Below are 144,179 nucleotides of genomic sequence, written 5' to 3' on the forward strand. Positions count from 1 at the left end.
ATTAAAAAATAATTAAAGCGAATAACTAAAACAATAACCAAAAAATAAAAAAAAAAATTAATTTACAAAAAAAAATAATAATAAATAAATTCTCTATGTATATATTAATAAATAATATGTAAGCACACAACTTTTTTGTTTGAAAATTAATATATTAAACGGCGACAATAAATCTGTGCAAGCCTAAATTTTTAATAAAAATCAATTAAATAATAACCTTACAAGCAACGACGACAATAATTTTGCGTTTGCATATAAGCAGAAAGTATTACAAAAAATATTTTCCAAATAAAAATAATTAATTAATTAAAATTAAAAAAAAAATTAAAAAAATGTTATTAATTTAAAAAAATATTTGTATGTGAAATAAAAAACATATATATATAATATAAATATATATTAAAAATATTATAAAAACTAAAAAATATTATAGCAATTAAAAAATATTATAAAAATTACAAAAAAAAAAATTCAAAAATATTCAAAAATATTAAATATTGACATAAATAACACTGTAAATTATTTTATGTGCAACAACTACTGAAATTTGAAATAAAAGTTCGAAAAAATTAGTGAAATTCTCGAAGCAAATTTCCTACACCAAAATTCACTTCAAGGATTATACAATTGCTGCATGCATATGCGCCATTTTGTAGAGTTGTGCGGGTCGAACAGCGCATAGCGTTGGCTGCATGACCATAACAATAACAAAAGCAACAACAATAGCAGGACCGTAACCAAAATTGCAAACAAAATATAAATGTTGGAATAAAATTCAACAGCGACTAAATAACTGCGCCGAAAAGTAAATATACATACATATATAATAAATACATAATATATACAAACTTATATACATAAGCCAACACATAGCGGTTACGGCCGAAAAGCCACCAGCATAAGCACCAAATATTGGTAACAACAATAAGTTTGCTGCCAAACGCAACAACAATTGCAATATATGCGCAACATTTGTTATTTACAACAACAACAACATAACTGGTATATAAATACAAAGCGCTGTGTATATGCGCGCAGCATAGTTGGAGGCGCGTTGAAGTAAAAGGACGCTAGGCGCACACACCAATACATACACACATCACACACAATCGAAAAGAAAAACAACAAAGTAGCAGCAGAACAAGCAGCACAAAATCCATGCTCGTCTACACTCGTTTACTGCTCGGTGTTGGTGAGTGTGCGCGTGTATTTGTGAGCTTGTAGGCGCGCGCCTACAATTGCTTTGTCTTTGCCTGGGTGTGTGTATGTGTGCGCGCGGTTGTGAAACTTTTCCGACTTGTATGTGCGCGTGCGAAGGCAAATAAACATTTACTATTACTACATTACAACAACAACAATACCAACAACAGCAACAGCAACAGCAAAGCACAAAAACAATAAAAACCGTTAGCGGCAACAAATCAATGAATACAAAGTTGCCATCGTCGTCGCCGCCATCATTATCATTAACGTCATTGCTAGTCGGCGAAAAGCAGAAGCAGCAACAACAACAACGCTGGCGCGTAACTAAATAGAAATCGCCTCAGAAGAAACGTTTGTACATGCCGAACGCATAAATGAAGCGTATTTTTCAAGGCGCCGCATTTCATAAGCAACGCACGGCTCACAAACTCGCCCGCTGACTCCAACTTCAAACGTCCGTTTTGCCTATTTTCACGCAGTTAATAACATTTCCGCTTGTGGTTCGTTGCATTATCACGCTCGCTTATTAGTTCGCCTTTTTCTTGCTAGCAAAAACTTCCGTCGCACCGCCGCGCGCTTTGCATTCGCCGCCGCGATTCGCCGCGCCTACTAAAACAAGCGAAAATGTCGCACGTATATATAGCGCGCGCTCGCGCGTACAAATCGCTTCGTCAGGGAATGTGCACAGTGGCAGCAGAAAGTATGAATATAAATACAACGACGACTGCGCCGAGTGAGAATCGCAGCCGAATCGCAGCGTCCACAGCTGTCTCCAGCTACAGGGTGCTGCAAAGGCCGTTGGCCTGCATATTCATCGGCTTCGTCGTCCTGCTCAGCTGTCTCGTACAAAATGGTAAGTCAAAATTAATTTCCGTAATAAGTGTTATGTAATTATTATATATGTAAGTGTGAGTGCAAGTTCTAATAGGGTGGCGCAAACAATACATGCGAAGTAGCTTAGAATAATACCTCGGTTTCTAAAGTAGTTGTTTCTTTCAGTGATGACCACTTTAAACTTCCGAAATCTTTTGAAATAAGGGTACTGTACAGAAAAAGTGATTAATTTTGTGACTTTTTTGATTCAACCTGCAATCCCGGCAACTGGCTTGGCTAGCTACAGTTTTTTCGCCAAAAGCTGTTGTTTTAGTTCCAAATAAGTATCAAATCCCTCTCGTTTTAACATATTTAATGTGAATGAAGAGACATATACTCCAAAAGGATCTGTCTACATAGGCTTGAGGCAGTAAGAGACCTCGGCATTCTTCGAACTATATTCATACGGAGAATCGTTTGCATTCTTATGCAACCAAGCATTGTTTTCGTTGACAAACCGATCGAGCCGTTAGGAATCTGGTTTGGTTTGATTTTCAGTCCTAGTCAGAAGAAGAAGACACAAATGCTCTGACCTATTTCGCCAGGTGGGGTTATGACGATTATATCTCATCATCAAACTCAATATGCTCTACTAAAATTAATATAATTTAAGTTCATTGCCCGTTGTAAAATGTTTAGGTCCAATGGAAGAGTGCAAACTCTCACGGAGGTATGAGTCACCTATTTTCTAGTTTCTAAGGTTGTTGTTTTTGTTGTAACGAATATTCAGACCCTGCTTGGGGAAAGTAATAGGTTAACTGTCAGCGAAATCACTTAACGGTTGGCACAAGAAACGTGCTGTTTCGACGGGTTCGGATCATTAGGAGAGGAGAGTTAAATGATTTGGTTCCATTAGGCATGCGAAGAAGTAATTGATGTCCTGCGAAGACTGATTGCATGCAGGGCATGGGTTTGTATGTTGGGGTATATTCTGGATAAGTAGGAGTTCGATCTGCTACAATAACCAGAATGAATTGGACTAGACTTACTCTTGTTTTACGCCGCAACTCGTGGTCCAATTCTGCAGTAAGGGTGTTTGGATACCAAGTACGCCATTCACTGGGAGGGAGTCAATGAAGGTGTACGCTTCATTTGAAGCTTGATCGGTATATTGTTACAGTTCGTCATTCTGAACAACATGAACATCTTAGCTCATCAATTCTCACAACACCTGCTACTACGATACCGGAATTGAGTTTTTCTTTCGGCGATCTAATCTTGTTTGGAGCAGTGAGTACGAACGCCTTAGTCGTATATGAACTGTTTGTTGACGATTGCTGACTGTCGCGTGTGCAAGATGTTTTAACAAAAAACGACGCCTAGTTTTATTAGACGGTTCCTACTGGCCACGAAAATATATACTTAAGTTTTTACATCGATTTAATGAAACAATTTACTGCTTGACCGAGCTTAGTAATCTATCTATATGCATTCTTTATCCATATGATCCATGATCCATTTCGGTGTGCCCTACTTTTTTAAAGAAAAACCACAAAAAACTTCAAATTGAATGGAGAATATTTACTATCATTCGAGAGAACATTCTTTGGCATTTATTGTTTGAAGATTATCTCTTTCAAATGCTGATCGCGACTACGTCTCAGATGATCCACTCGTTGAGTCATTGTTACGTACTCATTGAGCTAGAAATGGGCCTCATCGCTGAACAAAATTTGTCTCGAAAACCTCAAATCTTCTCGGAAATTTCCAAGAGCCCATAGAGCGAAGCGTTGTCGTTTGGGAAGATCAAGCGACTTCAGTTCTTGCAAAATCAGTATTTTGTACGCTTTCAATTCAAGATGTCGACGTAAAATGTGACAAGTCGTTAGATACGTCAGTCCGAGTGACTGTACACTGTAGTTTGTGTACACTCTCAGCTACGGCACAAAATGCTATTAAAAAAAATTTCCTTTACTGGCATCACCCGTTAGAAGTTTTTAATTAATCATGATATTCAAAAGCGCCGATCTAACCTGAGTGATCTTATAATGTTATAAAGAGGATGAAAGAGAATACAAAATTCATTACAAAGCTTATTAAATCATCTCAAACAGTCAACGATTCGATAATGTAGAGTTTTCCTGAACATATTTTCAGGCTAGGTTAAAAGCTTATTTCTGAAAATTGTAAATTAATAAAGGCACTATCTTTAGTACCTTTAAGAAGCTTCGAGTTCCCGAATATTTAAATATCGCAGAGTCAATTTTATAGATAACTTCCGAGCCAACACAGATCGCTACTGGATGGCTCAAGTGATCCAATCTATTCATTAGTTGTACTCAACAGATGAGCAATTCAAAAAATAATTTTAAAAATAGCGTTAATTGAACATAAAAATTATAAATTTAAATTCTTGCATAATAATTAAAAAATGTTTGTTTTACAAATTTGTATTACTACTTTTAGCAAAATCAATAGATTATTGTGAAAAAAGGCAGCAATAGCACACCTTTATTTGAGATTTCGTCATAAAAATACTTCAAGGGACTGTTAAATGCAAAAATCAACAACAAAGATTTGTACTTCACTCTTCCACTTATTCGACGTCTTCTTTGCGAAGCAATTAAATGAGTAATGCAGCACAGAAGACAGGACAGGAGGCAGTCGTCAGCTAAAGCGAGCCAATAAACATTGAAGATGCTGCATATTTATTTCGCCTATTAGCACTTACTATATACACTCACGATCGCTTAAATCAATTTTATTTTAAATATGTATGTACATGCATATTTACAGTTACAAACATCTCGTGTGCTAGTATTAAATTGAAAGTTGGTGCTTATTGGCGCGCGAACGACCCAACAACAGCATCCGGCTGTCAGTCGATACTTGCGCCGACTGTTTTAGTTAACCGCTAATTGCGAGGCTACTTACTAAGAAACAGCGTCATTGTCGTGGCAGGTGACAAAAAAAATACTTAATTAACACAATCGAAAAAATGAAACGGAAAATATTTGACATAGATTGCCATCTAGCGTGCTAACATTGTCTAAAGTTGAAAGTTGTTTTTCTTAGAAAAATGGTTGACATTGTCAACGTCTTTTATATTACTGCACACATTAGGGTGACACTTTAGAAACTCAGAATAACCGTAACAAAAAAATACCCTCAAATTGTAAATAAAATTCAGAATATTTAATTCTTCTTCTTAAATGGCGTAGACACCGCTTACGCGATTATAGCCGAGTTAACAACAGCGCGCCAGTCGTTTCTTCTTTTCGCTACATGACGCCAATTGGATATTCCAAGCGTAGCCAGGTCCTTCTCCATCTGGCCCTTTCAACGGAGTGGAGGTCTTCCTCTTCCTCTGCTTCCCCCGGCGGATACTGCGTCGAATACTTTCAGAGCTGGAGTGTTTTCGTCCATTCGGACAACATGACCTAGCCAGCGTAGCCGCTGTCTTTAAATTCGCTGAACTATGTCAATGTCGTCGTATATCTCGTACAGCTCATCGTTCCATCGAATGCGATATTCGCCGTGGCCAACGCGCAAAGGACCATAAATCTTTCGCAGAACTTTGCTCTCGAAAACTCGCAACGTCGACTCATCAGTTGTTGTCATCGTCCAGGCCTCTGCACCATATAGCAGGACGGGAATATTTAATTATTCATCAATATTTATTTGGTCGCCTTCAATGTAATCTCCACCAGATGTACAATAATACACTTATGCCAACGATACTTCCAGTCCTCAAAACACTTCTCAAAAGCACTTTCTATGATGATCTTCAGATCCTTCAGCGAGTTTTGTTTTATCTCTTCATTCGACTGAAAATGAACTCCACAAAGCCGCAATTTCAGCTGGAGAACAAGAAAAAATCACACGTAGCAAAGTCTGGTGAATACGGCGGTTGTTCGATGATATTCATTGCAGTTTTAGTTTTAAATTCGGTCACAATTGTGGCTCGATGCGATGGTGCTTCATCAGAGTCAGAGTGTAAAATCCATGAATTGTCTTCCACAATTCTGGCCATTTTCGATGGATGTTCTCAAGCAAAAGCTTCAATAGGGCCAAATAGAACTCTTTATTGATCATCTGTCCCTTCGGAACAAATTCATGATGCACCCAACCACAAATATCGAAATATCGGCTTGTTGGTCCCTCCGATGTTGGTTGCCTTGTTTGCATGTCAAACTCATAAACCCGTGTCTCATCGTTGGGAGCAGAATTCGCACGATCAAGCATACTTATCCAAAGAGACCTGTTTACTGTACTCTTTTTGAAAAAAAAAAAATAATAATCAGCTTTATCGCGAAGAGTCGAGCAAGAACGCGTTTCATACCTAAAATATCTACCAAAATCATTCGAACAGCCTCGCAAGAGATGTCGAGCTCTTTTGCCATCTCTCTAACACTTGTCTGATGAGGTTCGAGCACCATGAAGAGATCGAAGGTCGTCCAGACAGTGGTGTAGCTAGGGGAGGCGAAGGGGGCCGTCGCCCCGGGCGCAACTTCTTGGGGGCGGCAAAATGGTATTTAAAAACTCCAATTCGGGCAAAAATTCCTGCAAATTGTGTCAAAAGTGTACAAGATATAGGGCAAAAATGAGTTTTTTCTATGGCTTTTAATAAGATGTCTTGTAAATTTACTATCAATTTCCTCAAAAACCGTATTGTGAGAATTTTTGAACTTCGGAATTTGCATGGCGTTCCTAAATTTTACATACTTAATATCGGAGGTATTTTGTAAAAATTCACTTTTGTTCGAACCACCTCATGAAACTTGTAGGTAGGTTGATAAAGGGGGGCGGCAGAACATCCTTGAAGTTGTAGCTACGCCACTGCGTCCAGAATAAGCTAAGTATGTCTTCAATGATCTCGTCTTTGAAGGCTTTGTGCCGCTCGTAGGCTTGTGTTTTTGTTAAAACTGAATTACTGTCAGCCTTTTTCAACATTTGGAGCGTTTCCGCAAACGAAATTTGGTTAGAAACATAAAATTTGAGACAAATCCTTTGTTCGATATTTTTTTTTTTTCAAAATGATACGCACCTTAATGTAAATTCGCATATTTGCACACAAATAAAAAAAATCGATTTTTATTATACATATATAACAACCCTATAAAATAAAAAAATACATTTGCAGAACTTTCGGAATTTTCCAGAATTTTATTTTATCTCATTAGTAATCATTACAAAAAGTGATTAGTTGATTGCTTAAGTTACGAGTTACGTATACGAGCATCAACATTCACAAGTAAGAGGAATGTAAACGCCTAATCGTGGTCATTAATCAACGAAATAGCGAAAGCTCGTGCCAGGCTCGCTGTTTAGGGGTTTATTTATTGCTTGAAAGCTGTAACTAACTGCCTATGCTGATATTTTCATAACTCTTTCAGTTAATATTCTGATCCGGATTTCTAGTTCAATGCTCCCATATAGATTTTAATGGCAATCACCGATCCATGCGATTATCTGCTTCGTTCATACATACATATATACACAAGCACATATATGTACATACATACATATGTACGTTTGTATTTTGTATATTTGCTGAAATGCGTGTGCCGACAGAACCGGCAATTTTGTATAAATTATAAGCCTTTTAAAAGTTCGGTCAGCGACTTTTGCTGCCATAATGTTGCGTAACATCAAATTCTGTGATTGGTGATTGATTTTTTTTTTTGGTGAAGCAAATTTGTGGGTTGTTTAAGCGGAAAATTTGAAATATTATAATTTAAACATAGAAAAACATAAAAAAATTGCGGTTTGAGAATTACAAAACTTAATGCTATTAGATACCGTTTATTATTGAATACATACATATGTATGTATGTACAAACGATTATTTATACAATTATATAAAAATTATTAGAAGTCGACGAAGCGCTTATGTAGTCAATTAAAGTAATGTTTCATCAGTTTCTTGAAAAAATGGGAGAGGTTACATGATTGTTTCCACATAACCGCAAAATGATTATACATTACCGGTGGAAAGTAATCACTAATTAGAATTCATTACAATTTTCTGACTTCTTCTTACTCAATCTAGTACTATGGTATAGGTTGGGTTAGGTAGATCTGGTAGGCCAATAGGCCATGCATAGACCAGTTTTAGTCCTTTCCGATACCAGATAGAGTGTACTTACTAGATCCATAAGAAAGACGGCTTTATTATGCCTGTGCTTGACGCGAATTTTAAAAGAGTCTGTGACCTTATTACCGATACCTCCTCCAGTGTATCATACCGTGGGGACCCCAGATGTTTACAGCGCAGTCTTGCCAATGCGGAACAAGTGCAGAAGAGATGCGTCATTGTTTCCTTAGTGCCTTGTCTAGATATTTCGTGCAGTTTTCTCAAACTTTCAACCCCATTCTGCGGCCGTACGTGCCAGTTAGGATTCCGACCATGTTCCTACAGTCTCTTCTATCGAGTGCCAATAGGATTTTTGTGTACTTTTGCAGTTTTGCACCTAGGTAGCTCGTTCCGTCGAGTTTTGATTTTCTTTACCATGCTTCTGTCAAGATCGTCGTTTAGACAACGCATGGGCTTTCCAATGTTGATCACGTTTCTTGATGTTACACTATTATTGGCAATCTGGTCCACTATTTCATTGCCCTCAATGCCTTTTTGGTCTAGTACCCAGTAGAAGTGAAGTTGCTGGCTTCTGTCGACACTTTCCAATGCTGCCGATATGCGATACGTGGTTACTACCTTGATTGCTGCTTGGCTGTCTAAGTAGATGTTAACTCTGGAATTGCCTGGAGGTGCATTAGAGGCCAGCTCCGCGGCTTTCGCAATATATAAGAGCTCAGATTGAAATATACTGCAGTGTTCCGGCAACTTAAAAGGTTGCCTTATGCCTAACTCTGGAAAGTATATTCCCGCACCAACTCCATCGTCCATTTTCGAGCCATCCGTAATAAATGTATGCATAAATGTTTAGAGTTTTGCGCATAGCTAACATACCTTTAAGTCAACCATTTATGGGAAAGAAGTATCCCAATTGAAAAATGAGATCATGTAGTCGGTGCTTGCCAAACCGCCATTACCCACCGAGCTATGCGCGAAGGTTCTATATGCCAGTAGTCGTCCCGTTGATTTTGTTGCCCAGTTTTCAGCGCAGTAGTCTATAGGTGGCAGGTTTAGTACCAGTTCAAGAGCCGCCGTGGAGTTGTTCTTAAAGCTTCTGTTATGCACAACGCGGAGAGCCTTTTAACCCTTTCCATTGGCTTCCGGTAGGTGGATTTCCGTACGCCTGTCCAGCATACTACTGCACCGTAGAGCAGAATTTGTCTTAAAATATCTGTATAGCACCTGTGCATGAGAGAGAGGTGGCCGCCAAGAACATGCAATTTAAAGTCTCTGGAAGGTTAGTGGCCTTCACTGCTTCGCTAGACTAGTGCTACCTGGTTTCAGATAGGACAGGGACATTGAGTTTGTACGCAGTTTTCCGAATATTTGCCGTATTTCATTGCAACGATTTGTTTGGTTGAGTTTTATTATTATTTTTGTCGTTTCTAAAATCATGTATTTTTAATTGGATGACTGATTGGGCCATCGCAGCCGATCGTGGGGGTATCCAAGCCCTCATGAAAGACGTGTACTCGGACGACAGGGCTTCGTTAAGCGATAATAAGAAGCACAAAGCCTCTGTGTACAGTGCGCGCGGTAGTCATTCGGGAATAAGAGTTTATATTATATATACAACTTACTCACCCTGTAAGGGCACAATAGACCCTAGGTCGCGATGCATTAGCTCATAACACTATCTATCTACTCACCCTGTAGATCTCCAATTCATGTAATTTACATTTAAAATGGTTAATACTTTCAGTTTGTATGATTTTTTTTTATAATGTGTAAAATTAATAAAAAACAAGAAAAAACGTTAACTTCGGCTGCACCGAAGCTAATATACCCTTCACAGGTGCACTTATTTTAGTAACTTTGTATTCAGTTTATATGGAAGCTATATGCTATAGTAAACCGATCTGAACAATTTCTTTGGATATTACATTGTTGCCTTAGAAAATAACATATACCAAATTTCGTGAATATATCTTGTCAAATGTGAAAGTTTTCCATACAAGCATTTGATTCCGATCGTTCAGTTTGTATGGCAGCTATATGTTATAGTGGTCCGATATCGGCAGTTCCGACAAATGAGCAGCTTCTTGAAGAGAAAATGACGTTTGCAAAATTTCAAAACGATATCTTTAACACTGAGGGACTAGTTCGTATATGTACAGACAGACGAACGGACGGACAGACGGACGGACAGACGGACAGATGGACAGCCAGACAGACAGACGTTCATGACTAAATCGACTCAGCTCAACATACTGATCATTTATATATATACTTTATAGGGTCTCTGACGCTTCCTTCTGGGTGTTACAAAGCTCGTGACAAACTGATTATACCCTGTTCAGGGTATAATGACAATAACGCAGCAATAATATATAATAACATCAAGCATGATTTAAATTTAAAAAAACATTTCTACTACACTAAAGACTCTCTTTAAGCTTGTTCGCTGATAAGAGATGGAAGAACAAAATTATGGTGGCAACTAAAATCGAGGGAACCTTTAAGGTGAAAAGAATCTGGTTTCGAAAATTCTTAAATACTTCAAATAGTTCGTAGTAAAGATGTTGAGTACATTTTAATGAGAAATGTATTGTTCTCTCTGAAAGGTTTGTAACCTATGCTGTCAATAAAGAGGCTATACTTTTTGTCTTCCAACTGAGTGTCATAAGTGTCTCCATCCCATTTTGTTTCTAGATATATGCAATAATATTGAGAATGAAGATTTTGTATATTCTAATATATGCAAACAATAATATTTCCTCAACATGGTAATCCTAACTGAAACGTTACGCTGTTTGCAGGTCACTATTAAATAACCGCCCTTTGTTATGACCATAATATCTATGAATATTCATATTTATAAAAAAATGAAATAAAAGAAATCATGTATATTTAGAACCATAACAAGCTAATCTTTATATCCAACAAACCAGCAGTGTCTCTATTAAAACTATTCTTGCTGTCTAATTCTTTTCGAATTTGTACAAATTTAAGCCTTGGCAGCAAGCTATGCTCAGCCGGTAATCTAAAATTAGCCATCACCACATAAAATCGAACCATTGTTGTTGGTTTTGTGCTTTTGTTGACTGCTTTGTCTTTGCTCTTTTTTTCAACAATGTGAGGTTATTAGCCTAAAAAGTGTTTTCAGCTTATTTTGTACTGGCTTGACACGAATACAGTTCATGTAATCGACATCGCATGTGAATGTACGGACGTATGTACATATATACTATATATGTACATTAGTACGTTCTTTCAAATTAGTACTTTCTAAAATATCGTGCATAAATTATATACATACATACTATGTAATGGGTTATTTGTGTAAACAGGTTAAATGCAAAAATTGATTTTGAAATTAGGCGGTGAAATTCACACATTTCGTTTGAAACGTTTAATTACAGAAGTTTCGAGGCATTTTAATCGTTTTCATAAATTAATTAATTAGAGATTATGTTTTTGTAAAATAAACAGTAATTTTAATACTAATTAAGAAATTTTATTTCTCAAAATGAACTCTGTTTGTCGTGTAGGACCTCCATTTTGAGTATTTTTATTAGCGTCAACTGTTTCTTCAATATGATGAATGAAATGGCAGTAATTCGGAGTTGTTCCGTAAGGTAAATGAAATTGAGATTTGGCTTCAAAATGTTGGTGGTATTCATGATAATAACTTAGTATTCTAGATGACCTCAAATTATGTGACTAAGTTTTGTGACACTTTAGACTTGTAAGCTCCAATAGATAAACTATTTATGTGAACAGAAAAATCCAAGAAGTTATCACCTGTGCCACCTAATAATAACAATCATATTGTATTAGCTATCAGATAGAGTAAAGCGAGTAAGTATAGTTATTCTGATACATACGAATTTATGGTACTTATAAGGATACCCTTAGTTGATAACTTAATTCATACCCTTAACCGAGTATAAGCCAAAAGAAAACGTCGGATACCCTATGAAATGTATGTATATATACAAGGTGCGTTCCAAAGTAAACAGGACTTAAAAAAAACAGAACAAATGGTTTTTTCGGCAAAATCAATTTATTTTATTCAAAATAGTCTCCTTCTGCTTCAATACAGCTTTCCGGTCCAAAAGCATGTCGAACGAGTGTTTAAGCTCGTTGGCCGATATGGCCGCCAGTATGCCGGTACAAGCCTTTTGAATGGCCTCTACGTCTGCATAACGCTTTCCTTTCATGGGAAAATGCATTTTTTCGAAAAGGAAGAAGTCGCACGGTGCCATATCAGGTGAATACGGGGAGTGGTTAATGGTTAAAATGTGATGTTTGGTCAAATAATCGATAACACAAGTCGATCGATGAGACGGATTCTGAGCAGTTTTTGGTCGTCAGTCAATTTGTGCGGAACAAACCGTGCACACACCTTTCGTAAGCCCAATTGTTCGGTCAAAATGCGATAAATCGATATTTTGGAGATGTTCAATTCCATTTCCATGAATTTCAATGATGATTTCGGCTGATTTTTGATGAATTCACGCACAGTTTCGATGGGTTTTCCGGTGATCACGGATTTTGATTGGCCCACATGTTGATCGTCATTTATGTCCTCACGATCACTTTGAAAACGTTGAAACCACTCGTGCACTCTGCTACGGGATAGGCAATCATCGCCATAAACTTGTTTCATCAATTGAAACGTTTCGGCAAAAGTTTTACCAATTTTAAAACAAAATTTAATGTTGACTCTTGCTCGAAGCTCATTTTCGCACCGATAACACAAACATACCGACACTTGAAACGCAATAACTTCACTTCCAATCAATGAAATTCTCACTGGACAATCCTTGAAAATAGCAGATTCTAACGCACCAGTCGACATATAGATGACGCCACCAGGGGGCGCTAGATTCAAAAAGTCCTGTTTACTTTGGAACGCACCTTGTAGTATAAACGATTTGGAGTTCAGTCGATTTAGCCATATCCGTCCGTCTATCTGCTCATAAGTCTGCAAACTAGTCTCTCAGTTTTTGAAATATCGGTCTGAAATTTTACCAACGTTCTTTTCTTCCCAAGAATCTGCTCATGTCTCAGAACCGTGGATACAGAACCACTACAGCATGTACGAGCTGCTATTTTCGGAGGTAATGCCCCAATATCCTAACAAATTATTCAGAGAAGACTAATACAGCATGTAGCTGTCAAAATCAAGATCTTTGTACTTTCTTTTCTGCTATACTGTAATGTAATGTAGATCCGGTTCAGTCAAATTTATTGTTTTTTATACTCTCGCAACAAAGTTGCTAAGGAGAGTATTATAGTTTTGTTCACATAACGGTTGTTTGTAAGTCCTAAAAATAAAAGAGTCAGATATGGGGTTATATATACCAAAGTGATCAGGGTGACGAGTAGAGTTGAAATCCGGATGTCTGTCTGTCCGTCCGTCCGTGCAAGCTGTAACTTGAGTAAAAATTGAGATGAAACTTGGTACACGTATTTCTTGACTCCATAAGAAGGTTAAGTTCGAAGATGGGCAAAATCGGCCCACTGCCACGCCCACAAAATGGTGAAAACCGAAAACCTATAAAGTGTCATAACTAAGCCATAAATAAAGATATTAAAGTGAAATTTGGCACAAAGGATCGCATTAGGGAGGGGCATATTTGGACGTAATTTTTTTGGAAAAGTGGGCGTGGCCTCGCCCCCTACTAAGTTGTTTGTACATATCTCGGAAACTACTATAGCTTTGTCAACCAAACTCTATAGAGTCGTTTTCTTCAGGCATTTCCATATACAGTTCAAAAATGGAAGAAATCGGATAATAACCACTCCCACCTCCCATACAAACTCCCATACAAAGGTTATGTTGAAAATCACTAAAAGTGCGTTAACGGACTAACAAAAAACGTCAGAAACACTAAATTTTACGGAAGAAATGGCAGAAGGAAGCTGCATCCAGGCTTTTTTTAAAAATTGAAAAAGAGCGTGGCGTCGCCCACTTATGGACCAAAAACTATATCTCAGGAACTACTATACCGATTTCAATGAAATTCCGTATATAATATTTTCTTAACACCCTAATGACATATACGAAATATGGGTGAAATCGGTTCACAACCACGCCTTCTTCCAATATAACGCTATTTTGAATTCCATCTGATGCCTTTTCTGTATAATACGAGTATATACATTAGGAACCAATGATGATAGCGGAATAAAACTTTACACAAATACGGTATTTGAAAAATATGTAAATGACGGATAATGGAATATCGATTATCACTTTATCATGCGAGAGTATAAAATGTTCGGTGACACCCGAACTTAGCCCTTCCTTACTTGTTTTTGTTTAGTGTTATAAAATAATTGTATTTTTTATTATCGATTTCAAAATATCGGATATTTAATATACATACTGATCTACTTACTTACTACTTAAGTAACGAAAGCTTTTTTAAAGATTTTTTTATGGCCTCAATATATTACTCTCGGTGGTCAAAATTAGATATTCAATCGGGTACTTTTTAAAAAATTTTATAATAGCTAGCTTGGATAAAAAAAACACTATTTATATAGTAAGCTGAATTTTTACTGTAATTAACAAAAACTGGAAAATTTTATAATAATTATTAGGAAATCGATAATAAATTAATTTATGTAACATTTTAATAAGCAAAAATAAAAAATCGATAACCATTATATATCGATTATCTGTAAAATATATCGATAATTATAAAACTATATATATGCAAATATAGTTTTAGTAATAATTAAAAAAATATCGATATTTATATCGATGAATTGTATTTATTTTAATCGATAACATGGGAATATAGTCAACTAGTACGAAAATTAACAAAAATTATTATTTTTGGTGTATACACTGTAATCGTTATAATTGGGCATATACATATGTGTAGGGGCGTAAATAAGTGAATATGTATGCAGGTATAAAGGCAAATATAGATTTATATGTGAATACACAAATGCGTTAATCCGTACTGTACACAATGGCGTTCGGTATCGGTAAATTCAGTTGTGAACATACTCAAAGCAAGTGTTGGCCAATTGCCAGTCGATTTTGCAATAATCAGCAGAGATTTTATTGTTTTGGCGGCGTGTGAATTTAGCCGAACTGGAAATTGTCTATGATTTCGACAGCACGCAACGCTATTGTGTGCCGCTGTACAAATAAATTTGCTCTACAAATGTAGTACGGATGTGTGGCAAGCGCTTATGCTGCAGGCACATACATACATACATATTTATGTGTATATTTCGGCTTTAAGTAGGGCTTACTGACAATACCCACCAGTGACTGAACACATACGCACACACACACACACACACTTGAGTGAACAATGGCCGAACTGTGCGAAGTCAACAAGCCAGTCTCATAACGAGCGCTAAAGCCGCAGATAAAACCGCAGCGGCCACAGCCACAGCACTATGCAGTTATTTATGCAGTCTTACATAACTATGTACATATATATATATACTTGTATACAGTGGCACATAGTTATACCATGTAGATTTGTCTACAGTGTGCCCAATGGAAAAGTTGATTAACTTGGCCCATAAATGCGAACACGTTCGTCGTGCCCAGCGCCACACCACGCATATAAACAGATACATGCATACATACATACACACATACATATGTATATACATACATACATACATACTCGTATGCTTTAAATATGTAAATAAGTACTGTTGCATGTTTGTCGGTTTTATTATATTGTAATGCTATGACTTTAGGTACCGTTTGCCGATTGCAGTTAGCTCGGCTGGGCAGCGGCACGTTTTCTGCGAAACCCGGAGAGATTCGCAATATGCGCAACACCAACCAAAAGCGCACGAAAAGTCATTCGCATTGGTATGCAACGTGAATGAAAGTGTCTGCGCATGCGCGCTGCAGCCGCCTAGTCGTTCGCACGGTCAGTCGGTTAGTCGTTTAGACGCCCGAAAGAGTGCAGTTGCACCAACTAGCCGGGGGACTAACTGAAGTGCTGAAGCGGTCGTTTCAGTTACTGTTTGGCTCTGTTTGGGACTGTTTGCTGGTGCTGGCGGCTGGCGACTGCGACTGCGCAATGACTAATTTAATGCGTAACGCGTCTCAAGGCATTACAAGGCTCGTACATGCTTACATCATATACTTAGATCTTGATATGTACATTAAGTATGTACCCTGTTTTTTTAATTGCTTGCGTTGTATTTTAATGGGATTAGAAAAGATTTCATAAGTCGTTAGGTAAATTTCTACGTATTTGGGTTGTTATAGCTTCTAGTTTGTTAAGACTCTTTCTTGCAAACAAAAAAATTTAATTAGATTTCATAGTATGATAGCTGTATCGTGTTTTCTTTTCACTTGGAGTGGTATCAATTCTTCTAAAGCGTGAGTTGTAATACACAGTTGAAGTACCATAACTCGAACTGCTGTAAATTGAAGTTGTCCAAAACTCGTGTATTGACAATAGAAGACAAATTTTATACAAATTTGCTTCCAAAACTCGAACTCTTCAGTTGGCAGTCGAAATAAAATTTCCTCCATAACTCGAACTCTTGAGTTGGCAGTCGAAGTCACATTTCCTTCCAAAACTCGAACTCTTTAGTTGGCAGTCGAAATAAAATTTCGTCCATAACTCGAACTCTTGAGTTGGCAGTCGAAGTCACATTTCCTTCCAAAACTCGAACTCTTCAGTTGGCAGTCGAAATAAAATTTCCTCCATAACTCGAACTCTTGAGTTGGCAGTCGAAGTCAAATTTTCTTCCATAACTCGAAGTCTCACTAACACGAAGTGGTTTTGTGAATTATGGTGTTTTGAGTCAGGGAAGTTCAACTGTAATGCAGGTAGATAGACAGAGAAAGTATTAAAAAATGTTGTTAAAGCAAGTAAGGAGGGACACAGTTCGGGTGCAACCGAACTTTTTATACTCTTGCAACTTGCAAGAATTAAAGCCAGGTAAATACTTAAAAGAGTAAAAGCAATCATTTAGAGTATAGTTAGCCAGATGTTCGAAAATCCTGATATTTGTTATACTTAACTTGGCCTAGCCCCTATAAGTTTACGCTCAAATTTATCTATTTTAGGCACAAACATACACTGCTATGAATAAAACACGCTCTCTTGTTTTCATTGGGATAACTCACATATTGGCCGATATATGCGTGGCAAAGTCACCCCGAAGTTCGAAAATTTGTATATAAGATATATGGGGACTAAGGGAAGTATTGGTCCGATTCAACCCAATTCTGATATGCAGACACACCATTATAAGAGCAGGTTTATCCCTTAAATCCAGTTATATATAACACACATTGACCGACATTTTCGATCAAAAGTCAACTACACGTACCGCGTCCAATTATTCGGTACCTAGCGGCTTGAACAGTTTTAATTGGATTTAAACAAATTTTGGTCATAAGATGGCATACTTTAAGATAATTACTACTGCAAAATTTTATTTCGTTATTTTAATTACATCTTGATTTTTGAAAGAATAACGTGGAATTTTAAATTGTGTTATATGGAAAGTAGGCGTGATTGCTTTCCGTTTTTTTACAATGTGACATTGGATTGTAAGAAGACAGCCACGTACTAAATTTTGTCGAAATCGCTTGGTCAGGTCTCGAGATATGGGATTTCACCAAAAAGTTGGCGGTGCAACACCCATCGTCCAATTTCCGCACCAGCACCCACAAAACTCTCTCATGCCAACTTGATGGTAAAATTTAATGTCTCTTATTGATTTATCGCGCTTTTAGTAGTTTTTAACAGTACCGTTATATGGGGAATGAGCCGGGTTATACATCCTTTTTCATGCTCTTTGACACTGTCGGTAAAAATTCTTATAAAATTTGTACTCAGTAAATTTGGTTGTTGTAGCTTAGGTATCTTAGGAAATATGTACATTAATCTTGTTAGAGCACGGGGCCACGCCCTGTTTTGAAAACTGTTTGCCCACAGATACACCTTGCCATTGTGATCCTCCGTACCAAATTACAGCTTTATACCCTAATTTAGTGCTCAGTTATGGCACTTTATATGTTTTCGGTTAATGGCGATTTGTGGGCGTGGCAGTGGTCCGATTACGCCCATCTTCGAACTAAACATTTTTTTGTAACAAGGAACCTATGTGCCAAGTTTCATCAAGATTTTTCAATTTTTACTCAAGTTACAGCTTACACGGACTGATAGACGGACAGACAGACTGTCAAACGGATTTCAAATTTTCTCGTCATCTTAATCATTTACAATATATATATATGTATATGTATATAACAGTGTATGTATATATGTATATATCAATCTAGCTTAGCTTTAGATGATACTTACAACCGTTAGGTGAACAAAACTATTATACTCTGTAGCAACATGCTGTGAGAGTACAAAAAATAAAAATATGTATGAAATTTTTAAAATTAAACTAAAAATCCTTTGGGGGATGCTCTTGCTCTGTATACTTGTCCGTAAGTTCGATTTAATATTTTTGTTTTTCGCTCACCCTAATGCATTTACCTACATACCATGCGTTGTTTTTGCTTTCACATACATATGTAACTGTTAAGTTAAAAACAAATTTTGAATGCACAAATTGCTGCAAAATTACAAATCTGAGTAAATCAATCGAACTAATATTAGCCACCATGCATATATGTATGTTAGGTGCACACTCTCCACGGCAAACGTGCAATTTTCTAAGCGACAGGTGTCAAATGAATGGCTATCATTATATAATACATATTACAGGTATTTCGATTTTGTGCGTTGCCTCAGAAAGAAACTAGTTTCTGTAATTGCCATTGGGGCACATTGATTTGAAATTCAGCAGCAGGCGAGCATTTATGGGCGTTATACAAGAGCGTACGCACATACATACTAAGTATGTATTATGTATACATATGTGTGTATGTATATATCTATTTAACTTTATTCACGTTCCTACTATGAAAAGTGACTTTAATTGCATTTCTTGCGAAAATTTCCAATAAAAATGTTGCCGAATAAAAGTGTGTATGTGTGTAAAGAAATATGTATATAAAAAATGCGTTTGTATATACATACATACATACAAGTGGTCAAATTATGTCAGCCGGTAAGTTTCCATTATGGGCGAGACTCCTACAACAGCAATTACGTCAATTGTGTGACCATTTTTGGAATAAGCCAAAATAAGTGAGCATTATGTCATAGGTATGCTCCAAAAAGATAAGCAAACGAAAAAATTATTTGTTTATATAAGTATATACATATTTGAGGCTATGTGCAGACACGTTAGCAGCATAATAAGCAACTAATTAAATAACGGCTTTCATGTGATGACTATTTTATAAATTTAAAAGACAAATAAAATAATATATACACATATGCTTACGTAATTCATAATACATATGTATATTGGTTAGTCGAAAAAGTCTTTTCGTATTTTTTATCAAACTTCAACTTATTTTTTTTTATTTATAATAATAAATAAATAAACAGATATGTACCATTTTGGTCGACCACTTTTTGCCTTTTTCCGCTAGAGACATTATGCCAACAGTGTAAAATACGAAAAGCCTTATTTGACTACCCAATATACATATACAAGTATATGTATAATAAGTTAATTTACACGCCACATAAATTATGTATACTTACATGAGCATACATATCACTGCACTCCTGCCAATCCAGTTATACCTGTATGCCTTCATTTCTCTGTTCTGATGCCTTTTCTCCTTTGCGCGTGTCCTTTTGACATGAATTCTCAACCACTTTGTGTGAGGATCTTCTTAAGAACTTTGATTTGAGCGTTGGAAAGCATACTTACCTGGCGTAGAGGTTAACTGTGATCATGAAGGCGGTTCCTCCGGAGCGAGACCTTGTCATTGCACTACGATGAGGTTGACCTCTGCGATTATTCCTAATGTGAATAGCTCGTGCGTGTAATTTTTGGTAGCCGGGAATGGCGTACGCGCCGTCCCGACATTATTAAATACATATAGATTAAAAGTAGAAATATATACATATAATTTTTTTTCTAGACGGTTACCTTGAAAAACCAATTTTGTACCTCAATGCAGGGGTCGATTTAATAATTCGTCCAAGGAAGACTATAGACAAGAATGATAGAAAAGAGATTACGCATTGCGCAGGTCCGTTATACTAAACATACAATTGCTTACGTCACATGGCGCAGTAAAAAATTTGGCAGCTATAAACTGTACTACTCTAACATTCTTGTTAACAAGCAATATTTACTTGCTACTCAAGCTATTTCACGAAATTTATTTATAAATGTTTTGTCTCTCATCTGCGCAATCTTGTACTCTATCATTCTTGGACTATAGATGCTCGATCATCTGATCTACAAGATTATTTTTTAACAATCGAACCAGATTAGCGAGGCGTCAAGGCGAATTGCCCAACTAACGAAATTACTTCCTTTAAGAAGGCAGGGCTCAGATCGCGTTGTTTGATTATAAACAAGCTTCAATTCGTATTTACGGTTATTTATTTATTGTACAGAAAAAAATATTTTTAAAGAAGATCCTTATCTTGATTTTGATTTTATAGATCAGTTTGTATGACAGCTGTATCCTATAGTGGCTTCATATTGGCGGTTTTGACAAATGAACAGCTCTTTGGGTTGAAAAGAAATTTCAAATCGATAACTCAAAAGCTAAAGGAAGAGTTTGGGTATTTTGTGGACATGACTAAGTCCACTCAGCTTGTCACGCTGAACATTTATACCATATATAATTTACGTTGGGTATCTAACGTTTCCCCCCTGCATGTTACAAATTTCGTGGCAAACTTTGATATTCCCTATATAGGGTACACCAAAGAAGTCATCGATTAGCTAGAATTACTCCGAGGTCCATAATTTTTTTCATTACTGATCCATTAAGGGAGTATTCTGGTCTAAAAGCATGAAATTCAGGTAATTTTTAAAGTGGCGTAAAGAAAGGCAATTAATATTTTTATTATCCATTGTTTGTATTAGTTATTTGTTAATTTTAGAAGAGTACAGAAAAAAATTAAAAACTAAAAAAAGGAAAAAAAAAATTTCAAAAATTATGAACTGACGAAGTGGGGGGTCTCTAAAAATTTTCACGGTACCATACCCATGATTTCAACCCTCCTAGTTATCTGAAACCAAAAAAAACTAAGATTATTAATCTAGAATAATGTCGCATTGGCCGGAACTACGGAAAAATGGGAAACAATTTTTTTCACAAAATGGCGACTGCCTGAAAAAAAGTTTTTTTGGATCACTTTTTCTGACTATTTGGAATTTTTTAAAAATAATAAAAATAAAAATTTGGGGATGGGGCTAGTTCCAACCATAGACAAGCTTATAAAGAAAACTCTATAAAAATTTCAAGTAAATCAGTCCAGTAGAACCTGAGAAATCGTGGGTATCGTTCCGAAAAAGTCAGTTTTGAGAAAACCGCGTTTAAAGTTTCGCGTAAAGTCTTTTGTTCGATTAGTTCCGGCCGAACCAGTTTGGATGCCGGGTCAGAAAAATGCCTATATATCCGAAAATAATTCGAATTTTGAAAAATCCTCTCGTACACATATTCTTGAATAGTTAAACTTTGAAAATATAAAAAAAAATCGATTTTTTTAAAATTCTAGACCAGAATACCTACCCCCTTAACAGAAATTAATGTTGACTTTATGACCTTTTTTAACAAAATTTCGTCCAATCGAGAAATATTATGGTATCGGACATAATCTTTCGTGATAACTAGTACTCGGAAAGAGTAAAACTTTACCCACAAAGACTGCGCAGATCGACTATGAGGATAGTTTCGAGTATTTTGAAGACATTAAGGAAAACGGGTTTTAAAGCATTTTGTTTTTAAAGAGGTATTTTATTAAGTAATTTAAAAAAAATGTACAATTCATTTTGAACAAATTTGAAAATGGGTGACTGGCGGGTGGGCAAGATTTTCCTGCTTAAAATTATTTTAAATCCACAAAGCAATACAATTTATCATTATTATAGATGTTCACGGGTAATGTCCGAAGGATTAGTCAAAATCGTGATGTTTGACAAAGTTATCAAAAAAGTAGTTTTTTCGGAGAAATTTTTCTCACCGCCTCTTAAACTTCGTTCCGAGAAAAATACTTATAAAATTTTGCACTGACTTAAAAAATTCTTACAAAAACGCACATATCGCGAAAACTGAAAATATAAAGTTATATAGTATATTTCGAGGCTCCTCACTTAAAAAAAAATACAGAAACCTTAAATTTAATGGGGAATGTTTATTACCATTCGAAAGAACATTCTTTGACATTTATTTTTTAAAAATTATCTTTTTCAAATGTTGGCCGCGGTTAAGTTTCGGATGGTTCATCCGCTTAGTCCAAGTTTCGATGACTCGTTCGAGCATTTCGACTGGTAACTGGCGAATAACTCGCGCGATGTTTTGCTCCAGGGCCTGAATCGAAGCGAGATTGTCCGCATAGACTTTAAACTTTACATATCTCCACTAGAAAAAGACTAACGGCATGAATCACACGATCTTGGTGGCCAATCGACCGGCTCAAATCGTGCAACTATTTACTCACCGCAGTGTTTTCTCAATAAATCCACTGATTGATGCGATGCGTGGAAAGCACCAATAAGTCGCTTATCATGGCACGATCGCCATTGACGGTTACATTCTCATCGGCATCATATTTGAAGAAATATGTAACGATGATTCCACCGGCCTAAAAGCCACAGTAAACCTTTTTTTTTTGGGAAGAAATGGCAGCTCTTGAATCGCTTCAAGTTGCCCTTCAGCCCAAATGCGACAATTTTGCTTGTTTACATACCCATTGAGACAGAAATGAGCCTAATCGCTGAACAAAATTTGTCTCGAACAAGTCGGATCTTCTTGGAAATGCTTGGAAAAGTCGTTCCATGCGTCTGTCCGAGCTGTGGCGAACAGCGCCAAATCGATTCTCCACGGTTTTCGTGTATACTCTCAGCTACTTCTGCTATATTTTCTTCACTGCGTGCTGGCGGTGATCTACTTGGTCGAATTTTATCCAATAATGAATGCTGGATCTCAAGATGGGTGAATAGTACGCTCAGTAGGCCGATTTTGTTGACCATAAGTTGAGCGAAGCGCGCGAAACACATTCTTTACAGAACGTAAGTGTCGAAAGGAAGTTGAACGATTTGTGAACGTTGTTCAGGTCTTAAGTGACTACTTAAATAAAACTTCAAAAGTCTCCTTCTTAAATTTTGTTATTGTTATTGATTTTTAACTTTTTCTAATTGTAGCATCGACTAATTATTATTACCGGCCTTCCATTGTTTCAAAATTATAGTTATGATAAAAATTTGTCAACGCTCAAGCGCTATTAATTTTGATTAGTGCAATATGATAAAACCTCCTACTGCCTCACATCCTCGTTTCAACCACATGCCTGCACCCACCCACGGTAACCGTAAATGATTATTATTACATGATTACAATAATAACATAAAGTTGCTTCCTAACGCATTTCGGTAACATAATCCAATTGCGCCGTTCCGGCGATAAAGTACAAAGTACTCGCAACTAATACTTATTCACACGAACACACACACACACACACACACACCAATACAGAAGCATGCATTCGAGCAGCTTATGAATATTTTCGACTTACGGAGAGCGGCATGGCGAGTATTACAAACTGTGGGCGTGTCATGTGATAGGAAAACAAGGCGCAACTGTCCGCCCCACAATTCCAGGCGCCCTGTGTTCCCAGCGCTGAGGCAGATTGCAGTTTGCAACAAATGTATCGCTTTTCGTGTTGGCGCCGCTAATCCAGCGCAGATTGCCGAACAATTTGCTGCGATTAAATTAGCCAAAACATGCACACCCACACACGCATACAACTAAACACTGACGCGGAGTTTGAGCGCTGAGTATGAGGGGGCAGCGGCAAAACTTCATATCTGCAAATAAACAAACAAAGCATATTTGTCGAATTCTCAATGACGTTGTCGTGCGTTGAATGACGTCTCCGTGTGCGCGCGTGCGTATGTGTTGGTGTGTGCGTGCTTGCAGCCCGTCAAATCGATGTGGGTTGTGCAAAATGCGCGCGGGTGTATTACAGCCTTCCATGCCGTGCCGGCGATTGCGGGTGTTGTCGTCGCACAGCTGGAGCCCTGCCGCTTCACATGCTTGCGGTTAGCGAAACTACCCCTGCGGTGCAAAGTCAAAAGTAATAAACATTAATAGAACACTCTGCACTGATGACGCGCGCGCGCGCTTCTGTGTGCATGTGTATGTGCGCGCTTAGTGGCCACCGACACGCCACTTGGCTCAATTTCCGTTTCATATTCACAGGTTGTTGCTATTCATCCCCAAAGCTTCGAATGCGTCTGGTGGCGTGCGGCGTTCGCGCTCGTATATTAAAGTGCGCTTCCGCAACCGCCCGCCGCCCCTCATCGTACGATATGTATGTGTATACTATCAGCGCCTTCGGAGTTTTGTTGTCGTGCGGCACTTACAACACATTCTTGTAGTGCGTGTGTGTGGGATTCTCTTAAATGCTGCCCCGCGGCTAATGCTTTGCTCGGCTAGTTTGGCTCGTGTTGGTTGCGCTGTTGCGTCAGCAAGTCCGTGAATCGAAATAAATATGACTTCTGTTGATTACCGCCCGTCCAAGATTTGCAGCTTTTCTTATTTGCACTTGCAATCTTTCGGTCTTCAGCGTGGCTTCGCTAAAAATATATATTGCGCTTTGTTGTAGTTGTAGCTTTAAGTGCTTAACTGCTTATTGGAAGGCCATATGAATGTCTGAAAGCAATGTGGACAGTTTTTAGGTTAGGTATTGTGACGATATGCATAGGTATTTGGCAGCCCTAGCGTGCAATCTGGCAAATCACAACTTTATCGTAAAGTTCGACATTTTTTATGGTATACATGCTCAAAATGTTTTGACATATGAGCGCTATTTGTGTTGTTTACAGTTACTTAAAATATTCTGCTCTGCCAAAAAATTGAAATAAATAGCAAATATTTTTGCGCGATTTGTTTTTACAACTTTCCAGGGGGTTAACTCAGCCAGTGAATATATGAACATAACTGAATTTTTGGGATTCTTGTTTCAAGGACCAGTGTTTATCGGTGTTATGGGGAATCAAATTGAGGTCGTTGATCGCTCCAAGACGAGACGACTGAAGTCCAAAATCAGTTGTTGTCCCGGAAACTATTGATGCTGGGCGCAAACCGATATTGTAACATCGTCATGTGACCTATCGTGAGTTTGAGATTTATAACTGAACATTTAACTGTAAAAAAATTTGTTCACGTTGGATTGCACTCAATATGTTAATCGCTTAAAAACAGGCTCTTGTCGATTGGTCCAGAGAAATGTTAAAAAAAAAAATACGATGACAGTGCTTCGAAACATGCCTATGACAATATGACAGTGGACTATTTGTTGATGTAAAAGTCTGAGCCCGAAAGTAAACAGCAGTCTCCACAGCAGTCTCTGCTATATGATGGATGTTTCCAGATGAGCCGAAGCCAACAAAAGTTGTTCATGTGCGAAGCACCTTCAAGCAAATGGTGGCCTGTTTTTTTTGGGAAAACTGTACATGTTGCAATCATACCACTAGAACAACACAGAACAGTAAATTCTGAGTGTTGCCAGATGTCTTTGAAGAAGTCAGGAAAACGAATCGCCGACGACGGATTACTCTTCACCACGGGTATGTGAGCTCTTACACATCGATTTGATTAGCCAAACACCGTATAGTGCTGACTTGACACCGAATGACTTCTTTTTTTTTGCCGTACGTAAAACATAAACTAAGAGGTTTACGTTTTTCGACACCTGAAGAGGCGGTTGATGATTTCAGAAGGCGTATTTTGGAGATATCTCAATCAGAGGAGGGAAAGTGCTTCGACTATTGGCTCTAAAGCATGCAAAAGTTTATAGATCTTTATAAAGAATATTTTGAAAAGTAAAGTAAAGTTTTTTTTAAATAATTGAATTTTGCTTTTGTTCTCTAATCCCCAAATTTAAAAGGCAACCCTCATAAGTAGAAGAACTCGGTCTATCGATGCCTATACTTTTGTGTTTATAATTAATAAGGAAGCTGCCATTCAATGGCTATATTTTACCCTGAACAGGGCATATTAAGTTTGTCACGAAGTTTGTAACACCCAGAAGGAATCGTCGGAGACCCTATAAAGTATATATATAAATGATCAGTATGTCGAGCTGAGTCGATTTAGCCATGTCCGTCTGTCCGTCTCTCTGTATATATACGAACTAGTCCCTCAGTTTTTAAGATATCGTTTTGAAATTTTGCAAACGTCATTTTCTCTTCAAGATGCTGCTCATTTGTCGGAACGGCCGATATCGGACCACTATAACATATAGCTGCCATACAAACTGAACGATCGGAATCAAGTTCTTGTGTGGAAAACGTTCGCATTTGACGTGGTATCTTCACAAAAGCTGGCACAGGTTATTTTCTATGTCAACAATGTAATCTCCGAAGAAATTGATCAGATCGGTTAACTATGGCATATATGTAGCTGTCATACAAACTGAACACATAGTTACTAACAGTAATGCACCTGTGAAGGGTATTTAGCTTCGGTGCAACCGGAATTAACGTTTTTTCTTGTTTTCGATTTTTTTTTCTATACTTCGTACTTCGCAGAAGCGAAGTGTAACTCAAGAACAGTTAAAATGATTATATGATCTTATGGTATTAGGGGATTCATAATTTAATTTAAAGCGTTTCGTTCGTTGTCAGTGTTTCAGATCCTGGAAGTACTACATGGTCTATAATCTAACTTTGGTCGCACAGTAATATACTTAATTATTAACTTATTAATTGTTTTATTTTGTTCGGAATATTTGATGAAAACAATTGCTTGCAAATCCCAAAAAAACACTGGCTAAAACCTTGCCGACTAGCCACTGTGAATTCGAATGCTTTGGAGGATTTTCTCCGGCAGCAGTCTTTCAGCGAACTCCGGGTTTGATTCAGGTGTATAATGACGTTTCCTCGTTTCCTCTTTTGTCACAATTTTGCTCTTACGATGCTTGATCAGTGCCAGATTGTTCTTTGAAAATCGAACACGATTGCCTTTTCAATTGATATGCAAAAAACGTGAACCCTGGCAGGTAAAAATTTGTGAGTGATATGATCTTCTAGTTCCTTTGAGATGCCAATATTGTTAACTAACAACTTCATTTAATTTTATGGTTAGGCAACAAAGTTTCAGATATCTCTATTATGTTTTCTGCCGTTACTGGCTCTTATGGTCTTTCTGGCCAGGGTACATCAGTTGTACTGGTGTCGATGCGATAGAATTCAGCAAACCAGTACTTGAAAATACTGGAGCAGATTTGTCGTAGCACTTATTAATCCACTGTCTTTTATCAAAGATATTGTATTTAAGCAGGAAACAATGTTTTATTGAAATTTATTTTTTTCGTTACAAACAAAAATGGCAGAAAATAGCAAACGACTCAAGAACTATTAACTGAAATGTGAAGAAATTTCGACAGTATTCCATTTAAAATTAGTACTACATGCTAATGATATATATTTTTAGTTTGCTGTGCGATCTCATCAACGGCTGAAGATTTTGCAGACCGAGGACTAAAAAACTTTATTAAAAAAGAAGTTTATTTTCATCTTCAGAATTTTTCTATTTATTTCATGCAAATAACTGAGGATCTGCAAGAAATAGCAACGACGTAAAGTGAAAATTAAATTATTTGCTCAACCTATATCTAAATAAAAGAAGAATACAAACAAAACATAGCATTGAAAACAGTTTCTTACAAAACCCTTCCCGCTAAATGACAAATATAGCATCAGCTTACAACAAAACTACAACAGAAATCTGTTCAAGCATTTAGGTAGGCACTTACTACCTGCTAACTACCTTCTTATGTTGTTGTTATCTTTTATCTTTCTCTTCTTTGCTTTATTTGTGTTAATATTAGCACATTTTGTGCAAGCAGAATTATTTTCAAGAATTCTCAACCACTTTGTGTGAGGATCTTCTTAAGAACTTTGATTTAAGCGATCGAAAGCATACTTACCTGGCGTAGAGGTTATCCGTGATCATGAAGGCGGTTCCTCCGGAGCGAGACCTAATCATTGCACTACGATGGGGTTGACCTCTGCGATTATTCCTAATGTGAATAACTCGTGCGTGTAATTTTTGGTAGCCGGGAATGGCGTACGCGCCGTCCCGACGTTTTTAAATACATTCATATACTACTGTGCCAAATATCACATCAAAGTGGTCATTTGTGCTTGGTATACGCTTTGTCTTTCTGAAGTACATGAAGTGATTCGGCAAATTTTACGATGAGTGAAATTATTCGACGAAAAAGTTCCTTTAAATTTTGTGTGCGGAATCAAATTTCTCGCTTTAACGTTTGTGAAACAATGCTTTTCGACTACCAGGATGTCATAAATTGTATTTACTATTGACGAGTCATAGACCTATGCTTACGTGCCGGAAACAGGCGATCAGTCAGCCGAATATCGTGGCAAAGGTGAGCCGAAGCCGAAAAAACCACGTCAAAGTAGATCAAAAATCAAAGTTATGTTGAAAGTTTTCAACTGAAGGTCGAGACTATCGTGAAAAAAGTATATCTACTAATTACCGTTTTGTTATTCACCAAATCGTAATAATTAAAATTTTCTTCGAGACACTAGGATCGAAATTTGGAAGTACAAGGAGTTGTCAACCAGAGAATTTTAGAAAAGCCGTGAATTTGTGTTTGAAATAATTTGGTATTGTCACTATCGTTCAACGGTTCTGGCTTTGGCCAAGATCTACAAGTATATAAGAATCCAAATTGCTCTTCCAATCAATCCTAATTTTCATTTCTTGCCGAAAGCCATTGGTGTCGCAGACATCTATATTATATACATATATCTATATTTTTAATTATATCATCGTATGACGAGTTGAGTCGATTTAGCCGTTCGTCTGTCTGTATACACGCGAACTCGAACTTATACTTGTTGATTCAAATCAAGTCCTTATATAGAAAACCATTATTTTTATTTGACAAGATATCTTCACGTAACTCAGCATGTATTGTTGTCGAAGGCAACGGTGCAATCTGCAAAGAAATTGTTTAGATCGGACCACTAGAGCATATAGACACCATACAATTGACCGCTTAAAATCAAGTTCTTTTATAAAATGTTTTGTATTGGTGATGTGTATTATCGAAGTTTACGATATTCTTGTTGTGGTTTTTTCGAGTTGAGGCAACTAAGTATTTCTGTCACTAACTGATAACAAATTCTTTTAAAGCACGAGGTATCTAATGGCTTTTTAGTGACCCAATTAGAAGACTTGTATTTCAAAGGGCTTTGGTTTCATGAGGACGGTTTTTCAAAAAAGAAAAGCACTGACACAATCGATCTTTAATATCGCAAAGTTCAGCAATCGTTATTTGTGTGAACTTTCGAAGTTAATTGAACATTTCCGAGCAGATAGTGCTTGAACTCTAAAGCTGAAAAAAGCCTCAGAAGTTATTAACAAGGCCTTAGAAAACTTGATTTTAAAGGTGAGCGCCTAAGGATACAACTTGAATGGAGTCGTGCTCCATAAGTAATCTCTACAACTACTTACCATCTTCGCAGGATCTCAACGCCGAAAAAGACAGACTTTGGTTTGCTAAAATTAGTATCATTACCGGTACCATAGAAGCGCCTGTCGTCGGGTGAAAACGGTACGCTTGGTATCTCCTCATACCTTTTTGCAAAGCCAATATTTTGGCCAACCAATTGAAAAAATTTTACTCCGCTATAAAATTGGATATGATTTTTAATATTCTTGCGTTTATTTCCACAAAATATAGTCTGTAATAATTTTAATTCCAACTAATACCTTGTTCAATGTAAGACAGCATTATCCTTAAAATACCAACACACACACACACATGCACTCGCCACACATTGAACTAAAATATGTGGAAATTTATCACCACAGCTGACTTAACGCCTTTTCCTTGTACGCATTGGCACGCTCGTCCATTCACGCAATCATTTATTACAAATGACTTTTGACAATCGGAAAGTTTACGATTGCGCTGCGAGCTGGCTTTAAGCTCGCAATTCCCATTTAACGCGCAGACAGTATAAAAAATGAGAGTTCAAGATTTGGCAACGGTAAAAAGCAAATCGAAACAGCAACACACTTTAAGCGGTAAATCATATGGAAGTGTGGAAGTATGTGTGTATGTGTGTGTCTTATGAATAATATTGCTTTCACTTGTCCAGCATCCTTTCGGTGGGGCACTGACACACACACACACACACACACAAACGCATATAAATACACATTTCCTCAGCGAAATCCGCCGACATATAACGAAAAATGCCGTTATTACATACATATGAACCACTATAACGGCGCTGTTGCGGATCCTTTCGCCGCAGCGGTTTGTCGCTTCGCCCTTTTCATGCAACGCTTCGGTTGCCACCTCATTTCCTTTCCACATCGTTACGCTCTTTACGTGCTTTGACACAATCGACAATCCTGCTTTCACTACCACATAGCTGTATATGTGTATGTGTGTGCGCGCGCTATTTTGGTTCGCTTCAGGTTAAAGTCATATCGTTAGCATTAACGCTTTTTGATTTTTATTGAGTCAGCTAAATTTTATTTGATTTACCCTCTACGGCATGCCTGTGCCACGGCGATATAAACGTACACCGTTATGTATATACATATGTATGTATATGTGAGTACACACACACACACGCACTCACATGACCTGCAAGAAAATTTCATCTGGGGGAGGAAGTGAGTTCGCCGACTTTATTAGATGAAAATGAAGTTGAGTTGAATTGAGTCGCAATTCAGTGCGCATCCTTGGAGTTCATAGCGCAGGCAAACAAACACATACACGTACACATATATGTATGTGTTTATTGTGCTCAGCTTTCAATGCCTACACTGTCTTATTGCTCTGCATTCAACCGGAAGCTATGAGTTTTTTACCGGCACTTTAGTTTTTCCTGACTGACACATTGACTTCATCGGCTTCCGTGTGTGCGTCCAACCGAGCAGCCGTCCAACCCAACGCCCGAGCGGCGTTCCAGATGTGAATGATAAAATAAATTACTACGAGATTAGCGCGAATGTAATTATCATGTCTATTTGGGTGATGCGCGATAAGCAAATGCAGGGTTGTGTGTGTGTGATCGAGGTAAGGCAGAGCTTAATATCAGCGTTGCTGAACTTTTTTAGCTCAAAATTAATGATGGCGCAACTTTGAAAATTATGAAAAAAGTTTGTTAAATTATTGGTATATAAATAAGTATGGAAATACTGTCAAATAAACAGTAATTATTGTTAAAAAAAAATTTCCTTTAATCTCCCGACATTTTTGGGGCTTATAAATATTTACCGAATGTTCGATTGCATTTATGACTTCATTAAGAACCACACTCGTCGACTCTATAAGATATGCTTTATCCGGCTTAGATTAATCGTTTATAAATGCTTTGTGTGGCAGCTAAAAGGGTAGTTTGAGTATTCGGTGGCTTTCTGGATTATTTTTTTAATATTTAGCGGCTTTTTCAAGATTACTTTTTGCTGTAATATCTTCTCTTCTAAAATGCATCCGTGTTTGTTTCAGCGATTATCCTCTCATTAACCGCAAATCATATAACTGTGCGACCTTTTTTTAGATTATCTGGAGAAAATGTTGCCTCTATCATAATTGATGCTCCAGCTCAATTAAGGTTTCTTATTGTTCGAAGTAATCTATAGGCCAAAAAACAAAGTCCATAGTCAATAATCAAACAGTCGTCGCGAGTTGGCTCCCACGTCACTGTTGACAACAACCGGAATGTTTTACGTAGGTACCTACTGACGTAAGCCTTACCCCACGGTACTCAAAAGTACAATGAATCAAATCAATGCGTTGATCAGCGCCCCGAAAATGCCAGGCATTTTCAGTACCAATTGGCAGTGTGAAATGGACACACTAACCACCTTGGTAGGGTTCGAGGCCCATCTAAAACCTCTGCCGTACTATGGGTCCGGCACCCGGTTGCACTGCAACTCCACATCGAACTGACATAAAGTCAATTCTACCCGCATTTGGGTACAAACCACAACCACCACGATACTACCCGAGAAGCCAGTCCGCATGAGCAGGTTGGAGTTACCTCCAAGGGCTCCTGCTTCCCGCGGTACCAGAATTAAGTCTCCGGTCAGACCTTGTAACCGACAGTCGTATCTTCGAAGTCGTAGATAATTTCGTCTATCTTGGAACCAGCATTAATATTTACAACAATGTCAGACTGGAAATCCATCGCAGAATAACTCTTGCCAATAGGTGCTACTTTGGACTGAGCAGGCAATTGAGAAGTAAAGTCCGCTCTCGACGAACAAAGACCAAACTCTACCAGTCACTCATCATCCCCGTCCTGCTATATGGAGCAGAGCTATGAAAGAGGACAGCATCTGATGAGTCGGCGTTATGAGTTAATAAGAGAAAGGCTCTGTGGAAGATTTATGGTCTTTTCGAATTGGCAACGGCGAATACCGCTGTTGAAGGAACGATGAGTAGGACGAAATATACGACGAGATTCACACAGTTTAGCAAATTAAGAAACAGCGGCTACGCTGGCTAGGTCATGTCGTCCGAATAAATGAAAACACTCCAGCTCCAAGCGTATTCCACACAGTACTCGCCAGTTGAAGCAGAAGAAAACCTCTACTCCGTTGGAAAGATCAGGTGGAGAAGGACCTGGCTACACTTGGAATCTCCAATTGACGCTAAACAGTGAAAAGTAAAACGACTGGCGCGCTGTTTTAAACTCGGCTATAACCGCGTAATCGCTGTCTACGCCATATAGAAAAAGAATTCATATGTTAGTCTGGTAGGTTCGTGAGCCACTCATATGGTTTTGCCTTTTAATTATAGAAGCAAAATGTAACGGTTCCTTTATAAGCCGATTCTTTGCTACAAAACTATAGATCTTAGTGACGACTACCGTCTCTATATCTTTATAATCAGAAAACTTCTCATAAAACTAGTACCTGTTCCGAGAAGCTCGAAAACTTGTGTTACCCTCTACATATTTGCTATACAATACAAAGCCACACACCGCAAATGGGAGGAAATATTTGGTCAAACCTCCAGCGAGGAGATTGTTTTGGGTGTCTACAAGCTTTATCTTTATTTGTTAAACTGTTTTCTGGCCTTGGCAAGAATAAAACTTGATGAAAATTACACAATTAAAAATTTCCATCAAAGTTCGTCAGGTTACATGTTTTTAAAATTGTTACCTATGCCTATTTTTGAAATAAAAGTGACTAACTAATGTACATTTGTAGACACAGAATTCCAAATAAAGAAATAGTACGATGACATTTCTTGCTTCACATGCAGTTCTATTTTCGTGAGATATTTTTCTTCGGTTGCTTTAATACCTTTTCTTTCTCCCATTCAGGTTGCCTCCTCCACCTCACTTATTTCCCAGCCGATTTATGTTTTTTTTTTGCATCAAGCAACAGCTTCTTTCATTCATTCAATTTTCGCTTCATTTAGATTAATATCATCATGGCCAAACCTAATCAACATGTGCGCCGTGCTCTCGCGAAGTGATGAGGGAGTCTTCGAACGCAAACAACATTTTTGGTATTGGCAAAACAATTGGTACTGAATCGAAGATGAAAGCACTAAATAAGATTAAGTGATTAGGAAGACAATGAGACAACGAGAAAGTGGGGATTTTTTTGAGAATTTCGGAAGGGGATTTGTCAACTCATTCGGGGGATGAATTCGTTCTTTATTGTTAACTTTATACTCACATTATATAATAAAATATAATAAATATTGCGGAATAGTTGCGAATGTTGGAAAAGGCTTACGGTGAATCAGTTTAATTAAAAAAAAAAATACAATCCTACGTGTGGTACAAAGTCTTCAAAGACGCTCGAGAGATCGTTGAAGACATCCTTCATTCTGGACGACCCACGACCTCTTCAACTGATGAAAATATTTAAAAAAGTGAAGGGTATGGTGCTTGAAAATCGTCAAACATGTGTTAGAAAGATGGCAAGAAAGCTCTACAGCTCTCGCAAATCCGTTCAAATGTTTTGGGTATGAAACGTGAGCAAAAGCTCGACTCGTCTCGATAAAGCTAAATTTTTTTTTTAAAGATCACCGAAAACAGGTCTCTTTGGTCCGAAAACGCAAAGAATATCAGATCAACTGCAGTATTCACCAGATTTGGCTCCGTGTGATTTTTTTCTTGTTCTCCAAACTGAAAATGCCGCCTAGTGGAGTTCGTTTTCAGTCGATCGAAGAGATAAAACAAAATTTTTCTGAAGAAGATGAAGGCCATCCCTAAAAGTGCTTTTGAAAAGTGTTTCGAGGACTTGAAGAATCGTTATCAGATGTATATTACATCTGGTGGGGACTACTTTGAAGGGGACAATATAAATATTTGTGAAAAATTTAATATTTTGCGTTCTTTTTACAATTTCCGGTAACCATTTTAAAAAGCATGACTTCATTAAGAGTTAGTGGAGCTTCCAGAGTCGGGACTTTGTCACTTAAGCATTCAAAAATTTAAGATTCCAATATATCTCTAGTGGTTCTCTTAATTACGAGACGTTATCATTGTTCCATAATAGAGAACATTAGTACAACTTAAGGCTTATTGAACCATTATTTCTACTCTGAACAAGATTATGACCAGTATATAATATAAAGTCTTCATCAAGACCCTTCACTTTAACTGGCAGGTTGAATTGAATATTATTCCATCCTACAAATATATAGATCTTCTAGCGTGATTCCTTTGTATTAAACTTTCACGAGTCAATAACGATTATATTGGGGCATAAATATATTTACTAGAATTAATATATACAAGGCTGATACTAAATCTTGTTCGTGGTCACTACAGTCTTTTGAATAATACACTAAAATTTATAAGAAGATGCATGACAGACAGTTCTGTATTTCATATATTAACCGTGTATACAGCACAATAAGAATAGATACTAACAAAACAAAAATTAAAAAATATTCTTACAACAACCACAATGTAGCATGCTAAGCGGCATAGGCAGATAGGCGATTTTTTATCTGCCTAGACTGCAGAGCTGGCTGCCTATGAGGGTATGATCAACTTTTTGGTTTCCTTTTCCTCCTTTTGTCCTTTTAATTAACTCTCATGGATTTTGTGTGAGCCAGCATTATTTTCTGAAATTCTCAACCACTTTTTGTGAGAATCTTCTTATGTCGTTCCCACGACAATCGGGTTAAGGACTATCAACCCGGCAGAATTTTGCCGTTATAACAACAACAACAACAACAACAACAACATGATCTGCTTAAGAACTTTGATTTAAGCGATATAAAGCATACTTACCGGGCGTAGAGGTTATCCGTGATCATGAAGGCGGTTCCTCCGGAGCGAGACCTTGTCATTGCACTACGATGGGGTTCACCCTGCTGTTATTCCTAATGTGAATAGTTCATACGTGTAATTTGTGGTAGCTGGGAATAACGTACGTGCCGTCCCGACGTTTTTAAATACATTCAGAGATTAATATACAAAGAATATGAGTCGTGGTCAACGCCACTGTAGAGACGGGCATATGAGCGTAGAACTGCTGATAAAAAAATTTACCGCCGTTTATACATTAGTCTGTGTAGAATGGAAAACGAATAAAAAAAACAAGAAAAAACGTTAACTTCGGTTGCACCGAAGCTAAATACCCTTCACAGGTGCATTTCTGTTAGTAACTATGTGTTCAGTTTGTATGGCAGCTATGTGCTATAGTTAACCGATCTGAACAATTTCTTCGGAGATTACATTACTGCTTCAGAAAATAATATAAACCAAATTTCGTGAAGATACATTGTCTAATGTGAAAGCCTTCCATACAATAACTTGATTCTGATCGTTCAGTTTGTATGGCAGCTATATGTTATAGTGGTCTGTTATCGGCAGTTCCGACAAATGAGCAGCTTCTTGAAGAGAAAATGACGTTTGCAAAATTTCAAAACGATATCTTAAAAACTGAGGGACTAGTTCGTATATATACAGACAGACGGACAGACGGACAGACAGACGGACATGGCTAAATCGACTCAGCTCGACATACTGATCATTTATATATATACTTTATAGGGTCTCCGACGATTCCTTCTGGGTGTTACAAACTTCGTGACAAACTTAATATACCCTGTTCAGGGTATAAATATCTATATGGAGACCTTGATCAGCGTGAAGAGCTGAGTTGAAGATTTAGCTTCCATAAAAACTGAATGCTCGGCGCTATTAAGTTTTGGTACGAAAAACTTTGTTATTTAAAGAGATAACTTCATAAAATTTCTCATGAGCTATTATTCAAAACAAAGGTATAATATCTGAGGAAATTATTCAGTTCGGCTTACTCTAGCATATAACTGACATACAAACTGACCAATCAAAAACAAGTTCTTATATGGAAAGTAGCCGAACTTAACTTTTTATTTTCTTTTGTTTGTTTTTTATTAAAAAAATATATTTTTGTTTTCGTTTTTAATAAAAAATTGTTTTTGTTTGTTTTTAATAATTTTTGTATTAAAAAATTAAAAAGTTTTATATGTGTAACTATTTAAGTATTTATATATATGTATATAGTAAATTTATTTTATTATATATATTTTTTTTAAATATATTATTAAATTCTTAATAAATCTGTATATATAGTATATTTATTTTATTTTTGTGTTTTGTTTTAAATTTTTTTGTTTGCTTTCTTTAATCCTTTTTTTTTTAATTTTATCATTATCCGTCCTGGATTCTTAATTTATTTTATTTTTTATATTTAACCTCAAACAAGCACTTCCTCTCACTCCTTTGTATCACTTTCTTTAATGCACTTCCAAAAGTCAGTTTGTTTGATATGAAAGAACTCAATTATTTTTCCATCCATCAAAGCCTACCACTTACACACAAACATACTTATGTACATACATACATACATATTTTATGCGAATCACTGTTAAATCAACAGAGTAGCATGAAAATACCGATTTAATGTCTACATTTGCTGGAGTATAATCAAATAGTAGCACAAGTGCAAATACACACACACACACACACACACACACATACTTACAGACGCACTTCCAGCCATACTTACATTGTATAAAAAGGGGAAGTTGAAGTTAAACAAACAACCAACCAAGTAGCAAAACGACAACGATTTGTGCTGAAGGCGCACCAAGCCAACAACAATAAGACAACAAAAACAAAAATCCGTACATAACCAATCCATAGAGTGATTGCAACGTTTTAGCAGATAACTTGTATCTCAATACTCATTTGTGCATTTACATACATACACATATACAAATAAACTTGTATACATATACATAGATATGTATATATGAATACTTAATAGAGCGTGTGTAAATATGTGAGGTAGTCGTGAAAGTCCAAAATCCACCCTCTTCCGCTGGCGCCAAAGCCTATTGAGCAGGAACGTCACACACACACACACACACACACACATATATGAAGGCTTATAAGCAACTATGAAGTTATAAAAAGTGAAAAGCTGGCAGCCATAGAAGGGTAAAAAGCTTCAATGCTGCGACGTGGCAGAGCGACGGCTACAACAATGAGGCTGTTGAAGGATAACGGCAAAACCATGGTTACCAGTAAATTATGTGAGCTTATATTGTCTCCACGGGGATTATTAGCGAATATCATAAGCTGATAATGCGATTAATTGAATGCGAGAGAAAAAGTGGAGTGCAATATCGTGGAAGGGGATAGAAGAAACCAGTACAAAGACTGCAGATTTTAAAGAGAATTTTCAAAATTTTATGCAGCAAGCGAAGTATAGAAGCGGTCTGATTGTTAGCACCGTGTTACGCCTAAAAGTTTGCTTTTGAGATATTTCTAACTTTTGAATAAATGCTGGTAAGTTAAAGCCGCAACCAAATTATTTCGTGAATGTAAACAAAAATCAATTGCGCTGTTATAGCGACTATGGATGGAAACGAAAGTTTGATGCATTTGATATTTAATACCGTTACACGGCTGCGCTGTGCGCTGGTGCAGTTTTAGGTAGATTCATTGTTTAGAAGCAAGTATATCGTTTTTTTGTCTGGCAGGGAGGTATTAGCAGGAAAAAAATAAAAACTAAAAAGCAAAGATAAAAAGTTTTTAAAATTAAAAAAAAAAAAAAATTATTGACTGAAATTATTTAATTCGATAAAAAATTCTTTATATGTATATGATTCATTTTTGTCCCGGACCCAATTCGTTGCTGCGAGAGATGGCAACTTGTTTGCTCTCTCAAGCCTCCACCATCCTCAATTCTCGCCACCTAACACCGTTGAGCCAGAACACCAAAGATGGCAAGGCGCTAACCCCAGCGTATCTACTAATAGGGTGCTCTCTGCGAGCATTACCGCCAGAGCAAGTGTCAGTGGACCCCATTCATTGCTGCGGCAACTTTCATACCTTCTATTGCCAAAATTGCAACCGAAAAATGTTTTAAAGAAATTAAATATTTTATACGATAATACTATATTTTCTTATTGTTATTTATTAAAAACACAAGTCTACGAGTGGTATGAAGTTTAAAGACGGCCGAGAGATCGCTGAAGACATGCTTCGTCATGGACGTACGAGACATCTTCAACTGATGAAAATATTAAAAAAGTGAAGGATAGAAGAGAGCTCGCCATCACTCTCAAGTAGTCGTGTGACTTTTTCTTTTTCCCTGAAACTGAAATTGTCGCTCTGTGGAACCCGTTACAGTCGATCGATGATATAAGACAAAATTCGCTGAAGGAGCTGAAGGCCATCCCAAAAAGTACTTAAGTAAAGTGTTTCGAGAACTGAAAAAATCATAGGGATAAATATATATAAAATAAATTTGTTAAATTTATTATTTATAAAAATTTATTAATTTATTTTATAAATTTATTAAAAAATATTTATAAACATATGTACACGCCACATAAATTATGTATAAATGAGTATGCTTACGGCAATTAGAAAACCTATGTATGTACATACATATATGTCACTACACTCCTGTCAATTCAGGTATACCTGCATGCCTTCATTTCTCTAATCTGAATGCCTTTTCTCCTTTGCGCGTATCCTTTTGCCATGAATTCTCAACCACTTTGTGTGATGATCGTCTTAAGAACTTTGATTTGAGCGATAGAAAGCATACTTACCTGGCGTAGAGGTTATCCGTGATCATGAAGGCAGTTCCTCCGAAGCGAGATCTGATCATTGCACTTCGATTGGGTTGACCTTTGCGATTATTCCTAATGTGAATAACTCGTGCGTGTAATTTTTGGTAGCCGGGAATGGCGTACGCGCCGTCCCGACGTAATTGAATACATACCGTAAATCTTTATTACTGAATGCAGCGAAAGTGACGATGTTAATAGCCTTGACAGACGGCAGCGTTAATCCGGATTATCTGCGCACTTAATCATATCCAAATTTGTAGGTGACAGACGGCAGTTATGCGAGTTTGAAACTCTCATAAACAGCTCATTGTCCTTTTTATAATATTTTCAATGAAAATTGATAGAAGATAAACATTACGGTTGTTAGCCGACCAATTTTTACCAAACCATTTTTTATTACAAAAACATATAACACATTATTTTTAAAACTGCATCATAACATAGAAGTTTTATTGATATTATATTGAGAATTTGATAAACAACTGTCAGGGTTGCTTGTATTTCATTCACAATAGATGAAAATTGGCCATTTTTAACAATGTTGCCAACGAAAATCTCACAAACTCCCTAAAATTTTGAGAGTTATTTTTGGATTCAGCAACGGAGTTAGCTGTGGTAACTCCTGAATTAGTCCCGAAAAATGCAATTAATCTGGTTTAACGCTGCCGTCTGTCAATGCTATAACTCTACTTAGAATGGGAATAGAAAGACCCTCATCCTTTTGTAGAACAATCTCAACCAATTTCTCTAAATAAAAGGGAACGAAATCCAAACTTCGACTATTTTACACCTGATTTAATATCAATTTTTTAACCGATTGATTATTCACTTCCAAGTAGACCTTAGCTTTTCCAATAGACATGGAAAAGTCCAGATATCCAGAAATAGCGGTGAAGGTATTAGAAGCAACAATATAATAGTTTCAGATTGCTATTATTAATATCTCGTTTTGGTTTTTCTTAATTCATGCAATCCACTTGGATAACTGTAGATTCCGTAGTTAAATAATGATGCAATACTTCCTCTAATGTTACATAAAATTTTGGGTTTATTCCGAATGAAATCTGAGCGTCTTCAAATACTATTCCAGGCTGCACTTCTTGAGTGAAAACAATTTTATACGGTTGCAAGCCCAAAACCTTTTTCAAAATCTGCCAGCTTGTGGTTTGAGACAGTCCCAATTCTTGAGAACGTATTGGAATCGACAAATTGCTGCCTTAAGCAACACTTGAAAGAAAATGTACGCACGAAATGTTTAACAATTCGACAAATAGCGAGCACAGGTGGACGATTAAGACTATAAAATGGCAAAAGCGCACGAAAAGTTGCAATTGGAGAAGGACTATTTTGATAATACAAGTTATTTTGATAATAATAAATTTGTAAACGTTACTCCTGCGAAACGAAGAACTCCTATGCTCGATCTTATAAATTAGCAAAACGCTTAGTGGCCAATACATATTTGCTCAGGCGTTTAATTTCCATTCCCGCCAGTTCTGTGTGATGTCTGAAGGTATGCGCTCCCAAGTGCTTAAACCTTGACCTCCCAAACAAGGGACATGTTTTCACCTCGTCTTCTGCCATATAGCTTGGCAGAATATATATGGAGTCTGGTAATATTCCTATCCTTATAGCATGGCCCTACTCGGAAAAGTCTAGCCTTAAAAAGACTCGATGCTATTAATAAAAAGGTTAAACACTTCTTCACCAACCCTGAACGCACTCTTAATGAGTTTTAGGCTAGTATCGCCGCAATGCTATCTAGTCACTTCTCTGAAGAAGGCTGCACACCGGAGCAGTAAAACTCGACTCGTCTTGGAAAACACTGTAATAGTCAGGAAGTCTGCGGCTGGTGTTTATAAAGAGCTCCTGACGGTTAACTCAATGCTCACTCACTCACTGGTAAGCTCACTGCTCCTCTCCTTCAACGGCTTCTTCTCACCCACAACTCTCTCGCCGGTATGTGGGTAGAGAAGACAATTGCCGCCAAGGTTCGGTTTGGCGACTCCATGACCCAAGTGATCCGGTATAAAGTCAAAGAGTGTGTGAGAATTTCCGAGTGTTCACAATGTGTTCATTTGGAACACAGATTCTCTGCGTCTGATAGATGACGATGTCTATGGTTCACCATGTTCAAAATGGCGTTAATTGTCATGGTTGGAGTGGGACCTTAGTGCGCCACACATGCTGATGAGCGCCACCGGTTAAACGCTCTCGAGTTTCTTAGCAAGTGTGGTTTTTCTAGAGCCCTCCACCACATAAAGACTCCATAGAACATACTGGGCTTGATTATGGTTTCGTAGAGCTAGAGGACCACTTTCGGTAAGAGACCTCACCTTTTGCCAATGACTCCTTTACAGCAGTATAAGACAATCGATGCATTTTTTTTTGCACTCTCTTCGATATGCGACTTCAATGAAAGCTTCCTATCCAGGACGAGTCCTACATATTTCACTGTATCCGCCGTTTGCAGACGGATGCATCCCATTTGCGGCAGCGGTGCTACCTTTTAAAAATGCGAAAATCTAGCACTTAGTTATTCTCATGTGCTGTACACAGTGTTTAAGATAGGATTCAAATTTAATGGAAGAGTTAAGAAATACCTCAGAGTAAGAAAGTTCCACTTAACCATTAAACGAAGCATTTACCTCTTATTTTATCGATTGAACAGCTCAAAAAAAAGTACAAACAAACTAAAATGCATGGTCTCTAATAGAATCCAGTGCTAACAGCAATGCATTCGGAGCACTAGCTCAACCCCCAAAAGGAAACCGAAATTGATCACCCGTCAAAGTTGGCGGTGTCTTTTCACATCATTGTTGTCATGTATTTATATGTATATACAAGTATTTTTTATGTACTTATGTACGTATGTTTGTATGTATGCGTGTATGTATGCAGTGTCTTTAAATCTTCAATGCTCGTTCTCATCATTGTCATCACTACGCTTGTTGTTATGGTTGTACGCTTTATTACTATTGCTTTTTATGCCCCCCCCACATTGCTTCACTGCTATTGCTGTTGTTATCATAGCTTTTGCTACTCTTAATATCGCACACACTTGTTTGTGCTCATGTTGCGCTGGATAAATATCCTCGAGCACGAACGGCACGTACAGACACGTGTGTTGCCATCATATGCGTGTCCGTCCGCACAAATCGAAACAGGCCTCGAAGTGGTTGAGCACGAGTATGGGCTTGGAGTAGGGGGAGCAGAGAGTGCGTTGCATGCAGTGAATGTGGTGAAGTGAAATGAAAGAAGGAAAGCGTCAACCGAACGACGAACCAAACTGAATCAACTCAATTGAGGCTGCGACACAGTGAGATTAATGTACGCATTAGTAGATTTAATGCATATTATAGCTATCGTCGTCCATGGAGGCAGTGCAAAATACACACACACACACACACACACATTAACATCTCTTTATACTTTATTATTATTTTTGTTTTTAATAGATGTGTGTGTGTGCGTGTGTTTTTTGCGAAATCGTAGGCTTGCTAGACACCGGTAAAAGCAACAGCGCACTCACCACAACAACCGTTATGTGAAAGCTTCTCGGCTTCACGGCGATTGAGACATTATTTGGGGAATACCTCAACGTCGGCATTGTGTGCAGCATCAGCACTTTGGCAGCGCCTGTTGGCGGTGTTGTGCCTCATGCCACTTCGGCCGGTATCGTCAAGTTTCGCTAACCGTATAACGGTATACCATCATTACCAATACCATTACCAGCGACAGTGGCGCACAACTACATATGTATGTATGTATACACGAAAGCAAATTCGCACGTATGCATGTGGCTATATACATATGTAATTGTGTGTGTGTGTGTATGTGTGTGGGTGGGCAATGCTTGAGTCGTATCGAATCGAAACATGCTCGTACAAATAATGCGAAACATTTGCAATTCTTAAAAGCTGCTCTTATTGTATTCATATTTTGTTACGGTTGTTATTTTACTTTACTTTAAAGTAGTTCTTGATGCCCATTTCAAATGCACGAACACACTCACGTGCATAAATGCGAACATAAACGAACATATACATATACATATATAAATATTTATTACACATATATATAAACCGTTGTTCGAAGCATTTACGTATAGAACTTCAGCCACATGTCGCTTAGCAGTCTTTTCAATGAATGCCTGCAGTTTTTAAATATTTTCTGTGCGTTGGGTTTTCAATGTTCTGACAGTCTTCCGAAAGCTTTAAGCTTCTCTACAAACATATTTTTCAGATATTTAAAGTGAGATTAGTCCCTTAAACTTTAACTCTAGCTATAATAAAATCTCGTTCTTAACACTGTAATAACTCTCCCTTGCTTCTCCACCTGTTTCATACCATCCAAGCAAATTTAACCCGTACTGACAAAAAAAATTAAATTTTTATGCATTTTATTACAAATCTATATTATGGTAAACAAACTAGACTCCTTTTAAGCTAAAACAAGCTGTCACAACGCTTAATCCAATTTTCTCAGCATTTGTCATAAGCCTCGGCTGGGATGGCCTTCAGATTTTTTATACTCTCGCAACAAAGTTGCTAAGGAGAGTATTACAGTTTTGTTCACATAACGGTTGTTTGTCAGTCCTAAAACTAAAAGAGTCAGATATAGGGTTATATATACCAAAGTGATCAGGGTGACAGGTAGAGTTGAAATCCGGATGTCTGTCTGTCCGTCCGTGCGTGCAAGCTGTAACTTGAGTAAAAATTAAGATATCATAATGAAACAGGGTACACGTATTCCTTGGCTCCATAAGAAAGTTAAGTTCGAAGATGGGCAAAATCGGCTTACTGCCACGCCCACAATATGGCGGAAACCGAAAACCTATAAAATGAAATTTGGCACAAAGGATCGCATTAGAGAGGGGCATATTTGGACGTAATTTTTTTGGAAAAGTGGGCGTGGCCCCGCCCCCTACTAAGTTTTTTGCACATATCTCGGAAACTACTATAGCTTTGTCAACCAAACTCTACAGAGTCGTTTTCTTCAGGCATTTCCATACACAGTTCAAAAATGGAAGAAATCGGATAATAACCACGCCCACCTCCCATACAAAGGTTATGTTGAAAATCACTAAAAGTGCGTTAACCGACTAACAAAAAACGTCAGAAACACTAAATTTTACGGAAGAAATGGGAGAAGGAAGCTGCACCCAGGCTTTTTTCAAAAATTGAAAATGGGCGAGGCGTCGACCACTTATGGACCAAAAACCATATCTCAGGAACTACTCTACCGATTTCAATGAAATTCGGTGTATAATATTTTCTTAACACCCTGATGACATGTACGAAATATGGGTGAAATCGGTTCACAACCACGCCTTTTACCAATATAACGCTATTTTGAATTCCATCTGATGCCTTCTCTGTATAATAAATACATTAGGAACCAATGATGATAGCGGAATAAAACTTTACAAAAATACGGTATTTGAAAAATATGTAAATGACGTATTATGAAATCTCGATTATCACTTTATCATGCGAGAGTATAAAATGTTCGGTGGCACCCGAACTTAGCCCTTCCTTACTTATTTTTGTTTTTTTGTGTTTCGGCTCTTGTGTTTTGGAGCGCCTTTCCCTAGATTGTTATACATTTCGACGTCATATTCATAAACTCATTTCGCTTTCCAAGTACTGATGCGTTTGAAGAATATAGGGTTCTCAACCAGCATCAAGTATGGCTTTTGCAAACTTAACTTATTTTTTCAAAATATTGCAGTCTTGCAGAGTTTGGCGTTGACACTCTTTAAACCCAAAATATTAACCGAAATATGTTGAGTCGATCACCAAAGCATGTTGAGATTCTCTGATCGTCATTAGGAAAGCTAGATGGACGACTCGAATGTGATAAGTTTGGAATAATTTCATGACCATCAATGAATGAACAGAGTAAACCCCCCAAAATAATCCTTCTCCACATGGGCTTTCCAACGGAGTGGAGGAAGACATGACCTAGCCACCGTGGCCGCTATTCTTAATTCGCTGAACTACATATGTCAATGTCGTCGTATAACTTGTACAGCGCATCGTTCCATTGACTGAGGTATTCGCCGTTGCCGATGTGCAAAGGATTAAGTCGCATACGCGACGACTGTTTGTTTGATGACAGGAGACATTTCGTCTTATCCTCGTTTACAACCAGATCCATTCTCTTCGCTTCCTTATCCAGTCTGGAGAACGCAAAACTAACAGCGCATATGTTGAGGCCAATGATATCAATGTCATCGCCATACACCAAGAGGTGTACACCCTTGTAGAAGATTTTAACTTTTCTGTTCAGCTCTGCAGCTCGAATTATTTTCTGCAGCAGTAGATTGAAGAAGTCACACGACAAGGAGACGCCTTGTCTGAAACCTCGTTTGGTATCGAAAGTATCGGAGGGGTCTTTCCTGATCCAGACGGAGCTTTTGTCATTGGCACCCGCAAGGAATATTGAAGGTATACAACTGAATTTCGGCTATAATCGCGTAAGCGGTGTCTACGCCAATTAAGAAGATACAACTGAATAAAGGCAGATTTCTGACAATCTCTTGAATTGTGTCAAAAATGTCATGTCAATCACCATCACGTCACTTTAACTTTCTCTTCGTGTCAAGGTTAACATTCAAATCTTTTGAAGTTTTGTTGAATTGAACTTAAAACTGGTGCCTTTCCGATTAGATGGCTATTTATGTATTTCCCGTTATATGGATGTGCGCTGCCTTTCTCACTTCAGGATAGAATTTTGTGGTACTTACATCCTAATCAGATTATCACATTGTGATGTAGTGAAAGTGCATGCTATTATACCCTGAACAGAGTAAATAAACGTTGCTACAAAGTTTTGTAGCTAAGCCTGTCAATCTGTATATATGGGAAGTAGTCCTTCAGTTTTCGAGATCTAGATCTGAAAATTTTCACACGTCTCTTTCTTACGAAGACGCTGGTCATTTGACGGAATCGCCGATATCGGACCACTATAGCATATAACTGCCATACAAACTGATCGGTCAGAATAAAGTTCTTAAATCGAAATTTTATTATTTCACCACGAGAGTAGGAATTTGATGTCCTTAGACAGTAACTGTTTACCCAGAAGCATAATATTATACCCAAACAACCGCGCTATTAGTCCGGTTTTCTCCAGATTGAATAAGGAAGCGAATCGTAAGGGTCTGGTTGTGAACGGGGACAAGGTGAAATATCTCCTGTCATCAAACAAACAGTCGTCGCACTCACGACTTCGCTCACACGTCACTATTGACAGTCATAACTTTAAAGTCGTAGATAATTTCGTCTATCTTGGAACCAGTATCAACACCATCACCAATATTAGCCTTAAAGTCCAACGCAGAATCACTCTTCCCAACAGGTGCTTACTTTGGACCGAGTAGGCAATTGAAAAGTTAAATTCTTTCCCGACGAACAAAGAACACACTCTACAAGTCCGTTATCATTCCCGTCCTGCTATATAGTGAGGACGCATGTACAAGGACATCATCAGATGAGTCAGCCTTAGGAGTTTTCGAGAGAAAGGTTTTGTGGAAGATTTATGGTTCTTTGCGCATTGGCAATGGCGAGTACCGCAGTCGATGAACCCATGAGCTGTACGAGATATACGGTCATGTTGTCCGGCTGGAAGAAAACACTCCAGCTTTGAAGGTTTTCGAACAGCCGATGGAAGCAGATGAAGAGGTAGACCTCCATTCCTTTAGAGAGATCATATGGAGAAGGACCTGGCTGCATTTGGTATTTCGCATTGATGCTAAATAGCGAGAAGAAGAAGCGACTGGCGCACTGTTATTAACTCGGCTATAATCGCGTAAGTGGTATCTCCGCCAGTAAAGAAGAAGTATCAAGAAATATTAACCACATTGATTTTCGAAACTTTTAAAATTCATTTACGGTTATTATGTTAGATAATGATTTGTTATTCTTATATACAAAGTCAAGTGTTATTATATTGGCTTCAAGTATCTTGCCATAATAGTCTCACCTTCTACTTTGAAAGCGGTACCTCAACCCGCTTTAAAGGCTTTAAATGTGAACTGGCCTTAATCAATATATGCCAAACTTTATTTGGTGCGTAATTGAAGTTTTTAGTCATCTTAAAATTATTATTTGATGGAATTTTTTAGGAGAATCATGTTGCCTGTCAAATAGTCGGCAATTGACGTTAATGATCACGCTTTTATTTGCGGCTTAGGTGCGAAGAGAAATAGAGAAGTAGAAATATGACATTCAAGATTGATTTGCCATAAATATTAACACACGAACATGAATTGTATTTGTTTTAATTTTGCAATTCACGTTGCTGCTAAGAAAGCATTAAAATTCAATTCGTTTTTTTCGAGTAAAAAATTTAAGTTTTGCCTCGCACTTTTGTCAGCGGGTCTAATGAGAAATTCTCAGAAAAATTATTTTGAATTATTTGCTAATAAACAAATTTTATAATATATGTGTGTATGTTTGGTTACGAAATAATTTGATGATTAAAATATACTTTTTTTTCTAATTTATAATTATTGAAGCACACAAATTTTATTTTTTTTGTCTCAACTTTAATTACTTGTTGAATCTTTTTTTTTAGCAATTTCACATGTGATTAAATGTGTGCACACTAGGGTGCTTCAATAAAAAATTTTGAATTTTTTTTCACCAACTAATTTTCGTTTCTCAAAAATAACCATCACATATTCAGAAAGTTCATTTTTGAAACTCTGGAAATTCCCGCGAAAAAATTATTATTCTCAGAAACTTTCTTTATTTTTATTGAAACCATTCCAAATTTCAAATCACTATGTTTAATCGCCTAATTGAGATAATCAAACTTTGTCGCAGAAATTTCCAAAATTTGAAAAGTGAACTTTCTGAATATGTGATAGTTATTTTTGAGAAACGAAAATTAGTTAGTGAAATTTTAGTTTGAATAATAAAACGAAAATTCCAATGTAAAATGTATGGGAACCTAAAAAAAAATAGCCACGCCTTAGAGTTAAGCTACAGTGCCTGGCTTGATGGAGGATTCGTTCGAGGAAACGTTTGTCAATCACTAACATTTGAGGGGGTAAAAGTTGAAAAAAAAAATTCAAAAAATTTTTTTATGCACCTTAGTGTACACAGTGCATTATTTTTTAATTTAGTAACTGAACATTGAATAATGTTGAGATTTATCAGCCCTCCAAATTTAGCTAGGTATGTTTTTTTACCACAATTCATAACAAAGGGAGATTCATTTCGAGATTCTCAACTTTTTTTAAAGGAAAAACACAGAAACTTTAAATTTAATGGGGAACGTTTGTTATCATTCGAAGGCACATTCTCTGGCTTTTATTTTTTGAAGATTATATTCCTCAAATGTTGGCCGCGGCTACGTCTCAAATGTTCCATCCGTTGAGGCGAATTTTCGACGACTTATTCGAGCATTTCTCCGAAACGGCTGAACCGATCGACTTTCACATCATCTCCTCGGAAATATTTATCATGTAATGATAGAAGAAATAAGATCTTGACAATAATTTCATTTTTTGAAATCACACTGTAATTTTTTTCACGAAAATCTACTAATTTTTGAGGAGCTTCGTCGTAAAAAATACGTTTTCTATTGCAAGTGGATATAATTCTTTAAGGGGTTAGGGATGTCAGAATTTTCAAAAAATTAACTTTTTTTTTCATTTTCGTTAAGTGCAATATCTTAAAAATATTCTTTGAAAATTTCACGTTGATCCGATAATTAGTTTTTGAGTTATTCGACGAATAACAAAGAGAGCTCGGGCACTTCAAAGCGCTAGTGTGAAACTTTAAACGCGTTTTTCTCAAAACTATGTTTTTTGAACTGGTGACAACTGTAACTCGAAAACCGCTCAGTAGATTTTAATGAAATTTATACAGCTTTTAGAAAACATAATAAACTCGGGTCTGATCGAAGGATTTTTTTTTTCAAAAATTTCGATTTTTAAGACCAATTAACTGTTGATTTTTTCCCAAAAATTTAGACAAAAATTTCCTGATGCCGCCATTTTGTTAATTTTTGAAAAAAAAAAAATTTTTCGATCAGGCCCAGGAGTATCTGTTTATAAAAGTAATTTTTTTTGTCCGATTGATTTTAGATGAATCTCCAAGGACTTATGGTTGTCACCGAAAGTACCTTTTTTGGAACTGGGTCAACACAAACAACTATAACTTTGGAAATTAATTTTTTTTTTTTTAATTTTCGTGACTTCAAGTCAACACATTCTATAATAATGAAATATTACTACTTTTGTAAAATAACACGATTTAATAGCAAAAAAAAATATTGAAAATTCTAATTTTTTCGTGCTTCTGACTACCCCTAACTCCTTAAGGTAAGCACTCGTGCCAGCTTATCGCCGGAGAAGCTCGAAAAAGTGACGGAAAAAAGTTCAATCTGGTGCCATTTTATTGCATTTTTACTCAGGAAAAGGGAAATAAAGAAAAGTAGCTAAAAAACAGTTCATTTTTATTATTTGGATATCAATATAAAACACGTCGCACCCTGTTTTATTTCAAATAATTTTTTTTCGAGTATTTTTTCTGCAAGTCGCCACTTATCTACATACGAAAACTTAACTGCTTATATACATATATGTGTATGTATATATGTATAATCATATTCATATAATTTGAAACTAATTATGCATTTAAGATAGATGCATAATAAATTATGGCATATTATAGCTTATATAAGTATGGTTTGCAATGTTATGTGAATTGCTCACGTTAATTCTCATGGAAACTGTTACAAACGAGCACGAGTGCTCACATGTTGTCAATTAACGAAATGTTTGCAATATATTCTGAGAAATAAAACTTTTACACACATTTTTTTCTAAGAAAATTTCACTTCATTAAAAGAGCGTTAAAATTGCAGTTGAAGGCAAACGGCGCAGCCAAACGCAAATGAATGGAATTATCACCAGCTATTGTGTTGGGATTTTGCATTTACCCATTGAAAATGTGCACATGCTCATATGTGGAGGTGCCTGCGTGTCTAACAGGTGCGTCAGTGTACAGTGTGGCAATTACTTTAAACAGTTTTTCATTAAATATGCTTTTATATGAAAGATTTCTGTGGCAGTGAATATGTGTATACAATATGAAGGAAATAACGGTAACATTGAGAAGATTTTGAAATTAAGGTGAAATCAAACAAGTAAAAACTTTAGCATCGGTTACCCCGAAGCTACAATATCCTTTACATATCCAAAAGATGCCAAACAAGCAATGATTCGAGTTTTCGAGATGAATACCGCTGCCTTGGACAATAGTCTTGTCAAATAACTTCATTTTGCCCGATCAGTTTGTATGGCAGCTATCTGCTATAGTGTTCTGATATTGCCAGTTACCACAATTGAAAAGCTTCTTGGTAAGAAACGGACGTGTGCAAGATTTCAGATCGATATCTTTAAAACTGGGTGACTAGTTGACGGATAGACGGAAGGTCTTGGGTACATAGACTCAGCTCGTAATGCCCGTAATATGTGCTCAGTTGCACATATATGTATGTATGAAAGGGGTAATCCATTTCGAGATTTTCTACCTTTTTAAAGAAAAAGACACAAAAACTTCAAATTAAATGGGGAATGTTTATTATCATTCAAAAGAACATTCTTAGGAATTTATTTTTGGAGATTATCTCTTTTAAAAGTTAGCCACGGCTACGTCTCAGACGGTCCATCCACTGAGTCCAATTTTCGAGACTCGTTCGAGCATTTCGACTAGTAACTGGCGTGACACAAGTGATTTTTTGCTCCAAGGCCTTAATCGAAGCGGAATTGTGCGCATAAGCTTTATACTTTACATATCTGTACTCGTACTATCGATCGGCTCAAAACATGAAATTATCAGCTCACCGAAGTGTTCTCTCAATACATCCATTGATTGCTGCGATATGTGGGAAATGGTGCCGTCTTGTTGAAACCATATGTCGCTGAGATCACGAGCTTCAATTTCTGGCATCAAATTGTCGCTTATCATGGCGCGATAATGCTCGCCATTGATGGTTAAGCTCTAACCGATGGATCGATGATTCCAACGAGCCGACTACTCTTGAATCTCTTCAGGTTGGTCGTCGTCCCAAACGCAGCAATTTTGCTTATTTGCATAGTCATTGAGCCAAAAATGGGCCTCAAAGCTGAATAAAATTTCGCTCGAAAATGTCAGACCTTTTCGAACTTTTCAAGAACTCATATATCGAAGCTGATCACTTGGGAAGGTCGAGTGATATCAATTTCTGCAAGAGCCGTATTTTGTGCGCTATCAATTTAAGATCTAGGCGTAAAATCACTTGGGAAGGTCGAGCCAATTTCTGCCAAAGCTGTATTTTGTTCGCTATCAATTTAAGATCTAGGCGTAAAATGCGCCTAGTCGTACCATACGTCATTCCGAGTTGCTGCGAACGGCGCCGGTCCGACTCTCCACAGCTATATATGGTCTTCACTGCGTGCTGAACATGGTCTATTCTGTCGAATATTATCCAATAATGAAATTGAGCGAAGCGCGAGAAACACATTCTTTATAGAACGTGAATTTTTGTAACAAAAGTAGTTTGAATTTTTAAAAGGAAGAATCTTTCTTGCGTAAATTTTTATTGATATTTAAAAATTTTGTGTTAAATTCTTAGGACGTTCCTTGCCTAATAATTTTTTTATCTCTCGAAACTCCACAAAATACCACACTGTGCATTTAATGAGCCTTCCATAGAATTCAAATGCAATGTTAGTTGATTTTGCTGAGACAAAAGGCGAATTTAATTCCCAAAGTATGTAAAACAAAGAAAATAGGAAAAGTTTATAGCGAAACTTTGTGAAATTAGTTTGTACGGTGGCTGCACAAGATTTAATTTTATTTTGTTTTAACTTCTTATTGTTGTTGTTCTGTTATTGCAAAGCTTTTTCAATACAGCTGATGTTTATTTATTATGTTTGTTGTTCTCACAACTTTCTTACTTACCTTCGTTTCACTTTTAATCACAAAATGCCTGCATTGTGCTCAAGCTGTCTTCCCAGTTACTTAGAAAATAAGACATTACCATATACGTACAAATTCACTCACCAAGTACATGCTAAGTATATTGCGCTGTGTGAATGGGAATTATGCGCTACTTAAAGAGATGGCGAAGAGTTAATGCTCTTCAAATCGTTCATTTTTTATTAAAACAAAACATTTCTTTCATTACAGCTTCAGGGCGCGCACCACCAGAGCCCTACTACGGTCGCTACATCGGAGAATTCACAAATTTTGCGCACGGCATAAAGGTGAGTTCGCACTTATATTTTATTATTTAGTTTAAATGGTGGGTAATTTATGGTAGATTTCTGATGATTACCGTTTCTTCAGTAAAGAATTGGAGCGCGATTGAGATAACTTAAATATATATTTATATAATCGTCTTCGAAATCACTCTTCAGCAGAGTTTTTAGGTTTCCGCAAAAATATTTTTAAATGTTGTATACTGGATCAATATTTCAATTTTAGTATTTATAAAACGATTTGTATTCTCCACAACAAAAACATTGACGTTTACATTTTGCATCTACCCCTATACGTAAGGGATGGTCCTACATGACATACATTTGTTTTCTGTATTCTACTTGCAATCGTACAAATATCCTTTTTCATTGAGCATTAAACTCATTTATATCCTTCTTACTTGAATTCTCAACCAGTTTCTACAGCATTCTAGTGAAATACTTTCGTTTGAGCGGAGAAAAGCATACTTACCTGGCGTAGAGGTTATCCGTGATCATGAAGGCGGTTCCTCCGAAGCGAGACCTGATCATTGCACTTCGATTGGGTTGACCTTTGCGATTATTCCTAATGTGAATAACTCGTGCGTGTAATTTTTGGTAGCCGGGAATGGCGTACGCGCCGTCCCGACATTTTTGAATACATTCAGAGAATATTATAAAGGTAGAGGCGAAGAATTGGTCTTGGTTGTGTAGAGCTAGATCAGCTGAGGACATTTTGCAGATCGTTCCGATTTAGCGCACTCTCAATGAGTACGTTGAAAATGGCATAGTTTGAGCAGTTCTGTCGAGATAACCATTTATTGTTGGTTATAAAGCTGGGACTTATCCGTTAAATGATTCAAACTATGCTATTAAGGCACTAAATAATTGTGCTTTTAATCTACGTTTAATAATTTTTGTGTTAATTGTAATTTTATATCTCATGGAAGATATTTTTGGTTATATCGTCCTTCTCTTCCGTCGGGGCGTGGGCACAAATCAGCGATATGTTGAAGAACTTCGCTTTGATGCGGATTATGGCCAGACGTTCACTAACAGGGGTGATGCTAGGACTTCGCAACGGAGTCTCTCTCCCACCACGAATCCCACACCGAATTTGCGCTCCTTTATATGGTCACTGTAGTAAATGCTACAAGGACCTACTCGTCTCAGTCCTTGTCCCATCCATTGCACTTCTTGAATGGCTGTAATGTCGGCCTTTACTCTTACGAGGACATCAACCAGCAGGGCAGGGACACCTTCCCAATTAAGGGAACGGACATTCCACGTGCATGCGCTTAAATCGTAATCCTTATTACGTTTGCAGTCGTCGTCATCAATAGGAGGGTCACTCATCTTGTTTTGTTCTTTTCATTGGGGTTGTTTTTTATGTGGCGGGTCCCAAAACCAGCTTTTAACCCTGAGGAGGGGATGTTTCGCTTTCTCACTTTAGCCCGCCTTCAAACGGATGTTGTTTGGCTACCCAGAGGAAACTTGGTCTCAGACCGGAAGTCGTGAGCTGTTTGAGTCATATGTAAAATGATCGTTTCTGGTCACTCCCAAGAGAATGGCGCTCAAAGAACTTTCCTCACTGCGTGAACTTCCACACAGGGCTAAATCTTCCAAACAGAATACGTTGAGGTAAAACAGTGTAGTTTGGTTAATAATTCGGGATGAGAAATGATTTCAGATTACTTTTCAATTAACAAAGTTTATTCAATAAACTTATCTGCATTAAAAATTGGTTAGGTTCTGCAAGTTTGTATATCAAAAATAATCTAGTATTTGTAAACATTAATTTTCTATATTTCACACCAAAACAAACATTAATTTTTTGTATAAAATAAATTTTCATTTCAACAAATCCTATCGAGAGTTGATTCTACATAGTATATTTTAACACATATCGACTTCCTCACAAATTTTTAAGCAAATAAACTCGACATCTATGTTAGTATGTATTTGCATATAAATATGTATACTTGTATATATAAATACAACTCTGTAATATCACTTTATTATCTCTCGCAGGGCTCCATTTATGCCGTCGACGAATCTACGCTGTTCATCAAATCATTTGCATATGATGGCACGGGACCGGATGCATTCTTCTGGGTTGGTAAAACTCCACGTCCAAGTCCCGAAGGATACATCATACCATATCCAGAAGAGTATGCTGGCATGTAAGTACACTACTGTGCAATATTTAGAATTACATACATAAGGGAAGTATATGCTTGCACATTTGAGCAGAAGCTTCTGTGTAGTTCATATATATGTATGTATACGTAGATAGCTGTTCTATATGCAAAGTTATATTTATATAGTGCGGTTAGATGTAAATTTATATATTTTGAGTTTATATACACTTATGTATTATATTTTTGTATCCATATTTATATGCTAACAGTGAAATATGCTGAAATTTAAGAATACTAAATCATTAGTTTGACTGTAATGTGCTGATGCTGCATGCTTGTTCTACAAATACATAATAATATATCTAGAAGTAAGCACGGATTAGTGTAGTTATGTACTAAATAGCACCCCGAGGAATTAGTTAAGAGTTTTGATTGTATTTCAAACCAAAAAAAAATATTAAAAATATTTTTTGTACAAGAATATAATAATATTTATAATATGCATATGAATTAGAGATTTTTTTTCGCTGAGTACTCTGAAAATTAGGTTCCTAGGCACCAATAAGAAAGTCTCTCCAGGTATGAACTCTTTAATTGTAGAAGGTCCTCCGCCTTAGGATACAGGGGTAGTTCCTCTGCTTCCTCGGCGGCTACTGCGTCGAATACTCTCAGAGTTGGAGTGTTTACATTCATTTTGACGACATGACCTAGTCAGCGTAGCCGTTGTTCCTTAATTCACTGAACTACGGCAATGTTGTTGTATATCTCGTACAGATCATTGTTCCATCCACTGCGATATTCGCCTCTGCCGATAATCAAAGGACCATAAATCTAAGGCAGAAACTTTCTCTCGAACCTGTAACGCTGACTCATCAGATGTTGTCATCGTCCATGCCTCTGCACCGTTTAGCAGGACGAGTATGATGAGTGACCTGCAGAATGTGGTCTTTGTTCGTCGGGAGAGGACTTAGTCCACAATTGCATACTAAGTCAGCGATAGCGCGCCAGTCGTTAGTGCTTTTCGCTGTAAAGCGGCAATTGGAGATTCCAAGTGTAGTCAGGTCCTTCTCCATTTGGTCTTTCCATGACTTTGCAGAACGAGGATGATGAGTGTCTTGCAAAATTTGGTTTTTGTCTGTCGGGAGAGGACTTTACTCCTCAATTACTACCTACTCAGACCGAAGTAGCACCTTGAATTTTGAGGCTGGCGTTGTTGTTAATGCAGGTTCCGAGATAGATAAAATTATCTACGATTTCAAAGTTATGACGGTCAACAGGGACGTGGGAGCTTAGTCGCGAGTGCCACAATTTTCTAATAGATGACAGGAGATATTTCGTTTTGCATTCGTTCACTACCTGACCCATTTGTTTCGCTGCAATATCCAGTCTGGAGAAAGTAGAACTAACGGCGCGGTTGTTTTGGCCAATGATATCGATGTCATCGATTTAGCTGTGTAACTCGAATTATTTTTTCCAGCAGCAGATTGAAGAAGTCACACGATAGCTAGTCATCGTTACTGAAACCTCGTTTGGTATCGAACAGCTAGGAGAGGTGATTTTCGATCCTAATGGAGCGTTTGGTATTGCTCATCGGCAAAACTAATACTACACAGCCGTAAAATCGAATAAAAAGGTAGTGTGTGCCGATTCTCTTTGCGCGGTATTTTTCTAAAAATGAGCGCAAAGTGAATATCTAGTCAGTTATTGAATTTCCTGGCCTGCAGCCATATTGGTAAGCTTCAGTCAGTTTGTTGACTGTGGGCTTTAATCTTTCACATTAGTTTAGCGCGTTAGTTTTGAACTATACAGATATATGTATGTATATATACTGGTAATCGAAAAAGTATATACGAAAATACTTTTTCGATTCATATCATATTTAAACTTATTATACTCTCGCAACAAAGTTGCTAAGGAGAGTATTATAGTTTTGTGCACATAACGGTTGTTTGTAAATCCTAAAACTAAAAGAGTCAGATATAGGGTTATATATACCAAAGTGATCAGGGTGACGAGTAGAGTTGAAATTCGGATGTCTGTCTGTCCGTCCGTCCGTCCCTCCGTGCAAGCTGTAATTTGAGATTATGTAATTATTATTAATTGAGATATCATGATGAAACTTAGTACACGTATTTCTTGGCTCCATAAGAAGGTTAATTTCGAAGATGGGCAAAATCGGCCTACTGCCACGCCCACAAAATGGCGGAAACCGAAAACCTATAAAGTGTCATAACTAAGCCATAAATAAAGATATTAAAAAGAAATTTGGCACAAAGGATCGCATTACGGAGGGGCATATTTGGACGTAATTTTTTTGGAAAAAAGAACGTGGCCCCGCCCCCTACTAAGTTTTTTGTACATATCTCGGAAACTATTATAGCTATGTCAACCAAACTCTACAGAGTCGTTTTCTTCAGGCATTTCCATATGCAGTTCAAAAATGGAAGAAATCGGATAATAACCACGCCCACCTCCCATACAAAGGTTATGTTGAAAATCACTAAAAATGCGTTAACCGACTAACAAAAAACGTCAGAAACACTAAATTTTACGGAAGAAATGGCAGAAGGAAGCTGCACCCAGACTTTTTTTAAAATTGAAAATGGGCATGGCGTCGCCCACTTATGGATCAAAAACCATATCTCAGGAACTACTAGACCGATTTCAATGAAATTTGGCATATAATATTTTCTTAACACCGTGTACGAAATATGGGTGAAATCGGTTCACAACCACGCCTTCTTCCAATATAACGCAATTTTGAATTCCATCTGGTGCCTTCTCTGTATAATAAATGCATTAGGAACCAATGATGATAGCGGAATAAAACTTTACACAAATACGGTATTTGAGAAATATGTAAATGACGTATAATGAAATCTCGATTATCACTTTATCATGCGAGAGTATAAAATGTTCGGTGACACCCGAACTTAGCCCTTCCTTACTCGTTATAAAAAAAATTCCAAAATATAGCGAGTTTCTTCACTATTTTCACTCATTTTTCAACTTTTTTTCAATTTCAATCAAGATACAGACCTTTTTATTCCCTTTTATACGAAAAAAACGCACCTGTGTAGGGTATTACAGCGGAAGTTAACTTTTATTTTGGTTTAAATTGATAAAATCAAAACAACTTCAGCTGAAAATAGTCGTAGCTGTTAATGCCAAAAAATAGGGTTTAGTTGTTTTGAAGTTGAGTTGTCAACTTCAGCAGAGTTGAGTTGTAAATTCATGTTTTTCGCATTTCTTTTTCCAAAGCATGGTATTTTCTTAGGAGCTGTTAAGTTTTGGTTTTAAAACCAGTTCTACTCTTAAAATGTCTGAAACTTGCGATTCAATTTCGTTTGTGTGTTAGTACAAATTTCTAAATTTTATGACCACCTCGCGTTTGATAAATTTTTACCTACACCCATGAATGTTACTAATTCATACACACACACATACACGCAAATGTGCGAGCGCGCTAATGTATGCGAAAAGTGGCATTAGCTTCGACAATGTAATGAATTACAAATGTCACTTGAAGGTTACTGCCAAAGGACTCTTTCATAGTTTTATTCTGTTGTATTCTTAACAACTAATGCTTAAGCGACCCTTTTCTTCTGCTATATGTTGTTGCTGTGAAAAATTAAGCTCTCCTTATCCGCGCTTATCTGCACTTGTCAGTTGTTGCGCTCTGAATGGCGCATCCTTGGCAGGCGAAGCGCGCATCGCTAACTACTCTGCCTCGCCTTAATTTGTCGACGCTTGTCAGCGCTGACATTTCGCTAAGAAAACGAAAATGAGCGAATTTAAATGCACGAATGCAATGCGAAAACCTTATGCTGCTCAATCATACACATTGACGCTTAGAAATGGAACAGCATAGGTAGGTCTCCTGCATGATTTTAGTTTGGGGTGAAGTACAATTGCAACGCTGCATCTGCGGCGATAGTTTGTGATTGCAAATACGAGGGTGCTTTGATATGTTTGAAAATTTAAAAAGATTTATTGGCGATTTTTATTATACGATTGGTTGGTTCCTCAAAAAATTTTATGAAATGCTAGTCAGTTGACAGTCTTTGTCCCATAAAATCCAGGTGGATTGTAGCTTAAGTATGAGTGTGCTGAAGTAGAACTACTTAAACCATCGACAGCCTCATGTCCCACAGCTCGTAATACCAGGATTTCCTTCATTTCGGGATTATAGAACAAACACAAATATTCTTCTTCTTTAATGGGATTTTTGTATTTAAGGGTTGAATTTTTGGGGATTTCTAGTTTCTTCCAAATTACAGCCCTACGTGTTCTGAAATCTTCTTTTTTTATAGCGTAGACACCGCATTAGCGGTTATATCCGAGTTTACAACATGCGCCAATTTTTCTTCCCTCCCGCTGTTTGGCGCCAATTGGAGATTCCAAGTGTAGCCAGGTCCTTCTCCACCTGGTCTTTCCAACGGAGTACAGGTCTTCCTTTCCTTTGCTTCCTCCGGTGGGTACTGTGTCAAATACTCTCAGAGCTGGAGTGTTTTCAAACATTCGGACGACATGACCTAGCCAGCGTAGCCGCTGTCTCTTAATTCGCTGAACGATATCAATGTAGTTATACATATATCTTGTACAACTCATCGCTCCATCAACTGTGGTATTCGCCGTTGCCGATACGCAAAGGACCATAATCAGATGTTGTCCTCGTCCAAGCCTCTGCACCATATAGCAGGTTGGGAATAATGAGTGACTTATACAGTTTGGTTTTTAGTCGTTGAGAGAGGACTTTACTTCTCAATGGCCTACTCAGTTCGAAGTAGCACTTGTTGGCAAGAGTTATTCTGCGTTGGATTTCGCGGCTGACATTGTTCTTGGTGTTGTGGTGGACATACATATGTTTGAAGATATTTTCAGGTAAGCAAACACTTGCCTTGATGGTTTCAGAATTTTTTTAATATTTCAAAGAAATTATTTTGATAAGCAGAAAGTTCTTCTCGAAGGCATTACAAACTTCTGAGATTTAAAACTGAAACTTGAGTATTTGACTGCAATAGTTTGAGGGTCTTAAAAAAACAAGTATAATAAAAAGCACTTGCTCAGATAAATACTCTGGATATAACAATTCCTACCTCAACAAGCTACCCACGTAAATTCATTTAAACGTATATATACCATATAATATACGTATCGTATGCCCTTATTTACTTGCACTATACACTAATTGCCGTTATAATATCTGAGTTTGCATGTTTGACTTTGCTCCTCTTACTGTCTTAAAGGATAAAGTTGGATGAGGTTGCCTCTTGTGGTGAAAGTGGTAGAGCACAAAGGGAAGACTTGACATTCTCGCTATTTTTGTAGTTAAACGTAATAAAATTTAAGTCTGAGAAGGTTATCAAATAATATATTTTTGTATGATTTTAATTACATAGAAATACAAGACATTTGCTTATGCATAAATATCTTCAATTGGTATTAACATGAGAATGCCATGACCATGCTAGTAAACATTCATGGATACATATTTTGTGGCTATAAGGCTGCGTGTGGCCGTCACGGCGTACGTAATGACGCAATGTCACGTTCTACATGGTCATTTCTGATAAACATTTTTATTATTGCACAAAAAAAGTACAACAAATCTTGCTGTGTTGCTCGAAAATAATTCCTTATAGTGGATCACATTCTGTATGATGCTGTATGAAATTTCGATCATTCAGTCGACAGATTTACTATACAGCACATTACCATTCCGGATATTCTGACATCTATTCTCCCTCCACAGTTTTTCTAATCCATTATTCGCAGTGTTGTTATTTGTACGTATTTGAATCCCAGATTTTAACCACCAATATGTAATTCAAAATCAATTAGAAGAACGTTATTTATAGAATTCCTGTCTCGCGATAGAACATAGTGACGACTAACAATTCGTAAAAGCGTTTCAAATAAATTATTTTGCTTTTCGTTCTCCAAATTTCAAAGGCAAAACAAAAATCAATAACTCTAGTGAAAGTATAGGATTTGCTTTCGAACAATCTGATTCGACCATGTTATTGGACCTATCTAAAGTATATCTTAAATGATCTTAGGAAACCAATCGATTTGGTATTATTTGACCTAATCCAAATCGAAATCCCTTCTGGCTATAATAACGAAACGAAAATAAACGATTAATAACAATGAAGCATTCGGCTTAACGGCTGAATTTTCTGACCATATTTTCTATGTCATAGTGGGATAATGATAGTAGAAAGGAGAATAGTATGGCATCTCTGTTCCACTGGAAACCGGAAAATCAGTTTGTATTACTTTTCCAGGACGCAGTAGACATAGCAAAGTTTGGAAGTGTTCTTCACTTATCATCTTTTAGCGAAACTATAGCTCTCTTATTTACCAAAGCTGGCACCTTCAGGGTTACTCCTTTCTTCAGACAGTCTAATTGTTGATAGCACAGGTTCCAAATTAAAGTTTGGCCTTAGAGGACTAGGTCATAAAATTTGATTCCTTGCCAATCCCACATAACTTGCGGCAAACCTTTGAACAGGCAATACTGGTTGGGCTATCGTTTGCGACGACCCATTTTGCTTGAGGTTGTCGTAAGCGAGCCAATTTTAATGATCAGTAACCATCTGCTTCCGAGGCTGTTCTTTCCTTTTCATTGGGGTGTTTTTTACGTGGCGGGTCCTAAAACCAGCACACAACCCTGACGGGGGATGGTTCGACTTCTTACTTGAGCTTTTTGGCAACGCTGGCTATGTTATATCGTCCGAATAGATAAAAACACCCCAGCTCTGAGAGTATTCGACGCAGTATCCGTCGAGAGTAGCAGACCTGGCTACACTTGAAATCTCCAATTGGCGCCACGAGCGTAAATGGCGCGCTGTCGTAAACTCGGCTATGACAGCGTAAGTGGTGTCTACGCCAATAAAGAAGAAGAAGAACCATCTGCTTCAGAAATGGATTGATTTTGCTTCAACTCGCCGATCTTTTCCTTTTGCTGGACCGCAAGCAATACTGCGTAAAGCCATCCCAAATTGTGTGAGATACTTTTTTAATAGGAAATCTTTTCTATATATGGAAATAACTCAAAGAGCGAAATATAACCCGATGGCCGACCACTAACGGAGCTTTCACTCAGTGTGAAACTAGCAAATATTTCTTTTCTCCGAAATAATCAATGTACATATAATAACTAAACTGCATTGCTGTGACAAACATATATGCACTATACATACTAAAGTACTTTTAACTACAATTGGTGGCACCGAAAAATATTCATACTATATGATATACAAGTACATGGTCTGTCGCAAAAAGAAACAGAACTTTACGTCAACATATTTTTCAACTGTTTCTGGTGGCGTCATTCCGCTAATTGGTGGGTATATAAAATTATACAAAAGTTTGATCTCTTATATTGACATTTCGTAAAAATTTTTATTTCGTACATGTCAATGGGATAACTACCAAATCGATGTTATCGATCAAGAGTTCGAGATACCGAGGTACATTCGTCCCACCTGGCCAAACGATTAATGCCTGTGTTTCCTACCTTGGTGTTATGTTTCTGCATCTTTTGTCACGCATTCCTCACTGCTCGACCACAATAACCATTGTGAGGGGAGGTGGGCAGGCCGATTTCCCATGTTGCACGATAATGCGCCTGTGAAATCGATCGACGCTTGTCACTGATTTTTTTCCAAAAAACTCCATATTAACTTAGTAATCACTCACCCTACATATGCGTCCTGATCTGGCCTCCCCTACGTGATTTTACCTATTTGGAAAACTTCATTTGCCCATGAAAGGACACTGGTTTTCAGGACATTTCAGCTATCCAAAAGGCGACGACCGATAACCTTCTCATGGAGCATTCCGTGTACCAAGTTTCATTAAACATCTCAATTTGAAATGCTAATTGACCGGACGGGCTAAGACGCTGTATCGAAGCACAATCCGGAAACTGCTTTGAATAAAAAAATGATAACTTTTATAAAATTATTGACCTTTTTAGTTGTTTTTTTAACAGTGCTGTTTCTTTTGCGACAGACCCTTAGCATATGTTATATCAAAATCCGATTGAGTTAGAATATTCGTTAACAACGTTTATATAAGCATTTTAGAACATCTAAGATAACGCCGACACCGACATATACATAAAAGCCCAAATATCAACGATGGTGACGATGGTGACGATGGCGACGCGTCGATAGCGTATCTATCTAAAAAATGTGAAAACAGCAACAAAAAGGCGGAAAATGAATGCAGGATGTATGCCACTAAGGAACTTCATATTGTAATCGACTTTAATGCGTTTCATTGTTGATGCCACGTGTCAGGCTTTATTAGTTGGTACGTTCAACGCCTGCTAGACAGGAAAACACCCACATCACGACATCACGTTACATCGCCACCGCCGCCGCGGCCGCCGCATTACTTTGGGATGATTGGTGGCGTGGCAACAAACGGAGGCAACAATTGCATGCTTTTACGCTTTCAGGTACATTACCCACTCCCACACCCACTCTCACTGCTACGGCCAGCGTCTCCCCGACACTGACATTCATTGTCAAAGCGATGACGAAAGCGTAGGGGTGTGAGGTGAGCCGTTAATGTTTCGAGGTGATTTCCTATTTTAGTCTGTGCTTTCTACGTTTTTTTTTTGTGATTTCGGTTTGGTTGTTGGGGTGGCATGCGTGGTTGTCTTGATTTGATGATTTCAGTATGAGTTTCTAATTTATTGAATTCTATAGCCACACAAATAGGAGCGGATATAAATAATATATTAATATGTAGTGTGATATATATTGGAAGATGTGCAAGAATTGATTATTTGCTGAAGTGGAGCGGGAGTGCGGGAGTGGCAGAGAAGGAAAGCATAATTTGAAATTGGCTATGACTTAGTTAGTCATTAGACGTGTTTAGAGGCGTTTACAGATTGGTAATTGAATTTCGAATGAAAGCTTAACTGCTGTTGATTAAAATATTGAATTTACTTTTTATACTAATGTCATATTGCTACAGAGCATACTTTTGTTATGTGTTTCGTTCACCTTACGGTTGTTCGTATCAGCCCAAACTAATCGAGATAGATGTAGATATAGAGTAATGTTAGGTCACTTAACTTAATAGGGTAATGTAGGTGTAACTTGAGTAAAAATTTAAATATCTTGATGAAATTTGGTGTGCGCATTCCTTAGTAAAAAATTACTAGGTCGTAGATGGACGTAATCGGTCCACTGACATGTCCACAAAACGCCATTAATCGAAAACGTATAAAGTGCCATAACTAAGCATCGGATTACGAGAAAAAACTGTAATTTGGCAGTGACGATCGCAGTAGAAACGAGCACCTATGGGAAGAAAATTTGAAAAAGTGGGTGTGGCTCTCTAATAAAGCTAAGCTACAACGACAAAATTTGCTTAGCACAAATACTATGAGTGTGACGGTGTGAAAATGAATGAATTCGGTTTATAACCCGGCTCGCTCCCAATATAACGGTACTTTTTGAATCTATTAAAAGCGCAATAAATCAATAACAAAATATGCCAGAGGCATTAAATTAATTATTTGCAAGAAAAAACTCCTTTACAAAAAAATCTGGATAAACTTTGGACAATGGGCAGTAAATTCTTCTACAAAAAAATCACATACTATCTTTTGGACGATTTCGACTAAATCTGCTTACGTGGCGTTCTTCTTCCTATGTCGATTAATATACCGGAATAAAACTTAGCACGTAATAAACACAGAGCATGTTCATTATGACCAAAACTGTCCTAATCCAAGTAAATTATAAGCCTTAAATATACCGAGTATGTATACGCCAGTATCAATAGTTGACATTTTGATCGAAACAATTTAAAATTCAGGGAGAGTTTTCCTGACAATGAAGTAATTCTGTGTGTATCAAAAATGGGTTGAATCGGGTCATTAGGATCGCCTGCATCTATATATGTACTTTTATTAAGATTTCCGAACTTCCAGTGACTTTATTAAAGCATATATCGTTAAAATATTTGAGTTATCTCAATGAAAATGAGAGAGCCAGCGCGTTTTACTTACACCTTTGAAGTATTTCCGGCTTTGATTCCTGCAAGTAGCAAAAGTATAAAATGTTCGATAAGGTTGCATCCGAATTGCCTTCCTTACGATACTTCGAGAGATTTTATTACTGAATATCTAAATAATATACTTAACTGCTTATTTGCAACAAAAACTCCGGGACGTTGGGGAATGGTGCAGATATGTGCTGCAGGGCGGCTGCGGATGCCGGTCTTGGTTAGGTAGCTGTTCACAAGAAAGGCGGTGTGATCGTGGGCGTTGTCGTGGTGCAACTTCCAATCGGCTACGATGTCTTGTCGGACCTGATTGACGCTTCGTTTGAGTCTCTTGATGACTTCCACGTAAAACTTGGTGTTGACGGTTTGTCCAGGAGCTACAAATTCATGGTGGACGATGCCTTTGATGTCAAAAAAGACGATAAGCAACGTTTTCACTTTGGATTTGCTCATTCATCAGCGACCTCTACCCGGCCCTCCAAAAAAACACGTTGCGCGAAAATGTTTGTCCTGACTGTCCAGGTGCTCGGAGAAAACAGATCAGCGCTTCGTTCGTTAACTAGGAATGTTCTCTACCGAAACCAGTCGGTGCGCGCACGCTCCGAAGCACAGTCGCGATGGAAGAAAATCAGACCTATTACTTTCTGGACAAACCCTGTATAACATTTTATTAGACACTCATTAAGTGTGACATCCTTAAATGGCCTTAGCTTCTCTCTTCTTCTCTTCCTTCCGTTTCTTCCTGCGCTTCATTCGCCACGAACATATGATTCTAGGATATTTGTGTACGTACATATATAGTAAATATATATGTGAGTATTCACGAACTGAGACGCACCCACTTATAGACAATTCTAGTACATGATCTAGTACATGATTTCTATTGACAATTTTAAGCCAATAGCGAAAGAAATGTACAAAAAACTCTACAGTTCAGTCGCAGGCTATCCTCTGGTAATTCGAAAGGCGGCAACACAGCGCAGGACATGCTAATGGCCGCCATGAAGTTTGCCTATAAATATCTGTGGTTTTTTACGCATCTAACGCAACTTTCGTGGAACTTCTTTTTTAGAATTTTTTCTCATTTTGAAAGCAATCATGTTTAATTATCTATGCTGACAATCAAAGCTTTTTTTTAAGTCGTTTTCGAAGTTGGCATTGCGCTTAGGACACAGCGTGAACTTGTTTTGTTTTTGTGTTGCGGTTGGCCTACGCTTCGAACGCTTTTCTTTTCACGCCACTTGGAGCACAATCGAAATGAGCAAAATGCAAAATTCACAAAAAGACAAACCACCACGTGACAATGCATGCACTGAGCAGAAGTAATTAAATTAGAATTTTGAAAAGTATAAAGGAAGCGTGATTAACATGAGCCACACGCCGCGGTGCAGTTGCTTAGTTGTTGTTCGACTCGCTGACAGCTCGAGGAACTGTTGCTCATCTGCATATATACCCACTTAGCTGAATGTGTATAAGTGTGTGTGTGTGTGTGGGTGGGTGCAAATTTACGAGATGTGGGATATCCATTTCGATGTTTAATGCTGATTTATGCAGATTTCATTTGGCTGACACGCAGTGCGACTTTAAATGCGAAATGAGTATTGCGTTTTGGATAGCGAGTGGGCGCACGCGGATCGTTGGCCTTCAGCCGGCGGTGAGTGTAGTCGGACTTATAACAAAATTTAAATTATATAATAAGGGGAAAAATGTATATGTAACATGTAAATAAAGGCCTAACATTTATATTCATCCTTTGAATAGTCTAAGGAATCATCATTTAATTTTTCGACAACAAGCGTCAAAGAAAAAACTTTTGGGTGGGCGTCTTTTGCAGGAAATGTACTCTTCTTTTATTGAACGATTTGAATAAGCGGAATCTCAAAAAAACCGACTGTATGAGTGCGATGACTTACCCCACGTCTTCTATGCCAATAAAGAAGAAGGAGGACATCTTCGAAGATGATTGGTGTCCAAGTTTGATTATTGTTTTTGGAAGCGAAAACACTCAGTGAAGTTCGCGTGGCTCCTCAATGGCGACTGTTAAAAATTGGTTTAAGATGTCCTCAATGGCGCCAAAAACTAATATCGCGGTTGATAAAGTTTTAATAGTCCACGATCTAAATCAGCAAACTGCAAATTGAAGATGCACCAAGGGAACTGAGATAAAATCCGCATTTATCATATCCTGCATGAAATACTAGGTTGCTAGAGAGGAATGATCGAAATGGGCACCCATTGGCAAGAGTTATTCTGCGTTGGATTTCGCGGCAGACATTGTTGTTTCTGTTAATGCTGGTTCCAAGACAGACGAAATTATCTACAACTGCGAAGTTATGACTGTCAACAGTGACATGGGAGCCAAGTCGCGTATGTGACTACTGTTTGTTTGATCACAGGAGATATTTCGTTTTGTCCTTATTTACCATCAGACCCATTTTTCTGACTTCTTTGTCCAACTTGGAAAAAGCAGAACTAACGGAGTGGTTATTTTAGCCAATGATATCAATGCCATCGGCGTACGCACTTGTAGAAGGTTTTTACTTTTCTACTCGTATTTAGCTCTGCAGCTCGAATTATATTCTCCAGCAGTAGATTGAAGAAGTCGCACGATAGGAGGTCACCTTGTCGGAAACCTCGTTTGGTATCGAATGCCTCGGAGAGGCCCTTTATGATCCTGACGGAGCTTTTGGTATTGCTCAACGTCAGTTTACACAGCCGTATTAGTTTTGCGGGGATACCAAATTCAGCATATCATTGCGGTATAAAGACAGCTCATTTTCGTGCTGTCAAAAGTATCTTTGAAATCGACGAAGAGGTAGTGTGAGTCGATCCTCTTACCGCGGGTCTTTTCCAAAATTTGGCGCATGGTGAATATCTGGTTGTTGTTAATTTTCCAGGTCTAAAGCCACACTGATAAGTTCCAATCAGTTTGTTGACGGTGGGTTGTAATTATTCACATAATACGCTCGATAGAACCTTATATGCGATGCTGAGGAGGCTTATCCCACGGTAGTTGGCGGAAATTGTGGGGTCTCCGTTTTTGTGGATTGGGCAGAGCATTATTAAATTACCAATTTTCGGCGCCGTTTTTAAATAGCTCGACCAGCAATTGTTGCTTGTTTATTGTTCTTTAAGGGGGTAATTGCCATTCAAACTTCTTCATGGTCGGGCAAAGGGATGTCTCCCTATATATAATACAACTAAGCCTAACACATATTAAGACTTTATTCTACATATGTACATATGCCCATCTATACTCCTTTTACCTCATGCAACCATTAAAGCGTTTGACTGGTAAACCAAGCAACTCAGCACTCATTAACGATTCATCAGTCATTATACTAATCACTAGAGACACGGTGCATTTGTCGTCTTAACACTTTCACACCCTTTTACTTTTATGCACCCTTCAATTCGCCGCACACACATACATTCACAGCTATGCTTGCGTATGCTGTCACATTCTCACTTCATAAAATCGCTGCACACCCCCCTTGACAACGAATGCGTTGATCTGCATTTGTCGTTGACAAAATTACTTAAAGATAATTAAATTTGAGTTCTTTTGTGTTCGGAGGGAGTTTGGAAAATGCAGCAAACGAAGACTATGCTGCTTTCAGTTTTCGGTTTGCTGCAGAATTTAACTTTGGATTTTGGGAAATTTGACTTAAAACTGTTTTCATCAATTTTTCAGTTTTCTTTAAAAAAATAATAAAATTGTATTTCAAGTTGTTTGGTATTGAGTTCTTTCAAGTAATTCGTTTTTAAGAAATTTTGTCGCTCATAAATTGTACGTAATTCCTTCATACTTCTATATCTTTTTTTCTGAACAAGTGTTCTCGCATCATCATTTACAACACAATCAGCGCCGATACGCCCATCAAGCTCAGCTTGTACATACTTTTGCAGTTGTGTAGCTGTGGGTGTGTGCATTTTTCACTCACGTTTCGCACTGCCGTCTGTCCATTGTCATTTAAATTTAATTGAGTAGTCATCATTTGGCGTTGTTCACCGTTTTTGTCAGCTGATTATTCATAAACACACACACACAATCACACAAATTCATACACATAAGTACTTGTCGTCGTTCATCATCAGGTACTTGTGCCATGGACCAGTCGCCGCTCCTCAATTACATGTTTATATCCGCATTTTTTTCGGGGTGATTTTTGTGCCTGAAATATTCACCAGTCGAAAATTAATTTGCTTATGCTCACATTTTTGTTGTTTGCACACAAATACGGGTGAATGCTTGTCGGAGTGTTTAATATTTGTTTTGTGTACACATCGATGTATATTTGTATGTAACTAGGCATGTATATACATAAGTACATATGTACTTAGTTGATTTGCATTTACGCATTTCATTGCTTTTATTAAACAATCTATCAGGTTTATTGACATGCAACAAGTCAGTTGGTAGATTGAAGTGCTGAGGGGGTGTGTAATAAAAATATTTTGAAACTTCATGAGTATATACATAAGTAAGTAAATATGATATAATTGCTGTGGCATGAATACTAAATAGTTGGTGAAGGGTTAAATGAATGTGATTTCCATTTTTAGTAGACAAAAAATAATAGTAAAGAAGACCTAAGTTCGACACGATATTTTGACATTGACTGCATAATTTAAATTTTAAATTATGAATCTTATGCTTAAGCTGCTACAGCCAACCCCATCAGACACCTCTAAGAAAGCCTATAAGTTTCATCATTCATAGTAATTTTTTTTCATTGAGTTATAAAATTCATAAGAAATAAAAAAATATCCCAAAAATAATCAAATTTTAACTGTTAATATCTTTTAAACGTGTGGGTTTACGAAGAAATCATAATATACCTTTTTTGTAGAGCATTCAATTTCCTACAAAATCTAAGGAACAAGATATTTTTTTAAGTAGTTGGAAGCGAGATATAAATTTTTCTATTTGATAATAAGAAAAAATAGAAAACTGTATGGAGGAGGACCTTCCCGTTACAATTAAAAACTCATGTTTGGAGAGGCTTTCTTAGAGGTGTCTAGGAACCTATTTTTCCGAGTATCAAACGAAAAAAAATTTTTTTTTTGAATCACTCTAATATACACGTATAGCCAGTTGGCATTGTTTGCCTAGTCGACGACACAGCTTAATTCCAACCTAGTCAAAAACTCCAGAAAGGCTTTCATCTCACACGCAGTTCAGTTCCACTTGTCCATAATTAAGGTTTTCGGCAACGCACAGGCCGATGAGTTGGCAAAGTTAAGAGCCTCTTAGATGAAACCGAGGCGGAGTCAATACCAAGTGTAAGATATCTTTCCGAAATTTGGCACGGTTTATTGCTCAAGGCAATGGTACAAATTGCGAGCAATATAGTAAAATTGTCTTTACAATTTTATTTAGATATCTTTAAAACTGAAAGTTAAGATAGTTTTTAAATGGATGGTCGTAAATAACTCAGGTTGATTTCTAAACCAATTTCAGATAGTACATATGTGATGACTTCTTTTATGAATGTCGGACTACATTCACTCATGGTTAAGAGTTACACAAAGAACTTCAATTCAGTTGAAAGAAAAATCTAACTTAGAAGCATTAATCCCAACTCAATTAATACCATCTCCCAAATAACCTTACTCATTGATATATGGATTAGTCCTTTGGAAAAAAAAATTGTATGCTCTGAAAGATTCTAAAAAATCTATAATAATGACAAATCAACTTGCAACATGTTACATAAACAACCCTAACACAAATTAGGTAGATAACCATTTTCTTCTTTACCTTTCACCTCTCTTTCGCTTATGTAATGAATATCCTTTTTCATTGAGCACTAAACTCACGCATATCCTTTTCACAATAATTCTCAACCACTTTCTATACCATTCTACTGAAATACTTTCGTTTGTGCGGAGAAAAGCATACTTACCTGGCGTAGAGGTTATCCGTGATCATGAAGGCGGTTCCTCCGAAGCGAGACCTGATCATTGCACTTCGATTGGGTTGACCTTTGCGATTATTCCTAATGTGAATAACTCGTGCGTGTAATTTTTGGTAGCCGGGAATGGCGTACGCGCCGTCCCGACGTTTTTGAATACATACATATAATTATATACGAGAGGCATGGTATTGTCTATAACATATTATATATGTACTTATAAAAATTCATTGATGCCAGTTTTGATATTTCAAAAATATTAATAAGTCAACAGTTCAGTGGAAGAATACTTCACAGTTCGTTTCCTTTAGGAATTTGCGTGTCCAAATTTTATGCGAATAAAGCTATCACTTTTACTATTAAGGGAATATACATATCTATCTACATACTTGCATGTCAGAAAAACACTGTTTAAGATAATATACTATACATTTATAATATGTTATTTATAATAATATACTCTTACAAATACTCTCAAGGCTCCGCAAGTATTTGCGGCATCAATTTAAAGTTTTAGAGGAATATTCTGAAATATGTGTACACGCACAAGTAAATTCGATAAAAATGCCAAAAAAAAAAGATTTTTGAAAATTCACATGTGAATATAACCCTTAAACCGTACGAGCGGGTTCGCTTCCTTAGACAACTAAGTCGATCTTTCGTATTTAGATTGCATTCGAGTAAAGCAAGAAGTTTCATAAATACAAGTAATGTGCTGAATACATAGAGAGCGACAGACCTCAAGTGACATCTGTCAAATATAAAAAGAACGTGTGTTTTTTAAAATATGGCAGATGTCGCTTGAAGTCCGTCGCTCTCTATGTATTCAGCACATAAAACGTAAAATATTGAGTAGGCGAAAAAGTCTATTCGTATTTTTTAAATTCGGGGAAGTTGAAAAAATGTTACAGTGGTTCAAAAATGAGTGAAAATAATGAAGAAATTCGATATATTCGGAAATTTTTGTATAAAAAAGAGAAGAATGCCACGCATGCCACCAATGAAATTTGTGAAGTTTACGGAGACGATGCTGTTCGTGTAGTACAACAATGGTTCGCTCGCTTCCGATTTGGAAATTTCGATGTGAAAATTGCACCTCGCTCTGGTCGACCTATCGTTGAAAAAGTCGATGAAATTATGGAATAGGTTGACCAGGACCGTCACATAAGCGGCTTAATGTTCATTATGAAACGGTTTTGAACCATTTAAAAAAGGCTGGCTACAAAAAGAAGCTCGATGTTTGCGTACCACATGAATTTTCTGTGAAAAATTGAATGGACCGAATTAACATCTGCGATTCTTTGCTGAAATGAAACGAAATCGAACCATCTCTGAAGCGAATGGTAACAGGAAACGAAAAGTGGATCAAATACGACAATAATGTGCGAAAACGATCATGGTTCAACCGTGATGAAGCTCAACATATTGGTCGCAATGCTAGGATTGAGGCCCCGAAAGGTTATGCTGAGTGTTTGGTGGGATTGGAAAGAAATCATCCACTATAAGCTGCTCCAGCCTGGTCGAACGATTGATTCTACATTTTACTGACAACAACTGATGACATTGAAACAAGCAATCGAAAAAAACGGCCAGAACTGATCAACAGAAAGTGCTTCGACTTCCATCAAGAACAACGCTAGACCACACACATCTTTGATGACTCGGCAAAAACTGAGTGAGCTTGGCTGGGAAATTTTGATGCATCCACCATATAGCCTTTACCTGCACCATCGGACTACCATTTGTGTCGATCAATGCGGAACTCCCTTAATGGAGTAAAGTTGGCTTCAAGAGAAGCCTGTGAAAATTACTTGTCCCAGTTTTACGCCGAGAAACCAGAAAAGTTTTACGCTGATGGAATAGTGTCTCTAACGGAAAAATGGCAAAAAGTGTTGGACCAAAATGGTATACATATATTTGAAGTTTGATAAGAAATATGAAAAAACTTTTTCGACTGCCCAATATATCCATAAAAAAGAGCTTATTTTCAAACAGTTGTATGTCAGTACATATGCTTGAATGATTCTTGAACCTTTCCAACACTATATGGTTTGACACAATCTGATTGGCAGCACTGGAGATACATACATGACTGCAAAGACATCTATTGACAAAATACGAAAAGACATTTTCGACTACCCAATATGTAGTACTCTATAAAAAATGCACATTTGAAAGGTATGTATGTATGGCGAAATATCAATAATGACAACATTATAAATGTCAACCGTAATGACATAGTGAACTTCAAATATTGGTTTTCTTATGTTGCTAATAAAAAGGAAAAGTGAAGAAGAAGAAAAACTCTAAAAGCTATTCATAGTTACATATGTATATGTATACACATACATGAAAATACATACATATGTATGTGTACGTGTGTATATGTACAGTAATAACAACAAGTGTTCGAGTGGATATCCTGCTGTCACAAAACCCAATAAAATATCCTAGCAAAACAAACATTGCAAAGCGAATAAAGAAAAGAAACAGACTTGAACTCGTTCCGCGCAAACCTTGCAAACACACTGACACACTTGCAATACTTACACATACATATATACTTATAATATATAGTAGTTAGACAAACATGCGTAAGTATGTAAGTTAGCAAAGGCCTTTCAAAATAATTGCAAGTAGGCAGGAAGATGGGTTGGGGGCACAAAAAAAGGAGGAAAACTCGAATGAAATCAAATAAAATAAATGCACTCTGGTGGCAAAATGAGAAAACACACTGACATATATAAAAAATACCACATTATAAATATATAAATTGTCTATGTGTAGGTGTGTAGGTGTATGTATGTGTCTTGTAGCCTGCAAGTCTCCTGATGATTGCAAAACTGTCGCGCAAAACCCAACCGCATTACCGAAAGCAGCGCGCAGTGAAAGCGAATTCTCATCATTACTAGCAACAAATATGAAATCAAATAAAGCCTTTCGACAAAGCGTCGATTGAAAAAGAATATTATTAGAAAAACACGCAGCGCAAAAGTACATATACATACTTACATATATTTAGCCTTAGTGTCACAAAGCTTAGCGCTGAAAGTCCCAAGGGTAACGCTAGAAAGCATTGTTTCGATTGAATGAAAGTTTTGCAAGGCACCCAGTAGGAAATTTTAGTTCGCTGTTAGTATCAATTATATTTCAAAAAAACTTCAGAAGCGCAGATTGACTAACAAACTGATTTTAAATGGATATCTGCAATATTGTTTGTGGAGGAGTAATAAATGAATTCTAATACTCGTAATAATTAATAGAAATGTTCCACATTAGTTTTGGCATAAATATTAAGAATATATCTAGATCCTATGGTCTAGTGTGAGTGTAATAAAATAAAAAAACACATTGGAAAGCTTCGAAATTATTTTGAGGCAAAAATCAGACGGCAGAGCAGCAATACTAGCTTTTAACTCGCTTGCTGAGCGCTCTAAATTTATTTAAGCAGTCATATATAGCATCAAGGTACTTTATTGTCAGACTCGTCTAAGGGTCATTTCAAATCACTGAGAACTGCAAAATGTATGAGTTCACAAGTGAGGGCACCATTGTCTCGATTACTTTGGATTGGTAATGTGGTGGGTATTCGATAGTCTCTGGATCCTGCTTTACTTCTGCAGGTGCAGATCAATCACTAACTCTGATAGATCCTTCCGACCACTTTCCGATCTTTGGGTAGCTTTTGTTATAGCTTAACGTCAGTTTTTACAGTTTTAGTTGACGGGGATACCAAATTCAGGCATCGCGGCATAAAGGCAGCTTTCGTTCGTTCATTCTGTCAAAAGCAGCTTCGAAATTGACCTCTTTTCACGCGTCTTTTCCAAGATTTGGCGGATGGTGCATATCTGGTCAGTTAATTTTCCAGGCCTCAAGCTAATAAGGTCCAAACAGTTTGTTGACGGTAGGCTTTAATCTTTCACATAATTCGCTCAATAGAGGTTTCCTTTTTGTGGATTGGGTAAAGCACACTTAAATCCCAATCGCAGGGCATGCTTTCGTTCGACCATATTCTACAAAGAAGCTGATGCATGCTCCTTATCAGTTCTTCGCCACCGTATTTGAATAGCTCGGCCTGCAATCCGCGCTTTGTTGATCTTCAGACGGGTAATTGCTATTCGAAATTTTTCATGGTCTGGCAATGGAACGTCTGCGGTCTCTTAACTTACTTAATTTACATAAATCAGCACAATAGATATTTCGTTTAAATTTGACTTCGTTTCTCACAAATTTTAGTATTAAATTGGAAATATTTGTATATCCTAAGTGGGAAAACTTTTCTAGGTAGCAACAACTAGAAAGAAACGTCGGAGACCTAATATATATATGTATATGTATATCTAATATAATCTAAATATATGTATCAGTCGATTTACATAACATTGTCCGTCTGTCTGTATATACGTGAAGTCGCTCAGTTTTTGAGACATCGATCGGAAATTTTACACACGTTCTTTTCTCTTCAAAAAATTCTCGTTTCTCTATTAAAGCTACTATTCAAACTGACCGATCAAACTCAGGTCTTCGTTTTGAAAACATTTTTATTTGAAGAGATATATTCTTGCCACAGATTATTGTCCCAAGCAACGACACAATCTCCGAACAAATTATTCAGATTAGACCACTATAACATATAGCTGTCTTTCAAACTGACTGATCAAAATGGTGGCAAAGCACTTTTCATACTCCTTTATACTATAAAAAATGAACGTGTGAAAGCCGAAATTTCTGTTAGACGCACCCTCGATATCATTCCTCGCCTTCTTTGAATCTGTCAGTCCTTTTTCGAGTTTCATATATTTAAAAATTATTGAGTTAGAACACTTAACTTCATATATACTCTGTATATATTTACTATTTAGAATTAAAACCATCTAAAAAATGTATCAAAACAAAATAGTTTTCACAAAAACAGTTTCCTACTGGGATCGCATTAGCTGTTTTGGCAACAACTTGCATTCGGTGTATTAACAAAATGCACCAGCAGCCAACAACAAGCTGATAAACTGCATAAGGGAATATCAAACCACAATTGCTGATCAATTTTGTGTCGTCTCATTAGGATTCTTCCTTTGAGTACAAATGAAGCAAGCAGCAGGTCATTGCCTAAACGAGGACATATGCACATACCCACGCACCTAACAACGCTCAGGCATTAATACATGTTTATATGTATGTATGTATGTATGTTGGTGTAGATTATAAATCCATATGTGTGTATGGCAGCTTCTGTGTGTGTTGCTTAAGTCACTAGGACAAGCAATCAACCCACTGAACGTGCAATCGAGCGGCCGATGCATCTCGCACACGGACACACACACACATACACGCACATATGTTGAACGATGGCACTCGGCGTGTTGTCAACCTCATTTCAAGGGTGAAATTAAGTACTCAACCGTGTCTAATGTGGATGGGCAATGATTTGCTAAGGATGCACACGTACATACACATACATATACATATATAAACATATGTGTATGCCATCTCGGTGTACATGGCATGCTCAGTTATTTCAAAATTCACTCTCTCACTTTCCCCCCGACAACTGCAGACGCGCGTCTCTGATTCCGTTGCAAAGCCAAAATGCCAGCTTTTGAAGTTTGAAGACTTAACTCCTTCGCATAACATAAATAATTTACCTTACACACGGTCACAATTTAAATCAGTTGCATCGCCAACTGTTCCATCGTTCACCTGACCTCGAGAGATTAAGCCAGTACTTATGTATTTAGTTTTCACAATATATATGTACAAATGTGTAGATACTTTGATATGCGTGCATGTGTGTGTTGCACGAAGTCCATTGATGAAATCGCTATTGAGTATTTGAATAGTTCTACTCGTCTATGATGGCTGTTTGGTTTTGTTGCTGCTTGTCAAGTTCGTCTGTTGGGAAATTAAAGCTCGCAGCTCGAAATTGGTTGGAGAGCAAATTCACGGAATTTTTGCTTGTCCTAGAGTTTTAACTTGTTATTCTTAGTTGTACTAGGTTGCAAGTGCTCTGTGTTTTGTGTTAAGAGCATAACTTGTAAATAACGGAAAAATCGGAGAGAATTTTTCTGACATACCCGTTATAAGCTAAGCTTAGTTTATTGTAAAAGGAATTAGCTGTTGAAGCTTAGGTTAGGTTATGCAATTTGATTCTTTGCGTTACCAAATTGAGTTCAGTTGCTAGATCCAAGTATATCATCCTTTAGGATGCCTGCGTGCCTTTTAACAGACTGCGGTATCTCTACCGATACCTCCTCCAGTGTATCATACAGTGGGGACTCCAAATGCTTGCAGCGTAGTTTTGCCAATGCCAGACAAGTGCACAAGAGATGCTCCATTGTTTTCCTGGTAACTAGACATTTCTTGCAGTCTTATCGTTCTGTCAGCCGCATCCTGCGGGCATGTGTCGCCACCAGACAGTGACCAGTTAGTATTCCCATCACGTTCCTGCAGTATCTTCTACCGAGTGCCAATAGGAATTTTTTTTACTGCCGTTCTACCGTTTTGCACCTGAACTTTACAGTTTTGCACCCAGGTAGCTCATTCCATTGGGTTTTGATTCTATTTACCATGCTTCTGTCGAGTTCGTATTATAGACAATGTTATAATTTAATGTTTTATAATTTTAAAATTATAAACAAAGTCTTACTATTTTGCTCATAGTAGTGTTGAGTGTTTCAATAATTTTAGTTTTTGGTAAACGAAATTCCAGGTAATTATTAAATATCTACATACATACACATTCTATTCCCATTTCTACACATTCTACATACATTTAAGCGCATATGGAACAATTTTCAACTTAGGCATACACAACATGTTACAGAAACAACCCTAACACAAATATAGTAGGTTGCCATTTTCTTCATTACCTTTCACTGATTCTTAGCTATTGTCCTTTTTCATTGAGCACTTAACTCTCACATATCATTTTCACAATAATTCTCAACCACTTTCTACATTATTTCACTGAAGTACTTTCGTTTGAGCGGAGAAAAGCATACTTACCTGGCGTAGAGGTTATCCGTGATCATGAAGGCGGTTCCTCCGAAGCGAGACCTGATCATTGCACTTCGATTGGGTTGACCTTTGCGATTATTCCTAATGTGAATAACTCGTGCGTGTAATTTTTGGTAGCCGGGAATGGCGTACGCGCCGTCCCGACGTTTTTGAATACATACATCTAATTATAAACGAAAGGCATGGTATTTTCTATAACATATACATATGTACATACTTATAAAAATTTATTGGTACACTTTTTGTTATGTGAAAAATATTGATAGCTGTCATGTTTTCGAGTAATGAAGTAGGAGGGTAAAAGGAAGGGTATTTAGCGTAAGACCAACAGTGCGGTGGAAGAATGTTTCACAGAAAAACATTTTTTAAGGTAATATATGTTTACAGATTTTTTCAGAAATATCCGTTATAATTATACCCTGAACAGGGTATATTAAGTTTGTCACGAAGTTTGTAACACCCAGAAGGAATCGTCAGAGACCCTATAAAGTATATACATATATAAATGATCAGTATGTTGAGCTGAGTCGATTTAGCCATGTCCGTCTGTCTGTCTGTACGTCTGTCCGTCCGTCTGTCTGTATATATACGAACTAGTCCTTCAGTTTTTAAGATATCGTTTTGAAATTTTGCAAACATCATTTTCTCCTCAAGGAGCTGCTCATTTGTCGGAACGGCCGATATCGGACCACTATAGCATATAGTTGCCATACAAACTGAACGATCGGAATCAAGTTCTTGTATGGAAAACTTTCACATTTGACAATGTATCGTCACCAAATTTGGTATAGATTATTTTCTAAGGCCACAATGTAATCTCCGAAAATATTGTTCAGATCGGATTACTATAGCATATAGCTGTCATACAAACTGAACACATAGTTACTAAAAGAAATGCACCTGTGAAGAGTATGTTAGCTTCGGTGCAGCCGAAGTTAACGTTTTTTCTTGTTTTAGGCTTATTTTCTTATAGCAAAAGTTAGTGTGATTTTAAGACTTTCAGGTACATAAGGCTTGTAAGTTATGCGTGGCCCAGGGCGAGTTTTCACTAGATTTTATTCATTCTAAGCACAAAAATGCACCGCATTAGTAAAACACGTTCTCTCATTTTTATTAAGATAACTCACATATTGACCGATATGTGCGGTATAAAGTCACCTGGATGTTCGAAAATCTTTAATTTAGGTATGTATATGGGAGCTAAGTAAATATTAACCCAATTTAACGAATTTGTAGCACACAGTCATACTACTATCAGGAAAAGATTCTCTCTGAATTTCAATTATATAAATATCTCACACATTGACCTATATTTTCGGCAAAAGTCAACTAAAGGCTCTCTGGTCCACATATTCGGAAACTAGGGGATTGAACAGTTTAGGTTTCAATAAAAAATTTTTGGTCAAAAGGCGGCACACTTTAAAAGCATTATTCGTGCAAGTTACATCCTGAAAGTGAAAGAATCAAGTCGAATTTTGAATTGTGATTTATGGTTGTAGTGCGATTTCACCCATTTTCAGACTGTGATATAGGAACGTCAGAAGAATGTCATATACTGAATTTAGTTGGATCTCGAGATATGTGTTTTCACCCAAAAGCGGGTGGTACCACGCACAACGTCTAAATTTGACCCCGGTTCTATTTGAGAGATATCTCAATTTTTACCCAAGTTACAGCTTGCCCGGACGGACGGGCAGACAGGTAGTCTCCCAGATTTCAATTCGTCTCCTCATCCTGACCATTTCTGTATAAAAGTATATATTATACAAGGTCTGTCGCAAAAGAAACAGGACTGTTAAAAAAAACAACAAAAGTTTCAAAAGTAATATTTTTTTATTCAAAGTAGTTTCCTTGTGCTTCGATACAGCGTTTAGCCCGGTCAATTCGCATTTCAAATGAGTGTTTAAGGTAATTTTTCGGAATGCTCTTGAGAATATCGCTCGTCGCCTTTTGGATAGCTGAAATGTCCTGAAACCAGTGTCCTTTCATGGGCAAATGAAGTTTTCCAAATAGGTAAAAATCACAAGGTGCCAGATCAGGTGAGTAGGGTGAGTGATTAATGGTTAATATGGAGTTTTTTGTCAAAAAATCAGTGACAAGCGTCGACCGATGACACGCCGCATTATCGTGCAACAGGCGCCAGGACCCTGCCTCACGGTATTGTGGTCGAGCACGACGAATGCGTGACAAAAGACGCTTCATAACACTAAGATAAAACACAGCATTATTCGTTTGGCCAGGTGGCACGAATTCTCGGTGTACAATACCCTCGGAATCGTAAAAACAAATCACCATTGTCTTTATTTTTGACTTCTGAAGACGACCGAATTCTGATCGTCACAGAGGTCCTCACGAACTTCTTGAAATCGCTTAAACACATTACTACGGAACACACATTACTACGGAATAAGCACTGATCACCATAAACTATTTTCAACATTTTAAATGTTTCAGTAAACGTTTTCCCAAGTTTAAAACAAAATTTAACATTTGCTCTTTGCATTTTACGACCGATGACCAAAAGCTGCTGTCACTTTTTGATCGATAATATCGATTGTAGTTGTCCAATTGTCTTAAATTTTTTACGAAATATCAGCAAGAGATCAAACTTTTTATTTAATATACTCACCAATAGGTGGCGCCACCAGAAACAGTTATATTTAAAAAGTTCTGTTTCTTTTGCGACAGACCTTGTATATCGAAATTTATTGTCGACTCTTTCATCCCGAATATAAATTAATTTCATATAAATTTTCAATGCACACATTTACAAAGGAAACTACCTGAATCGGGTAAACCTAAATAACTAAAAAACAATAAATTTGACTGAACCGAATCTACATTACATTACAGTATAGCAGAAAAGAGTGTACATAGATCTTGATTTTGATAGCTACATGTTGTAGTAGTCTTCTCTGAATAATTTGTTCGGATATTGTAGCATTACCTCTGAAAATAGCAGCTCGTACATGCTGTAGTGGTAGCTCTACCCACGGTTCTAAGACATGAGCAGACTCTTGGGAAGAAAAGAACGTTGGTAAAATTTCAGACCGATATTTCAAAAACTTGAGAGACTAGTTCGCATACAGACTTATGGGCAGATAGACGGACGGATATGGCTAAATCGACTGAGCTCCAGATCGTTTATACTACAAGGTGCGTTCCGAAGTGAACAGGAACATTTTTGAATCTAGCGCCCCTGGTGGCGCCATCTATATGTCGACTGGTGCGTTAGAATCTGCTATTTTCAAGGATTGTCCAGTGAGAATTTCATTGATTGGAAGTGAAGTTATTGCGTTTCAAGTGTGAGTATGTTTGTGTTATCCCTGCGAATATGAGCTTCGAACAAAGAGCCAACATTAAATTTTGTCTTAAAATTGGTAAAACTTTTACCGAAACGTTTCAATTGATGAAACAAGTTTATGGCGATGATTGCCTATCCCGTATCAGAGTGCACGAGTGGTTTCAACGTTTTCAAAGTGATCGTGAGGACATAAATGACGATCAACATGTGGGCCGATCAAAATCCGTGATCAACGGAAATTCCATCGAAACTGTGCGTGAGTTCATCAAAAATCAGCCGAAATCATCATTGAAATTCATGGAAATGGATTTGAACATCTCCAAAACATCGATTTATCGCATTTTGACCGAACAATTGGGCTTACGAAAGGTGTATGCACGGTTTGTTGCGCAAAAATTGACTGACGACCAAAAATTGATCTCATTGATCGACGAGAAATCTCTATTTTTGAACGGACGGACAAACAGACAGTCACCTGGATTTCAACTCGTCTCCTCATCCTGACCATTTCTGTATAAATGTATGTATATATTATATATATATAACCCTATATCTATCTCGCTTAGTTTTAGGTGATACTTACAACCGTTAAGTGAACAAAAACAACATGTTGCAAGAGTATAAAAGTGAAACAAACGTAGCTCTGTAAGCATGCTATTAGACATTGCTACAAATGGTCGTCAGACTGATCATTTATTTACTTATGTAGTCCTGCCTTAAGTTCTGTTATATATTGAGACCGTTATAAAAATGAAACTATAATTTATGTTTTTATAAAGTTCATTTTACCATATTTAATAATGCAAGAAGACCTAATCGATTCCGACATTGATCAATAGCAGCACGTACAGTCTTTATTGATCGATTCAAAAAAAGATTCGCAAACTTTCTGTGGGGTATTGGACAGGCTATTGTGCTGTAGTCCAATGGATTTAATATAAGACAACTATATTACTTGTATTATATTGAATTAGGGACTTGGATTAGTAAGGAAACCTTCAAAATATCTATGGGTATCTAATACAAGGTGCAACCACTATTTACTAATTAAAATACATACTAATTTATTTTAGCTATATAGATGTACACATATATGTAAAGTGTGTATTATAATAATCATACTCATTATTTCGTAAGCGAATAGTTGAGGTCAGTACTAATGAGCGAAACCTTGCTACATTAACGTAAAACATGTAGAAGATGAAAGGAATAAAATCAAAAACAACTATGGATTGACACTGCATATTCGAAATTGCTAGTACATACATACATACTGTATACTTATGTTATATATATGTATGTTATATATGCACATGTAAAGATGTAGTATTAAATAGAATAAATCAAAATATGTAAAGACACTAAATATGACGTAATTATGCGAGGAGACCACAAAAGTCATAAAAAACTAATGACACTGTCAGAATAATTGATTCGAAACGGAGTTAATGGCTATTATAATTATGTGGGTATGCACGATTGTTAACTAAATGTGTGGGTAAATAATGTTCTTAGTACCGAAATCATTTGTGCATTCGCGTCATGACCGTTCAATGTGCGATTTGTGGAATTTTTTTAGAAGATATCAGAAATTTATGCTATGAATTTAACTTTTTATAGCAGAAGCGAAGACATGCTACTGTGATCAAAATGTGAATTTTGTCCATTTCATCCCCTTCAAAGTAATCCCCTCCCGCTGCAATACATTTATGCCAACGAATTTTCCAGTCATCATAGCACTCCGTCGTGATGGCCATCAGAGCCTTCTGCGATTCAGCTTTTATATCCTCAAGTGAGTCAAAACGATGAACAGTACAGTGCTGCAAACTTACAGAAAAAAAAATTTATTGATATAAATTAAAAATTCACCTTTAAATTTGAACATTTATTTAAGAAAGCAACTAAAATAGTGTTAATCAAAGTTTTGTTAATTTTTTTTGGCAATTACTGGATTCCATCCCAAAAGAACTGTAACTTAGCGTACAGGAATGAATAAGCCAATTTTTGTAAACCTTTTCTGATATGAATAGTATTCTAGTGAGGGCGCTCTACATCAACCGCAACAAATGGTGGTCAGAAGGGACAATGTCTGCGCTGTAAACCGCTGTTTTCCAAATAATTTTGCAACATAAGGCCTGCGTTGTCATGATGGAAAATATTGCGGCAATCGCTCGCTTCAATTAATGAGTTGTGGTCAGTGGCGTTCCCCTTTAATGGTTTCATCCGGTTTGGAAGCTCATAATACAGCACGTCATCTTTAACACATGATTTTTTTGAATTTTCGCTGCTCGTAATAGATCCATTTTCCATTATGAGTTACAATCCGAGCGACTTCGTTTTTAGAGTTCAAGCTGAATTTGTCAAATGCCAAATCGTCTGTTGCTTTCAATTCATATGTCACACAACTTTCTTGATTTTGAAGTACCTCGGTTGCTTCTAATGTTTTAGAAAAGCTGCTTGAGTGACTCTCATATATTCTGCGAGCTCTTTTCTAGTTTCTCTTCTTCAAAATTTTTTGGCCGTCGAGGATGTTTTCGTCTACCAAGTCAAAGTCACTAGTTTTAAATGGTACAAAACCACTTTTGGCGCATTGGCTTAACTGGAGCATGTTCACCATAAACTTCCACCAAAACACGATGACTTTCGGATGAGGTTTTCTTCATATTAAAGAAATAGAAAGAAAGCCTACCCACGAAAACACTTTTTTAGGGACAAATTTCGACATATTCGAGTAAAAAAATTATTGTCGTTAAAGCTTCAATGACATATACTTAAAAAGATGCACTAGGAGAGTAGTTATGTTGATTTCGGAAAATTGGAGCATCGGGAAAATATTCAAGTTTTGTAAGCTGTTGGCAAACCGTATATAAATTGAATAGTCAAACTGATCTCGTTCCCGGGTTGATAAAGTGCTTATAAATATTAAAATATTTTTTTTTTTAATATTTTTTATATATTTTTTTATATATTTTTATATATTATTGGTAATAATATTAAATAAGTAAAACATTGCACCGTAGGCCCTGGTAGCTAGTGTGTATTTACTCAAGTTAGTTTAATATTTCATATTACTCTAATAAATAATAATAATAATAATAAGTGAAACATTAAATTCCGGGATCCCGAAAATATAAAATATACAATTTTGTATTTCGGGATCCCGAATTTAGATACATTTTGCTTTAATTGCTGCAACAAGTTAACTTAGAGCGATTGATTTATGGCAATGTCATTATATGCATGAATTTTTGAAAGTTGCAATGTAATCCTATAAGGTATTTACAGCAATAAAGTTTGAATTCATTTTGTTCAGAACAGACTCACACACGAAAAGAAAAATGCATAAAACTATGCTAATGTATGCGTTAGCAAATAGTTAGCGCTTTGAAATAACAAATCATTGACGTGTACGACAGCATGAGTAAATTGTTGCTTGACTACAGCAAAAGCACATTTATTTATAATGTAGTATATACCTACATACATATACTCACTATATAATTTATTCGAATTTTTAGTATTTTTAGTTCGTTTAAATTCATGAATACTATTTATTTATGTATATGGGTGACTATTTTATATATATATATACATATTTTGCAATAAATTTCTGCAGTCATATACATATGTATATAAAAAATAAAAATAAATAAGGTCAGCTTTATGAACATAAATGCAGCCTTCACACCACCCCACCACCGAAAAATTTTTACTCACAATATTTAGTCTGAATCTTATTTTGATTTTCTCTTCAACTTTGCTTTCCCTTTTCTCACCCGCAGCGATCCACCAATTTTGCAAGCGCACAACAACACCAACATCATACTGCGTCTGCCCATGGGCAAAAGGATTAAGGATATACGATGGCTGTCCGTGTGGTGCCGACGATTTACGGTAAGAAGATTTGCTTTGCGTTTCCTTATGTTGCGGTTACACACAGGCACATGATAGTACACACACACACATATATATACATAAATATCTACAAATTTATATAAGATATTTTCGCAATCGTGGTTGCTTTGACAATTATAAAAATGATTCCGACAAACTGCGGTCGCGTGGACGCACAAGTTTTGCTATAATTCATTTTTAATTAAGGAAAAAACCACATAACGGCATACCGTGGGAGCTGAGTGATTGTAATTATGGAAAAATTGGTGAAAGGTGCTTGGAAAGGGTCAAAAATGTAGGTTGAAAATAATCCTAGTTGATTTTGATTTTTTTCAAAAATTTCAAAGCTTGTTTTAGAAAAAAAGTATTTGTTGCAACTTCTTCGTTATTGGCGTAGACACCACTTACGCGTTTATAGCCTAGTTTACATTAGTGCACCAGTCGAGATATTCCAGTGTAGCCAGGTAGTCCACCTGGTCTTTCCAACGGAGTCAAATTCTTCCTCTACCTCTGCTTACCCTGGCGGGTATTGCGTCGAATATTCTAAGAGCTGGAGCGTTTTCATCCATACGGAATGTATGACCTATCCAGCGTAGCCCCTGTCTCTTAATTCACTGAACTATTTCAATGTCAACGTATATCTCGTACAGCTCATCGTTCCATCGACTGCGATATTCGCCGTTGCCAACGGACAAGGGACCATAAATCTTCCGCAGAACCTTTCTCTCGAAAACTCGTAACGCCGACTCATCACATGTTGTCATCATCCATGCCTCTGCACCATATAGTAGGACGGCTATGATCAGTGAATTGTAGAGTTTGGTCTTTGTTCGTCGACAGAGGACTTTACTTCTTAATTGAATACTCAGTCCGAAGTGATGACGGGAGATATTTCGTCTTGTCCCCGTTTACAACCAGATCCATACGCTTTCCTTCTTTATTTTTTTTAACTTACCACAATTTAGAATAATTTTGAATACATTGTTTTGTCAGTAATGCTGCGGAACCTTGTGGAGGCCTTTATTTTCGTGACAACCACCCGAAAGTTGGAAAATAGTATTATACGACAAAAACTAACAATATGTCTTGAAAGGGCAAGCCGTCTAAAATGAAAACAGAGATGGTTACCATATTGTATTACGACGTTTTTCTCAAGTAAAACGTCGAGGCAGAACTCATGAAAAATTATCAGTTTTACAGTCCATTAGACAACATCTTCATCAGCTAATCGTATTATCGATTTATTTTTTACAAATATGCTTTACAGATTCGTTTGAAAGATAATATCGGTATCTTTTGGAATATTACCACACTAAATATTAGTAAGAGAAGAGTTTATCTGTAAAGGTCCAATGAAATACCTGTTCTCAGCCATGTTACCCTTCCATCAGTTGCAAAAATTTTAACCAGATGTTGCCAATAGGCATCCATGCAATGAGCCTATAACTTTTGCCACATGTTAATTGTCGAAGCTGTCCGAAAGAAGGTGAATTAGAGCCAACCCGGCACCTTCTTCTGGACCGTCTGCTTTTCGCAAGACTACGGTCGAAAAATTTGATATATTTTAACTGCAGTCAAGTGAGTTAAATGGCCACTCAAACAAAATTAAAAAAAAAAAATTGTTAAAGTTTGATTAGAAATACGAAAGGACTTTTTCGACTACAAATATACAATAAATAATAAGGTAAATGTATATATTTAGTATATTTGTATGCGTTTTCGGTAATAAACTACAGTATATCCAAGATAAGTGTTTCACGTAATTCTCTTAAAATACCTTGCATATTTCGGCCAAGAACATAGCTTTGTTACTAAAATAAGGTTTTATTTGGTTTTATGTTTCAAATGTGATTTCGGGCAAGTCATCGCTGCGGTTGGTTCAAATGAATTCCAGCTAACAGGACAAATTTTCGACCAATTTGTGAAGCCTTTTGGACCGTGTGTCAGCAATAACGCGCCGAATATTATCTTATAAGGCGTCAATCGCCTCGAGCTTATCTGCGTAGACAAGTGACTTCACACAACCCTGTAAAAATATTGGAACTAGTGATATTTATCACAACTTCAATTTCAGTTCAAACTTCCTGACTAATACAATCCTTTTCAAGCCGAGCTTGCTGCCATTAAGGTAGCAATAGATTTACTGCTCCGGAGCGTAGCCTACTTCAGAGAAGTTACTATTCACTCTGACGGCAGGGTAGTGATACTAGCCTTGAAGTCACTAACCGTGCGTTAATAAATGCCTAACCTCGTTAGCAACAGCAACGAGTCACTCTGTAATAAGATTATCATGGGTGGCAGACCACAGCGGCATCGCAGTAAACTGTAAAACTGATAAAAGAAAGGGAACCCTAGCTCCGCTATAAATGGAACGGGAACGGATCGGTCTTCCACTCTTCTGGTGTATTCTACTGCTGAAGAGTTGGGTTTCGGTGGAGCTCGGTCAGCGCTGGGCTACCATCGGTTTATGCGCTATCGTAAGATCCTTATAGCACAATGATCGCTAGAGATCCAGTGAACTCTTTGTTCATAAATAAGGCTAGCCTCTCCCTTCTTATGAAAGTTCTAACAGCCCACGATCCTACCGGCTTCCATGCTGATTGTTCCGCGTTTTTGCGGAGAGTCTTAGAGGTGTATATCAAACATTTTTTAAGAGTACGAAACCAAAAAATTCTGTTAAAATTTTATTGATCCACCCTAATATACACAAAAATATAATGTCTTCATGTTAATGAAACAAAGTGTATGTAGACAGATGTCTGCCTTTCTAATATTCACTCCGAAACAAGTTCAAAGTCATTGTAGTACACGAATCGATTGTGTAAATATTTTGTCAGCAAATCACTTTCTAACCTACACAACAACAACAACGACTACAGCACGGAGGATAAACAACAAAAGCACTGAAAGGCGCCTGGCAAAGCAGCCATTGACGGCCGATTTATGACAGGTGTAAAGCAAGTTGAATTAAATAGCTGTACATGGGCATTCAAACAACTCAACTGACGCAACTTTAATACAATTCCACCTACATGCGTGTGTATGCGTGTGAATTTCGCGATTGCTCTCAGTCAGTTCGGCGGCGATGCGCGCCTTGAGGTCGGTAAAAACCATTAAAGCTAAATGCTTAAGTTCAAAGCCCACAAATCTGCACATGCACAGATACATTTACTTAAATATGTACATATATACATCTACATATATATGTATATGGTATATAAATATATATATATATACGTCTACATACATATCCACATACATATTTATATATGTACATCCTATCTACAAAGTTAAACAGCATCATCCATTATTCATAGACGCTACACACAGTTGGCTTTAGCGCCTGTATATATGCAACACTGTTGCCACTGTTGCAAAACCTAAAGCAACAACAATACCAACGCTGTATAGGGCTAAAACAAAACTAATTTTTTTCGGGGTTAATATTCGAACCGCGCCCATTTTTTGGTGTGAAAGTTGCGCACTCGAGTCGGCAAACACATACCTATGCACATATCGCTCACATACATGTACTTATGTGAGTTTGGGTGAAATTTCATAAATTACTTTTGTTTTATTTGGCTCACGTGCACGAAATAATATTACTTTTCATTTACCAGTGGGAGGCGGAAAGCGTAAAGCATGAAAGCAGGATGGCAGATAGAAAGCAAAACAGGAAACGGAAGGTCCTACTTTGTTGCGACTCACCCAGAACGTGTGTGTGTGTTTGTATGCGGTGGTGTGGGAGTAGCGGCCGCTGTCTTAGAATATAAAAGATGGCGTCGTGGTTAAATAAATTACAGCAGACATTTTTGATTAACTCAAGTGTGTACATAAGTAGGCGTGTGTGAACGCTGGTGCGGCAGTATACACACGCATACATAATTATGTATCCATGTGCTAGTATTCTCAGTGAAATATATGTATATGTATGCTGTATTACGCATATGTATTTACATAAATACCTATACATGCGCAGTCTGCAGCGCGCTCAAAAGTGGCTGCAATTTGTTGTGCACACATACATACGCAAGTTATGTTAAATTAAGTATGTGTACGTGAGACGAACTGTGGTGAATAACTATTCATAACAAGAAAAAAGCCATAACTTCGATGGCATCGACTCCATAATACCCTTAACAAATAAAAAGTGTTTGATTTTGTTCGGTCAGTTTGTAAGGCAGCTATAAGCTATAGTCATTCGATCTGAACAATTTATACGTAGATTCTACCGTTGGATTTGATGTTAATCTATGACAAATTTCGCAAAGATATTTCATTAAATAAGATAGTTTTCCATACAAGGACTTGATTTTGTTCAGCCAATTTGTATAGGAGCTTTGTACGAGTATGTATGAATGTGCTATAGTGGTCCGATCTAAACAATATGTTCAGAGATATTATAATTATATTGGATAATAATTCATGCCACATTGCGTAAGATTGCCTCGAAAAATAAATAAAAAAGTTTTCCATACAAGAACTTGATTCCGATCGTTCGGTTTGTATGGCAGCTATATGCTATAGTTAACCGATCTGAACAATTTCTTCGGAGATTACATTGTTGTCTTAGAAAATAATCAGTAGAAAATTTGGTGACGATACATTGTCAAATGTATGGTAGCTATATGCTATAGTTAACCGATCTGAACAATTTCTTCGGAGATTACATTGTTGCCTTAGAAAATAATCTGTACCAAATTTGGTGACGATACATTGTCAAATGTGAAAGTTGTCCATACAAGAACTTGATTCCGATCGTTCAGTTTGTATGGCAGCTATATGCTATAGTAAGCCGATCTGAACAATTTCTTCGGAGATTACATTGTTGCCTTAGGAAATAATCTGTACCAAATTGGGTGAAGATATATTGTCAAATGTGACAGTTTTCCATACAATAACTTGATTCCGATCGTTCAATTTGTATGGCAGCTATATGTTATAGTGGTCCAATATCGCCAGTTCCGACAAATGAGCAGCTTCTTGAAGAGAAAATGACGTTTGCAAAATGTCTAAACTATATCTTAAAAACTGAGGGACTAATTCGTATATATACAGACAGACCGACGGACGGACATGGCTAAATCGACTCAGCTCAACATACTGATCATTTATACATTATATACACTTTATAGGGACGATTCCTTCTAGGTGTTACAAACTTCAAAATCGGCCAACTGCCACGCCCACAAAATGGCGAAAACCGAAAACCTATAAAGTGTCATAACTAAGCCATAAATAAAGATATTAAAGTGAAATTTGGCACAAAGGATCGCATTAGGGTGGGGCATATTTGGACGCAATTTTTTTGGAAAAGTGGGCGTGGCCCCGCCCCCTACTAAGTTTTTTGTACATATCTCGGAAACTACTATAGCTATGGCAACCAAACTCTACAGAGTCGTTTTCTTCAAGCATTTCCATATACAGTTCGAAAATGGAAGAAATCGGATAATAACCACGCCCACCTACCATACAAAGGTTATGTTGAAAATCACTAAAAGTGCGTTAACCGACTAACAAAAAACGTCAGAAACACTAAATTTTACGGAAGAAATTGCAGAAGGAAGCTGCACCCAGGCCTTTTTTAAAAATTGAAAATGGGCGTGGCCTCGCCCACTTATGGACCAAAAACCATATCTCAGGAACTACTCTACCGATTTCAATGAAAATCGGTATATAGTATTTTCTTAACACCCTGATGACATGTACGAAATATGGGTGAAATCGGTTCACAACCACGCCTTCTTCCAATATAACGCTATTTTCAATTCCATCTGATGCCTTTTCTGTATAATACGTGTATATACATTAGGAACCAATGATGATAGCGGAATAAAACTTTACAAAAATACGGTATTTGAAAAATATGTAAATGACGTATAATGAAATCTCGATTATCACTTTATCATGCGAGAGTATAAAATGTTCGGTGACACCCGAACTTAGCCCTTCCTTACTTGTTAAAATTGATTATAATATCGAAGAAAGAACTTGTCTCCAATTTTGTATTTATAACCAAATTTCGTGTGCGGAATCGTAGCGAATGTTGGCAAACGCTTGTGATTCAGTTTCATTAAAAACCCAAGCCTGCGAGTGGTACAAATTCTTCAAAGACGGTGGAGATTTAGTTGAAAGACGTGACGTTCTGGACGACGTTCGACATCTTCAACTAATGCATATATTAAGAAAGCGAAAGATATATGTAGTACTTGAAAATCATCAAACATGTGTTAGAGAGATGTCAACAGAGCTCGTCATCTCTCGCGAGTCCGTTCGAATGAGTTTGGTGAATATTTGGATAGGAAACGCGTTCTGGCGCGACTAGTCCCGATAAAACTAATTTTTTTTCACAAAAAGTACCGTAAACAGTTCTTCATGGGATTAGTTTGGAAACTCGTGATTTTATCACTTTATCACTTTAGCATTCAAGTAATTAAGATCCCAATCTAACTCTAGTGATTCTTTTAATGAACAGACGTTCTCATTATTCCATAATAAAGTATATTAGTACAGCTTGAGGCTTATTGGACCATTATTTGCACTGTAAGCAAGATTATGACCAGTATATAATATAAAGTCTTTATCAAGACGCTTCACTTTAGCTGGCAGGTTGAATTGAATATTATTTCATCCTACAAATATATAAATCTTCTAGCGTGATTCCTTTGTATTAAACTTTCACGAGTCAATAACGATTATATTGGGGCATAAATATATTTACTAGAATTAATATATACAAGGCTGATACTAAATCTTGTTGGTGGTCATTACAGTCTTTTGAATAATACACTAAAATTTATAAGAAGATCCGTGACAGACAGTTTTGTATTTCATGTGTTAACCGTGTATATAGCACAATATGCATACTAACAAAAATAGAAATACAAAATATTCTTACAACAACCACAATGTAGTATGCTAAACGGCATAGGCAGTTTGATTTTTTACCTGTTTAGACTGCAGAGCTGCCTGCCGATGAGGGTATGAACAACTTTTTGGTTGCCTTTTCTCCTTATGTCCTTTTAATTAACTCTCATGGATTTTGTGTGAGCCAGCATTATATTCTGAAATTCTCAACCACTTTCTGTGATGATCTTCTTAAGAACTTTGATTTGAGCGTTGGAAAGCATACTTACCTGGCGTAGAGGTTAACCGTGATCATGAAGGCGGTTCCTCCGGAGTGAGACCTAATCATTGCACTACGATGGGGTTGACCTTTGCGATTATTCCTAATGTGAATAGCTCGTGCGTGTAATTTTTGGTAGCCGGGAATGGCGTACGCGCCGTCCCGACGTATTTAAATACATGCGAAGGTTAATTTATCAATTATAGAAGCAATGTGTGTACGAGGTCAATGCCACTGTACAGACTGGCATATGAACGTAGAACTGCTAATAAAAAAATGAGGGAGCTGTAAAGCTTAAGAAATATGCTTTGGGCGTCTAATCTAATCATAAGTGGAGCATTAAACAATGTCCCATTAACGCAATCGTTAGCATTTCGGAAGCAGCTAAGATATACCCTGCCATTATAGCATGGAAAAAAGCTCTACTGAGCAAGCTGCAGGAGGATTAACGCGGAAAGAAACAAAGCTAGATTGCCCAGATTAGTACCAACAGGAACTTTTCAAGAGGGTGTATTGTCACCAAGTCTTTGATCACTTGTAGCTAATGAGCTTCTAAAACAATTTGAAAGGAAAACACCAAAACTGATGCCTATGTCGATGGCATAGCTATATTAGTGACAACGAAATTCCTCGACACAATCTGTAACGGCATGGGCAACGCTCTAATGTGAGATTTCGATCAAGCTAGAGGTAAATGTCGATAATATGGATATGACACTCTTTACCAGGAGTTGGCGGCATGGAAGTGCCCGAAGTGCAACGGGGTTGAAATCATAATCAAGCAGCACACCAAGTACTTGGGGGTAATTTTGGATGCGAGATGGTGTGAGAGAAATACTGGAACACCACCTAAGCTTCTATCTAACCTTATCCAGAATTTCTTAGATAACAAGGAGCTTCGCAATTCATGAGACTAGATGTGGTATAAAAATGAGGCATTAAGTGTCTCTTCAAGTTCGCAAAAAAATTTGAGGTGTTGTGAAACTAATGCTTCAAATCAAATAAAATTCAACTTCCATCTGGCATTATTTAGGACCAGTAGGTCGCTTGCATAGTCTTCCGCAAATGAATTTGTTTCCTTTGAGCGTTTTTATATGTACATAGGAACAATCCTACAGCTATTCTTCTTCTTTATTGGCGTGGACACCGCTTACGCGGTTATAGCCGAGTTTACAAGGCGCGCCAATCGTTCTTACTTTTCGCTGTTTGGCACCAATTGGAGATTACAAGTGCAGCCAGGTGTTCTTCCACCTGGTATTTACAACGGAGTGGAGATCTTCCTCATCCTCTGCTTCCCCCGGCGGGTACTGCGTCGAATACTCTCAGGGCTGGAGTGTTTTTATCTATTCGGATGACATGAGCTATCCAGTTCTGAATTCGCTGAACTGTATCAACGGTTTTCTTCTTTTCATTGGGGATGTTTTTTACGTGTCGGCTTCCAAACCCAGCACACATCCCTGGGGAGGAATATTTCGCCTTTTTACTTTAGCTCTCCTTCAAATGGATATTTTTGGGCTACCCAGAGAATACTTCGTCTAAGATCGGTAGTCGAGCGCTGCTTGAGTCATATGTAAAAGAATCATTACTAGTCGTCTGCGTGAACTTCTACACATGGTTCCATCCTCCATCATCTAATAGACGTTACATATATGTAGGTGCTATGTGAACGAATCTATTTAAACCACATAATCTGATATTCGATAACATTGAAATATTAAAGTTAGAATGAAGGTAACTGCAACAAAAACCCATACATGAATTTCCATAAAAATTCCATTATTAAAAATAGATTTTCCAAGATGTCTAGACTCTACAGCCAATGCAAATATACAAATATACATTTATGTATAACTACCAGCATTGCGGTTGCCATAATATACAACAACTCGTACATGCGAATATGCATTTATATTCACCACGAATGGGGAAGTTGGAGAATCGAAGCTCCTTACACACCTACTCACATAAATATGTATATACAATGCGCGCGCACATTTCTCCTTTTTTGGCCCTTTGAGTTGGAGTGTGTTAATATGTATTTTACTTACATATACATATTCCTTTAGATGTTTATTCAGTATACATATTCATATGAATATACAAAACCAACAAAAAGTCATTTCATACATTACATACATATTTAAGCATATAATTAATCTTGTGTATGTAAATATATATGTACACTATTACTATGTATTTACACACTATGTATATATATGCACGAATATATGCTAAAAAGAGCAACCATATACTTTATATCTCACCAGTAAATGGGTGGGCGTGTGTGTGCGCGCATAAAACAAATGAGTATTTTCGGCAATAATTTCGCCTGTCTGTATGCAAATATGTAAATCGTGTAATTATTTTCGCAAAATATTTGCATTTTTATATCTTCGTTGACTTAAATAAATGCATCTTCATGCTATTTACTTATTCTTCTTCGGTCTTCGCTTTCGACAAGCTGGCGCTTTAGCAAACCTGAGTTTAAGGCAAAATCTGAAGGCCATCGATTCGCTGCCGCCTTTATAAATAGCGCAACAGCTTGCTCTTTCTTCTCAGTTGAAATCTTCCTTGTAGAAACTCGGTTGTAGAAAGTGGCTTGTCAATGGCTATTAAATAGTATTAACTGGATTATTATGAAATATTTCTCTTCTCATTTGAAAAACTTAAAATTTATTAATGTTCTTCCTTGTTTTTGTAAGACTTTGATTTGCGCAGAATAATAGAATATACCAAAGCATGCTAAAACTATGGAGGGAACACTTCTCCAGCCTGCTGAATGGCAGTGAAAGCATAACGCCCCCATCCATGATGATGCAGCAGACGTTCCATTGCCCGATCTTGAAGAAGTTCGAATAGCAATTACCCGCATGAAGAACAATAAAGCTGCGGGGGCCGATGCATTGCCGGCCGAGCTATTCAAGCACGTCGGCGAAGAACTGATAAGGAGCATACATCAGGTTCTTTGTAAAATATGGTCGGACGAACATATGTATGTCGACGAATGGAATTTAAGTGCGTTCTGCCCAATGCACAAAAAGGGTGACCCCACAATCTGCTTCAATTACCGTGGGATAAGTATCCTAAACAACGCATATAAGGCTCTATCGAGCGTATTGTGTGAAAAATTTAAGCCCACCGTCAACAAATTGGACCTTATCAGTTTAGCTTTAGACCTGGAAAATCAATAACGACCTGATATTCACCATGCGCCAAATTTTGAAAAAGACCCGTGAAAAGAAAATCTGCACACACCAACTATTCTTCGATTTTCAAAGGTGGAGAAGGACCTGGCTTCGCTTGAATTCTACAATTAGCGGCACCTTGCGAAAAGCGGAAACGACTGGTGCGCTATTGTTAACTCGGCTATAACCGCGTAAGTGGTGTCTACGCCAGTAAAGAAAAAGAAGAAGAATATAATATACGTAGGTGGCCTTTTCTATTTCGGGATTTGGCAACCTTAGTGTTGCCGTATGGCAACTCACAACTTCAAAGTAAAGTTTTCGCGCGATTATTTTTTACAACTTTCGACGTGGATTAACTCAGCAACAATTCATCGATAAACTAAGTTTATCACACATCAAGCAACAGGGTTTCTCAATTATATTGTCAATTCAATTGGGGCCGTAGCTCACTCAGGAAACTATTGTTGTTGTGCGCAAGATCTATTGCACGATCGACAGGTGACTGAAACAACTGCATTTTTAAGCACTCAAAACGTTGTCATTCACCATATAGTCTGGACTTGGGATCGAATGACTTCTTTTTATTTTCTATTTATTCGTAAAAGATAAACTGAGAGGTCAACGACCTCTGAAGAAGCGGTTGACACAGTGGTTGATGTGTTCAGTACGTATTATTGGAGATACCGCATTCTGAGTGGCAAAAGTTCTTCGACAATTGGTTTAAACGCATTCAAAATACATCAATGGAGAATATTACTAGTTATTGAGTAAAAATATTTGTCATGGACGACACGCCTTTATTTGTTGCTTTTCTAAGCCATTTCTTATATTTTTAGTATATATCTTGAAGTTATTCGGGGTTTAGAGGTACATAAAGGTCTTTTCTAAAAATTTAAAATACTCCATCAGATAGGTAAAGAAATTTTGCTCAAAATATTTGACATATTCACAGCTGCTATTAATATTATAGGAAATTCTGCATTGAGTCTAAATGTACGACCTTTAAGGTCCGCCACCAATTTTCTTACCCTCGACCTACCGTCAGTATGACCCGACAGAATTACACATAGTCATGTTGATCCAACTTTCACGCATTTGATGGGTTCTACATAGTGGGAAGCACTCCTTACAAGAGTCAACCGTCTCGGGATAATTAGATCATCCGTCTAACAGTGGAATCATTCCATTGCCGTTGTTGTTGTAACGACTAAACAACTCTCTAAACAGTTGTCCACAAGTGCCCAATTATAAGAGGAATGGTTCTGCCCAGCAGAAAATATTCATAGTGATCGTATCATTTGCCTCCGAGTGAAAATTCTTTGAGGTATCGTTTTAAAATTTTAATTTGTTATTATTGGAGGTATAACCTGTCCTAATATGAAATATTGGAATGTGAAATATCATCTATCACATCGTAACCAAGTGCTTCTTATCTGGGTGCGCAGTCACAAAAGTATAGCCGGGAATGAACTGGCTGATGAGCTCGCCCGCTCCGCAGTATCCACCAACATGGTAGGACAAGAACCTTTCATTGACACCATAAGGGAGCCGCTCCGCAAGGATGAAACATTGGGCAGGGAGGGGTATTGACAACAGCTTCTAACCAACTTGTAACCAAATAAATCTTTGTTTACGGCCCGAAATCTGTTTCAGTGTAAAACTCCAATTAAGTTAAACTGCGATATAGATCTCATAGATACAACAGAACATAGAAAACTCAATACATCCAGAAGATATATTGTAACAGTAATTATAACGAAAGCTATTCTTATTTCAAACTACCTTGACTGCCGCTTCAATTAAATAAACGGGCTGTTTAAGTAATAAGTCGTATCAATTACTAAGAAGTTTAAAGATCATGAACCTATTGCCATATTATGTGCGGAAACATGCCACAGTTATCGGAGAAATCGTTCCCCGCAATGTACGCCCTTCCCACCGTTAATGGTATAAGACTCAAAAATTTTGAACTCAGCACCTCAGCAAAGTGATTGCCATCGATCTTCAATATGCTATTTAAAAGCAAGACTCATTTCTTTGGAAAACCCTAAGCTGCTTCTAACAATGTCAGCTGATTTTTAACTAAATTGAACACTTTATTAATACATCGTATATTTTATTGAACCACTTTTCCTAATAATTTATTTAATATTTCTTTCTTACAGGTTGATTTCGGTGAAGTTTTTATCCCACCTAACCTAGATGTACCAAAACCACGCGTGCTACCGGAATTCAAACGTCTAGCACATGGGCTACGCTCGAGCAACATAAGTGTTTTGGATGCGAAAACTTTCTATATACCCAATCTACACTATGACGGCGCCGGTCCAGATGCCTATTTCTGGGTTGGCAATGGCTCCGAACCTAATATTATGGGCATTAAGGTAAGTTATAACGCTGTAATGATTATTGCACTCATTCTTGCATTTTGCTCAGGTACCCAATGAGGTTGGCTCACTAGAACCGCTGCGTGGTTATCAAGGTGAAGATATCGAGATACAGTTACCGGGCTCCCTGACAGTTTACGATATCGATTGGCTTTCGGTTTGGTGTGTGGAGTACAGGCATAATTTCGGGCATGTTTTCATACCGAAAGATTTGGATGTGCCGCCAGCGTTGGGTCAAACAAAAATAACGGTAAAATATGCACTTAATGTAAATATCACTTGGAAACATTATTTGTTGAGTTTTAGTTGACAGTCCCGCCTTATTTATAGTGTATATATTAATGTAGTTATATATGTATATTTAAACACGTCCTATGTATGTATATATTTATATATGTATATACACACATACATATTATCGTTTTGATCTTATCATTATGATCATTAATTCCCTCATTTATGAGTAACGCATTATCGCATTCTACGCTCACTTTGTAACCTAATGATCGCCATACAAGAAATATCTCATTAAACATTATATTCTTATATCTTTCGTATGCATTAGCCTCCATGGTGGTATACACCTGTAAGTATTAGTTTAGACTACCAACACTCATTGTGTAGTACATTCATACAACCTGTACGAAATTATATAAAGAATCGAGTTCTTACTTTGTCAAATCGAAGAATACTCAACTCATTCCAACCGCTTTCAGACCACCACCACACCACGTCCCGTCTACGCCAATTGTCGTGAGATTATACCCGACAAACTGCAAGTGAAATGGGAGTTACAAGGCGAATACATACAGATCGAGCTGTTTGGACGCATTGCCGAGGATCAGTATATGGCCTTTGGTCTATCTGGCGCCAATGGACGTGCGCAAATGTCACAATCGGATGTTGTTGTCGCATTCTACGATACCAATGCGCGCGTTTTCCGTGCCGAAGACTACTTCATCTCCGATTTGTCGCAGTGCGATGGCCAGCACGGCGCTTGTCCCGATAGTCGCATCGGCGGACGTAACGACGTTATTGTCTGTACGTAAATTAGTATCTCTAATCACATAAAATTCATATTAATATTTCGAAAATGTTTTCCAGTGAGCGGCGATCGCAAGAATAATGTGACTAGCATACGCTATAAGCGCCTCATACAAACCAACGAACCGATCTACGACTTTGCCATACCATTGGATCGCGAAGTGTCCGTGATCGCTGCGATCGGGCCGCTGAATAGTCTTATGGAGGCAAATGCGCATTCGCACACCGGCAACGATCACACCATCGACGATGTGCGCATTAATTTCTCTTCGCGTGTAAGTGAAATGTATTTTAGAAGCGATAATGCTTCCAACTAATAACTCTTCTATCGTTAGAATGATCATTCGTGCAAGAATTCGCTGTACAGTTTCAAAGATCAGAGCGGTCCAAAGCCCTGGCCAACACGTAAGATTACTAACGAGACCGTATTCACGGCACGTATTGGTCCCACAGGCGGTAAACGTGGTTACACGCCACTCACTGGTATACCTTCCTGGGGTATTGCTTGGTACTTGAATGATCTGCTAATACCAGAGATAACGGTGCAGCGTGGCAAAACTTATGAGTTCTATGTCGAGGGCGGTGATGATCCCGCACAACCTGCCAGGTAAGCTGGACCATCAAACTATTAAACAAAGCTAATATATTTTTCATACAGATACCATCCATTCTATATCACCGATTCACCGGAAGGCGGTATTGGACAAATGACTGGTCTTGAAGTAAGCAAACAAAAAGCTTATGCCGGCGTCGAATTCGATAAGGAGGGTAACCCAGTACCGACTGCATGTAAGTATTAACAATTTTTTGTAATAGGGCTAAGTTTTCATTGTCTTTATTTTATTGTTAGTTGGACGTTACTGCGAATGGACACATCGTACGGTTGATCTATCAGCCCAGATTGAAACCTTTGAGGAATATATGAAGACCTTGATGCTGGAATGTGTTGAGGGTGAACCGGGCTTCTTAAATTGGACAGTACCATTGGATGCACCAGATCTGCTGTATTATCAGGTAAATTTGAGATTTTAACTATTATAACATATGTGCATTATCATTTTAATCCTTCCGGCATTCAGTGCTGATATTACGAATGTTCTTAGTTGTATAGTGTCTCTCTTCCTTCACACGGCATGGTCCATTTTATAAAAAGTTGCAGTTTTGTGACCGAGTATTGTTGATACAATGAGCACGCAAAATATTCTTACCCAATTCTTAAGACTTTTCAAAAGGCTCTTCCAAAAAACAATATTTTAGAAGATTGTAAGCCATTCTACGTTTTACTCCGTAAAAAAATCAAGGAAAGGGATACTCATAGCTGCTTGCTGCAGACCTATTTTTAGACTAATAAAAAATTTTTAGTTATCATGTTCGTTATAATAATCATTATAATAATTTCTTACATTTTTCCAGTGCTTCACACATCGAAATCTCGGCTGGAAGATAAACGTGGTCGACGCCACGGACGCATCAGCAGCGCTGCAGTTAACCATCACCAATGCGATTGTGTATACAATTTCCGTGCTATTTAGCCTGCTTGTGACGCAAAACATTTTCAGTTTGTCAATAATTGCCTGATAGTGGTGCTGCTGTCACAGCAAGTTAGAACATTTTAAATTTTAAATGTCAAGTGAAAAACGTTTAAGAGGCTGAGGCAAATGCGCAAAACGCACACAGAACACACAGAAATATATTTTCAGATATATACACACACGTGCAATTTTAGTTATTTGGATAAAAATTATAATTTTTGAAACTGTGAAACATATCTGGAAAAGAGAGAAAGTATAAGGGCATATCTTTGTAGAGCGCATATCGGTACGATTTTTTAGTCCACGCACACTCATACATATGCATTTTGACTTTTATATAGTATTTATAAGCAGCATATCCGTTTACAAAACAACCAAAGCAAAGTTAATTAAAAAAGCAAGAGATATTAAAAAAACTAAGTAGTAAAAAATAAAATTTGGTGTTGATAATTTGGTTTCAAAAATAAAAAATATTTTCTTTTAATTTTATAAAAATATTTTTTTTGGAAAATAATTTATTTATTTCATTTTTAATTAAAAAAATTTTTTTATAATAATTAACTTTACAAAAATTTTAAAAATAAGAATCAATTTTTTTTTCATTTTATAAGAAATATTTTTTTTAATAAAATAAATTTGTTTTATTTCATAATAAAAAAGCATTTTAAATTAATTAATTTTAATTAAATTTAAAAAAATATATTCAGTCAAAAACATTTTTAAATTAATTAATTTTTTATAAAAAATATAAAAATTAAAAATAATTTTGTTTTTAATTTTATAAAAATATTTTCTTATTTAATTTTTAATAAAATTATAATTATTTTTTTAATTTTATAACAAATATTTTTTTTTTAAATAATTTTTTTATTTAATTTTTAATTAAAAAATAATTTAAATTGCTTAATTTTTAAAAAATATTTTATTAAAAGTTAAAATTAAATAAAATAAATAATTATGTTAATTTTTTAACCATTTTTTTAAATTAAAAAAATTTTTTATATAAAAAAAAAAAAAATTGATTTTTAATAAAAAAATGATTTGATAAAATTATTTAACGATTAAATTTAATAATAAACAAAATATTTTTAATAAAATATAATAATATAATATTTTTAATAAAATATTTTTTATAAAATTAAAAAGATTACAATTATAATTTTAATTAATAAAAAAATTTTAAATTAATTATTTTAATAAAAAAATGATTTTTCATTTAATGACTTTTAAAATTTTTAAGAAATCTTTTTTAATTAAAAATAATTTTTTTAATTTATTAACTTATAAAAATTTTAAAAATAAAAATATTTTTTTAAATTAAAAGTAATTTGTTTCATTTCATTATTAATTTTTAATAAAAAAAGTTATTTTATATTAATTAATTTTATAAAAATTAATAATATTTTAATAAAATAAAAAATTTACTTTCTTTATTATTACATTTTGTTTCATAAAATTCATTAATTTAAAATATTTTTTTATTAAAAATAATTTTGATTTAATTTTTAATAAAATGTATTCAATTAATTAATTTTATGCAATTTTCTATTTTCAAATTAATTATTTTTATGCAAAAATTTAAAGATATTTTCTTTTCTTTTATAAAAATATTGCTAAATTAAAAATTAATTTAAAAAAAAAATTTAATTGAAATGAAAAAAAAAGTTTTATTTTTCAAATTTATTAGTAAACCAAATATTAAAAAAAATACTTTTTGTAATAAAAAATAATCTACAAATATCTCCAAATTTTGCGCATTTCCTTGGCCTCCAAACATTTTCACTTCAAAAAGTTTCAACAAACTGAAAGTTTTGCTAACCAAAATACCAGGCTAATATCATCTAAAAACATATCTTGACAATAATTTTAAGGTTAAAGACAAACAAAAACAAAAATATGATAAATTTAAAATAACGGTTGAATTTGTGTGCATGATTGTTGGATGTGCTGAGAATGTGTGCGTTTGTCGTGATTACAAGTACATACATGCTTACATACATAGCATAGTACTTACATACATACAAACAAGAGAAAATTCATAAATAAATAGGGCGTATGTAGGCGTGTAACGGTCGCAGTTGCACAGAGTGACGGCAAACTTTTTTGTATTTTGTAAAGTTTAACAACAACAAAAAAAAATTAACAAAAACAAAAAAATATTATTCCTTAAATAATTACTTAAAAATTTAACTGTAATATATGTATGTATTGACTTTTTCAAACTTTTTCTAAAAATTTTTTTCTGAATTTTCGGTCTATTGGTTTTTATTACTTACGAATAATGCATTTTTTGTGTATGAATATGAAAATTAATATATAATGTTATACATACAACTACATATATATACATACATACATACACATGCGTAACGCTGTTTTTGAAATTTAATGATGTAAACTTTTTTATAAAAATATTTATGTATTGTACAATGTATTATTGAAAAGACAATATTTTGTTTTTAGCCTTTAAGCTGACAATAAAGTTGACACAGGACAATAATAACGGAGAATAGTTGCAATGCAAATAAAAAGCAAAAATCGCAAATTTATTGCTAAAGCCGAATTGTAAAGAGAAATTGTTCAATTAAAATATAGTTATATAAAGTAAATAATGTTAATGTGAGACAATAATAAGCAAACGCTATTTGTAAAGTGCAAATGTAATATTTGAAATTTACGCTAATCAATGTACTTCAAATTTATATATACATACATATGTAAGTACATATCTGAAACGTACAGACAAACATACATGAATTAAAGAAAGAATCTTCAAAAAAAACATACATATGTATGTGTGCGCGTACATAGGTTTCTAAAACTTATGCTGTGCTGCTTGCATGAATTCATGTCAATTTTTTTTTATTTTTTTGATCAAAAATGGCTCGTCGCACAACACACATATGTACATATGCCACGCATCAGATGCTGGTGGCAAGCTGAAATTTTTCAACGTTTACCCAGGTGCATAAAATAAAAAAAAACCTTCATACATACAAACATATCTATATCAATCCGTATGTATGTGCTGTTTAAAATTTACAATATATTAATATTAAAAATATTATTATTATAATATTTTAATAATATTTTCTGTTTGAAAAATGTATCTGTTAACAGTTTTTCAAAAACACTATATATATTAAACTAATTAGCATTATTTTTACTATAAATTTTGTGTTCTTAAAATTTTGAATAACGCTTTTTATTCTAATAAAATACTAAATCTTAAACCTTTTGAGTTATACTTTGTTTTATGCTTTATGTGAGTCAAAAAAAATCTCTAGTTTTTTTTTCGATTCAATAATTTGTTATTTTTATTTTTTAAAATCAATAACTTATTTTCTTTTTACGGTTTTAGTGTTATTTTTCTTTTTTTATTAATGGACCAGTGTAGATGGTTTTTGTAAGCAAAAAAATTATAGTAGGGTGAAATTAATTAACCCTTAAAATTTCATCCTCGTCCCTCCCCTTTCTCTTCCGCACGTTAGATCGCCCGTAAATTACTTTTATACCCCTGCAACATGTCAAAAAACCGCTATTGAAAAAAGTACCTATATTTGGTTCACCCGTTATACTTGTCTAGTTTTCCATAATCAGAGCACAAAACGGGCCTAAAGGACTAATATTTTGATTAAAGATTAATTTTTTTAAACACCGCCATTTTGTCAATTCTTGATATAATTTTCGTCAGTAAGTTTATATTTCCTGGCAGAAAATTTTTATACCTTGCAACATGTTGCTGCAGAGTATAATAGTTTTGTTCACTTAACCGTTGTAGTATGTATCGCCCAAAACTAAACGAGTTAGTTTAGTCATATATAAATCATCAGGATAGGATGACGAGACGAGTTGAAATCCGGCTCACTGTCTGTCTGTACATCTGTCCGTCCGTCCGTGCGAGATGTAAAGTTACAACAACTAAATTCGTCTAGCGCAAATGTTAAGTATAAGAACTCTTACCGACAATGTGAAAATTGATAAAATCGGATGGTCACCACCTCACCACCCATATAACGGTACTATTAAAAACTATTAAAAGTGCGATAAATCAGTAACTAAATACGCCAGAGACTTTAAACTTTACACACGAGTTGGTATGAGGAGGCTTTTAAGGATGTTAAGTGAAGTGACATATCTCGCTCAACCGATTTCAATAAAATTCGGTATGTGGCATTCCACCAATATTTTTAGGTTACAGTGCAATAATGGGCGGACTACGTTTACTTCCTTTATAATAGAGTATCAAATTCGTTATGGCTACGGGATCAAAACCCAAAATGTATCAAAATGACTTACGGATTATTAATGTAAATTCAATTCTGGAACTCATTACTTACTCATAACAACATATACGGATTAAAAAAAAATCACAAAAAACAGGTGATTTTTCTGACTTTCAACTGGTTATAACACCTTATAAAATTAAAATTGCTGCGTTGGAGGTATCGAGCGAGGGTTTATTACTTTTGATATTTTTTTAATATAAACAAATTTTTAATTGTTCTAAATTACAATTTCGTCTTTCATCTCAAAAAAATGTTATGAGTGAATTCACTTAGAATCCGCGACATTTAAGCAACGCTTCTCTTGAAATTACAGCAAATTTTACAATAATTCAGATCTCATTTCACTATCTTCGGGATGAACATATACAAAAACTGGCTTCGATTCGTCCAAACATAGTTCAATCGGACAAACGACTAGCATAAAACGATTTGCTATTACTTTAGCTGCATACACTTTTTTTCATAATACTATTGTGGGCATAAAATAGTAAGACTTTTTAATTTAAACTTCGCGCGAAAGCCCACTCGTCGTAATATTTCTTTTCTAGGTTGGCATGACTGTCAGTGATAGCTAAGCCAAATGTCACATCAAAATAATTATTAGTGTTTATTATGCGCTTGTCTTTCTGAAGTACATAAAGTGTATTCGCCAATTTTTAGGATGAGTGAAATTATTCAACAAAGAAGTTCCATTAAATTTTGTGTGCGGAATCAAATTTCTGATGCCGAAACGTTCGGAAGGTCGGAAAAGGTCTTCGGTGATAATTGTTTGTCGCGAGCAAGTCTTTTTGTTTGGTAGAAATTTTTGAAAGAAGGTTGAGAACGCGTTTACGACGAACCAACGAATCGAGGACGGGCATCAAGAGCAAATGATGATCAACATGTCAATAAAATAAACGAATTGATGCTTGAGAAACGAATCAGAGTACTTATTGGCATCGTTGTAATATCAGAAGGGTTAGTGAAACCCATTTTGAAAGACCATTTGGGCTTAAGAAAAGTGAAAGTACGATTGATTCCAAAATCAAAAAGTTTAACGTCTATGAAACAATGCTTTCCGACTACCAGAATGCCATGAAACATATTATTCCAGGTGATGAGCCTTGGATCTATGTTTAAGAACCGGAAACAGACAATCAATCGGCCGAATAACGCGGCAAAGGTGAGCAAAAGCCGAAAAAACCACATTAAAGCAGGTCAAAATTCAACGGTGTGGGTACAGTTTTCTTCGATAATCGAGGTGTGGTGCAATTCGAATTCCTTCGACCAAACCAAAGGCCAAACTGTCAACAAAGAATACAGTTACGCGTCTTTTGCGCGAAGCTCTTCGTAAAAAGAGGCTGGAGTTACGGGCCGACAACTCTTGGTTTTTGCATCATGATTATGCACCTTCGCATACTGCAGTGTGTCTTCGTGAGACTTTCGCCAAATTTTCAAGCAATACTGTGCCGCAACCACAGTATTCGACTGTTTTAGCTCCATGTGACTTTAGGTTATTCAGCAAACTCAAACAATCGCTACGGGGAAACCGTTTTGAGTCAACTGAAGACATTAACCGTGAATAGCTATAGTATGCGCATTGAAGGATATTCCAGAAATTTACCTTAACAACTTTTTCGAGGATTGAACCAAATTGAACCAAGATTGTATTGTGACCAAGGCCGATTACTTTGAGGGGTACGACATAGATTTTGAAGAATAAATTATGAATTCTAATATTATGAATAAAGTTTTACTACTCGTATTTGTTGCTCATAGTAGTATATGGTAAGAACTAAAAAAACTTGTTAATCTTTAACTTGTCTAGCCGTTCGTGGAGTGTCAAATATCTACCTATGTTTCCTCGTGTATATTAGAAGTTCGCTTCAGAGGCACACTCAGCTAAAATCTAGATCTGCTCTCTAGAAAACATACAAATATTTTTTCATATACCTGAAACTGTACCGCTTAATATACTTTTCCTTTATTTAATTAGAATAGTGAAATTGTAATTGTTAATATTTTCAGTGTTATTGTTGATTTTATTTATAATATTGTTTTTGTAATTGTTACTACTGTTATCATGACCCTTTTAACTATTATTATTACTGTTCATCAACATCATTAAACGAGTTTGTAGTGTTTTATTCAAACAAATTTTTAACACAATGCATCTAGATATTATAGTAGATTGATATCTACTACTCGTATATTTTCTTCTTCGCGAGAATTGAAACTCATACATATGTATGTACACTAGACAATAAAAATGAAGGCAACAAATTGTAATACATTTCTTTTTGACAATAAAACGTACTAATAGCTGTAATTGTAACATAACTAATTTAAATTAAGTAAAAGATATTTGAATTGCAAATAAATAAATTTAGCATAAGCAAATGGACTTAAATAAGTAGTAGAAATATAGGTTAGGTTAATAAATGCCCTAGCAGTACGAAGCACAACTATTTTAAAATAAGTGTTAGCCGTAAGTAATAGTAAATAATATGTGTAGGCATATGAGAGACAATACAAAAATTACTTACAAACATATGTAGGTATGTGGTCAACCATTTTTAATGAGATAAAGCAAGTTACATAAATACGGAAAATAAATTGAGCGCAGCAAATAGTTTGAAATAGTTTCAAATATACATTTAGTACATGTACATATTTGTTTTTGCAGCGCCATAACTGAAATAATTTATTTTTGTAATAAACTTATAAGCCGCTTATAAATAGTCCTAATAATTACACATTTTTAAAATGCTATTTAGGGTGCTTTTGAAGAAAAAAATGTTTACTGGAATGTATTTTTAAAATGTAGACTTCTTCCAGATTTTTTGAAGCAATACAAAATGATTACCTAAGTTTATTACATGCAACTATTGAACTATTATAAACAAACGATAAAAATGTTTTAGAACAAAATTGTAAAGATATGCTCATACAAAGTTTTTAGCACCTAAAAACCATAAACACCTAAATCTAACTATTTTAATTTTCTAATTATGTTTTGTTCATTGATATCCACGCTTTTTTCTGTGCAGCAGCTCAGCTATGTATGTAGTATATTCCTACTATCTTTATTATTTTTCTTTTCTTCTTACTTACCATGCTTGATGAGCATAAAGTGGCCGCAAAATGTCACCATTTATTAAAATTTTTCGATAACGTCATTTCGTTGTAAGTTTTCCTTATTCACTGAAGTTATTTTGCAAGCCTGCGTTCTCTGGTGTGCTTAGGCCTCACGCGTTCCTGCTGCCTTGTGGGTTCCACGCTAGTGTTTTTCTGAAGATCTCATGTGGCTGCATGCTCAATCTTATCTGATTTACGCTTGCATATATTCTTTTCATTTGCAAAGCTTGAAATTGTGATTTATTTATGCCTTATTTTGGTTTTATACTTCTTATGTTCTAACTAAAGCTTCGAAGCGTAATTTCACGGTAGATAGTTCTTAAAAGGTTCCCTACTTTTTCAAAAAAAAAAAACAAAAAAAAAACACAGAAACTTCAAATTTAATGTAAAAAGTTTATTATCAATCGAAAGAACACTCTTTGGCATTTATTGTTTGAAGATTACCGCTTTCAAATGTTGGCCGCGGCTACGTCTCAGATTGTCCATCTGTTGAGTCCAATTTTCGATGACTCGTTCGAGCATTTCGACTGGTAGCTGGCGAATGACACGCGTGATGTTTCGCTCCGAGCCCAGAATCGAAGAGAGGTTGTCCGCATAGACTTTAGACATTACCATATATGTATGTCCCCACAGGAAAAGCTTAACGCTGTGGCCAATCGATCGGCCCAAAAATGTAACTTCGTTGTGTATCAAAATATTTCATGGTCAATAGATATTTCTAACATTTAACGCTCAAGAATCAATGAGACTTAAAACTGAACTATATATATTTAAAGTTGCTGAAGCGATAATGCGTTCATCAGTAGGCTGGTTCAAGTTCTAAAAACCGGAAGAGAATGCTCATTGGAAATAAATGTTGCGACGGAAAAGAGCTAAGATAAAGCAAACAACCAAAATATATTTGTAGGACAAAACGTACAGCAAATATGGTACCGAAAAAGTCGGAGAGATCATTATGAACGGTATATCGCCCTCGACAGCAACTATTTGGATTAAATACCATTATTGTTTTTAAACGAATCCAACTTTTCCGACCACCTGATGTATGAATTTTGTGGAGTTCGTTAATTTTTGTATACTTTTCATATGAAGTTTTAATTTTAATTTTTTTATAGTTCTACATATTATGTTTACACCAAGTGTAAAGTAACTTTAGGGCTTATATCCGCTTAAGAAAATTAAAAAATCGACTTGTTTTTGTGTATGTATCGAATTCACATACATAGATACATACATACGTTGGTCCGTTTGTTATAATAGATGCGAGTATTTACAGTTGGCTTGAGTTTTTCAACACCATAACGACCCCAAGCACTGCTCACGAGTCGTTAAGTAGCCAAAATACATATTAAGATTCTGGATTGGCTAGCTCAAAGTCCGGACTTAAACTCCATAGAAAAATCTCTGGGTGTTTATAAAAAGAGCCGTAGCTGCACGAAAACCTCATAACAAATATTCTTTAAGGAAAATAGTACAGGCAGAGTGGAACAAAGTAAGTCCCACCTAATGTGCTGCTTTAGTCCAAACATTGCTGAAGCGTTGCACTGAAGTGCTACGCAATAAAAGATATCCAACTAAATATTAGTTTTTTATTAAGGGGTTATTCATATACCTTTTTTTTAATTACAAAAAATCGAAATTTTTTTATTGGTTTATCTTAAAGAACAACTTCGTAAAATTTTTTTTTAATGTTCGTAATGAATATTTTCTGTGATTTTTTTTTAATGTTCGTAATGAATATTTTCTGTGCTTGAACGATCGACTTTTTACGCACAAACTTTTTTTCGCCGAAATGAATTTTTTAGTGAAATTTCTGGTAACAAAAAAGTTCATTTTTTGCATAAAACGTTCCCGTGTGCACAAAAAAAAAAATCATAAAAATGATCGTTCAAGCACAAGGAATTACACTAAACTAATGAAATTTGTTTACTTTCATGGTTTCAGTTGACTTGTTCGACCTGGGAAATTGTCACCGCAAGGCTCTGCAAAAAAAGCCTTTTAGGGAAATAGCCACCCCTTAAAAACTATTTCATATTTTTGCACGAAATTTGGCACAAACATTGTTAATAAAGTGTTCTATTAAAAAATAAAAACATTCCTAAAAAAAATCCAAACTTTCCGTTTTTCTTCGACAAAGAAGGTATATAACCCCTTAAACAAGAATTTCAAAATATAAGTAAATTTTCCTTCAGATGCCTTGATTATATGACCACTGACTGTACTAAAATAGTTGCTTGAAAGAAACTTTCATACTATAACTGGCGTGACTTAATTATATGAGTACAAGTGTACAGGCATATGGTATTTGAAAATATGCTCCGAAAATTTGAAGTCGTTCCTGCAAGTGTTTTCGGAGATATGCGGAAAATTTCTCCGAAACAGCTGGATCAATTGGCTTAAAAATTTCACACGATCCGCTTAGATATACAGTTTGTTCAAAAATATATAATATGATAAAAAACAGTTTTTGGGAAACCGCCATTCCGTCAAAAATCATAATTTTGAGCAGTCCTTCGAACATTAGGTGCATTCTTCTTTTGTAATGATCATCTTTTTGGTTCAGGAACATTAGTTAATTTTAACTATAGAGAAATCTTGTTGTCGTTGCAACACCAGAAAACATTTCTGGAGTAATTTCGAGGCATGTGAGTTCCTTAATACAAAAAAAAAAACATACGAGTTGCAGGAATATAAAATGTTTTTTTTTTTGAACTTTCTTTTCTTACTTCTTTATATTTATTATTATTTTGGTTAAAATGGTTATACACTGCTGGTCATTAGGTTAGACGCACGTTTACTTGCATTACAATTGCTTAAATATTTATTATTTTAATGGTGAATGACAAAAAGTTGGTATGCAAAAACATGGGTACTTCATGACACTTTCAATGTAATATTCCAATGATTATTCAAACTTAACAAAATTGTGTGTTTCAAACATTTTCTTAAAGCTACTTAAAAAACGGTGCCTTTTTCTTGGTCATTAGAATAGACGCACTTAGGATATTAAATTTTTTATAAGAAAAGTTTTGTTTTTACTACTTAAATTTTTAGTTCGTGTTAATATTTGATTTATTAGAAATAAAAAAAAATAATTTCAGTAATAAGGAAGTACTTATTACTGAAATTATTTTTTTCTCTTTGTTAGTAATAACTTCAAATATCTGGTCCTTCATAGAATGATACAGGGAATATATGTATGTAGGTCCTTACCTTCGTATTGCTTTCCTTTTTCGTATACCTTCCGTGTTAGCCAGCCCCAAACATTTTCAATTACTTTAGGATCTGAAGAATTTGGTGGCCTGGTCATGACATTAACGTTTTGACTCGAAATAAACGACTTTACTACTCGAGCGTTATGAATAGGAGCTTGTCTTGTTGAAAAATCCAAGGAATTGGGCCAAAGAGATCGCTTAATTTTGGCAATACGGACTCCAACGATGTTTTGAAGCGATCGCCGTTCATCTTCTGATTGCTAAAAATCAAGTCAGTTGTTCCATAAAACGTGATGGCCCCACACCATGACTCCACCTGCTCGGCTGCGGTGAAATCTTAAATATATGTAGGTTATCTTTCCACAAATCGTGATAGTCGTATTGAAAGCCATCAGGGCCATCTAAATTAAAACGTTTTTCCTCAGTAAATACAACTGAACGCCAATAATTAAGTCGAGTGCCAGATTAAACAGTCCATGTCATGTACATATTCTTTCGCGAATCGAAAACGTATTTCTTTGCGTAGTTCATTTAGGGGGAGGTTTTTCTTGATTTTTAAACGCTTTAGGTCTTCGGCATTTCTGATTGTAGGCTGAACAGTTGAAAGGCTTGCTTTTACTTTGGCTATTTCCGTGTTTTTCATATGCCTCTGGAACCTTTAAATATCTATCAACAGTTCTGGAGGTACGTTTTATCTATTCGGCAATATTTCGATTGGATAGTCCTTAGAAGTAAAAAAAGTGTACTTTTTCACGTTCCAATAAGCTCAGGATACTAGCTTTTCCCATTTTTTCTTTAAATGTAGCTCGAAAACAATTTATTTGCTTATTTTTAGTACTTTCTCAATAGAAAAAACTGCAGGTGTTTACGCAAGACGATGAAATGTTATGTGCGTCTATTTCAATGACCAACCGAAAACGCACGTGAATGCCATAGACATTTCCGGAATCTTCGAATGTACAGTTGTTTTTCCGCAAATCAACCAACTATGAGCAAATATATTTCGGACAAGATTCGAACTTTGATAAGCAAAGCATTTTGGGCAATAAGAACAAGCATGATTATAAATATAACAATTTATTAAAAAAAAACGTTGATGCGTTTAACCTAAGACCAGCAGTGTGTATTGGTTGTATCGCACAGTGGAAGCTGAAAATTACATGCCACATACTACATACATATGTATATGTAATATGTTTTAATGAATCGTAAGCAACAAATAAACTCAATTTCTATTTTTTCGTGATACATTGTTTATCATTTCAGTTGACGATATACATACAAGTATCGGGTGATTTTTTAAGAGCTTGATAACTTTTTTAAAAAAAAAAACGCATAAAATTTGCAAAATCTCATCGGTTCTTTATTTGAAACGTTAGATTGGTTCATGACATTTACTTTTTGAAGATAATTTCATTTAAATGTTGAATCATGTGGTTTCAACAAGATGGCGCTACATGCCACACAGCTCGCGATTCTATGGCCATTTTGAGGGAAAACTTCGGAGAACAATTCATCTCAAGAAATGGACCCGTAAGTTGGCCACCAAGATCATGCGATTTAACGCCTTTAGACTATTTTTGTGGGGCTACGTCAAGTCTAAAGTCTACAGAAATAAGCCAGCAACTATTCCAGCTTTGGAAGACAACATTTCCGAAGAAATTCGGGCTATTCCGGCCGAAATGCTCGAAAAAGTTGCCCAAAATTGGACTTTCCGAATGGACCACCTAAGACGCAGCCGCGGTCAACATTTAAATGAAATTATCTTCAAAAAGTAAATGTCATGAACCAATCTAACGTTTCAAATAAAGAACCGATGAGATTTTGCAAATTTTATGCGTTTTTTTTAAAAAAAAGTTATCAAGCTCTTAAAAAATCACCCGATACATACTTTTTAAAGAATATTTAAAAAAAATTGATTTTCATAAAAACCATAGCTTATTTAGATACTACGCCTACAATAGAAACGCACAAATTTGTAATGACACGCCATTACAATGAGCAAGAAGCTACAAAAATAAAGTTTAAAACAAGAAAAGTTTAAAAAATTAGAAGAAAATAGTAAAATAAAGCATAAATAGTGGAAGAAGACGCACACAACGAGCAAATCTAACTGCAATTACAAACACATAGACATATGTACATATATTTAACACACATACAAATCCCTATACATACATGTGCATACATACATGTATATATATGCATACACCTACAAATATACATATGTATATACCTACATTTACACTTGTTGTTGAGAATATGCCAACGATCCGACACTTTCCGTTTTGTAAAATAGAAAAATTGCTCAATTGGGTAATCCAACACACACATACATACATATATGCATAGAAACACAGCAAATATACATACATATGTAAATATATATATGCATATGTTTGTGCTACTTAGCATTAAATTGTAGTTGTAAGTAAATGATGATGATATTTCCATATGTTTAGAAGGATTTTTAGATAGCTCTATTGTTCTCATTAAAACTCACACACTGTGAATATTTGCTAACTAATTAAATTCAATGAAAAAAATCGCTAAAATTATGCATACATACATACATACATAGGTACATACATTTATTAAGCACTAAAACACGAACTCCAATTACCTAAAATAGTTAAAGCAAGGCGATTATGAAACTATTGTAACTTCATTCTGAAAAAACAAAAATCGAATTAAAAAAAAAACAAAATAAAAATAAAAAAATCAAATTAAATAAATTTATGTAAATTGCATGAACTTTTTCACTCTTCTAATAAAATATTAACTACATACATATTTACATACTTACATACATACATACATATGTACATGCATACACACATACATGTGCACATGCATACAAAACTGAGTAATCATAAAGTAAAAACATAAAAATAAATTAACGACACAAACACATACACAACACATATTTTACGCAAAGAATTACAATACAAATTGCAGGCATTGCAATTAAAAAACAAAATACTAAAATTTCATAAAAAATTTAGGATTTGTAAAGACTAGCTTAGCGCAGCGCAGTAAAAAAAATTACTTTTAGCGAAATGAAAGTGCGAATTTTTGAAATTCAAACACTAAAGTGACAACTGTAATTAAAAAAAAAAATACAAAACTTAAAAAATAATAACAACAACAAAAATTCAAACACATTTGGCAATAGATTGGCAATGCGTGCAGTTAGCCGGCAGCATTTTGTGGCAAAAGAAATAAAATTGTTTAAAAATACACACACATATCTGCACACATATGTATTGTATACACACACATACAACGGTACTTTGAGTACAAAAAAAACTTTGTCATTTAAAGCATTTTAAAATTTATAGACAATAAAAGGTAAGCATACAAATTCATAGTACACACACATACACACACACAGACACACTCACATGTAGACACACACAAACTTGCATACAATAAAATTGCTGTCAAAAAAGTGACAATAAAAAAAAGTGACAATAAAAAAAAATGACAACAAAAAAAATTGACAATAAAAAATGTTGACAATAAAAAAAGTTGACAAAAATAAAAATTGACAATAAAAAATGTACGAAAATCTTTGGCACCCAAAATTTGCTGTTTAAGTGCGAGAATTCAAAAAGCAATTAATTGTATTCAAAATTTACTGGCGTAAACAGATTATACATTTCTAAAATAAGCAAAATGAAACACTAAAATTACTTTCGAACAATTGCAAGCGTATGCAAATAGTAAGGAAGTGAAGAAGTACATGTTGAGAAAAATTTAAATTTAACTACTAACAATAACAATAACAATAACAATAAAATGGTTATAAACACATTGCATCTGTCTTATATTGAATGTAATACGAAAATTATTGAACAATAATAAATGAATAATAAAATAAATTGTTTTCACCTTATGTCAATGAAAATAGTTATTGTTTGGCTTTTCAGCTGAAATAAAAGCAAAAGTGGGTAAAAGCGCAGGTGGATCTGGGCGAGTAGGGTTAATACGAGCAAAAACAAGCATGATTTTGTGAAATGTTCGCAAAATATGGTTAAAATCTAAATAAACGAGCAAAAATGTTAACTTCGGCTGCACCGAAGCAAAAGACTAACCCATTTCTGAGGTTCGTCGCAGAGTTCCCCCCAAAAATTAAAATTTTTATTTCCATCATAAGTGACACTCCGCGAAGAAAAGGACTTTGTGTTGCAAGCAAAAAATTATATAGTTCTCCCCCCAAAATCCTACTCTGGATCCGTCACTGTCTCAGTGTGAAATTTTCGGAAAATATTAGGTCTACAACTTTGCTTTCGCCGTTTTCCAATAGATGTCTCTAGGGTCAAGCAATGGTCGATTAAGTCGTTTTGTATCGATCTTGAACATTTGTGTCAACACTAACCCAACAAAATATTTGAAGAGATCTGTTTGCATCCAAAATTTATTCTCAACTGAAAATGTCACTTTTTGAATTCTCGACATTTGCGGGAAATTTTGCTCTTCTTTTTTAATTCCAAGAAAAGTGCGGCTGAGGCTTCTCGCATGCTTTCGGATACGTACGGCGAGGCTGTCCTAAGTGAAAGAACATGTCGCGAAATATTTTCAACGTTTTAAGAATGGTGATAATGAAGTCGAAGACCGGCATGGTGATGGAAGGGAGAAGATTTTCGAAGATGCTGAATTGGAAGCATTACTCGACCAAGATGCGTTTCAAACCCAGGAGGAATCGTTGCTAGTGACACAGCAAGCCGTATCAAAACGCCTCAAAGCCATGGGGATGATTAAGAAACAAGGAAACTGGGTACCTTACGACTTGAAACCGAGAGATGTCGAACTTTGCATGTGAACAGCTGCTTCAAAGGCACAACCGAAAGGGATTTTTACATCGCATTGTAAATGGGTTCACTACGATAAGCCTAAGCGAAGAAAATCATGGGGAAAGCCTGGACATGCCTCCACGTCGACGGCAAAACCGAGCATTCCCGGCGCCAAGGTCATGCTCTGCATTTGGTGGGATCAACCGGGGGTGATATATTATGAGCTGCTAAAGCCAAGTGAAACCATTACAGGAGATCGATACCGAACGCAGTTGATGCGTTTGAGTCAAGCACTAAAAGAAAAATGGCCACAGTACGAGGAAAGACACGATAAAGTCATTCTCCAGCATGGCAATGTTCGGTCTCACGTCGCAAAGGTGGTCAAAAAATATTTGGAGATGCTGAAATGGGAGATCTTACCCCACCCGCCGTAATCTCCAGACGTTGCTCCATCTGACTACCACTTGTTCCGATCGATGGCACACGGTCTAGCTAACGAGCACTTCAGTTCTTATGAAGAAGTCAAAAATTGGATTGATACTTGGATCGACTCGAAAGATGAGGAGTTCTTTCGTTACGGAATACGCATGCTGCCAGAAAGATGGTCAAAAGTAGTAGCTAGCGACGGCCAATATTTTGAATAACATTTTTGTAACCGTTTTTATACAATAAAGCCTTAAATTTCCAAAAAAAAAAAAAAACGGCGGAAGCAAAGTTGTAGACACATCTGTACATTTTTTTGTTGTTGCATTTTCGTATAGTATACGCTGTAATAAACATTCTCTCAAAAATCGAAATTCAAATTATTACGGTCGCTACAGCGATTCTTGTAGAAAGGGAACAGAGTAGCGAACGAAGCGAGAAAATCTTTAAACGCGTTTTTTTCAGAATGGTTTTTCAAAACGGTTTCCACTCTCAAAAGAAGAGAGAGATATTTTCAAATCTTGTTCCAATTTGGAGAGTACATTTTTAACGTCATTCTCTATGGCACTATGGACGCTTTTTTTTAATCTTCCTATTTTTTATACGAAAAACTGTTGAAAAAAGGCCCAAATTGGATACTTTTTCTTGAAACCGCCGCCATTTTGCCACATTTCAAAAATAAAAAAACAAAAAGCTTACATAGCGTAATAGCGATTTCTCTACAGATTAATAATCTTTTTGAAATTTTTGTTTTAGACCAAAATTGCGGCTGCAATCGTGGACATCGTACAGGCCTTTTTTACGTGTCATTTCAACAATTTATTTCACTATTATACACCCAATAAATAAACATAAAGAAAATCTTTTTATTTTTGTCATGAATGTATTTATTTCCAAAAAAAGGGACCGACTAGTTAATTTCAAGATTTAAAATAACATCGCAGAATTCAGTGATTTCTCAGAGGGTCAGACTGAGACGATCCCTTAACTTTGGTTGCACCGAAGCTAATGAGGAATCCATTTCGAGGTTCCTACTTTTTTAAAGTAAAAAACAGAGAAGCTTCAAATTTAATGGACAATGTGTATTATCATTCGAAGGAACATTCTTTGGCATTTATTTTTAAAATATTGTCTCTTTCAAATAACAGCGGCTTCATCTCAGATGGTCCATCCGTTAAGTTCAATTTTCGATGACTCGTTTGAGCATTTCGGCTGGTAATTGGTGAATGACACGTGTCATGTTTTGATCCAAGGCCTGAATCAAAGCGGGATTGTACACATAGACTTTAGGCTTTACATATCCGCATAGAAAAATATCTAACGGTGTGAAATCACACTATCTTGGTGGCCAGTCGACCGACCCAAAACGTGAAACTATCTGCTCACCGAAGTGTGCTCTCAATAAATCCATTGATTGATGTGATGTGATGTGTGGAAAGTGGCGACGTCTTGGTGAAACCAAATGTCGCTAATATCACGAGCTTCAATTAGTCGGTTATCATGGCGCGATAACAGTCGCCATTAAAGGTTACATTCTCACCAGCCACATTTTTCAAGAAATAGGGACCAATGATTCCACTGATCCACAAACCAAACCAAACTGTTGTTTTTTCTTAATGAAATGGCAGCTCTAGAATCTTCTCAGGTTGCTCTTCAACCCAAATGTGACAATTTTTTTTGCTGTGAACGGCGCCGAATCGACTCTCCACGGTTTCGTATACACTCTCAGCTACGGCTGTTATATTTTCTTCACTGCGTGCTGGACGTGGTCTATGCGGTCGAGTATTAACCAATAATGTATGCTGGGTCTCAAGATGGGTGATGGTGCTTCGAATAGTACGCTCAGTAAATCGATTCATAACAGAACGTTAATTATATTCGTAATAAAGTTGTACGATGTGTCTTTTAGGGTCCAAGACTTTTGCTTTTGAGTGTGACAAACTTGGCCGAAAACTTGAAATACCCTCTTCAGGGTGTAAAAATATGGCAATGGCAGCAATTATTCAAACGATTCTCGGAAAAGAGAGGTTTGCAGTGCCACTAATAACTTGGTATAGTACGAGGGCTGCTATATATATTCTCGCCAAGGCAACACTTTGTGTTGAAACTGACATTTCCATTGAAAAGTTTGACATTTTTTAGCATAACATCATTCAGAACGTTATGTTATTTAATCGTGAATTGTTTTATTTACAGGGAATTAAAAAATTCATCTCGGCCCAAAAATGGAATTAACTCGTGAACATTTTCGTGCGATCATTTTTCACAACTTTCGACGTGGATTATCACGACAAGAGTGCATCGATGAACTAACTACTTTGTATGGCTATGAAACACCATCCTATAGCACTGTGAAAAACTGGTACAACGAATTCAATCGTGGCCGACGCTCGCTCAAAGATGAATTCCGTGAAGGTCGTCCAAAAACAGCCGTTGTGCCAGAAAACATCGATGCCGTACATGAACTGATAATGCAAGACCGTCATGTAACATACCTTCAGATAGAAGCATGCATATGCATTTCTCCCACCAGCATACATTCGATATTGCATGAATACCTGGCCGTAAAAAAGGTTTGTTCTCGTTGGATCCCGTACAATTTGATAATCGCTCAAAAAAAGGCTCGTGTGGATTGGTGTAAGGAAATTCTGAAAAAATACGATCGCGGTGCTTCAAAAATCGCTTATAAGATCGTCACAGGTGACGAATCACGGATCTATGCGTATGAGCCCGAAACAAAACAGCAATCGACAAAAAAAACAAAAAAAAAGCATTTTCGTTGATAAATATGCCTATTTACATTATTAGGCCAGAAATATATATAGCAACCTACGTATCACCCTAAATCGCAAAATCAAGCTTACGCCCAGAGAGGAAGAAAATTTAAAATTTTCATTTTTGTTGGAACACTTTCAAAGAAAAAATGCAATTCTTGGCGAAATAATTGGCTAAGTTGTTATTGTAAAACAAAAATTATTAAGAAGTTTGAAAATTACTCTCGGACATTATCTCCTAAATTAGGTAAAGAAATAGTGTTCAAACTTTCAAAGGTCGCGGTGAAGAGCCTGTTCTTAAACGCGGAAAAATACACATAGAATAATTCAACTATACTGAAGATTTTTTTAAAACTATCTACGAGTAGCTAAGCCGCTTACTGAAGTAATCCTAAAGTCAATTATTTTATAAAACGAACTTTAGAGGAATATATATGTATATGTATCATAAGCAACCAAAAAGCGAATTCAGAAGACTGCATGAACTGACCGAACTCATCTTAATGTCTGCGGGATGTTCAGGAGAAGTTCGCGATGATGTATTTTCATGGTCGTATATTACCCTACCTGAACAGGGTATATTAAGTTTGTCACGAAGTTTGTAACACCCAGAAAGAAGTGTCGGAGACCCTATAAAGTATATATATAATTGATCAGTATGTTGAGCTGAGTCGATTTAACCATGTCCGTCTGTCTGTATATATACGAACTAGTCCCTGAGTTTTTGAGATATCGTTTTGAAATTATGCAAAGTCTTACTATTTTGCTCATAGTAGTGATTGAAACACTCAAAATATAATTTAGTTTTTGGGAAACAAAATTCTAGGTAATTATTAAATATCTACATACATACACATTCTATTCCCATTTCTACACATTCTACATTTAAGCGCATATGAAACAATTTTCAACCAAAGCATACACAACATGTTACAGAAACAACCCTAACACAAATATAGTAGGTTACCATTTTCTTCATTACCTTTCACTGTTTCTTAGCTACTGTCCTTTTTCATTGAGCACTTAACTCTCACATATCCTTTTCACAATAATTCTCAACCACTTTCTATACCATTCTACTGAAATACTTTCGTTTGAGTGGAGAAAAGCATACTTACCTGGCGTAGAGGTTATCCGTGATCATGAAGGCGGTTCCTCCGAAGCGAGACCTGATCATTGCACTTCGATTGGGTTGACCTTTGCGATTATTCCTAATGTGAATAACTCGTGCGTGTAATTTTTGGTAGCCGGGAATGGCGTACGCGCCGTCCCGACGTTTTTGAATACATACAAATATATACGAAAGGCATGGTATTATCTATAACATATACATATGTACTTATAAAGATTTATTGGTACCCTTTTTGATAAGTGAAAAATATTGATAGCTGTCATGTGTTCGAGTAATGAAGAAGGAGGGTGAAAGGAAAAGTATTTAGAGTAAGTCAAACAGTACGGTGGAAGAATGTTTCACAGAGAAACATTTTTTAAGGTAATATATGTTTACAGATTTTTTCAGAAATACCCGTTATAATTACACCCTGAACAGGGTATATTAAATTTGTCACGAAGTTTGTAACACCCAGAAGGAATCGTCAGAGACCCTATAAAGTATATACATATATAAATGATCAGTATGTCGAGCTGAGTCGATTTAGCCATGTCCGTCTGTCTGTCTGTCTGTATATATACGAACTAGTCCCTCAGTTTTTAAGATATGGTTTTGAAATTTTGTAAACGTCATTTTCTCTTCAAGAAGCTGCTCATTTGTCGGAACGGCCGATATCGGACCACTATAACATATAGCTGCCATATAAACTGAACGATCGGAATCAAATGCTTGTATGGAAAACTTTCACATTTGACAAGATATATTCACGAAATTTGGTATATATTATTTCCTAAAGCAACAATGTAATCTCCGAAGAAATTGATAAGATCGGTTGACTATGGCATATGTATATGTAGCTTCCACACAAACTGAACACATAGTTACTAACAGAAATGCACCTGTGAAGGGTATTTAGCTTCGGTGCAACCGAAGTTAACGTTTTTTCTTGTTTTTTGCTGTTTTTGACACTCACTAACACGCCAGCTAGCAAAAGGGTTCAAGGCGCAATGCGCTAGAATTCACCTTGCTATGTGCGGTTTATGTTCACTATGTGGAGCAACATCACACATCAACGCTCAGTGGGACATCTAGGTAGTTCAAGTGCTTTGGATGGTTAGAATATCTCATATAATTTTATTATCAAAAGCAATAGCCATCGTAAGTTCATGCATAGTTTTGCTCTCTTCGACGGTCACTAGCGACCGAAGTACGTCTACTAGGTGCCTCAAACCATTCCGGTGGCCTAGCGGATTCTATGTACTTCCTTACTCAGGAGTAATATTCATCCCAGGGACTCCAGGAACGTATTAAAATGGATCCTTCCAATTTATTATACCAAACAGCAACTCTCGATAAAAAAAAAAAAAAAATTAAATGAAAATATCGCCGTTTTTTTACATTTGTATTCAGTTCATTTGATCTTTATTAATCATAGAATTCAGTAAATTTAATTACACTTTTTTCATTTAAATTCTAAAGATATTCAATATAAGGATTTATTTTATTTTATGTGTACTCTTAATTTGTTTATTTTCAATTGTTAACATTACCATTATCATTATCATTAAATTAATGTCTAGAAATTAAAAAAAGAAATAAATAAAACTATTATAAAAAAAAACTGAAAAACATTATAAAAAAATAAAAAAACGTATAAAAAAATAATAAAAGCTTATAAAAACTAAAAACATTTAATAATAAAAATTAAATATAAAAATTAAAAGATATTTTTAAACTTCATGAAGTAATTACAAACGTAATTAGTTGCTTAACAAAAATTTACTTAATAATTAATGGTAATTAAAATATTTTTTAATTAAACACATTAAATAAACATGGCTTCTAAATTTAGGTTTGTTTGAAATGAGATAATTAAGTGGCTGAAACTGATGCACTCTACCGTTTTGATAAATGCCAACAATGGGAAAAAACTGATAACTTATTTTTATACAAAAAGTTTTGAAATTATTGTGTTAATAACTGTGGCACTCCAATGCATAATGAGTGCGCAAATATCGCGAAAAATGAAGGAAAATGTAAAATAAATGGCGTTCAAAGACATTTTTATTTTAACTGTTTTTTCCTGCAAAATGAGGTTTATGGAATTTTTTAAAAAAATATTTTATATTTTAAATTATTTCGAATTATGTAGTAGAAACATATTTTCTTTTTTCATATAATGCCGCCAGAACTCACTTAGATGCATGCTTTTGTGAAAATGGAAATTTTTTGAAGACATAATTTTATAAAATATTTTTGGGAAAATATAAATTTTATTTTTCTTTGCTTTGACATTTTTTGACATTTTTAATTAACAATTTGATTTATTTTAGTTTTCCGTTTTCAATTAAATTCATAAAACTGTAAAATAATAAAAAAAAATGTATGTTTACTATCATTTACTTTTCAAAATATTACACAATTTACAAATGAATGGAACTAGCATGATTTATGTACATAATTTTAAAAATTTAATCTTAAAGCAATTTTTGAAGCAAACAGTCGATTTTTGTTTAACAAAACCAAAAAAAGCACACAATTTACGGTTATAAAAACCATATTAATTTTCCTCAAATTTTATATGGTGACGCATATTCAAACTAATTTTTGTACAAAAACAAAATTTGAATAATAACATAAATTTGTATAATTTTAATTTTTTAATTTTTTTTTAGAAATTAAATTTTTTTGTTTAAATAAGCAATAATGAATGAACATATAGTACATACAAATGTTGAAAAATTAATGATTTTGGTTGCAAAGAAAATTAAAGTTAAAAAGTTTTTTTTTTTAATTTTAACAAAGCTTGTTTTCAAATATGCATACATACATACATATGTACTTATGTATATATTTATAATTTTGGAATTTTTTAATTAATAAAATAAATGTAACATTTTAAATACCATGCAATAATTTCAAATATTTAAATTTTAGCAACTTTTTTGAAAAAACCTAAATTTTAAAATTTTATTTGAAAACAAACTAAAAGTTTAAAAAGTTGTATTAAATTTTTCAAAATAAAAATCAGCTGTTGTTAAAAAAACATAATAATAGCAAATAATACTAACAAAAAAAATTGGAAATAAGATTTTTATAACTTTGAAATTTCTCTAAATTGTATGCTTCATTTGTGTATGTGTGAATTTTTAAATTTTATTTTAAAACAAAATAAAACCTAGAAGATTTTTCAATAAAAAGCTGTTTATTTAAAAAAATATGAATAACTGAAAAACAATTACATATTTATTAATTAAGAAAATATTTTTTTTAATTGTTTTACATCAAAGGCAGCTTTTTGAAAAAAGAGATTTAACATTTTAATTTTGAAAATAAATTTTACTATGCACATATTTTTGAGAAGTTTTATTTTCCTAAATTTTTTAAACAAAAATTGCTTTTTATATAAAGAAATATTAAAAATATTAGTTTTGATAAAATGTATACCTATAACTTTTTGATTTTTCCTTTATAAAAATTAATTGAAGTTCTTTTAAATTTCTAAAATATTTTTTTCTAATTTTTTTAAATCAAAGTTGGCTTTTATATGTAAAAAAAATTATTTAGCATTTTAATAAAAAAAAATATGCATACATACATATATAACTGTAAGAAGTTTTTTTCTCTACAGTTCTTTTAATAAAAATGTTTTTTATATAAAAAAATGATAATTTTGAAAAAATAATTTAATTTTTCTCTTTTACAAATTAATTAATGTTATTACAATAGCATGCCACAAATACATACGTATGATTTCAGTTTAGCGATGTTATAAGTTTTTAAATATTTTTTAACGAACATTTTTTTGAATTTTTTTAAATAAAACTCAGCTGCTTATAAAAATATAAATTAAAAAAATAATTAAAAAAATTTAAAATAATATTAAAAAATATTTAAAAAATATTAAAAAATATAAAAATATGGAGATATTTTGATTTTTATATTTTTATTTTTGACAAATTAATTTAATTTTTACATAAATTTTATAACTGATTTCCACGTGTGCTCTTAATTTATGCAATTTTCTGTAGGAAAATTTTAATTTTAAGATTTAGTTTTAAATAAAACAAAAGTTAGGAATTTTTTAAAGATTTTTTTTTTTCAATAAAAAACAGCTTTTTATATAAAAAAAAAGACATATACATACATATGTATATACATATGTCTTTTTTTATATAAAAAGCTATATATATACATATGTATATAAAAAGTATAATAGCCCAAAAATAATTTTGAAAAAAATGTATGTAAAATGTTGAGATTTTTATGTTGGCAAATTAATTTGATTTTCATACAAATTTTATAATAACTGATTTAAATTATTTTAAGCATTTTTTTGTAAGAAAATTATAAGTTTAAGACTGTAAACAACAGCTTGATACATTTTTTCAGAATTTTTTAAATAATTGTTGCTTTTTATATAAAAAGACATATGTATATGTATGTATGTATGTATATAAAAAGTATAACAACCCAAAAATAATTTTGAAAAAAAATATATGTTTGTAAAATTTTGAGATTTTTATTTTGGCAAATTAATTTGATTTTTATATAAATTTTGATACATTTTTTCAGAATTGTTTAAATAAAAAACAGCTTTTTATATCAAAAAAATTATATATAGAAAGTATTATAACAAAAAAATAAATTTTGAAAAAAGTGTGTTTGTATAATTTTGATATTTTCATTTCTGACAAATTAATCTAAAATTTTGTAAATATATGTATGTAAATTTGCTGTTAATAAAATATATTGCCTAAACGAAGCAACTAATTTTTTGTTGTTATTGTAACACGCTTTGAATGCAATCTTTGAATTTCTTGCAAGTTAGTTCATTTAAATTCTAAACACATGCAAATTGTGCACACAATTACATAATACATGTACATAAAATCTAAATTTCTCAATTCAGTTAATTATTAGTTATTTATTTAATTATTTATTTTTTAGTTTTACATTTACATTTGCGCATGAAGCCACATTTAGATTTCATTTTCAATTTCATTAAAGAATGTAAATTTTTGTTTTTGCTATTTTGGTTTGCTTTTGATTTCAATGAAATGCACATGCATAGGGAATACATATGGGTGTGTGTATATATAATTATTATACCGCCATTACATAAGTAAAAAGCTAAACGGTGAACGTGTTGAAATTGCACGCAGTGGCGTTTGCTCAGTCCATTTAAATTCAATTTCGAAAAAACAAAAAAATTGAAATTTTTTTTCTAAAACTCACAAATAAATCAAAAGCTGTACTTGTTATTTATTTGAATGCCAGCAGGTTGGTAGCGCTTGCCGCGAGAGTTTGCATAAAAAACGAATGTACCGTAAATGTAGCTATCACTGCAACGCCTATTTGTATTATTTACGCTGTTAAACTGTACATAACCACTTCGTCATCAGTCGGCACTAGTGTCCGTCCTTCAGATGCACTTTGTAGTTCTACTATTGGTTTCTTACACATTAAGCTCTAAATTGTTAAATTTATATATATATTGTGTATGTATGTGTGTGTGTATGCGTGTGTCTATGTGTTGCTTGCTGGTGGCAAAATGCTTCTCACATCATCTGTGTTAATTTGTTCGCCTTAAGTGCTAACATCTATCGTTAATCATTTACGGTTTTGTATTTTAGTTTTATTATAAATTTTACATAACTTAATTTCATGTTATTTCTTTACAATTCATTACAATCCAATACCACTACAGCTGGCTTTACGAACCCTAATAACGGTGCAGCAGTTGCACAACGCCAACACACAAACAAAAATTTATGCACTTTTATTTTCATTTTTCATTTTGCTCACTTTCTTTGTAGTACTTTCTCGCTTTTCACGCGTTTTTAAGTGCCATGTATATGTGTGTGTTTGTATGTATATGTATATGTGTTTATATATAAATTTCTTTCATTTTACATAATTGAAATAAAATTTTGTAATTGTTGTTGCCTGTGTGTGGCAAATAAACTAAATGTATGTATGTTAAAGCTTATCAGCCAATGCTTTCTTTGTGGGGGAGAAGTTTCTCAAATATAAATTAAAAAAGTAATTGTATAATCATTACAATAGTAGCATTACTCTACGCCACTAACTTCACTTTCGCACGACATTTGCCAAAAAGCTCCGCCTCAGCGTACAACTCTTGTAATTACAATTGTGTATACATATGTATATATACACTTATATAAATGTATACATATGTACTAATGCATATAAAAGGGCTGATAAACTGCAACATTGCTAGTTTGCATTCTTGCAAAATATATGCGCTTTGCTTACATTTAAACATAATAATAGTAATTATGTAATTTAATCTAAATTATCTTGGAAAATCAACTTAATGTAACCGGATGAACCGTCCAGTGGCGTCGCACAGAAGGGACAAACCGCCTGAAAGCCATTCGTGCCATGTGGTATGTCAACATTGGCCCAGTACCTAGACGTAGAGAGAAGAAAAAAAAATTATATAATTTTTTGTTCTATTAAAGTATAGGTTAGGGTTCATATTTTCAGGAAAAATGTCAAATCATTTTTATAATAAACCGTTAACTACGGCCACACCAAAAGTGCAAATTATTGCATTCATTATTTACAAAAACAGCCAAAAGATGGCATTGTTAGTAGAAAGAGGTTTTTTCTGAATTTCGTTAAGATTTCTTACATATTGACCGATCGGCATACAGTCTGCCGGAAGTTCGAAAATACTGTGTTATACCAGAAATAGTAAGACTTTGTTCCTAATTTAAAAAATTTTAATTTATTCTTCAAAATTTATGTCGTCCCCCTTAAAGTAATCTCCCGTGTCCAAAACACTTACTGCTCTGAACAAATTGAAAGGTGAATTTTGTATATTTCATGTACTTTAAAGTAATCCCCTCCCTGCAATACACTTATGCCAACGAATTTTCCAGTCATCATAGCACTTGGAAAAATCCTCCGTCGTAATGGCCATCAGAGCCTTCTTCGATACAGCTTTTTTATACTCAATTGAGTCAATACGGTCAAATACGGTATCCTCGGAGTTGCCATGTGAATTTGCTGAGTAGCCAGCAGTCACACGGAGCTAAATCAGGCGAATACGGTGGTTGTGCCACGATATTGGTGGAAAAACTCACGAAGAATCAAGGCAGTATTTGACGGTGCATTATCGTGGTGCAAAAACCAAGAGCCGGTTCATAATGCCGGTCTCATTTTACGACAAGTTTCGCGCAAACGACGCATAACACTCAAATAGTATGCCTTGTTGATAGTGTGGTTGGTCCGAAGGAATTCGGATTCACCTCGATAATCGAAGAAAACTGTCCACATAAACTTGATTTTTGCCCTGCTTTGAGGGGGTTTTTCTTCTTTGGCTCACCTTTGCCACGATGTTCAACCGAATGATCGTTTATTTCCGGCTCGTAAGCATAGACCCAAGATTCGTCGCCAATAATATTACTGTTCATGACATACTGGTAGTCGGAAGGTATTGTTTCACAGACGTTAACGCGACGCTGTTTTCTAAAAAAGTTTAGTGATTTTGGAATAAATCGTGCTTTCACATTTCTTAGGTCCAAATAATTTTTCAAAATGGTTTTACGGATTCTTCTGATATTTCAACGATGCGAGTAAGATTTCTGATTGTTAATCGTCGATTCTCAAGCACCAATTCCTTTATGTTATTGACAGCATCAATTGATGTTGATGGCCGCTCTGGATGTGTTTCGTCGTGAACGCGTTTTCGACCTTCTCTGAATAATTTGTACCAATCTAAAAAACTTGCTCGCGACAAAACAATTATCACCGAAGACCTTTTCCGACCTTCCGAACGTTTCGGCATCAGAAATTTGATGCCGCACACAAAATTTAATTGAACTTCTTTGTTGAATAATTTCACTCATCGTAAAAACCGTCGAATGCACATTATTTACTTCAGAAAGAGAAGCGTCTACTGAAAACTCATGATTATTTTGGTGTGACATTTGGCGCAGATGTCACTGACTGTCATACCAACCTAAAAAAAAACTTTACGACGAATGGGTTTCCCGTGAAATTGAAATTAAGAAGTCCTACTATTTTTTTGCCCATAATATTTATAGAGACTTTTTCTGACATAATCAATGTTCCTTCAGGCGTTCCTCAAGGTAGCCATCTTGGTCCAATTCTGTTCTTGTTATTTATTAACGACATATCATCTGTTGTTAAGTTTTCAAAAGTTTTATTATATGCTGACGATGTAAAACTTTTTAAAACATATACTTCAAATAGCGAAAGATGTCAGTTGCAAACAGACTTAAACAACCTAGTTTCTTGGTGTGATAGAAATGACATGCCATTGAATCTTAAAAAATGTAAAGCGATGTGCTTTTCACGTAGAGCTGTAGACCCTACTTCATACGCAATACAAAACTTTAGGTTGGAGCAAGTATGCAGTTTTGTTGATCTGGGAGTAACTATGGACCCCAAACTCAATTTTAATCTTAACGTTTCTTCCACGGTTTTTAAAGCTAAAGGCGCTCTTAGTTTTGTTAAACGTTGGTCTAAAGAATTTAGAGATCCGCTTACCACAAAAATTCTTTTACATCTCTGGTGAGGCCTATATTGGAGTATGCTTCTGTGGTTTGGAACCCTAGTTACCAAGTCCATTCGGATAAGTTAGAGTCCGTTCAAAAACATTTTTTACTTTTCGCCTTAAATCATTTGCATTGGGATTCCAGTTTAAATCTTCCCCCTTACATTAACCGTTTAAAACTTATAAATCTCCCGACACTCGCTAGTCGTAGGGAGATGCTTGGTATAATATTTCTTGTAAAACTCATGAATGGGTCAGTCTGTAGCCCATCTCTCTTATCTGCTATTAATTTTAACGTTCCCGCTCGCCCTACAAGGCAGTTTAGACCCTTACTTTTAAAATTTTCTAGAACAAATTTTGAGTTAAACGAACCATTCCGCCGTATATGTCATAATTTCAATTTTCATTCCAGCACATTTGATCTAACAGACTCACTCTTTACCATTAAAAAATTATTTTATCTACTACTCTTAACAAGTAACATTTAATAATTATAAACTTTAATCTAATTCTTAATTTCGGCTGTTGAAATTTTTGTTTCTGTAGCTGAGCAGCTTAAGATCGCAACGCTTAAAACTCTCTTGCCTTTTATGACTCGGCTAATTCCGCTCGTTCGCGGATTGCGCCCCTCGCGTCGGTTGGGCGGGAGGAGGGTAATCGTTGGGTATTATTATTATAATAAAAGTAAATTTTAACAAAACTCTGTGTCTGGGCACTTGAAAAAGTAAAAAATCACTTTATTCAGTGATTTATCGCATTTTCAGTAGTTTTCAACGTAACCATTTTATGGAGAGTGATTTTATACATTTTCACAGAGTATGAAGATATGCTCAAAATACCACCCTGTACCAAATTACGGTTTTGTATCTTGAGATAGTGCTTAGTTTTGCCACTTTATATTATTTTGTTTAACGGCACTTTGTGGGAATGGCAATGTACCGATTCCGCCCATCTGCAATATCCCCCCTTGGGCGTACGTCAACAAAATATATTGATTTTTACCCAAATTATCGCTTGCAAAGACGGACAAACGGACGAAGGTGCAGACAGACGTGCGGATTTCACCTCGTCTCATCATTCTAATCTTTTATATACGTATTATAGTATAAGCTAACTGTTTGAAGTATTGAAGGAATCGTTTTCCACGATAGCCGGTGTCACTTTACCGAAATTGAACCAGATTTTAAACGTGCAAAAACTTGTATTTCTACACAGTTATAGTTATATTAGATTGGAAAATATCTTCCTTCCGCCCTTTTGTCTTTTGAATTTCGCGGTTATGTATAACTGTAGTTCTGTAGCACTCGTATGTGGCAATACCATACATCTTTGAAAGGTCTTGACATAACCTACAAAACGACGCTATGCATGACTAGTTTGGATATTGCGTTCAACAGTTATAGACGTGTAAACATGGAGTTCACTCACTAATGCCGAAATTCGCGCTATTTTAAAGTTTTCTGTCGTTAAAGGCAAATCCGCTTGAGGGGGGTATTATGAAATTGCCGTCTAGATAGAAACAGATTATCGAACGAAACGGCGCAAATGAATAAAGAGCAAAAAAGCAAAGCAAAAGGAGATATTTGACAACCTAATGAATTGGTCATGCTATTCTGTGATATATATGTATGCTTACTTGACTGTCTTCTCAGTCGCCATGTGACCACATGGATTAAAAGCGAACGTAGGTGCACCGACATCAACATAAAAAGCCGGTTCTAGACCCATACAAAGCGTAACGACCGGACCAACTTCGAGGCACATGGGACAGCGACGGGCGCCAGTACTCTTATCCTGGCCCCAATCATGATGACCTGCAAAACAAAGTTCAATTAGTCAAAAATTCTAATATATAGCGTAAAAGAGAATTGCTACAGAGCGCCAGCGGTTACATACCCTGAACATGTCCACAGTTTAAGTACACATAAGGCTGATTCACTTGATCACCAATATTCACTTTTCTAGGTATAACTAAGGTATTCAAACCGACCGGACATTGCGGACGCCCAGCGTTGATTTCATCAATTAGCTTTTCTAAATCGCGCTTGGTCTGTAAGAATACAATGGAGATTAGTAAGGAAGAATTATATATATGTATATATCAATCGTATGTCATATGCGAACCGGTGAATGTTGTAGGCCTTCGGCTGAACGCCAAAGCAGCGTGGCACCGCACAGATCGATAAGTGTGCCATCTTGCAGCACATTGGATTCATCGTAAATCTGTAAGACAACGAAAATTTGTTAAAATAGTATTTTACTATTTCAGTCAAAAATATATTTTAGATAATTACCGGCTGTCCCTTTTGCTGTGCCGATCTCGACTCGCGCAGACTGAACACATCGCCGCCGACGGAACATTCGCGCCAGAGTCCACACTTGGCATTGCCGCCGCAAAACTGACCCTTTGGATGCATTATTAGCACACCGTTTGTGGTGAGACCATCGATTTCGACATTATCCTGCCATTTTGTGGCCTTCTCCTGGATACAAAGGAATGTTTGATTATTAATGTTAACATTTAAGGGTTTTGAAAAATAAACTTACGCCCAGGAAAATATTTCTACTTGAGTCGAAGCCCGCGGCAAATATTCGCGCTTTGGATGCCTCACAGCGATTCACGAGTATTCGACATGCGAAACGCGATATTGTACTTTGCATGACTTTTGCATCTTTTTTATCACCGGGCAATGTATCCATAACAACAAAATCTATGGGGGACTCCGATGAGCGGCCAACCTTTGGAAATATGGAAAGATGAAGATTTTAGATAAGTTTACATTTGAGAAAAGAAAATATTTTATGGAAGTTTACGGAGCAGAGAAATCATATATAAATAAATCGCAATTGTAGATATGGAAAAATAATAAGTCATTCAACGATTTGATGCTTATACCCTGAACCGGGTATATTAAATTTGTATGTAAGTTTGTAATACCCTGAACAAAACCTTGAAGACCCTATAGAATATATGTGTATATAAATAATCAGTATGAAGAGTTGAGTCGATTAAGACATGTCCGGCTGTCTGTTCGCTCTCTGTATGCACGCCAACTAGTCTCTCAATTTTAGAGATATCCATCGAAAATTTTGCACACTGTTTTTCTCCTTAAGACGCTGCTCATTCCTTGGAGCCGTCGATATCGGACGACTGTAGCATATAGCTAAGATACAAACTGAATGATCAAAATCATATTCTTGTATGGAAATTTTTTTTACGTGAAGTGATATTTTCACAAAAATTGGCAATGATTTTTTTTCAAGGTACAATCTTCGAAGAAATTGTTCAAAACCGACCACTCTCACGTATAGCTCCGATATAATCTGATCGATGAAAATCCAGTCCTTGTATGGAAAACGTTTTTATTTGACAACATATTTTCACTTAATTGGCATAGGTTATTGCCTAAGACAAACGGTACAATTCCCGAACAAATTGTTCAGATAGGGCCATTATACCGTATAGCTGCCATACAAACTGGCCGATCAAAATCAAATTCTTGTATGTGAAGGGTAAAATTTTTGGTGTTTGATAACATGCATGTCGACTACTAGAGAGTTAAATGGACCATAATGCTTCGACAATGTACTTGTCATATAAGTTTGAGTTCAAGAGAAAGAATGGAATTTCCAAAGCTACTAATAAACCAATTTCCCTTTGCATATTTCCTTTCCTTCTTAAATATCAGTAATATGTAGCTTATTTGCAAAGTGTAAGCTTTTTTTAAAACTTTTTGCGAGCTTTTAAAAATTTTTCAAAGCTTTTGAGCAACTCCGTGAGCTTTTCGCAAGCTTTTGAATTAAACACATACTAATGTTTTTTATAAGACTTCGTTATGTTGTCAGTTTTTCTAACTATTCTGCGTTAGCATGAGCTATCGCCGTCAAAAAAATTCGTATTCCGAACACGTGAGTTTAACAAAAAGCTGCAGAAAATAAATTTTATATCAGTGACTTTTCAGAGGATACGTTTGAAAAGCCAACTTTCTGAATATGTGATGGTTATTTTTAAGAGAAACGAAAATAAATTGGAGAAATTTTAGTTTGAATGAAAAAACGAAAATTCCTATGTTAAATGTATAGAAAACTAAAATAAAGAGCGACCCCTTAGAGTTAAGCTACTGCACCTGGCTTGAGGGGGTAAGAGTTGAAAATTTTTTTTTTTAATTATTTGAAGCGCCCTAGTGTGGAGTCTATAAAAAGACATTTCAATGCATATTGACTTACTAATTGTCATATCTGGTACAAATTAATTTTCTAATACTGTGAAAACTCTCTTTAACGGACGCTCTATTAAGCGGCCATCGCCATTAACCATGCACATTGGCCGATGTCAATATTTTTTTATGTTTATTAGGGACACTTATTACGCGAACTGCGTGAAAGATTAAAGCCCACGTCAACAAACTGATTGGAACTTATGAGTGTGGCCTGGAAAATCAACAACTGACTAGATATTCACCATACGCTAAATTTTGGAAAATACCCATGAGAAGAGGATCGACGCACACCACCTCTTCGTCGATTTGAAAGCTTTGAAAGCTAGACAGCAAGAAAAGGAGCTGCTTTTATGCCGCGATGTCTGAATTTGGTTTCCCCACAAAACTAATACGGCTGTGTAAACTGACGTTGAGCAACACCAAAAGCTCCGTCAGGATCGGGAAGAACTTCTGCGAGCCGTTCGATAATAAATGAGTTTTAAGACAAGGCGACTCCCTTTCGTGCGACTTCCTCGACCTGCTGCTGGAGAAAATAATTCGAGCTGCAGAGCTGAATAGAGAAGGTACCATCTTCTACATGTACACATGCGCTTGTATTTGTATAAGAGTCTAAAGCTACTGGCGATGATATTGATATCATTGACCTCAATATCCACGCCGTTAGTTCTGCTTTCTCCAGACTGGGTAAGAAAGCAAAGCAAATGGGTCTGATAGTGAACGAGGCCGAAATATCTCCTGTCATCAAACAAACACTCGCGACTTGGCTTCCACAGTCATAACTTCGAAGTCGTAGATAATATCGTCTATCTTGGAACCAGCATTAACAGCAACAACAATGTCAGCCTGGAAATCCAACGCAGGATAACTATTGCCAACAGATGCTACTTCGGTGCTACTTCGGACTGAGTAGGCAATTGAGAAGCAAAGTCTTGTCTCGACGAACAAAAACCAAACTCTATAAGTCACTCATTATTCCCGTCCTGCTTTATGGTGCAGAGGCTCGGACGATGACAACAACTGATGAGTCGACGTTGCGAGTGTTCGAGAGAAAGGTTCTGCGAAAGATTTATGGACCTTTGCGCATCGGTAACGGCGAATATCGCAGTCAATGGAACGATGAGCTGTACGAGATATACGACGGCATTGACATAGTGCAGCGAATTAAAAGACAGCGGCTACGCTGGCTAGGTCATGTCGTTCGAATGGATGAAAACATTCCAGCTCTGAGAGTATTCGACGCAGTACCCGTCAGGGGAAGCAGAGGAAAAGGAAGACCTCTACTCCGTTGGAAAACCAAATGGAGAAGGACCTGGCTACACTTGGAATCTCCAGAAAGGCTGGTCCCGCCAGTGTCGATTTAATATACATAATCTAACAAAAGGAGGCATTTCACATGCGAGGAGAATGTCAGCAGATTTCAAAACCGCACCATGAAAGCATTTATTGTAATCATAAATTTATATTGTATCTGGAAATAATGACGACAGATAGGAGGCAAAAATTTGCGATTTATAAATAGTTGAAATCAATATAACAAAGAAAAAAAAAGAAATAAATATGATGACGATAAAAAAAATTTTGACAAAGAATATTTTCCGAGAAATATATCTGCAATTATATATACTTAGGGAATGTATTAATGTATATGTATTTATGTATGCTCCTCGGATATGCTATGATTGTCACTGACGTGTGTCACACTGACAATGTCATCCAATGACGACGATTTACAAGCAGATCAGCGTCGTGCATAGGTACTCCTACCCGTACTTGACAACAACAAATATTACGCAAGTGTTGCTTACCACAAACACACAAACATATTAACTCCACACACGCAGAACATCTGACGCACAAGGCTGGGGAGACCAGACAGTTGGCAACATGGTTGGGCTAACTAATGAAATCGATATGTTTGCATTGAATACGCAACAGTTCTCAGTATGGAATATTGACAGACTGCCATTATGTATGTTGGCATGCGTGTAACGGTAGAAAGTATGACATAGTAACATTTTCTATTTGCTTTGATAATATCTCTTCACACAAGCATACTATTTGTACGTATGTACATACATATGTATATTGTGAAAAAAGAAATCAAGAAAAGTTTGGTTATGGATATTTTCTACGGGCTCTAACACGTTGTTTGGGGAAGGTGTTGTTTAGCAATTAGGCCAAGTTGTTGTTGTGCTTGAAGAAGACATTACTTTGCCTTACTTAATTAAATAAAAAAGAAATTTCGATTAAAATTAAAATTACCTTTTAAAAGTCATCCAATTTTTGTAGAATTTCATATTTATTAGAACTATGTTGCCTACACTTAGGCGTATTAGTAAAACATATGCAGGCTTTTCGATAATATTTTAACATTGCTAGTGAGTAAGTAATGGATATTTTCTTTTTGTAATACTAAAAAGTAAACGGCTATCTCTCCGACCTTTCTCGCTGCACTCGCCACCACTAAATCCACAGCGACCATATTCATTAACTGAACGGAGGAATACAGACTTGACCTTAATATTGCAGTCGATGCCGTTAAAATTCCGACTATTAATAACATTGAGGTTTTAGGTCTGACATTCGACAGAATGTGCTCCTTCACTCCTAACACGGCAGCGGTTATTGAAAAATCATAGAGCCGCAACAAAATCCTTAAGTCGCTAACCGGAAGCACTTGGGAAGCGTAGTTGACAACTTGCAAGGCAATCGACCGGCCGATATGGTCGCCTGGATGCAAGAAAAGAAGACGAGGAAGCTATAGACATGTCAGAACACTGCACTCCGGACTAGTGAGATCCGAATGCTCCCAGTTAAGGAGCATAATGAACTCCACTCTAAGCAGTTTGGGTGCTGGGCAGCTAGAGTGCATTCATAGAAATCGTTCTAGGAGCATCAAGAGGTCCTTGCTCAACTACGTCGACGGCATAGAACAATACGTCGGCCACTCTTCGGGCATAACGAACTTCAGACATGCACTGACCGCCTTACACATTGCACCTTCACCGATTCTCTCTCAGTGAATAGCCTGCTTGGAGTCAAACCACCATCCATTGCAAACGAAGTTCGAGTAGCCGCAAGAATCGAGAGTGACCTTAACGCAGCTTGTTCTGGATATTGTAGCAGGTTAAACTCCTACTTATCCAGAATCGACCCCGACGACATATCAAATACATATTATGTCCAGAGTGCAACGAGTCCCCGCTTGACTCTAATCACCTCTTTGCATGCCCAGCTAACTCTACACATCTGACAGTCGTCTTCTGATGATCTCATCACGTCAAAACAGGGACTACTATCATCTGAACCTTACCATCCTAACGGGGACTAGATAACCGTTACAACAACATGAATCACCGCTGCCAAAGCATAGGTGGAATCAGAGTTTAACTATTAAAATTTATAGAATGTCTCATCTCGGTTAAGTTGTAGAAAGACACTTCCTGCAACATTTTCCCGTCTTCACTAGACATGGTTGAAACATTTCGGTAATCTTACATTCGTTAAACAAGGCGAAAGAGAACTAACTAACCGAACCGAATTTTCTTTCGGCAAACATTTTCAGTTTTAGCATAAAACATTTTTTCATAAAAACCTCAAATGATTGCAGACTTTTTAATTTAAATTTCGCGATATATGTTTTTTCTAGGTTTGTATGATCATCAGTGCTTGAGAATCGATGATTAAGAGTTAGAGATCTTACTGGCTTCGTTGGAATATGAGAAAGATCAGTGAAAACCATTTTGAGAGATAATTTGGACCTAAGAAATGTGAATACACGAAAAACAAAGTCACTTTAACGTCTGTAAAACAATGCTTTCCGACTATCTTGAAACGTGTTTTTACTGGCGATGACTCTTGGATGGATGCTTACAACCCGGAAACAGAAAAGTAAACAGCAAAGGTGAGTCGAAGCCGAAAAAACCACGTCAAAATAGATCAAAAATTAAGGTGGCAGTTTTGTTCGGTTATCGAGCCGTGGTGCACTCCGAATTCCTTCGACCGACCAAACTATCAGCAATGCATACTATTTGAGTTTAATGCGTTGTTTGCGCGAAGCTTTTAGTAAAAAGAGGCCGGGATTAAGGGCCGACAACTCTTGGTTTTTGCACCACGCTAATGCACCGTCACATACTGAATTGAGTCTTCCTGAGCTTTTTGCCAAATTTGCAACCAATATCATATTCGCCTGATTTGGATCCGGGTGACTTCTGATGAATGTTAATTACATCAGTTTAATTTTTTTTTTTGCAGAAATCACCTAACCCTGATGTTTGGGTTATTCATGCTTCTCTTTAAAATTAATTTTGTGAGGGTTCTATATGTATGTTTACCCTATACTCTGTCTGGACTAAACACTTATCGATATATTAGCGATTTCTCTCGATAAAACTTTATTTGTTATTACTGCTTTAGATGACAAAAGCAATCTTTGTGGTTTCTAAAATAGTTTTTGAAGATTGTTAAGCTTGATGACTGCTTTGTAGAAGTTTCATTTATATTAGAATTTAGAATTCATAAAGGCAATTTAAACCAGAATCAATAAAATATTAAAACAGTAATGATTCCCTGCCCTTTTGTCATAAATTTGTAGTACATGTCTGTATATATATGTATGTACATAGTTGCCAGTTATATTTGTAAAAAGGTTCGCCAATGCAAACAAGTTAAAAATTGAATAAATAAGGCGAGTACAAAAGACGACACAAAAGATATTTCTGCCATTTTTATTGATGGCAAAAAAAAACAAAATAAACTAGTGAAACAGGAACAACGGTAATATAATTTCTCATTCTATTAGTAACAGTAAACACAATAAAGTGCACACTTAACAATAATTGAATACATAATCAAATGAACTGTTGGAATTTATATTGTAGGCATCACACTCACCGTCGCTCTATGTAAGTTTGTAACTTAGTGGAAAAATATATATCTTAATTTGCATTGAATTTAACCTCTGCTCAGGTGAAATTTATAATAATATAATTTGTGCATATAATTACTAATATGCTTTTTATTATAAAAAGTTGAAGGGCATTTCATAAACTTTTTAAGATAGCCAAAGTAGCATTTCAAGGTCTGAAATTTTTTACAGCTTTGTGTTACAATTTAAAATTTTATTGACAATTTTTGCAATGTGTTTGGGAATTTAAGAAAATATCAGCAATGGAGCTTAGTAGTAACTGTTCTCAATTTGTCATACTTTGAATCAATTAACTAATTGCACTATGTATTAGTAAGGGGTGATGCAAGTAAGGGTGGTTTTTGACAGATCACGCGTAAGTCGTGTCAAGCTGTCATGTTATTTTCGTTCAGTATTGATTGGCATTCCATCATGGAAAGACTTACGAAAATTCACGCAACTCCATCACCCATCTTGAGGCTAGGCATTCATTATTAGATAATATTCGACCAAATAGACCACGTCCAGCACGCAGTGAAGAAAATATAGCCGACGTAGCGGAGAGTGTACACGAAGACCGTGGAGAATCGATTTGGCGCCGCTTCGCTCTATGGGCTCTTGAAAAGTTCCAAGAACGTTTTCAAGCCAAATTTTGTTCAGCGATGAGGTCAATTTTTAGCTCAATGGGTATGTAAACAACCAAATTGCCGTATTTGCGACGAAGAGCAACCTTAAGAAATTCAAGAGCTGCGATTTCTTCTAGAAAAAACAACGGTTTGATGGGGTTCGTAGGCCGGTGGAATCATCGGTCCATATTTCTTCAAAACGATGCCGGTGAAAACGTAACCAAGATAATCCACTATTTGATACCTGAAATTGAAGCTCGTAATCTCGGCGACATTTGGTTTCAAGAAGACGACGCCACTTCCTACACAAAGCATCAATCAATGGATTTATTGAGAGAACAGAGAGAGTGAGCAGATAATTTCACGTTCGATTGGCCACCAAGATCGTAAGATATCACCCTTTTCGATTCAGGCCACGGAGCTAAAAATCACGCTGATCATTCTCCAGCTACCAATCGAAATACTCGAACAAGTCATCGAAAATTGCCAAAGAATGTTTTTTCGAATGAGAATAAACATTCCCGATTAAATTTGAAGTTTATGTGATTTATCTTTAAAAAAGTAAGAACTTCGAAATGGATCAGCCTTTATATGCGGTATAAGCTTTAAATTAAAGGTTATAAGTCATGGAGGTACGAAATACCGCCCTGGAAACCACGAGGCTCAAGGAGGTTGAATTAATAATTAATAATCAAGTTAACTTTGTTTTACAGTTTTGGTATGGAGAACCGCTGTCAGCAAACTCTCACACAGAAAACCCATGTAAAGGATACAGCATCAGCATATTGCATTTCAGTGGAAAGCGCTGCAAGATAGGCGGCGCTATGTGAATTCTCCACGAGAACCTTCGAGTATAGCTCTATAAGCAGAAGGTTGCTGGGTAAAATCAACCACATGCCTTTACTCTTTATATGGGAGAGAAGGTTTGAAGTCACGCTAAAATAAGGCGGAGGGCGAAGGAGCATGCGACTCGCCAGCGGAACTTATAACGTGTATAGTACACAGACGGATTATGGAAAACAGCTAATGGAGTGGGAGGCAGACTATATTGTTTGCTGGCTGGATCTCAGGGAACTCTTCAAGCTATTTGCAGGACCTTCCAGGCGAACGTATTGAATGAGCAGGAAAGCGACCGAGAGCGCTAATAATGCAGTAAACTGCATACATAATATCAATATACTATATATGTCGACAGGCAGGCAGCAATTAAGGCAATAATCTCATGTGGCATTATGTCAGAGAGAGACTGGGAGACGGTGGATGTAGAGGCTGTCAGTAACCGCCTACATATATACTGGGTTCCAGGCTACGAATAAAATCTGGGAAACGGAATAGCTCAATAAATTGGCTATTGAACAGGTTTGGACGTGATGGTATGCCTTAAGGACAGACAGGAACGCCAAGATCATATGCAAGAGCCTCGTAGAAAAACTTGCACACTTTTCAATCACAGGATCTTGAAAGGACTGCAGGACGGTTATTGGCCTAATGACAGGTCACCTGCTACTGACATCACATGGCGAGTCGGATGAACAACATTATTACGATGACGCATGTACAAGTAGTAGTTGTAGCAAAGTAGACGCTGGAACAGCTCCTCTGCTTATGTTCGGCCTTATCTAGAACTCGTCTTAGATAACTAGCAGCTTCGCAGTTCAAAGGACTAGGATGAAGTATCAAAAATAGAAATCAAGTCTTTCTTAAAGTTCGTAAAAAGTATTCACATCCTGTTTGACAACCCGTAGTGTCTAGAATATTGCTGCCGCCAGCGCAACAATTAAAGAAGACCGAAATCAGTCTCTCACACGTCGTATTCAAGCGTTGGGCATCTCAGTGACATCGTTTTGGCGAATTTTGCGAAAAGATCTTGGCCTACATCCTTACAAGATCAAATTGATACAGGAGTTGAAGCCGCTTGACCATCAGAATCGTCGTATGTTCGTGAATTGGGCTGAGCAAAAACTTGAAAATGATTCGGATTTTCATCGAAAAATCTTCTTCAGCGATGACACTCATTTCTGGCTGAATGGCTTCGTCAATAAGCAAAATATATGTTATTGGTCAGGCAGCAATCCACACGTACTTCATGAGTTACCAGTACAACCCGAAAAAGTTACGGTTTGGTGCGGACATTTGACCGTTTTTCTTCCGTGACGATCAAGACCGACCCGCTAATGTGAATGGGAATCGCTACCGCTCAATGATAAACGAATATTTCTTATTGAAAAACCCGTTATATACATATGTAAATACTTTATAGGGTCTCCGTCAAGTAGCAGGAAGCTGGCTGTAACAAACATCGTGGCAAATATAAATATTTAAGCTCTAATATTATTCCAAGCTAAAGATAGGAAAATACTTGAAGGTTAAGACCATTACACTCGCAAGGGCTTAAACAATGTCTCAGAATTCAACAGAATTTTGATGATCTACATTTAACAACACTTTTTTATGAATTCTTGGAAGTTGCTTTTGTGTTCCTGACAAACAAGTTATCGCTGTAATCCCTTCATAGTATTATAAACACCACTTAGATAGGGTGCCATACTTTAATAAAGTAATCTACGTGCTCTATGTGCTCTTACCTGAAACATATCCGTTTCCGTGTCTTCTTTGTATTCCACGATGACAGCTTGATTGCGTGACAGTGTGTACGAAATTGAATGCTGATTGGCATCTAATATAGCTTTCGATGTCTGTGGCGATTGGACGATATAGTGTTTGGAACGTTTCACACCGTTCGGCTCTGTACGTTTGTAAAGTACGAATTTTGAACGTCTGCGACCGCGATCACCTTGCGGTAAATAACCATTATAGCTGTAATGGCAGGCAAATAACAGATAATGGTATATTAGTTACAGTTGCTTGTAGTACTTATGTATATACATATGTATGTATAAATATGGAGTTGACAATAAGTGCTTGGAGCTTTTAAGGCGCATATTATTACAAATTATTGAGCAACAAAGCAAAAAGATTTATAAAAAAAAAAGCGAAATACAAAAAGCTTAAATAAGTACATAAGGTAAACACATATATTTCTAGGAAACGCAAATGCACTTTAACGGCGAAAGAATGTGTAGCGATTTAAAGGCAATGCCACTTAAGCTTATCACCGCCGAACAAATAAACGCGTGTGCAGCAATCTACAGTATTTACTCGTGTTGATTTTTCGTTTTTTTCTCGTTTTTTGAGTATTTAAACTTTTTACTTTTAATCACGTGTTTTTAAGGCAAATAATTAAGTGAGAAGTGCTTATTAGGAGGTATTAGATAAATATATGTTTAACTATTTACTTAAGTACCAGATAAAAATGTTGTTCAGGATCATGTGTTTTGAAGTTGTAACTCTTTAAATGTTTGGCCTATTTGAGACTCTTATAAAGTCTAATTATAATTATTTCATAGATTATATATTTTAAATGTGATTAAGAGTTTTGTAGTAGAACAAATGGTAGTATGTTGAAGTGCTTCTCAAAAAATTTCAAGTATACAATAATCTAATGTCGAAAAGGATTGATAATCGGTTTAAATTTCACTAATATTCCACGAAATAAACGAATTTAATTGACCGTCTTCAATAATACCATCAAATGTTGCCTACCTTTCGGCGCCATTACGAAAACCTGATTAAAAGACAAGTAAATAATTCGACTTTATCTAAAAACGAACATACTTCGGGTAACGTGCATATAATTTATTCTGGTGCTCAAAAATTAGTGACGATTTTCATATGAAAATATAGCTTTTCTTACATTGAAACCTATATAAATCATAGTTTTGAGCTTTACACAAGAGTAATAATTCAACAAGGTTAAAAAATTGTACTAGTAGAGTAAAAAAAAATTTATTTGAAACACTTTTCAGTTCTAAGAAAAAAATATCATGCCTATTTTTCAAGTCTTCAGAGTACATGCGTTGTATTCGAAAACAAAGTTATCATTATTATTCTAATAGCAAACCTTCTCAGATAAAAAAAACAACTATACCAACGATTATTTCAAATTCCAGAGCATTCATATTTTAGCTAAAGACCTGGCATAATTTCTTAAAAGATTACATGGATTTCAAGACTCCAAAAAATCGAAGTTTTTTATTGTCGTATTTCATTTTATAGCATATCCAGAATATTATCCTACATTTTCAAGTTGATCTGAGTAATAGTTTTGGAGATACAACCTTAAAAAGGGTAGACGTTTTTCCCAAACTAAGTATTCAAATTCGGTTGTCAAGATTTTTCGTGAACTACTCAACCGATTTTATTGAAATTTTGCATAGGTCGAAAAGGTCACAATATCTAGTTTATGATCTTAATTAAAACGCGTCTTATTTTAGTTTCTTGCTTTTGATTGCACTGTAAGAAGTGTCTCCTAGACCACAGTGTGACAGTAGATAAAATTGGACGTTAATTCCACCTACTCCCCATATAACAGTACTATTAAAAACTATTAAAGCGCGATAAATCAATAACTAAATGCACGAGAGACATTAAATTTTACTGCCGAGTTACTATGAGAGGGCTTTAAAGGAATCGGGGTCAAAATTCGACGATAAGCGTGCCAACGATCACTCTCAGATGAAAAGAGATATATATATCTGAAAATGCTGGAACGATAACAGTGTAATGTCTCTACTAGAAATTTTTATAAAAACACGTTTGTCAGACTTGCAAGAGGTATACGTATGTAAGTCTTTAAATCGCCCTAAACATTATTCATTCGAAAAAATTCAAATTATAAAAATAAATGCAGAGAATTCAGCATTAATCCACCCTAAATACACCAGCAATATTGTTTTTGATTTTCAAATTCAAAAAGTGTTATTCTAAAGCTAATAATCCACATAATCGCTCCAAATTTGCTCACACAATTTTTGGGCGGTCTCTCCAATTGGAAATATTGTGTTTCAGCCACTTTTATTTATGAAAATTGCCGACAATTATAAATAGACGCAGAGCGACATGTAACAACATTAATTCGCTTAAATTATGTGCAACGGCGACCGAAATGCGTCTGATGAGTAGATACACCATCAACACCGCTATGGCCAGCAGCACGAGCGTCGAATGCTGTTGGCCTGTTGAAGCGTCGAATAAATACACACAATATTTCTTCTCAACTAATTCGTACGTAAATATACGCAGCACATTACACCCTCCGGTCGCTGCCGCCACCGCAGCACAACACCTACCGACATGACCGACATCATGTTGACGCTTGTGGTACGTGATAGCGGCGCTGTGCCCTGTTGCTGTTCCCCGGTCTATTTTATTTTATGGCATAAGTTTCGGTGTTAACGAACTCTGTGTGGATTCGTCAAAAATAGATAAACGATTGCAGATTGTGTAGTGGCGCGGCAGCGGCAGCGGCGGCTCCTGATGCTGTGTCTACTGCGCTGTTGTTGTTGCTGGTAGTAGTATATGGTATATTGTTACTTTTGCCACTATGTAGTTGTGGCCGCCGTAGTTGTTGGAGCAACTTGTGTAAGCGTGTGCGTGAACGCGGACCAACCGCCGTGGCCCTTGCGCTGTTGCGCCTTCGTCAGCATTTATTTGATGCCGTCCATTCTAGGAATAGCACATTTCTGAATGCATACCTACCAGCGTACTCGTTCGCTTTTCTTTTAGCTTGTTTAGAAATTGTGGACATTTTTATCTCGTGAATACCCACTCAGCTCTGTACAGTTAGGTATTCGAGTAAGTGTTTGTGAAGAGTCCGAAAATATGCGGCAGTTATGAAATGGGGCACAAATAGTCGGATCTATCATTCGACATACTTCTTCTTTACTGGTGTAGACAGCGCTTACGCGGTTATAGCCGAGTTAACGACAGCGCGCCAGTCGTTTCTTCTTTTTGCAATACGGCGCCAAGCGAAGGCAGGTCCTTCTCCACCTAGTCTTTACAACAGAGTGGAGGTCTTCCTCTTTCTCTGCTTCCCAGCGGGTACAGCGGAGAATACTTTCAGAGCTGGAGTGTTTTCGTCCATTCGGACAACATGACCTAGCCAGCGTAGCCGCTAACT

General features: G+C 36.0%; 2 protein-coding genes and 9 non-coding genes across 12 annotated transcripts in view; 10 read left to right on the top strand and 1 right to left on the bottom strand.

The window, feature by feature from the left end:
• The first annotated feature begins 513 nt into the window (after window positions 1-513).
• LOC120775761 (protein Skeletor, isoforms B/C) lies at window positions 514-100,572 on the top strand. The gene is made up of 12 exons (XM_040106097.1): window positions 514-2,056; window positions 52,503-52,579; window positions 54,584-54,735; window positions 84,747-84,858; window positions 97,335-97,553; window positions 97,606-97,806; window positions 98,273-98,597; window positions 98,661-98,875; window positions 98,936-99,207; window positions 99,259-99,389; window positions 99,451-99,614; window positions 100,014-100,572. The coding sequence occupies exons 1-12, from the start codon at window positions 1,828-1,830 to the stop codon at window positions 100,176-100,178; spliced, it is 2,262 nt and encodes a 753-aa protein (XP_039962031.1). The 5' UTR covers window positions 514-1,827; the 3' UTR covers window positions 100,179-100,572.
• Window positions 19,884-20,048, top strand: LOC120767098. Its single transcript, XR_005704653.1, has one exon. It is a non-coding gene; the product is annotated as a U1 spliceosomal RNA (small nuclear RNA).
• LOC120767123 lies at window positions 28,130-28,294 on the top strand. The gene has a single exon (XR_005704669.1). It is a non-coding gene; the product is annotated as a U1 spliceosomal RNA (small nuclear RNA).
• Window positions 35,457-35,620, top strand: LOC120767101. Its single transcript, XR_005704656.1, has one exon. It is a non-coding gene; the product is annotated as a U1 spliceosomal RNA (small nuclear RNA).
• Window positions 39,281-39,445, top strand: LOC120767100. The gene has a single exon (XR_005704655.1). It is a non-coding gene; the product is annotated as a U1 spliceosomal RNA (small nuclear RNA).
• Window positions 53,038-53,202, top strand: LOC120767097. The gene has a single exon (XR_005704652.1). It is a non-coding gene; the product is annotated as a U1 spliceosomal RNA (small nuclear RNA).
• On the top strand, window positions 70,630-70,794 carry LOC120767108. Its single transcript, XR_005704657.1, has one exon. It is a non-coding gene; the product is annotated as a U1 spliceosomal RNA (small nuclear RNA).
• Window positions 77,641-77,805, top strand: LOC120767119. Its single transcript, XR_005704665.1, has one exon. It is a non-coding gene; the product is annotated as a U1 spliceosomal RNA (small nuclear RNA).
• Window positions 91,987-92,151, top strand: LOC120767099. The gene has a single exon (XR_005704654.1). It is a non-coding gene; the product is annotated as a U1 spliceosomal RNA (small nuclear RNA).
• A 19,284-nt stretch (window positions 100,573-119,856) lies between the features above and the next one.
• Window positions 119,857-120,021, top strand: LOC120767122. The gene has a single exon (XR_005704668.1). It is a non-coding gene; the product is annotated as a U1 spliceosomal RNA (small nuclear RNA).
• A 5,081-nt stretch (window positions 120,022-125,102) lies between these two features.
• LOC120782560 (protein pellino) overlaps window positions 125,103-144,179 on the bottom strand; it is a 117,105-nt gene continuing 98,028 nt past the window's right edge. For both annotated transcript variants that reach the window (XM_040114893.1, XM_040114894.1), the window contains exons 4-10: window positions 140,746-140,977; window positions 130,956-131,147; window positions 130,703-130,891; window positions 130,533-130,631; window positions 130,305-130,458; window positions 130,045-130,222; window positions 125,103-126,293 (exon numbers count right to left, since the gene is read on the bottom strand). In XM_040114893.1, coding sequence (XP_039970827.1) covers window positions 126,167-126,293; window positions 130,045-130,222; window positions 130,305-130,458; window positions 130,533-130,631; window positions 130,703-130,891; window positions 130,956-131,147; window positions 140,746-140,977 — 1,171 coding nt within the window. In that variant the 3' untranslated portion in view covers window positions 125,103-126,166. The remainder of the gene's footprint in view (window positions 126,294-130,044; window positions 130,223-130,304; window positions 130,459-130,532; window positions 130,632-130,702; window positions 130,892-130,955; window positions 131,148-140,745; window positions 140,978-144,179) is intronic.

Source organism: Bactrocera tryoni, chromosome 1, assembly GCF_016617805.1.
Source record: "Bactrocera tryoni isolate S06 chromosome 1, CSIRO_BtryS06_freeze2, whole genome shotgun sequence".
Taxonomy (NCBI): Eukaryota; Metazoa; Arthropoda; class Insecta; order Diptera; family Tephritidae; genus Bactrocera; species Bactrocera tryoni.

Excerpts from the sequence above, each read along its gene's own strand:
- LOC120775761 (XM_040106097.1), top strand. The coding sequence starts at position 1,828 with ATGTCGCACGTATATATAGCGCGCGCTCGCGCGTACAAATCGCTTCGT. Across the intron at positions 97,807-98,272 it reads TGGGTCAAACAAAAATAACG|ACCACCACCACACCACGTCC; the intron begins GTAAAATATGCA and ends AACCGCTTTCAG. Across the intron at positions 99,615-100,013 it reads CAGATCTGCTGTATTATCAG|TGCTTCACACATCGAAATCT; the intron begins GTAAATTTGAGA and ends ACATTTTTCCAG.